Source organism: Bufo bufo, chromosome 11 (genome assembly GCF_905171765.1).
Source record: "Bufo bufo chromosome 11, aBufBuf1.1, whole genome shotgun sequence".
NCBI classification, from domain to species: domain Eukaryota; kingdom Metazoa; phylum Chordata; class Amphibia; order Anura; family Bufonidae; genus Bufo; species Bufo bufo.
Genome location: NC_053399.1, coordinates 91187501 through 91331679, shown reverse-complemented (window position 1 = coordinate 91331679; position 144179 = coordinate 91187501). Strand labels below are relative to the sequence as shown.

General features: G+C 43.5%; 3 protein-coding genes and 1 long non-coding RNA gene across 7 annotated transcripts; 3 read left to right on the top strand and 1 right to left on the bottom strand.

Moving 5' to 3' along the window:
- Positions 1-980: 980 nt before the first annotated feature.
- LOC120982231 (SLAM family member 9-like) lies at positions 981-14631 on the bottom strand. The gene is made up of 5 exons (XM_040412242.1): positions 14544-14631; positions 10982-11299; positions 3039-3356; positions 2607-2702; positions 981-1505 (listed from the first exon to the last, which is right to left on the bottom strand). Exons 1-4 carry the CDS (start codon positions 14602-14604, stop codon positions 2614-2616), a joined length of 786 nt encoding a protein of 261 aa, XP_040268176.1. The 5' UTR covers positions 14605-14631; the 3' UTR covers positions 981-1505; positions 2607-2613.
- A 29418-nt stretch (positions 14632-44049) lies between these two features.
- Positions 44050-44438, top strand: LOC120982232. Its single transcript, XR_005774865.1, has 2 exons — positions 44050-44190; positions 44385-44438. It is a non-coding gene; the product is annotated as an uncharacterized LOC120982232 (long non-coding RNA).
- Positions 44439-46220: 1782 nt separating this feature from the next.
- Positions 46221-106931, top strand: LOC120982225. 2 transcript variants are annotated; one of them, XM_040412234.1, is made up of 14 exons: positions 46221-46348; positions 55963-56106; positions 70940-71242; positions 73692-73967; positions 74968-75102; positions 78683-78778; positions 80525-80629; positions 83939-84034; positions 87788-87946; positions 88498-88578; positions 91899-91970; positions 96607-96702; positions 103978-104066; positions 106878-106931. In XM_040412234.1, the coding sequence occupies exons 2-14, from the start codon at positions 56031-56033 to the stop codon at positions 106887-106889; spliced, it is 1596 nt and encodes a 531-aa protein (XP_040268168.1). In that variant the 5' UTR covers positions 46221-46348; positions 55963-56030; the 3' UTR covers positions 106890-106931. The 2 variants fall into 2 exon arrangements, with proteins under 2 accessions (XP_040268168.1, XP_040268169.1); XM_040412235.1 differs by lacking the exon at positions 55963-56106 and having other exon boundaries at positions 46221-46486.
- Positions 106932-120591: 13660 nt separating this feature from the next.
- LOC120982227 lies at positions 120592-138478 on the top strand. Of its 3 annotated transcripts, none has more exons than XM_040412237.1 (6): positions 120592-121021; positions 132071-132409; positions 133623-133925; positions 136445-136564; positions 137118-137149; positions 138373-138478. In XM_040412237.1, the coding sequence occupies exons 1-6, from the start codon at positions 120988-120990 to the stop codon at positions 138460-138462; spliced, it is 918 nt and encodes a 305-aa protein (XP_040268171.1). In that variant the 5' UTR covers positions 120592-120987; the 3' UTR covers positions 138463-138478. The 3 variants fall into 3 exon arrangements, with proteins under 3 accessions (XP_040268171.1, XP_040268173.1, XP_040268172.1); XM_040412238.1 differs by lacking the exon at positions 120592-121021 and adding an exon at positions 131127-131287; XM_040412239.1 differs by lacking the exon at positions 133623-133925.
- The last annotated feature ends 5701 nt before the right edge of the window (positions 138479-144179 follow it).

Here is a 144179-nt window from a genome sequence, read left to right as displayed (position 1 = left end):
GGTGGAGATGGTTGTGCTTAGAAAAGAAACTGAGGGTATACCTCTGGGGTCATACTATTGCAGTACACCCCCCATATCAACAAAAGTTGACTGTTTCTACTGCGCCAGGACTGTACCTTTGACATGTAATTAAGATCTTCATCATCTGCCTTATTCTTGGCTTTCAAACCTATAAAATTGACCCTAGTGGCAAGTGACTCCATATAGGGTTGTCTTCTGTTGATCCTTTGGGTTGGCTTATTTTAGTTCCCAAACACATGGCGCGATAGAAAATCCTCTAGTACTTTGCTTGGCTAGTCCAATCCAGATAGATCGATGAGATAGATAGCTAGGAGCATTATGCTCAAGGCAATGCTATAAAGTTATATGTGGGGGGCACACCACAGGCACCTAAATGCTGAACTCTTCGCAGACAAGCAAATCTAAAAAATGGCGGCACTCCAGCATGCAAACAAGGTATAACTTTATTCAGCCATACGGACGTGACATTTCAGCGATGCCTTTTTCAAGGGCTCCAGTGATGTCAGCAGTGAGTTCAAATAGAGCACACACTCTACAAGTGACCTCATAAGTAATCAATTAGCATACAATATTGTCATACAAATAGTATACTTAGGGGATACTGTACATGTACCAACCACATGACAAACACATAGAGTGTACAGGGTATTCCAATCTACATGCACCCAGATCCAGCTTAGTGTAATGTACTTCAGAACTGGCACCATCTAACAGAGGTCCATATTATTATGTAATTATTATAAATGACCTCCCACAGCTCTACCAACACTCCCATTTTTTGACCACTGTCCTTGAAGCAAGTCCTCAAAAGGCATATGAAATGGGCAAATCTGCATAATAGGACATTTCCAGGCTGTTTTTTGGGCATTTTATATTTTAGAAGGCGCACCTTCACATAAACTGAAGAAGAGCCATCGTTCTCATTAGACAGCCTAAGATGTAAGTGCTGGTTATTATTGGAACATGCCTGTAGGTCGAGGGCTGGATTCTGATAAGAATTCTCTATTAGAGACTAGCTTTTTCAGAATTTTTCCAAAATTTGAAAATTTTATAGATTCCAAAGTTAGGGGTTCACTTTAATTGGACATATGAACGTCCAAGCCCATTCATTATAATTCTTCTTCCTTTAATTGTCAGTAGTCCTCTTTCCCTACCTGTAGAATCTCTATAAATGTTCAGAAACCCCCAGAAACCTAAGGAAGGAATAGGAGGAGGGAGCTGCAGCTGCAGAATCTCTCCCTCAGTGTATATATGACTGAATGCTGTGAGAGGGGAGGAGGAGCTGCAAGTTCGAGACGTGTCATTGGCTAAGAGCACAGCTTTTCGTCGGCATAGAGAGAAAATTTTCACAGGAATAGGCAGAGAAAGAGAAAGTCCTAACAGCTGTGGTTTACACATCAATTCTGGAGATCGATGGTCCAAGGTTCAGAATTTTCATGGTCAACATATTCTATCTCCATTTTCTGATCATGGAAGTGATGTTTCTGAGGAAGAAGAAAAGAAAAATACTGAGAACATGAATTTGAGCAACATCTAAAAATTGACCTCAATGGGAGAAGTATCTGGTATCATCTCCTACTGAGGGACCTCATTACTGTTATGTCTGACATCCAGGTTTGATTACAAGTTTAGGGTGTATAACACAGGTCCTGGAATGATTGAGCATGGGTGGTGATCTGTGCAGTTTCTTCTATTCACGACTCCTGCATTCTACTGTCACAACCAGACAGCTGAGAAGCTCTGACAGGAGCCGTCCATAACCTCCTCCTTGAGTTTCTTTGTTTTGGTTTCAGTTCCTCATCTCGTTAGTCTATCTCAGCTGTCATGCAGTTGGACTGATTGCTTCCCTTTAAGTTCCTCCCCATAATGCATTAGGTTGCGGCTTATACAACTTCCTGGAGTGTGTGTGCTTGCTGTTCCTAGTTCCCAGTCGTCTGCAAGATAAGTGCTGTTTATGTATTTGTGATTTTCTGTTTGCTGGATCCAGGTGACCCTGACTCCCTCCGTGTCTGTGTAGGGAGCCGGTGGTCGTGTCCCCTCACTATTGTAGGGTCTTCAGGTGTAAGATAGTCGAGGTACGTGGATATGTGCCCATCCACCTTTGGGGTGTTCGCATAGGCTGAGCAGTCAGGGAGAGTGGCAGGTCTCATGCAGGGGTCTCCCTTTTGTTCCTTAGTTGTGGATCCAGTGAGTCATAGATTATATTGTATTGTCTTGTTTCCCTGTACACCATCCGTGACATCTACATTCTAATGTATAAACTAGGGAGTGTAGCCGGATCCGATACAGATGTCTTCTCATAGGTATGGAGATTGGATTACAAGCTTGGATGTCAAGAAAGCCAGTGCCTCTGGTCCCCTTTCCGTAGTGGCTAGCAAAGATTCATCATGACCCAAAAATTCTCTTATTGATTCTGTTGGAATTTTTGGGTCATGCTCCACCCCTGCAGAGCCAGAACTAGGCATAATACAATATATCAGATTGGTCTGGAATGTTCCTGTAATGTTTCCAAGTATTTTTGGATTTATTTTACATAAAATCGGAGAATCATGGTGATAACATTCATTAATAAATAAGGGCATTACCTGCGTATTAGCGATAACAATGGGCTAGGCATATGAAGAACAGGGATACGCTTAGGAAAGCTCCTGTCAGGCTGGACCTCAGAGACATATAACATCCTAGAGACATGTGAGAGATAGAATTATACAATCTGATAAATGGGAGAAAAGACCTAAGAAAACGTTTAGAAGACATGTACTTTCACCTTTATTCAAGAACCAAGGTCATAGAGGTCAATATTTTTTCCATGAACAGCATCACTTCTTGCCTATGGCTGTGTCTGGTACTGCAGCTCAGCTCCATTCACTTAAATGTACTATCAGACACAGCCCATGGACAAGAGTGACCCTGACAGATAGTAAATGGTATTTTAATGGCTGTCATTATGGGGGTGTGGCCTGTATTCATGGACGGATATGCTTTACATATGTATATAGAGAAATATATCATGTTACCTCTCTCATGTGTGCTGTTAGTTCCTGCATTATTAGGTACCGCACAGAACGGTCCTAATTGGACAGAAACATTCTTCTGGTCTGCGTGGTTCTGGACTATACACATGATTTCCATGTCCAGGTGGTTCGGTAGTAGTGATATCTGGATGGTGCTTCCATTATTATCTATACGCTGATACGCAGAGTTCCTCCTACTGTTTTTCCAAGTATAGAAAACATCTGATGTGATCGATGGGACAGAACAATGGAGAGTAAAATTGCATTGCTCTCTGGTGTTTTCATTCAATTTAGACCATATGGTCGGAGACGGGACAGGTTCTGTAATCAGAAAATGGTGCAACCCTGGTTAAGTAAATTTGCGGTAGGAGAATATAATTCTGTTTAATCTCTATGTGCATCCATGGCAAGATTAAAGCTAAAATTTATTTTACACAATAAACCATGAATATAATTTGTCTGCAATACCATGCCTGACCACACGGTGTGCTGTTAGCAGATGGAAGCTATTTTAGGAACATTTAGTAAAATAGCCTAATGCTCCATCTAGTGGTAGAATAAAATAAAGCTTTAATTTATAAAATGATCTACATATTAAGGGTCCCTCTTTTTTTTAGTTCCATGAAACTAGATGGTTTAGCTTACAGATAAGGAAATATTAGAATTAAGTGGTTGTTTATTCACAGTGACCCCTTTTTCAAATGAAGCTAGCCTGACAACTATTTGATCGGCTTGGATGGCTGTGGGCAGCTGCATTCAGTCATACATTTTTCCAGCAGTGGCCACTACTGGTCAAATGTAGTATTACACGGTGCCCATTTCTAGGATTTGCTTACACTATAATCTGTAGACATGCCGGGTCCTCCAGAGAAAATACTCCTCTTTGCTTGCAGCTGTCTGTTCTACTTAACAGAGGGGGGTCCTGAGTCGATGCCCTTCCTCTATGACAACCATAAATTCAAAGAGACAACTCCTTTTTCAACTGAAGCTATTCTGATTCCTGACGATCATTTGATTGGCTTTGATCACCGTGGGAAGCTGCAGCCACACATACATTTTCCCTGCAGTGGCCACTACTGGGGACATGTGGTAGTACATGGTGCCCACTCAAACAAATTGCTTACCTTATAATACCTACTCTAAATATTTTTCATATTAATATTTTACTATAATGTACAATGTGTAGCGGCAAATACCATCTCTAGGACATATGTTTACTTCCAGTCGATGATAATGTGTCCTGCTCATGTGGTGGGCTGTCACGGTTATATTGGTGTTTGACTGTGACGTGGTTGCCATGCAGACTGGTTGCCGGTGGCAACGTGTTGTTGGCAGTTTGCATGTGCACTTCCCCTTTAAGGTTTGCCTCCCTGCTGTTTGGTGAGCAAGGGGTTAATCTTCTTGCTAGTGGGGATTAAGGTGCTTCCTGGGTGTGGCCGTGGGCTTGATATACAGTATACCTGTGGCATGCTGGCTGGGTGCAGTTGTACTACAGCCTTGCTTGGTGTTGGAGCTTTGCTCCTTCCCTGGGTGTTCCAGCCCAGTCCTTGAGGGCCACCTTATGGAACATAAATTGTTCTCTCTTATGTACCCTCCATGTACCTTTACCCTCACTTGTTGTATGTGTGGTGTGGGTTTATGTTCTGGGTGTGCGAAGCGTTTTGTTGGTTGTTACATGTCTGGGCTGTTGTTGGTGTTGGTCCCTGCATGTAAACTATTCGTCAGCCGGTATGTTGATACCTCCGGAAGGGGGCTGGTTTCCCGGAGGGGTGAACCATAAGTCTGGATGCAGTGCTGCCTGGGGCTGCCGTGCACCTTGCTGTATGGTGTCCAGGCAGTATCAGGAGTGCTGGATACCTGTGTGTGTGTGTTGTTTGTACGGTGTCCTATTTGGTGTGTGGGCACCTGTACTTATGCACGAGTTCCAGTCGCGGTGGCAGCGGCAGGTAAGTGTGTTTATGGTGTTCTTACCTGCCGACTCTGTTGCTGTATTCAGTCGTCCACTTTTCCATACAACTAGGCCTGTGGAGACTCTGGTTCATCCGTGTTTTCGATGAACCTGGTTGTCTCTTGTCCCTGTCTCCTAACCTCAGGGATTTCAGGGTTCTGAGGTTTCCAGTGTATGAGCCCTCCAGTGTATGGTTTCCCCCACTCCCCACTGTGACATGGGCAAATGGGTGCTCAGCTCATTCAAGGAACAGCTCTGCTAAGTGGACTGTAGCAGACCTGTGTGTCTAACATATCATCAAGATAAGACATGAGCGAATCGAAGCTGACGAAATAGAATTCGATCCGAATTTCAGGAAAAATTTGATTCACACCGAAGCCGAATTTCATCGCGCTTCTTGGTAATGAATCGCATTTTTTCCTAAAATGGCCGCTGCACGTGTGAAGACATGGAGAAAGGAACTCTGGTAAGGCGGGATCACCCACATTGACATGCATGCATGCAGCCAATCAGCAGCCACCCAGCCCTGTGATGTCATAACCCTATAAATAGCGGCAGCCATCTTAGATTCTGCCATTTACCAGTGTACTGAGTACAGGGAGAGACGTCAGCAGGGGCTAGGGACAGTGTAGGGAAAGATTGTTCAAGCTGTAGGGAAAGGATTGGGAGGAATCATTCCACAGCATTTATGTAGAACAGGGTTCAGTAGGGGAGGTTACAGCCTGGGTAATAGGAACAATCCTATTACACCTTGCTGCACTGACTGGGGATCCAAATTGCCATTATACAGCTCTGTAATTCCAGCAAACCATTCTTGTTAGGATGCAAGTGCTGTGTGATACAGCCATTAACAGGGTTTATTACAAGGAAATATTTCCACGTCTTATTGGCCCTTGTGCGGTGCAGTTATATGTTCTAAAGCATTTTTTGTCTTTTAGTAGTGGAAAGAAAAGGGCTTATTAGTCGTTGTCTGGTGAAGTGCGAATATTACAGCCCTTTTTGTCGTGTATTAGTGGCAAAACCAAAATATATTTGCCGTTTAGCGGTGCAGTTACCGTGTGTTAGCGGAAAAAGAAAATATATATTTTCGGCTCAGTGGTTTAGTTATCTGTGGTAAAGCCTTTTGTGACGTGTATTATCGGAAAAATGAAATATATATAGTATTTGCCAACCAGCGGTTTCCTAATGCTGCTCCCACCTCCAGACTCTGTCATTATGCCACTCTGTGGTCTGCTCATGCTGCTGCCACCTCCACACTCTGTAATTGTGCCACTCTACGGCCTTCTAATGGTTTTATCACCTCCACACTCTGTAATTGTGCCACTATGTGGCCTCCTAATGCTGCCCCCACCTACAGACTTTGTCATTGTGCAACTCTGCGCCTCCTCATGCTGCTGCCACCTCCAGACTCAGTCATTGTGCCACTCTGTGGTCTGCTCATGCTGCTGCCACCTCCACACTCTGTAATTGTGCCACTCTGCGGCCTCCTAATGCTGCTGCGACCTCCAGACTCTGTCATTGTGCCACTCTGCAGCCTACTTATGCTGCAGCCATCTCCAGACTCAGTCATTGTGCCACTCTGTGGTCTGCTCATGTGGAAGCCACCTCCACACTCTGTAATTTGTAATATTTTGCCTTTCGGCCTGGCTGACATCATGGTTTATTTGACCTTTCTTCTGATCTGTCAGAGGGAAGGAAAAATTAGACGTACAATGGATCCTGTCTGTGTAGCAGCTGTAAGGCCTGTATGGTCCCATCAGAATTGGCTTATGAATTGGTAGCCAAAAGCAGGAGTTGGTACAAAACATAGAAGACATGCAAATATTCCATTCACGTGTCATCTCTGTTTTGGATCCACTCCTGTTTTTTTGGGCATTAACAATACTGATCGATTACTGACCAAATGCTGACAGAGTGAAGGCGGATGCTCCACAGACAGGATCAGTTTTTTTGGGGGTTATTGTTCTGACGGATCAGAGGAAGGGCAAATTAATCAGTGACGTCAACACTAACTTAATGCTGACCCCCTCTCCACTCTGTCGGGGGGAAATACTTGTATAAGAGTTTAATAGAACAGGTTCTGTAGACATCTATGTGGAATCAGGAGTGCGCTTCTTCTTGGCGCTAACATCGACCTGTAAGGCTGAGTTCACACTTGAGTTATTTGGTCAGTTTTGGCCCCGTGACTGTCTAGTAACAACAAGGACAGGTGCACTCTGCGATCTTCCTAAGCCCTCAAACTGATGTTAAAATTGAGAGATTAGCAAACATGTCCCATCGGGAGGACATGTCTTAGCCCGAGCACCACGCCAAGGTTTCTCAAGTAGCTCGGGTCCTAACACTCACCTACCTGAGCCGTATGGGCAATACCAGGTGCCAGTGGGCGAATTACAGGAGTGTGAGGACCGACTCACAGCCAACTCACCAGTTAACTTCAGCATCTACCATGCAAGCAATGGGAGGAGGGAGGAGGCTGTGAGTCCCACTCAAGACTGGCTGGTATGGCCCAGGCCTCACAGGTGCACCTAAATGTAGCCTGTGGATGGAAAACAGGCACATTTTAATTGGAGTTTATACACCTCCATATACAAGCAAACTAACTGAAATAGCGTGGTGTTCAACAAGCAGGAAATGCTCAAACCCATATGCAGTTATGCACATATATACAGGGGAGCAAATCCTGCACTTGTGGCCCATTGCTAATGGCGATCCCCAGCAAAAATGCATACAGTGGAGGATGCCCGCAGCGGACCCGAGCTACTTGAGAAACCTTGACGCGGTGCTCGGGCTCAGACATGTCCTCCTGATGGGACATGTTTGCTAATCTCTCAATTTTAACATCAGCTTGAGGGCTTACGAAGATCGCAGAGTGCACCTGTTATATTGGTTCTCACATCCACATAATTGCTACCTTGTGTAGGATGTCTATTGTGGTACTTGTGGTCCGCTGCAGGCATCCTCCACTGTATGCATTTTTGCTGGGGATCGCCATTAGCAACGGGCCACAAGTGCAGGATTTGCTCCTCTTTATATATATATATATATACACTCACCTAAAGAATTATTAGGAACACCTGTTCTATTTCTCATTAATGCAATTATCTAGTCAACCAATCACATGGCAGTTGCTTCAATGCATTTAGGGGGGTGCTCCTGGTCAAGACAATCTCCTGAACTCCAAACTGAATGTCAGAATGGGAAAGAAAGGGGATTTAAAGAGGACCTTTCACCGATTCTTACCCTATGAACTAAGTATACATACATGTGGAGCGGCGCCCGGGGATCTCTCTGCACTTACTATTATCCCCGGGTGCCGCTCCGTTCTCCTGCTATGCCCTCCGGTTTCTCCGTTCCCTAAGTTATGGTAGGCGGAGTCTGCCCTAGCGCTGGCCAATCGCATTGCAGAGCTCACAGCCTGGGAGAAAATAACCTCCCAGGCTGTGAGCTCTGCGCTGCGATTGGCCAGCGCTAGGGCAGACTCCGCCTACCATAACTTAGGGACTGGTATCTCCGCCTACTATAACTTAGTGAGCGGAGATACCGGAGGGCATAGCAGGAGAACGGAGCGGCGCCCGGGGATAATAGTAAGTGCAGTGAGATCCCCGGGCGCCGCTCTACATATCTGTATAGTTAGTTCATAGGGTAAGAATCGGTGAAAGGTCCTCTTTAAGCAATTTTGAGCGTGGCATGGTTGTTAGTGCCAGACGGGCCGGTCTGAGTATTTCACAATCTGCTCAGTTACTGGGATTTTCACGCACAACCATTTCTAGGGTTTACAAAGAATGGTGTGAAAAGGGAAAAACATCCAGTATGCGGCAGTCCTGTGGGCAAAAATGCCTTGTGGATGCTAGAGGTCAGAGGAGAATGGGCCGACTGATTCAAGCTGATAGAAGAGCAACGTTGACTGAAATAACCACTCGTTACAACCGAGGTATGCAGCAAAGCATTTGTGAAGCCACAACACGCACAACCTTGAGGCGGATGGGCTACAACAGCAGAAAACCCCACCGGGTACCACTCATCTCCACTACAAATAAGAAAAAGAGGCTACAATTTGCACGAGCTCACCAAAAATGGACTGTTGAAGACTGGAAAAATGTTGCCTGGTCTGATGAGTCTCGATTTCTGTTGAGACATTCAAATGGTAGAGTCCGAATTTGGCGTAAACAGAATGAGAACATGTATCCATCCTCTGATGGCTACTTCCAGCAGGATAATGCACCATGTCACAAAGCTCGAATCATTTCAAATTGGTTTCTTGAACATGACAATGAGTTCACTGTACTAAAATGGCCCCCACAGCCACCAGATCTCAACCCAATACAGCATCTTTGGGATGTGGTGGCACGGGAGCTTCGTGCCCTGGATGTGCATCCCTCAAATCTCCATCAACTGCAAGATGCTATCCTATCAATATGGGCCAACATTTCTAAAGAATGCTATCAGCACCTTGTTGAAACAATGCCACGTAGAATTAAGGCAGTTCTGAAGGCAAAAGGGGGTCCAACACCGTATTAGTATGGTGTTCCTAATAATTCTTTAGGTGAGTGTATATACAGTACAGACCAAAAGTTTGGACACACCTTCTCATTCAGAGTTTTCTTTATTTTCATGACTATGAAGGCATCAAAACTATGAATTAACACATGTGGAATTATATACATAACAAACAAGTGTGAAACAACTGAAAATATGTCATATTCTAGGTTCTTCAAAGTAGCCACCTTTTGCTTTGATTACTGCTTTGCACACTCTTGGCATTCTCTTGATGAGCTTCAAGAGGTAGTCCCCTGAAATGGTCTTCCAACAGTCTTGAAGGAGTTCCCAGAGATGCTTAGCACTTGTTGGCCCTTTTGCCTTCACTCTGCGGTCCAGCTCACCCCAAACCATCTCGATTGGGTTCAGGTCCGGTGACTGTGGAGGCCAGGTCATCTGGCGCAGCACCCCATCACTCTCCTTCATGGTCAAATAGCCCTTACTTTTACCTTAGTTTTCCCAATTTTTCGGCTGACTGACTGACCTTCATTTCTTAAAGTAATGATGGCCACTCGTTTTTCTTTACTTAGCTGCTTTTTTCTTGCCATAATACAAATTCTAACAGTCTATTCAGTAGGACTATCAGCTGTGTATCCACCTGACTTCTCCTCAACTCAACTGATGGTCCCAAATCCATTTATAAGGCAAGAAATCCCACTTATTAAACCTGACAGGGCACACCTATGAAGTGAAAACCATTTCAGGGGACTACCTCTTGAAGCTCATCAAGAGAAGGCCAAGAGTGTGCAAAGCAGTAATCAAAGCAAAAGGTGGCTACTTTGAAGAACCTAGAATATGACATATTTTCAGTTGTTTCACACTTGTTTGTTGTGTATATAATTCCACATGTGTTAATTCATAGTTTTGATGCCTTCATAGTAATGAAAATAAAGAAAACTCTTTAAATGAGAAGGTGAGTCCAAACTTTTGGTCTGTACTGTATATGCACAACTGCATATGGGTTTGAGCACTTCCTGCCTAACGCCACGCTATTCTTGTTAGTTTGGCCCCGTGACTGCCCAAATAAGTGAAGTGTGCAGTGATTCTAAGAGCTACGTCTGTCCTCTGCATTTCACTACCACAGCAGACTCCCTATGCGTGTTACTGCAAGGCCCAGTGTTCTACACACCTATAAAGGCTCTCTGCAGCCAGGAAATAGCCCTTTTTATAACACGATTTGCCACGAATAAATTCGGGTCGAACCAAATTTTTTTTTTTAAATCCGGCAAATCTAATTTTTGAAAAATTCGCTCATCTCTAATCAAGATAGATTTAAGCCCTGGATGTAAACAAGGAAGTACTTGAATTGAACAAAAAAAACTAAAACGTTTAAGTTCTGAAACTAGACTATCCCTTTAACTCTGATTAGTATTCATGAGGTTTATTTTAAATATTAATGAGTCTGATTCCCATTCTGGTTTCAGACTGTACAGTGACTGCCACAACACCCACATGAACCTACCGTACACCGTGAGGATAAACGCCGTCCTGTGTATCTCTTTGCTGATGAGTATGATCTCGGCGCAGTATTTCCCAGCATCCCTCAGGGTGAGATCTTTGAGGATGATGGTCCTTCCATGACTTAAAGTTGTAAGACGGTTCTTGAATTGGTTACTGTACATCAAAATTGACATATTTCCAACTTCTACCACTTTAACAGTTCTGCTGCCAGTTGTAAATTTCCATACGATTTCTTCCACAGGAAGTGGGAGGTGCAGTTGGATGGACAGTTCTACTGAGCGGTTCACTAGACCGATGACCTGAACTGGCGTCTGATCGGCTACAGGGAAACACATAAAAAGGATGACATTTCAATTAATTTTTTTTCATCTGGGACATCTCTAGCTGGGTATACTGGCTGATAACTATGGTGACCACCAGGGACTACAGAGTATCCATCTTTGTCAGGGTCCTGAATGGCCTGAAATCTGCCTTGTTATTGAGAACTATAGACAGTCGGGGAGTATTATTGTGTAGCTTAGCAGATTTTCTATTTGGGGATCTGAGAAAGCTTGGTGACCACTCATGTGGGAGTTTGAAGGGGTTTTCTTGACCCAGAAGCACCCATCAGTCCTGTCTAAAAAATTCTAACTTGCCTACAGAAGAAAGTTTCCAATATACCTACTGTCTCAAAGCTGCGTGGATCCGCCACTGTGGAGCCAGGTCAAGTGAGGCTCCTCGCTTTCAAAATCTTATGTCCAATGTCATGTCCTGCAGTCTGAACACCAGTCTGGTCTGGTCTATGGACTGGCATGTCACTTCCACAGGCCATGAAGGAGAAGCTTTGATATTTGTCAGATGATTCATAAGTTGTTGCATGCACCAGGGATACAATTAGTTCTAGCCCTGTGCACAGTACCTCCCCCGTCCTGGACTCCAGAAGAAATGTACCTGTCCATAGACCAGGCCGGAAACCTAGTATTCAGACTGAAGGACATAACTTTGGAGAATTTATGATTTCAAAAGGGAGGCCCGGGTTCCAGAGAGACCGATCCAGGTAACTTCAAGACAGGAAGCATTTTGGAAAAGTTCTTCGGCAGGCAAGTTTTGATTAGTTCACGTGGCTTGATGGGTCGTGCTGGGTCCCAGAAAACCCCCTTAACCCTTTGAGGACAGAGCAATTGTCTGTTTTTGCATTTACATTTTTTTACTCTCGGCTCTCCGGGAGCCATAACTTTTTTATTTTTCTGTTCACATAACTGTATGAAGGCTTCCTTTTTGTTGCAGGACAAGTTGTACTTTCTATATGAAATTTTTTTTTTCTTACTTTCCTCCTTCTATCATCAAGTGCAACTCATAAAGCGAAACATACGGTATATAATTTTTTTTTTCTTTTGATGCTGAATACTTTAATATGTTAATACTTTAAAACTTTAAAAATAATTACCGGTAATTTCTTTTTTAGCATCGCCATATCCTGACCAAATAACTTTTTTTTTATAGTTACCTTGCTGTGTGAGGGCTCATTTTTTTGTGGAGTGATCTGTAGTTTTTATTGATATCATTTTAGAGTATGTATGACTTTTTGATGACTTTTTATAAATTTTTTAGGAGGTGAAATGACCAAAAACCAGTGAATTGGCCGTTTTGACTTTTTTTGCATTAAGACGTTCACCGAACAGGATAAATAGTTTTATACTTTAATAGTTTGGGTTTTTTGTGACATGAAAATTTTCATTGTTTATTTTTTTATATGGGGAAAGGGGGAGAATTTGAATTTTTATATTTTTTTAATTATATATTTTTTTACTTATTTTAAGTCCTCCAATGGGACTTGAACCTACATTTGTCTGATCGCTTCTCCCCAGACTATAATGAATTAACATTGCAGTCTATAGGAGATTCAATACGTTTCTATGGAGCCCTCATGGAAATGTATTACTGTGGTAGCCTCAAGTCTTCTTAAGGCTCAAGGCTACCAAAGAGAATGAACAGCTTCCCCGATCATGTGGGGAAGCTGTTTGTAGAATTCCCAGGGAAAGCCACCTCAGATGTCGTAGTCACAACTAACCATGGTATCTAAGAGGTTAAATGTCTGTGATTTGCGTTATTACCGGTCGCAGACATCGCCTCCGGGTGTCTGCTATGTAAAACAGCAGAGACCTGCCAGTCATGGCGCCCACTCTGCTCCGAGTGTAGACATCCGCCATACATGGCAGGGCTAAATCCTATTACTAGTTCACTGCCAATCTGGTCTTGGTCTGAAACGATCAAGGTAATTAATGATTGACTGGTTGCTAAGGACATTATGTCTGACAATCCATATCAAAGCACATGGTTGGGAGGCAGTGTGATCCTAGCAACTGGACAGCTTGGCAACAGTCATCTTAACATGCCTTATTAATCAGATTTTACTCTCAGAATACTAAGGTGGTGGACTTTTTTACACTTGGACGAAATTACCTCAAATTACTTACCAGACAAGCTCTACTACCCAAACTACCCAGAATTTAATGTTACTATCATCCCTTTAAGAATAGTTTTGGGGATCCTGTCTAGCCTAAGAGACGTTATACAGTATACGGAGGTTGCTGACATCCCATAATCCTGCTACACCACCAGTGATTATCTAGGATAAAACACTGGTGGTCTGAAAGGACTTCTGCTCTTGTCTTTACTATATTAACCGAAACAGCGCCACCCTTGCCTATGTGGCTGTGTCTGGTACTGCAGCTCACTAGACTGATATGCAATACCAGATACAGCCATATGGGCACTACTTTAGGGACACTCTAGCACAGTCATGATGCTCTTGTTCTGCTGATTGGTGGGGGCTCCAGGGGTCAGATTAAGAAAGTCTTAAATGTTATATAACATTTTTCAGATTTTGGTTCAAAGGAAATCTTAACGCTACCTGTAAATTCCCCAAAGAGTGACACAAAAAGAAACTGCTGTGGTCCTGTTTCGATGAGAAATGCTGCTAACATCAACATGACTGACCACCCCACATCCTGTTTTTCCTGACCAGATTATAGCAAAATTTTCAAAAGTTTCCTTTTGATCTTCTCAATGCAGAACATGGACTACCTGAAGGTCCATGAAGGACCCAGAAATGAGGCCTCTATGTTTGCTACAGAGATGCAACCCTGGGACAACAGACCTCAAATACATCTACTATGGCACTATGGAGTGACTGTAATGCCCTTTTCAACCAGCAGGAGGCAAGTAAGAGTAATACAGAACAGTTGGGACACTGTCGCTTTAAGAGCTGCAAATCAGTCTACATAGCTCTAGTAGTGATGTAGCAGAGTTGTTCAAGGCCGTCCCTTTTTTGCACGCTTTAATAAGGCGAGGGCTACACGGTGACTTATCAAGATCACAAATGGGAGGTGGATTCAGAGAGGATTCAGCTCTACTACCCCTACCCGAGAGTCATATACCGAGTGTCTGTTTTTTACATTATTTGTGATGCCTACAGATATACAGTAGAAGTGCTGAATTTGTCACTGACCTTTTGTCCCATATACAACTTACTTACAAAACTAGTTCTGCTACTTCAGAAAAGTAATACTAAAGCCACTTACCTGAAGCCAGGAGAAGGACGGCCGCCATCACAGACAGTAGTCTTGGGGCTCTGTGCAGCATCTTCACACTACGATGAGAAGACGTGTAATGCAGGCGTACTTCCCTCCCTGGTCTAAAGAACACAGGACATAACCACCTCTTCTCAGACATGTGGTCTGTGACATCATTTTAACCACATTATGGCTTCACTGACCAACAAATCATAAAAAAGATATTCCGGGGAAAGCCGGGTTCCAACCACTCCTCAACCCTAGAGCCCCCACTGGAATTATCATCCTACTTCCCAAGACTAATAAGAAGCAGATTATGACTTATCCCTTTTTTGAGTAGCTACATAAGGAAGCAGGTTTGCCTTTCTGTGTCTTTAAAGTTGGGTAACCTAAGGGATGAAAATAACTACCACTGTGGTTGTCACAAAGTATATCGAGAATATCATAGTTCCATAGTTAATAAGGTTGAAAAAACACATAAGTCCATCAAGATCAACCAAGGGATAGGTGGGGACGTGAATTTTTAGAAGGAATTCATCTAGACCCTTTTTAAAATTGTCCACTGCTCCTGCTGTGACCACGTCCATAGGTAGTCTATCCCACAAGTGAAGAAGCCTTGAAGCCTCTGCCTTCTCCAGTCGGAGGCAGTGCCCTCTTGTCTTTTGAGGGCATTTTACATGGAACAGCTTTTCGCCATATTTTTTGTATGGCCCATTTATATACTTGTATAGGTTAATCATGTCCCCCCTTAGACGTCTCTTCTCAAGACTAAATAAATTAAATTCTTTTAATTTTTCTTCAGAACTAGGTGGCCCTGATTGGAACACACTCTGTGGCATTCAACTTTGGGACATCTGAGGCTGAGATATTTCATGGTCCACATCTGTGGCTGGCATTTAAAGGGCATGTCTGACAGGCAAGTCTATGGGCATCGGTGGCTACCAGTAATGAGGCATTTGTGGCTTATGGGGGTATCTGAGTTGTGTCAAGCTCTTGTGCCAGGAACTTAAAGAGGATAAGACTTTTCAAAGGCACACACCTATGGCAAGGGTAAGGTCTACAGGAGGAGGCCATGCCCTTCACAATGTATGGCACTGAGTGACAAAACAAAAGGCAACTCTAACCAGAGTGCAGGATGAGAGGCCTTTATTTCTTAAAGAAACTAGTACTAGTACTAGTGGAACACCGCCTCTACCTTAATACATAAGGTATATTAGTGCCTCAAATTCCCTGCATTGACTTTGACTTTCATAGAAGATTTCTGGCTGCAGCCACCATCAGGGGGAGCTCAGGAGCTTACTGTATACAGTGTACTCAATAATAACACAGTATGTAGTAAGCTCCCCCTAGTGATAGATGAAGGTACTTAATAACGGTAAGTCTATGCAGGGGATTTGGAGCTCAGCAACATAAAAACTTACCCTGAGCCCTCTATTACTATAAATATATTATAGGAGAATAATTAGCACATAATATGACGGAGGGGGCTTGGGGCCAGGGTCCAATTTCTTCTCCTCCAGTGGTTATGATTATGTTGTTAATTTTGTACTCATTCACATGGAGGGTTACACCTGTACGATGGTAAACATATTGCTGAGAAGCAGATACTTCCTGTTTGATGTGGGTGTTATTTATAAGAAAAATGTTCCTACTGACCAGGTATTGAGGGGGGCGAAAGCAATAGTGACATACTGTAATTGTGCAGCAGTAAGAACGAGGAGGCTCTAGCTTCCTGTGGTTTTCATGATGTATTAGACCAGCTCACAGCTTCCTGACACTTGGTTTACAGATGACCAAGAAGCAAGAACAAAGGGTAATGTTTCATATGAAGAAGTTACAACCATTAGTGTAGCAATTAGAAAAGTGCTGCTCTCACCTGCTCCTTCTCTGCTGTGACCACCTGGATGCGGATGACTTGAAATCCAAATGAAATGTAAAATCCAGCTCAGTCTCGCAGAGGTAAAAAACGGTACTTTATTGAAACAGTATAGAAATACATCCAGGAAAAACAATCCTAGTCTACGCGTTTCGGGCTACATCGTGTATTAAAAACATAACCTTATTTAGCAATATATCGGAGATGGAAAAGGATTCCCTTTTCGGGAGTTTTCTCCTCTCGTAGGTGCTTTAACCCTCTCAATCCCGATCAACATGCCGGACGTGTCCCCATCATGGAAAACCGCAAAGTGTAAGCTGGCCGCAGACACTCCGCGGCTTCCATGGTGCGGCACGTCCGAGATGTGCTTGCGTATTCTCAACTTAATAGCATTAGTGGTGCAACCTACATACTGTAAGTTGCAAATTCCACATGTAATTAAATATACTGCATACGTGGTATTGCAGTTAAGGTCAAATTTTATTGGAAAGACTTTGCTGTTAGGTCCTGGCTATCATGGTATGGTCGCAGCATGCACATTTATTATGTCCACATTTATAACTGCCCTTTGTTCTTAACCAATTAGGTTGTGATATTTTTCTATCTGCTGCATTCATTTGTATCTTACTATGTCATGAGTAAGGGTGTACATTTTTGGTAGCCCGAAACGCGTAGACTAAGATTGTTTTTCCTGGATGTATTTCTATACCGCTTCAATAAAGTACCGGTTTTTACCTCTGCTAGATTGAGCTGGATTTTGCCTTTCATTTGGATTTCAAACCATTAGTGTAGGTATGAGGGCCACAGCAGTTGCAATTGTGAAGACAAGTTGCTTGAGAAGATTCTATTGTGATTTTGGTCCACAAGCGATCGTGGCCGTCCAGATTGAAGACCATAAAGAAGCAGATTCATTGACAAAGTAATGGCAGCTGCACATATTAGAAAGCAAAACTAAGTGTAGGGGAGCCAAGCCCAGAAATGCAAGATCACCCATAACACCGTGCAGCCAGCCAATCTGCAGATAGATGTCCCCTATAAAACACTCTTCCCGCGCGGTCTCCACCTTTGTCCTGTGAGCTGAGCATAGGGAGAAATGTAGAAAGTGCTTATGTGCTAGGGACAGTGCGGAAAATGATTAATAGAAGAAAATTGGGTAGAGAGAGAGCAGGGAGACTGCAGGGGGAGCTCAGGGAGATTGTAGGGAGAGTGCAGGGAGACTTATCCTGATCAGTTTTATTTATTTATTCATACATTTATTTATTAAGTGCATTAAAGGTGCTGCACGACCATTAACAATGAAGACCAACTATATAGTGCAGCTGCGGGCTAATTGACAGTGTGGTTCTTCACGAGTAATGGACGAACATCGGCCGGGACAATTTGCGAATGCGCATTCGAGATCAAATATTCGCGAATTACGCGATCGCGGCAGGCCCCATTGATTTTTATGGCAGGTGAACCTGAAAAACCTTTAGGTCATATTTGCAGCCACCAAATACTAGAAGTGCACAAATAGCCCCACAACATGGACAGTGACATGCCAGAGGGTGATCATTGGCAAAAATTCCCACAAAAAATATGAATTTTAATCCTGGGCTATTTTTATGCGTCCACCCTCACCCCTATCCCTGCCTACTTGCCTCGCAAGTCCTAGCGACAAGGGACAACTGGTCGAAAAACCCTTAGCTAGGATAGTTAAGGGAAGACAAACAACACATAAACAGAAAGGTCAAACAAACCGCGTCAAAACCAAGAGAGCAGAAAAGGTTCCGGAGGAGCAAGCAGAGAATCATCAGGACAAGCCGAATTCAAACCAGGAAAGCACGCCAAGACTAGAGGATGAGACAGACGGGAAATCGGAAGCCAAGCAGGAACAAACAAACCAAGTGAGTATCATGCAGGAAGGACCTCAATAACAGGCAATCTGTGGCCAGCAGATTGCCTGTTTACATAGAGCGCTGGTGGAGTCATGTGACGTGGCCAGCGTCACATGACTCCTGAGTTCTGATGCAGCCGAGCGCCGAGTGATAAGCTCGGCGCTCAGTCCTATTGCGGTTGTCATGGGAACGTGCGACGCCGGGCACACTGATGACGCGAGCGTGCTCGGCCGCCCCCGCTTCCCAGAACACCGCATCGTGACATAGGCATTCACCTGACAGAAAAGAACAAGTGATTATGTGACTGGAGCTACATTAGGCGGTCACTGGCTAAAATTTTTACCGTCTGCCAGTACATGCCCCAAAAATTAGGCATTCACCTGACAGAAAAGAACTTGTGATTATGTGGCTGGAGGTACATTAGGCGGGCACTGGCTAAAAATTTTACTGTTGGCCAGTACAGGCCCCAAAAATTAGGCATTCACCTGACGGAAAAGGTCTTTTATGCTGCTGTATATACATAAGACAAGGACCATTCTTTGTTCTGGTTGATGGCGGATATGTGTGGGCTGGCATGAGAAAATTTAATTACACGTGGTCGTCATAGGTGTTGAATTCCTCAGAAATCCATGAAATCATTAATTTTTAGAAATGTGAGGTAGTCCACACTGTCGGGAGCTAGGCGAGTGTGCGCTTATAGATCACGATCCCCCCTGCTGCGCTGAACGTCCTTTCGGACAGGACACTGGACGAGAGGCAAGCCAAGAGTTCCATGGCAAATTGTGCCAGCTCTGGTCACAGGTCAAGCCTGCACACCCAGTAGTCCAGGGGTTCCTCGCTTTTCAGAGCGTCCACATCGGCCGTTAGGGACCACTCAAATGAGAGGGACCACGTAAGAGTTAGGGACCACTCAAATGAGACGACCTTGACGCGGTGAGTGGCCTAAATACGCTTTGGCCAAAATGTACACCAATGTCTCATCCAGCATGGAGGGCAGAGTGCTGGATGTAGTGTGCAATCACATTTGCATTTTCCATGGCAAATTGTGCCAGCTCTGGTCACAGGTCAAGCCTGCACACCCAGTAGTCCAGGGGTTCCTCGCTTTTCAAAGCGTCCAGATCGGCCATTAACCCGATGTAGTTGGACACCTGTCGGTCTAGGCGTTCCCTGAGGCAGGATTCGGAGGGCGGCTGTCGATGGGTTGGTTGAAAGAATGATCTCATATCCAAAGTGACCAACACATCTTCAAACCGCCCTTTTCTTGAGGGCGCGGTAGGATTGGTACCCGCACCTGTTTCGCTGTGGGTGGAAATTTCTCTGCCAGCACCCGCAACAGCAGAATGCAGAATCTCTCGCAGCAAGGCCTGGAAATGCTGCATTTTGACAGCCCTTTGTGATGCTGGTAACATGTCCGCCATTTTGTGTTTGCTCCTGAGTAGAGTTGAGCGAACACCTGGATGTTCGGGTTCGAGAAGTTCGGCGGAACTTCCCGGAAATGTTCGGGTTCGGGATCCGAACCTGACCTGAACTTCGTCCCGAACCCGAACCCCATTGAAGTCAATGGTGACCCGAACATTTCGGCACTAAAAAGGCTGTAAAACAGCCCAGGAAAGGGCAGCAAAATGTAGTTAAATCCCATGCAAACAAATGTGGATAGGGAAATGAATAAAAATAAAAATAAAATAAATAAAAATTAACCAATATCAATTGGAGAGAGGTCCCATAGCAGAGAATCAGGTTTCACGTCACCCACCACTGGAACAGGCCACTGTCAGATATTTAGACCCCGGCACCCAGACAGAGGAGAGAGGTCCCATTGCAGAGAATCAGGCTTTATGTCATAACAGAGAATCAGGCTTCACGTCACCCACCACTGGAACAGGCCATTGTCAGATATTTTGGCCCTGGCACCCAGACAGAGGAGAGAGGTCCCATTGCAGAGAATCAGGCTTCACGTCACCCAACACTAGAACAGGCCACTGTCAGATATTTTTAGGCCCCGGCACCCAGACAGAGGAGAGAGGTCCCATAGCAGAGATTCAGGCTTCATGTCATAGCAGAGAATAAGGCTTCATGTCATAGCAGAGAATCAGGCTTCACGTCACCCAAAACTGGAACAGTCCATTGTCAGATATTTAGGCCCCGGCACCCAGACAGAGGAGAGAGGTCCCATGGCAGAGATTCAGGCTTCATGTCAGCAGAGAATCAGGCTTCATGTCATAGCAGAGAATCAGGCTTCACGTCACCCACCACTGGAACAGGCCATTGTCAGATATTTAGGCCCCGGCACCCAGACAGAGGAGAGAGGTCCCATAGCAGAGATTCAGGCTTCATGTCATAGCAGAGAATCAGGCTTCACGTCACCCAAAACTGGAACAGTCCATTGTCAGATATTTAGGCCCTGGCACCCAGAGAGAGGAGAGAGGTCCCATAGCAGAGATTCAGGCTTCATGTCATAGCAGAGAATCAGGCTTCATGTCATAGCAGAGAATCAGGCTTCACGTCACCCACCACTGGAACAGGCCATTGTCAGATATTTATGCCCCGGCACCCAGACAGAGGAGAGAGGTCCCATAGCAGAGATTCAGGCTTCATGTCATAGCAGAGAATCATGCTTCATGTCACCCAACACTGGAATAGGCCACTGTCAGATATTTTTAGGCCCCGGCACCCAGACAGAGGAGAGGGTCATTCAAATTTGGGTTGCCCCGCAATATAATGGAAAAATGAAAATAAAAATAGGATTGAATGAGGAAGTGCCCTGGAGTACAATAATATATGGTTAAGGGGAGGTAGTTATAAATGTCTAATCTGCACAAGGGATGGACAGGTCCTGTGGGATCCATGCCTGGTTCATTTTTATGAACGTCAGCTTGTCCACATTGGCTGTAGACAGGCGGCTGCGTTTGTCTGTAATGACGCCCCCTGCCGTGCTGAATACACGTTCAGACAAAACGCTGGCCGCCGGGCAGGCAAGCACCTCCAAGGCATAAAAGGCTAGCTCTGGCCACGTGGACAATTTGGAGACCCAGAAGTTGAATGGGGCCGAACCATCAGTCAGTACGTGGAGGGGTGTGCACACGTACTGTTCCACCATGTTAGTGAAATGTTGCCTCCTGCTGACACGTTCCATATCAGGTGGTGGTGCAGTTAGCTATGGCGTGTTGACAAAACTTTTCCACATCTCTGCCATGCTAACCCTGCCCTCAGAGGAGCTGGCCATGACACAGCTGCGTTGGCGACCTCTTGCTCCTCCTCTGCCTTCGCCTTGGGCTTCCACTTGTTCCCCTGTGACATTTGGGAATGCTCTCAGTAGCGCGTCTACCAATGTGCGCTTGTACTCGCGCATCTTCCTATCACGCTCCAGTGCAGGAAGTGAGGTGGGCACATTGTCTTTGTACCGGGGATCCAGCAGGGTGGCAACCCAGTAGTCCGCACACGTTAAAATGTGGGCAACTCTGCTGTCGTTGCGCAGGCACTGCAGCATGTAGTCGCTCATGTGTGCCAGGCTGCCCAGAGGTAAGGACAAGCTGTCCTCTGTGTGAGGCGTATCGTCATCGTCCTGCGTTTCCCCCCCAACCACGCACCAGTGATGGGCCCGAGCTGCGTTGGGTGCCACCCCGCTGTGAACATGCTTCATCCTCATCCTCCTCCACCTCCTCCTCATCATCCTCGTCCTCCTCGTCCTCCAGTAGTGGGCCCTGGCTGGCCACATTTGTACCTGGCCTCTGCTGTTGCAAAAAACCTCCCTCTGAGTCACTTCGAAGAGACTGGCCTGAAAGTGCTAAAAATGACCCCTCTTCCTCCTCCTCATCCAGGGCCACCTCCTCTTCCATCATCGCCCTAAGTGTTTTCTCAAGGAGACATAGACGTGGTATTGTAACGCTGATAACGGCGTCATCGCCACTGGCCATGTTGGTGGAGTACTCGAAACAGCGCAACAGGGCACACAGGTCTCGCATGGATGCCCAGTCATTGGTGGTGAAGTGGTGCTGTTCCGCAGTGCGACTGACCCGTGCGTGCTGCAGCTGAAACTCCACTATGGCCTGCTGCTGCTCGCACAGTCTGTCCAGCATGTGCAAGGTGGAGTTCCATCTGGTGGGCAAGTCGCATATGAGGCGGTGAGCGGGAAGGCTGAAGTTACGCTGTAGCGAAGACAGGCGAGCAGCGGCAGGATGTGAACGCCGGAAGCGCGAACAGACGGCCCGCACTTTATGCAGCAGCTCTGACATGTCGGGGTAGTTGTGAATGAACTTCTGCACCACCAAATTCAGCACATGCGCCAGGCAAGGGATGTGCGTCAAACCGGCTAGTCCCAGAGCTGCAACGAGATTTCGCCCATTATCGCACACCACCGGGCCGGGCTTGAGGCTCACCGGCAGCAACCACTCGTCGGTCTGTTGTTCTATACCCCGCCACAACTCCTGTTCGGTGTGGGGCCTGTCCCCCAAACATATGAGTTTCAGAATGGCCTGCTGACGTTTACCCCGGGCTGTGCTGAAGTTGGTGGTGAAGGTGTGTGGCTGACTGGATGAGCAGGTGGAAGAAGAGGAGGAGGAAGCCGAGTAGGAGGAGGAGGCAACAGGAGGCAAAGAATGTTGCCCTGCGATCCTTGGCGGCGGAAGGACGTGCGCCAAACAGCTCTCCGCCTGGGGCCCAGCCGCCACTACATTTACTCAGTGTGCAGTTAGGGAGATATAGCGTCCCTGGCCGTGCTTACTGGTCCACGTATTTGTGGTTAGGTGGACCTTGCCACAGATGGCGTTGCGCAGTGAACACTTGATTTTATCGGATACTTGGTTGTGCAGGGAAGGCACGGCTCTCTTGGAGAAGTAGTGGCGGCTGGGAACAACATACTGTGGGACAGCAAGCGACATGAGCTGTTTGAAGCTGTCTGTGTCCACCAGCCTGAATGACAGCATTTCATAGGCCAGTAGCTTAGAAATGCTGGCATTCAGGGCCAGGGATCGAGGGTGGCTAGGTGGGAATTTACGCTTTCTCTCAAATGTTTGTGAGATGGAGAGCTGAACGCTGCCGTGTGACATGGTTGAGATGCTTGGTGATGGAGGTGGTGGTGTTTGTGGTACATCCCCTGTTTGCTGGGCGGCAGGTGCCAACGTTCCTCCAGAGGCGGAGGAAGAGGCAGAGGCGGCAGCAGCAGAAGAGGCCGAGGCGGCAGCAGCAGAAGAGGTAGCAGGGGGAGCCTGAGTGACTTCCTTGTTTTTAAGGTGTTTACTCCACTGAAGTTCATGCTTTGCATGCAGGTGCCTGGTCATGCAGGTTGTGCTAAGGTTCAGAACGTTAATGCCTCGCTTCAGGCTCTGATGGCACAGCGTGCAAACCACTCGGGTCTTGTCTTCAGCACATTGTTTGAAGAAGTGCCATGCCAGGGAACTCCTTAAAGCTGCCTTTGGGGTGCTCGGTCCCAGATGGCGGCGGTCAGTAGCAGGCGGAGTCTCTTGGCGGCGGGTGTTCTGCTTTTGCCCACTGCTCCCTCTTTTGCTACGCTGTTGGCTCGGTCTCACCACTGCCTCTTCCTCCGAACTCTGAAAGTCAGTGGCACAACCTTCATTCCATGTGGGGTCTAGGACCTCATCGTCCCCTGCATCGTCTTCCACCCAGTCTTGATCCCTGACCTCCTGTTCAGTCTGCACACTGCAGAAAGACGCAGCAGTTGGCATCTGTGTTTCGTCATCATCAGAGACGTGCTGAGGTGGTATTCCCATGTCCTCATCATCAGGAAACATAAGTGTTTGTGCGTCAGTGCATTCTATGTCTTCCACCGCTGGGGAAGGGCTAGGTGGATGCCCTTGGGAAACCCTGCCAGCAGAGTCTTCAAACAGCATAAGAGACTGCTGCATAACTTGAGGCTCAGACACTTTCCCTGATATGCATGGGGGTGATGTGACAGACTGATGGGCTTGGTTTTCAGGCGCCATCTGTGCGCTTTCTGCAGAAGACTGGGTGGGAGATAATGTGAACGTGCTGGATCCACTGTCAGCCACCCAATTGACTAATGCCTGTACCTGCTCAGGCCTTACCATCCTTAGAACGGCATTGGGCCCCACCAAATATCGCTGTGAATTCTGGCGGCTACTGGGACCTGAGGTAGTTGGTTCACTAGGACGTGTGGCTGTGGCAGAACGGCCACGTCCTCTCCCAGCACCAGAGGATCCACTAACACCACCACGACCATGTCCGCGTTCGCGTCCCTTACTAGATGTTTTCCTCATTGTTACCGTTCACCACAATAAGAAAAAAAATATTTGGCCCAATGTATTGAATTCAAATTCAGGCCTTTTATTACAGACACCTAACAGTATCTGGCTATCTATTTAGGTACCGTATTACACTAATACAGGCACAGCAGTAACAACAGATTTAGCTGAATATAAATTGTAGGCCTAGTATTTAGGCCCTGGATGACAGGTATACATTTACGGACAGAATTAGACTTGGAAATGCACGGTAGCGTGTGAAGTTATTGTGGATGACCCTATCAGCACCTTCAATCTAATATACCCTTTTATGGATAGATTTAAAGTTGGCCTGATACAGCAGAAACCACTGATTTAAGGATTTGCTAAGTTGGGAATTGTATTTCAACCCAGAACAAAAACTGTGCTTTGGCAGACACCAAATAACTTGACCAGCCACAGCAGTAACAACAGATTTAGCTGAATATAAATTGTAGGCCTAGTATTTAGGCGCTGGATGACAGGTATACGTTTACGGACAGAATTAGACTTGGAAATGCACGGTAGCGTGTGAAGTTATTGAGGATGACCCTATCCGCACCTTCAATCTAATATACCCTTTTATGTATAGATTTAAAGTTGGCCTGATACAGCAGAAACCACTGATTTAGGGAATTGCTAAGTTGGGAATTGTATTTCAACCCAGAACAAAAATATATCCTTTGCCAGACAGCAGACAGTATTACAATTGGCTAGCCACAGCTGAAACACCAGATTTAGGGTACTGCTATTTTGGCAATTGTATTTCACCCCTCAATAAAATAGCAAGCACAGCCAAGCCCCTGATGTAGGATATAGCAAAAAACAAACAAACACACTATTGATGGTTAAATGGACTTGGTGGCAGCTTGTGCGGGCGCACCACAAGACACAAAATGGCCGCCGATCACCCCAGAAAAAAGTGACTGAAAAACGCTCTGGGCAGCCTTAAAACAGTGAGCAATTGAATAGCAGAAGATGAATGATTCACAGCTGTAGATCGATCACTTCATTAAGTGTTTTTGCTGAGTAAATCCCTGTCTAGTGCCTAATCTCGCCCTAACAGCAGCAGCTGCATCCTCTCCCTACACTGATCAGAGCAGAGTGACGTACGGCGATACGTGACTCCAGCTTAAATAGAGGCTGGGTCACATGCTGCACTGGCCAATCACAGCCATGCCAATAGTAGGCATGGCTGTGATGGCCTCTTGGGGCAAGTAGTATGACGCTTGTTGATTGGCTGCTTTGCAGCCTTTCAAAAAGCGCCAAGAAAGCGCCGAACACCGAACCCCAACCCGGACTTTTACGAAAATGTTCGGGTTCGGGTCCGTGTCACTATACAGTTCGGGTTCGCTCATCCCTTCTCCTGAGGAAGGGGAAACTTTGATCCCCGAAACGCGTTGAGCCACATATTAAATGTGATTTGATGAGAAGCGCTGTTTCCCTGCAGCCATCATTCACTGTGATTCTACAAACGATCCTGGCCGGGGGGTATTCATCACAGGTGTTATGTGCTTATCCTGCTGACGGCCCCCCAGTGAAGTAAGTGCCTTGTTGGATGTTATCTATCCATTTTAATCATTTTAATCTAATGTTGTTGTCGGATGTCATCAATCCACTTTTAATCTACATTGTGGTTAAATATTACCACTCTTAATATTTTAATTGAGTATAGTGGTGAACTAATACCACTTTTTATATATATACATTTTTGACATATGTACCTATTGAGACTTCCCATCACACACTGTGTGGACTTTGGGACTGTGTTGTCATATTGCTGTCATACTCTTCTTTGTGCTGTGTACCACTTCACCACTGGGACAGTAATTTCTCTACCTGCTTTCAGCTTGGATTGGCGCTTTTTACCACTTTTCTCCCCTTCCCCCACCCCTTGGTCAGTTGAACTTCATCAACTCACCTCCTTTTTCCATCTCGCTGATTTTGTGTTTGTACCGGGGGTCAAAGTACGTTGCCACCCAGTACTGGTCCTTGCCCTTTATGCTTTTTATACGGGGGTCCCTCTTCAAACACTGGAGCATGAAAGCCCCCATTTGCACTAAATTGGAAGCGGTGGAGCGCCCTGGCTCCTGCTCATCGCCCAGGAGAATGTCGTCCTCGGTCTCCTCCCCCCAGGCATGGAAAACACCAGGGATGCCCAAAAAGTTTAAAGTCCCTCTCAAAGCCTGCTCTTCTTGCTCCTCCTCCTCCTCTCCCCAGCCACCATCCTCCTCTGACTCCTATTTAGACTCCTGCTGACTTGTCTCAGATGGAGTAGCCCCTCTGAGAATTAATTCAGCATTGCGACTTCCTCATCTCTCAGCTCCTGCTCCTCAACGGCTTGATAAATGACATGACGCAATGCACTCTCCAGAAAGAAGGCGTAAGGTACAATGTCACTGATGGGGCCCTGGCTGCGACTGACCAGTTTGGTGATCTCATCAAATGGCCACAGAAGTCTGCATGCGTCGCGCATGAGCGGCCACTGGTGCGGTGCAAAGAAACTAAGCTCCCCAGAACCTGTCCTGCTGCAGAGTTTGTACAGGTAGTCATTAACGGCACGTTGCTGCTGGAGCAGCCTATCAAGCATATACAAGGTGGAGTTCCAGTGCGTCGGGCAGTCACAAATCAGACGTCTGACGGGCAGGCGGTGTCGCCACTTAACGTCAGCAAGGCAAGCCATAGCCATGTAAGATCTTCTAAAATGGCCAGAGATTTTCCTGGCATGACGCAAGACGTCCTGGACCCCGGGATGTGTGCCATGCATGGCATGTGTGTCATTTTGCCCTGTTTCAGCGCGCTCAGCAGATTGGCACCGTTGTTGCACACCATTTTACTAACTGTCAAATTAAGTGGGGTTTGCCACTGATCGGCCTGTGACCGCAGAGCTAAAAGCAGTGCAGGACCGGTGTGGCTCTTGGCTTCCAGGCACAACAGCCGCAACACAGCATGGCAACGTCTCACCTGGCATGTCAAATAGGTTCTGGGGAGCGGAAGAGGTGGTAGCAGTGGAAAAAGAGGAGTCAGCCGAGGAGGAGATGGAGGATGGAGTAGGAGGAGAAGAAGAGGCAGGCCTGCATGCAATCCGTGGCGGAAACGCCAAATCCACACGGGAGCCACGGGTTGCATGCTTGACAGCCATCAGAAGGTTCACCCAGTGGGCAGTAAAAGTTATGTACCTTCCCTGCCGGTGTTTGCAAGACCACGTGTCTGTGGTCAGATGTATCTTGGCACTGACACTGTGTGCCAGAGATATATTCACTTGCCGCTAAACGTTGCCATATAGCTCTGGGATGCCCTTCTGGGAGAAATATTTCCTTCCAGGACCTTCCATTGCAGTGAGCCAATTGCCACAAATTTTCTAAAGGCCTCCGAGCACCAGTTTATATGGCAGTAGTTAGTGGGCTAGCAGTTCCGACAAGCCAGCAGTCAACTGTTGGGCAAGAGGGTTATCCGGCGTCATCAACTTTTTACGCTCAAACATTTGGGCCAAGGGAGCCTGCCTTCTGCAATATTAACGCGATGATGGCACGGTGGAAGGTGGGGTGGAGGACAAATGGGAGGAGAGAGGAGAAGGAGAAGAGGCAGGACGTGGAGTGCCGGGAGTGTGGCTTTGTGGGTTCTGACGGCGTTGCTCCCACTGGGTTCGGTGATGGGAGGCCAGGTGCCTTCTTAAGGTGGTCGTCCCTAGGTAAGTGTTGGGCTTACCGCAACTTATGCGTTGACAGCACAGGCTGCAGATGGCAACAGTATTATCAGCAGCTGGCACGTTAAAAAAAAGCCCACACTGCGGAGCCATGTGCCGGCGTCCTGGGAGCACCAGATGTGACCGTGCATGGTGGATTGCTCGCTCCAGATACATTTGCAGTCTGCTTTTTGCCTCCTATGCACTGCGAGTTCTGCCTGCTTCTCCTCCCTATCTGCTGCTCCGTCTCTCCCTCTGAACTCCCCTCCTCTTCCTCTCTTGGGGGCACCCACGTGACGTCAAACAACATGTCATCATCGTCACCTTCACCACCACTGACATTAGAGATCTCGGAGTAGGCAGCGACAGCGGGGACCACCCTCCTTGGGCTGATCTGGATACTGTCGTCAGACCGCTGGGTGGCGGCTGTTGCTACCTCCTCTTCCTCATCCGATGCCAAGAATGGCTGCGAATTGTTATGGTCTGGGAATGGATGGGAAAATAATTTCTCTGACTCGAGTGGAGGGGCTGTGGTGGTGTCTTTGGGGGTGCACACAGCAGAGAGTAAAGGAGGGTACAGATACAGAGGATGAGGAGGGTGCAGAAGTGGAAGGCTGAGTGAGCCACTCAACCAACTCTGGTGCGTCCATTGACGTAATCACACGCACCTTCTCCAACGTCCCACTTAGGCTCCAGCCTTGTGAACCTGCCTAACCTCTACCACCCCTGCAAAATGGCCTGCCTCTTCCTCTGCCTGTCATTTTCAAAATGACCCTGTGCCAAAGTCCCTAGAGAAGAGCAGTATTTTTGGAAACATCAACCTTGCATCAAGAAAGAAGCTTTACCCAAAGCTGTTTGAGAGAAAGTGGTTACTGGATTGTGAAAGGAAGCAAAGTTATAACAAAGTATATACCGTATTTTTCACTTTCAAGACGCACCTGATGATAAGACGCACCTAGGTTTTTGAGCAGGAAAATAAGAAAAAAATATTTTGAACCAAAAGGTGTGCTTTTGGTAGGTTTTAAACTAATGGTGGTCTGTGGATGCCGCACTGTTATGAGAGATCTGTGGATGACACTATTATTGGGGATCTGTGGATGACACACTGTTATGGGGGATCTGTGGATGACGCACTGTTATGGGGGGATCTGTGGATGACGCACTGTTATGGGGGATCTGTGGATGACGCACTGTTATGGGGGATCTGTGGATGACGCACTGTTATGGGGGGATCTGTGGATGACGCACTGTTATGGGGGGATCTGTGGATGATGCACTGTTATGGGGTGATCTGTGGATGATGCACTGTTATGGGGTGATCTGTGGATGACACTGATGGGGGATCTGTGGATGACACTGATGGGGGATCTGTGGATGACACTGATGGGGGATCTGTGGATGACACTGATGGGGGATCTGTGGATGACACTGATGGGGGATCTGTGGATGACACTGATGGGGGATCTGTGGATGACACTGATGGGGGATCTGTGGATGACACTGATGGGGGATCTGTGGATGACACTGTTGGGGGATCTGTGGATTACACTGATGGGGGATCTGTGGATTACACTGATGGCGGATCTGTGGATGACACTCATGGGGCTCTGTGGATGACAGTTATATCAGATGCATCAGTGTGGAGGGAGGAGGTCGAGACACTCATGGCGGGGCCCGGTGCAGTGATTCTACTCTATTACACAGCTGTTAAGTACATTCAATCCGATCCATATCTTAATGTATACCGCACTGTTCTGTACTTACTGTAGTACCATATGTATAGCATTAAGACGGCGCAGACCGGCAGCTCCCTTGGTCATGTGCCGCCAGCCCCACCTGCCGCAGCTCCCTCCTCATGCGCCGCCTGCTCGCCTGCCTGCTGATCTCACTTTATGAATGAACAGGCAGGCGGCGCATGAGGAGGGAGCTGCGGCAGGTGGGGCAGGCGGCGCATGACCGAGGGAGCTGCCGGTCTGCGCCGTCTTAATGCTATACATACGGTACGTAATCTGATTACATACAGCCACTGCCTGGCAAGTTCACCAAAGAGGATTTATATGCTAAAAGGAGATGGCGAAGAGTTCAATATCTATCATAACAGTTTTGAAATAGATGGAGAAAAGAGTACGTAGCCAGTCTTATGCTAAGATTTATATGGCAAACACCCAGAAGAAATGTCCAAGTTGGTGACATAGTGTTAGTGAAAGAAGAAGATTTACCTAGAAGTCAAGACTAGATGAAGATAGACTAATAAGAAGAGTGTTGTTACAAATAGGAGACTCAAAACTTGACAAAAAAAGGAAAACATCTCACTACTCCACTCAAGTTGGAATGTCCTATACAGAAGTTACCCTATTTTTCGCCCTATAAGACGCACTTCCCCCCCTCCAAAGTGGGGGAAAAATAGCACTGCGTCTTATGGGGCGAATGCTGCAATTTACACTGATACACCGCCGCCGCGCTGCTGCACAGCGTGGCCGGCGTGTGTATCAGCAGGGAGGGAGGAGGGGCTGGGGGCCGGCATCTTGTTTTGTAATGTGATGTGCAGTCACTGTATTCTAATACACCGGACCCCCTGTAATAATATAGGCAATGTTAAACTGTAGAATTCCTCTCCAATCCAGCTTGTATTATTTACTACAATCTTCCGTAGCAGGCAGGAGGCCGGGTGGGCGGGGGCGGCTGCGTAACTTACTAAGTCACGCGCCTGCTCCTCCCACTTTATGAATGAAGCAGGCGGCGCAGGCGCGTGACGTAGTGAGTTATGCTGCTGCCTGCCCGGCCTCCTGCCTGCTATGGAAGTTAGTAGTAAGTACTACAGCCTGGATTGGAGAGGAATTCTACAGTTTAAGGCCTCATGCGGCTCAGATGTGGACCCATTCACTTCAATGTGCTGTCTGCATCCGTTGCACCGTTCCGTGGCCCCGCAAAAAAAATATAGCATGTCCTATTCCTGTCCGTTTTGCGGTCAAGTATAGGCATGTCTACAATGGGCCGCCCGTTCCGTTCCGCAAATTGCGTTAGGCACACAGGCGGCTTCTGTTTTTTGCGGATCTGCGGTTTGCAGACCGCAAAAAACAGCACAGTCGTGTGCATGTAGCCTAAGGCCTCATGCACACGACCGTATGTGTTTTGCGGTCCGCAAATTGCGGATCCGCAAAAAAAAACGGATGACGTTCCATATGGCATCAGTTTTTTTTGCGGATCCATTGTAATAATGCCTATTCTTGTCCGCAAACTAGAAAAAAATAGGACATGCACTATTTTTTTTGCGGGGCAACGGAACGGACATACTGATGCGGACATACTGGAACGGACATGGAAACAAACAACGTTCGTGTGCATGTAGCCTAACATTGCCTATATGATTACTACAGTAAGCGGGGCCCGGTGTAATAGAATACAGTGACTGCATCGGGCCCCGCTGCCATTACAAAACAAGATGCCGACCCCCACCCCCTGTATTGGGGGTCATTCACTACACAGGGACACTGTTATGGGGGATCTGTTGATGACACATAGCATAAGATGCTATGTGTCATCCACAGATCCCCCCCCATAGCAGTGTCATGCCATCCCCAGATGCCCCCATAACAGTGCCATCCCCAGATGCCCCCATAACAGTGCCATCCCCAGATGCCCCCATAACAGTGCCATCCCCAGATGCTCCCATAACAGTGCCATCCCCAGATGCTCCCATAACAGTGCCATCCCCAGATGCCCCCATAACAGTGCCATCCCCAGATGCCCCCATAACAGTGCCATCCCCAGATGCCCCCATAACAGTGCCATCCCCAGATGCCCCCATAACAGTGCCATCCCCAGATGCCCCCATAACAGTGCCATCCCCAGATGCCCCCATAACAGTGCCATCCCCAGATTCCCCCATAAAAGTGCCATCCCCAGATGCCCCCATAACAGTGCCATCCACAGATCCCCCATAACAGTGTCATCCACAGATCCACCATAACAGTGTCATCCACAGATCCCCCATAACAGTTTCATCCAGAGATCCCCCATAACAGTGTCCTCCACAGATCCTCCATAACAGTGTGTCCTCCACAGATCCCCCATAACAGTGTCATCCACAGATCCCCCATAACAGTGTCATCCACAGATCCCCCATAACAGTGTCATCCACAGATCCCCCATAACAGTGTCATCCACAGATCCCCCATAACAGTGCGTCATCCACAGATCCCTCATAATAGTAAAAAGGAGAAAGCTTGATCCAGCACTTGTGGGATAGTTGCTCCAGCTTTATTGATGACAATTGATCACATACAGTGGACCCCTCTGCACACTGGTAACCCTTTAGTTAACATGTTTCGACCACTTCTTGGTCTTAATCATAACTCTCTGCTTGGTCTGTATCTCCTCCTTAAAATGCACATCTCCCACCTGTATCCACAAGAAGGGGGAGGAGAACAACGCCCGAGGGCAAAACCAAGCAGCTACTGTGACATCATTTACTATTAACCCTCTATACACATTGGTTGCTAGCTAAAAATAAATACAAATGATTCCATGTATACACATATTAAAAGTAATCACATAGTAAACAGACATGAAAGTATATATTAGGGATGTCCCGATACCATTTTTTTAAGACCGAGTACGAGTACCGATACTTTTATTTAAGTACTCACCGATACCAATTACCGATACCAATTATGGTGTGGTAATGTTTTTACAGCAAATTCTAATTTAATTTACAAACCTTGTACAAAGAAACAGCGGCGCAGTTGCTGATAGCAATGAAAAAAATTAAAGCTGGAATTTGGTTGCTATGGACAACTGCTTTACTTTTCCTTTGTACAAGGGTTAATAAATGGGCATATATTTGTTTCCCAACCAATGTGCCTCCAGCTGTTGCAAAACTACAACTCCCAGCCAAAGGCTGTCTGGGCATGCTGGGAGGTGTAGTTTTGTCACTTTTGCAACAGCTGGAGGCACACTGGTTGGGAAACACTGGCATATAAAGGAGGGGAATGGGCACATGAAAGGAGAGAATGGGCCAGTGTTTCCCAACCAGCGTGCCTCCAGCTGTTGCAAAAGTGACAAAACTACAACTCCCAGCATGCCCGGACAGCCTTTGGCTGTGCGGGCATGCTGGGAGTTGTAGTTTTGCAACAGCTGGAGGCACACTGGTTGGGGATCACTTATATGCCCATCCCCCCCCCCCCCCAACCTTATTTTATTATTAATTGTTTGTCTGTTTTAACATGAAATGGAGAAAAATTAACTGAATTTCTCCTCCATTTCATGCACCGTACCCACCTGGCCTGCTGCAATCCTTCCCATGCAGATGCACCTGGGAGGAAGTGGCTTTAACTTCCTCCCAGTGCCAGTGTTCTGGCAAAACGGATCCGGCATTGCGGTCAGACCGCAAAAAATTAGAAAAAAAAATAATGCCAGAGTCGGTTTTCTGGATGACACCGGAAAGGCGGATCGGGCATTTCAATGCATTTGTAAGACTGATCAGGATCCTGATCCGTCTGACAAATGGCATCAGTTGGTATACGTTTTGATGGATCCGGCAGGCAGATCCGACGCTAGCATAATGAAGGCGACTGAGTAGTCACAGACTGTACGAGTGGTCCCAGTCTGGTAGATCCTTGGTGACAACCACAGCAGACAGCATCACAGCAGTCACAGGGGTTGTCAGCCACTTTCCCTGAAGTTCTCATTGCCAGCTCCTCCCACTCCTGCTCTGGATGAGAGGCAGCCATATTGGCCGTCACCCAGCTTTCTCAGACTCAGATGTGGCTGGCAGACATAAGAATGGACTGCAGTACCTGGGCTCCGGCAGCTCCTGCCATCTCTCCACCTCCGGCCCATCTCCTTGCAGTCCCCTGACTCCGTGAGGGTAATATCCAGAACCCCAGCCAGGGGCGGCCTCCTCCTGCCGCTGCCAAGCCAGCACGTCCCCAGGTGGATAATATCCGCTGCCATCCCCAGGTCTGTGCGTAGTCGACATGGGACTTAAAACACCGCCGCAAAGAAGTCCCGCCCACACGCTAATCAGCTAGGAGCAGCGCCACCGCCGCCCGGAAGAAGATGGGACAAGCCGCCACCACCGCTGATCTGGGCCCTTGAGGTATCGGCGACATTTGCACGAGTACAAGTACTCGTGCAAATGTACGGTATCGGCCCCGATACCGATACTGGTATCGGTATCGGGACATCCCTAGTATATATAGATGAAAATGAAAACATCTCATGTAATGTAACTTTCTCTGGTCAAACCTGGCCGAATCGCATAGTGTGAACATGACATACAAAATGAGGTTAAAAACAAATGTCACTGAATATGGGAAAACAATTGTGCAAACACAAATGGGATTGCACTTATATTATGGGTTAATTCTCTTGCAATCCCAATATGTTGGCTCCTGTTTATCCCAAATTTTATATGCCTTATTTTTTATAGATTACGGTATAAGACATCAACATCTGACTAATATACGCACATCATTTCTCTCCTAAGGTTGAGTCCCAGTGGAGATCTCGTTCCTAATTTAAATATCCAGTAAGCTTCACGCACCAATCATTTTGATTTCATATTACCTCTCCTCAAAGGGACTTCTCAGGGAAACTACTCAGGCTGCGGTTGTGACTTGATTTTCCAGATTTGAAATGCCTGTGGCATGTACATTAGTAACATAATTCAGATGTTCCCGCATTCTTGTCTTGAAACTCTTACTGAGGCTCCCCACATACAACAATTTACAAGTTATGCACTTCATAATATTTATGACCCCTGACGTGTTGCAATTTATATGATCTTTTATATAAAACACTTCATTGCCTTGTGCATTATAAAAATTGTTAGTAACCTGCACATATTTGCAGGTTCTACATGGGTGACTACCACACTTAGTAAAACCCAGATGTTTTAGCCTAATGTTCTCATTATTTTTGGTATTCTTATCTGAGCACTTAAAAAATGATGGGGATAGGGAACTCGCCAGAGTAGGTGGTCTTCTAGCTACCACCCTACAACCACCTTTCAATGCCTTGTGCAGCGTATTTGAAATGCGACATACAGGGTGAGCTGGATTTGTTGTTTGCCCTATAATAGTGTCATCCACAGACCACCATTAGTTCAAAACCCTCCAAAAGCACACCTTTTGGTTTAAAATATTTATTTCTTATTTTTCTCCTCAAAAACCTAGGTGCGTCTTATGGGCCGGTGCGTCTTATAGGGCGAAAAATATGGTAGTTGTTCTATTTGAGAGTGATAAAAGACACTTGGAAGTTGAGAACCTGATGGAAAATTCCCTAAATTCATGTTTAAGTCCTACCACTAAGAACATAGAATTATAGATAATTTTGGTGGGAGTGTAGCTGGCCAGCTAAGACCTGTCCTAGGTTGCTAATATAGCTTGTGTGTTTATACAGCTAGACCTGCCAATAACCTTAATACAGTTCCTATGTTTGTGTGTTAAAGACAAAAGCAGAGTTATTTACAGTGACTTCCTGTTTGGATGTCATATAACTGTTATATTTTGTGTTCACAGAAGCAGAAAAGATAGTATGCCTTTAAGATTCATTATATAATGTAAGGTAAGCTCAATGACACAGCAACAACAACAAAAACCATAGAGTTAAACTGTTGTTGCTGGGCAGGAGTCTTGACAAATCACAGCCAGCCTCACACACAGCAGGAGTTTTGACCAATCACAGCCAGCCTCACACACAGCCTGTGTGGGAAATTCCCCTAGCTGGAATCATTAAGCCAGAGAAGAGAAGCTGAACAGACATTCACTCCACTAAGAGCTGTGTTTTATGGAATCAGAGAGGCCAAAATAGGTATTTAAAACAGTTATATAATGTTACTATTGTCAATATAGTGATTAGAACTGTATACTGAACCAGTTATATGTGTGTTTACTTACAGTTCCAACAATTGCATACAAACGAACTACTGAGCCATACAATCTGTGGCAATGTGAATAGTAATGGGTGCAGTAAAGTCCCGGGAAGCATGAAAAAGGGGTGTTGTTTGCACCAGGAGCGTGTCACCAAGGGGCCTGGCCTTGGTGGAGTAAAGGCCCTAAATATAGGTGGCCACTAAGTTAGTTGGTGGACACTAAGATAGTTAGCTTAGCTGGCTCCAGCTAGTCTGGGGCGGACTTTTACTGGGAATAGGGAATGTATTGGGTGGGTGCCTGTTCCCTATGCTCCAGTCTGGGATTTTGGAATATGCCCATGTCCAAGGATGCTATTTAATCCTGTTGCTGGACTTGGGTGTGGCTCCCAGTCTGGGAAAGGAGCAGGCTGTGTCGAGGCCTGTGGGAGCAGGGACCCTCTGACCCTGTGTGTAGGGTAAGCACTGGTGATGTGTTTTGGGGAGCTGGGTGGTAGACCCAGATCCCGATAGAGAGGGAAAGACTGTTTAGTCTGTGGCCAGACGGCTGAGGATTTATGTTTTTGATTTATGTTTTGGTTGCTGTTTTGTGCTGATGTGCTTGAAAATAAAGCATCGTTTGGACTTCAATCTGGTGTCCGTTACGAAGTCTGTGAGAATGACCCCCGGATAGGAGCTAATCCCCTACAAATCATACAATTGCAAATTCAAATTCCATATTGCAATCCAAATTGCATACAACCATACCAAATCATACTCAACCAATCTACAAATAGTTACTGCTAACTGCATACTGCAAATTGCAACCAAATTCAGCAAGTAGAACTATTAGTTAGACCTCAGATATACCTCTCAGAGAGATCATAAAGTGCTTAAATAACTTAAAGTGAGAGTACAGATACTGAAGAGAGAAATATATCCACCATTTTATGTTGAATGACAAGATTAAACAATTGAACCACCATCTTAACCATACCGCCATTTTGTGATATCTTTTCAACACATGTTTTTTACATGGACTATCTGCTGCGGAGGCGGCAGTGTTATATAAGAAGAAAAGTTTAAGTTAATAAAGAAGTTATTTCAAGCATTTGGTGTGCTCTTTAAACCTACTGTTTCCATAGAACAGCGCTAGAGGAATTACAGAGTAATAGACAGTCTGGTTAGACTAAAAGTTAGAGATATCAGAATTCTTCTAATGCCACAGCGCAAAAGGCACTTCATAGTGCTGCGCCTGCCACAGCGCCGGGCTCTTCGCGTTCAAACAGATGAGGTAAGTATGATTTTTTTAAATTTCCACTATTTCAGGGAAAAATCGATTGGTTACCACAAAGCGCGAGGAAATTCGGCTTTGCAGCTAATCAAATTTTTCCTGAAATTTATATTGAATTCCACTTTGTTGGCTTCGCTCAACACCAGTGGAGAGGATGGAGAACAAGCTCTCTGGCCACTTTAGGGGGAGCGGTGGAGACAGTGAGTCGGCATGTGATTATTGTGTGGGGGTGAGATCGAGGTGTGATTGGTGCAGCTCTGATTCTTATTATTGACTAGCTGAAGGACCCGGCTTCGCTCGGATATATTTAATCTATTTAATTTAATGTTTGTGTGTCGTTAAAAGATATCAACACTATCCACTATAACAATGACATCTACAGCACCCCGCCCCCAAAACAGTGACCTCCACAGCCCCCCCTTAACACTGACCCCCCCACAGTGCCCCGTCTCTTAAAACTGGACCTCCAAAGCAGCCCAACACTCAGTCGGCTGAGGAGTGGGAGGGTGTGTGGCCTAACTGGATCGGGGGCGTGTACTTTTGAATTGCTCACTCTAAGACAGCAGCACTGTGCTATCTGAGTATAAGCTGCAGGGAGAAAGTCACCCTCCCTCCCACCCATGCAGCTGACAGAAGTTGATTTTTACCTTCATTTTTTTAATCCCTGTCGGCCCGGGAGGGGGCGTGGCCTAACCAGATCAGGGATGTGGCTTAGCAGGACCTAAGGGCGCGGTTTTAAGTCTTTTGAGGGTGGACACATTGTGGCAGGGGGCTTGTCTGGGCTCCTTCCTGCAAGAGTGACGCCCCTCTGGGCAACCTTACTGGCTCATTTGCATACCAAATAAACTGGATTTTCAGAGGATAAAAACATCTACTGCTGGAACAAAGGCACATCTGGAAATAAGGTACTAAGTGCTATTAGGCCATGGATTTACTTCAATAGCAATTATCCTGGTGACAGATTTCCTTTAAAGCTCTCCTACAGCAGTGAAGATAAATGGCTGGGTTGTTATAGAAACCTGGTGTCAAGCTGTGTATGTGGAGGCTGGAGGACCTGCGAGCTTCTACTGGCTGATAAGGGTCATGTGACCAAGCTTCTATTGGCTAATGCATTTTTTGGGAATCTCAGGAACGGTACATCCTAGAGAGCTGAGACCCGGTCTAAAACCTTCCCGGACACCTGATGTACCTGTGTGCCAAATTTCGTGATTGTAAATGCAACGGTGCGGATTCCTTTAGCACACATACACTCCGCTTTATATATTAGATTGTGACCAGTATATGAGGCACAGGGGCGTAGCTAGAAGTGACGGCCCCATAGCAAATTTTTGGATGCTCCCCACCCTTTGCCCAATTTTCGATATTGAGCTGTTGATATCATCATATTAACAGTGGGACGGCGCTGGGCTTGGCGATTATGGGCGCGGCTGGGCACAAACGGCCGGAGGGATAGCCCCTTGGGCACGTTAGGAAGGTAATTTGCATATAAATAAAAACAATGAAACTTGACTGACACGCTGCCGGGCCCCTTGTCAGCCCGGGCCGCGAAGCAGCCGCTTCCCCGGTAGTTACACCACTGATGAGGCACCAATGTATGTCGGACAGTGGTGTATAGTTGGTCGGGGGGGTCTCCCATATACTGGTCCCCCATCTATCATTTCTATAGTCGGATTCTGAAGAGCAGTGACTAGCTTTTCAGCTTTCTTTTTTACTTTTTGTTGCAGAAGTTCTTCAAGGAGCAGCTGTGGTTTAGAGAAATCATAATTTTAATACCTCCAGCTATCTCCTTAGGGAAGAAGGACAATTAAAGGCGGAGGGCGGAGTGTGCCTAACTGTATATCCTCTTGTGTAAGAAGGAGTCCTTCCTCTCTTGCCCACACACACTCCGTCTGGTATGATGTTACCGCTGCTACTTATGGTGTTTGTATCACTATGTGCTGCAGGTAAGTGACACTTGTGTATTTGTTGTTTGTGTCCTTCCTCATACCAGGTCCTGTATGCTACATATCTATGCATTCCAGCTTATGATTGCTTTTCCTGAACTGCAGGAGTTAATGTCCATTATCTCTCGGGCACATCTTTCTTTTTCTCAGTTGTTATGTTTTAGCTTCTGGATTGTTCTCCGCCTTTTATACTGCACGCCTGATCTTCATGAGCTTTTTTTCTGATTTGGAAATCCCCTACCTCCCTGTTGTAGCTGCACATCCATGGCTTTAGGAGAATCAGGAAGTGAATTTATCTAAAGATCCTCAGGATGGGCCACCAAGATCAGATCTGTCGTTTGAGATGTTTGAAAGGACCTCAAAGTAAGACGACCTCATGTGAAAAATGAGGAGGCCATAGCACTCTCACACTTGGATCCTTCATATAGCTGATGCTGAGAGTTGGGCCCTCACAGATTTGATATAGATGGCTCATCCTCAAGATCCCTAAGGATCTCAGAAAGCCTCAAGTAGTTTAAAGTTCCCTAAAAATAGCTAAAGGCCATATGTATTCAAAGTCCGTATATTAAAGGGTTTGCCCAGGAATTTTACTGTATATTGATGACCTTCACTAGCTGATTGGCTGGGGGTACAAAACCCTGTAATGGCAATGAAAGCACATAGGTCCTTGAACAGGAGCAGCACTATAGTATTGAGCTCCATTCACTACACAGTGGACGAGGCTTCGAAGTCGGAAGTCAATGCCGGAGCTACACCTGAGCAGCAGATTGGCAGGTGCGTTGAGTGTCGGATCCCCTCCAATCAGCTAGTGATGGCCTGACCTGAGGAAAGGCCATTGTTTAGTAAAAGCTGAACGTTTTAAGGAATTAAGAATCTGTAATAAAAATGACCATTTTTCATGTGTTCAGATGAAAGACAAGTGTTTGGGGATTCACATTCCTCCATGAACATGACAATCTCTTATGGAGAACCACGTGTGAAAGACATAACCTGGATACGTGAAGCCGACGGAAACGAAACTCGAGTTGCAAAGACAAGAGATGACAAATTGATTGACATTCTATCCGACAGATATGGGACATCTAATAATGGAAGAGTTCTGATTATCCATAATCTGACTACAAATGATTCTGGACGCTACGTCGCTTATATAACTCTTTTGGATAATACGATTATAAAGGAAGAATTTAACCTCACAGTTCAAGGTACGTATTCATGTTAACTATACAGGTCAAAGGAGACTAAATTTAAAGGAATACTCCCATTATAGACATTTATGGCATTTCCACAGGATGTGTCTGATAGATTTAGTTCCACCTCTGGGAGCCACATCTATGGTATGTGTAGAGGGAAGTGCCAAAGTATGTATATATAAATATAGATATATGTATTTGCCCATCACAGTATCTCCTATATAGACCCCTGTAATGCTGGTGAGGTGGGTTCCTAATACCCCCAGTTACCCTCATAATCTCACTGTGCTCCATCCCATATATATATATATATATATATATATATACCCACAGTAATGTCCCCCAATCACGGGTGCCCCCCCAGCTGCTGAGTATCCTCCTGCAGGCGTATGCCAGCGCGCCTACAGGAGGGCGATCCCGCTCGGATAACTGGACAAATGTGTCCAGTAGCAGGCACATCAAAAGGCATCTCCGGCACTGCATCGGACAGCGCCGGAGATGTACGGCGGATCAAAGAGATCCTCTACTCTTGTGTGCCTGTGGAATGCCGGGCACCTCCGGCGCTGTGATTACATTATCGGTGGTGCACGACCCCTTCAAAAGCAGGAGCATCTAAGTGATCCTCCACCTGGAAGTGCCGGGTGTGTGGGCTGGTACGTTAAGCCCAGCAGCCCCAAGCAAGAATCATACCCAGGAAAACGAGCATTAACCCCTGAACCTCTGGCTGAACATATTGATCCCCCCTAGACCTGTGATGGCTAACCTCCGGTTCTCCAGCTGGGTGTAAAACTACAACTCCCAAGATGCGCACCTGCCTAGCTGTTCTTAGAACTCCACAGAAGTGAATGGGGCATGCTGGGAATCGTAGTTTCACCACAGCTGGAGAGCCGGAGGTTAGCCATCACTGCGTCCTAGACCTACCCCTTCAATTATTATTAACCCTTTCCTTGCCATATCCCCTGCCACCAATGCATTAACCCCCTGCATTCCCATTGCCATACCATTAACCCCTGCTACATCAGTTACCCCTGCATTGCATTCCTCCTGTACCCCTGTATTGTCTGTATTCTCCTTTTCCCTTTCACTCTCCTTGCAATGGCCATAGGTTAAGCCCCCTGTCACCCCACTGGAATTAACCCCATAATACCCTGAAATACGCCTCTGTTAACCCTTTGCAACCCCTCAGGGACAGTTTAGTGTAAGGTGGGGACGGTGCCGCTATTGTGTGTATGTGCGTGTGCTTAGATAGATATTTTGGGTTGAATTTATTACAATAAGGAGTTCAGAGTTTTCAGTCGCCACGCATACACAGGAAGGTAAACAGGAAGTGGACGGAGTCAGCAGTTGCCACCGCCTATTTATTAATACTAATTATTAATATTCAATCCCAATATTAATAATTAATATTTCCTACAACAGTATGTCCACAATGGGCATCATCTGATCACCAACCAGTGGAGAGATGGTCATGTGTGAATGAAAAGGTGACCATAGGCTTTTATGGAAGTAACAGTTGGGTACATTTTCTAGGCTGTTTTGGTAACTTCCATAGAAGTGAATGGAGAAAACAGCAAATGTGGGTGACCACCTCATCATTGATTTCTCTGGCAGATGGGACAAAGGTTGGGGGAACCCCTTATCCAGACATATCCTCTTGATCTCCCATACATATTATGGGAATATCCTAGTCTACAATGAAAATCCTCATTTATCTAAGATATAGTCTAGATGGACAATACTGATGCTACTACAGAACTGCACAGTGCGTCCGATCGATGAAACCTGATGTCCCTGAGTAAACCTTAGAGAAGGTATGCAGTAGACCTCAGATCATCTGCTTTACTGTTAGGTGCAGATAATTTTGCTACTTGTTGGGTCATGTGAACTTTACTGTGGCTGGGCGCTATTATCATCTCAGAACTTCTGGTCTTCTAGTGGTCTTCTGGTTGGACAGTCTGACCCTAGGAGTATAGGGTACATGCATGCGTTAAGAAGAAGCCCAAAACTTCTGGGGACTTAGGAGGAACGCATAATAAATTAATAATAGAATATGCTTCAGTGGTTAAGTATAAAAACTATAGAACCTCTTAACATGAGAAGGCTGAGTGGATATGAGTGATCCGGTGACGGAACTGCCTGCCGGATCACTCTGCCGCAAGTGTGAAAGTACCCTTAGGATAAAAGTGACCTAGGATGGAACTCAATACAGGAAAACTTTGACGCAAGTGTGAAAGTACCCTAAACTATGAATAACACTGTAAACAAATGAAAAGGATTAAAACCAGCAGCAGCGCTTCTAGAATCAAACACAATAGCTAGTACCATAGGAGCTCCAGCGCTGACCATGGCTTCTCACCAAAGTCCCTACTCTATAAACAAAAACCTATAAAATGACTACTTCTACATGAAATAAATGACATATTCAACCTATCTATTCTCTTTTTTTAATTAGCTTTTTTATTTAACTTATTTTAACACCAAGAAACAAACACATACATTCACACCATATAACATTTCCAATCTTATGTCGCTGCTGGGAGGTCTGAAATACCAGGACTTCACTGCCCCCAGCCCAAAATTCTCTACCAGCCACCACCCTCTCACATTCCTTGTAGATTACAAAGCAGCACATACCTCTTCTCCTTTCCGGCACCCTCCGGCCAGCAGAGTCATAGAACGATCCCAGTGTTTTGGATACAGTATCTAACAATGATAGATAGCGATACATCATGCCGTAACATAGTCGGCACTTACACGTTACAGAGCAGAACGGAACAGTTCTCCGGCCAGCACCCTACCGACCCGCATCCTCTTCAACCAGCAGTGTCATAGAGCGATCCCCGTTCTAATAAATAAAGCACTCAGATATAGATAAATATAACAGATCCATTTATCTACTTATTCATTTACCCACTCATTTATTTATTTATCGATGTCAATCTCATAACCCAACACAAGCCAGCGCTATGTAACACCACAAGAGAGAAATGTCAATTAACCCGATTGAAACGCACCCATGGTCCTCCCCTTGGCCAAAAATCTTTGTTTTAAATGTACTGTGAGACTCTTTTATGTACATAGTCCTGACAAAGGGGGCAATTCAGCCCCAGTAACGCGTAGACTATTATCAAATAAAGATCATCCTTTATGGTATACATCAATCCTGAAGCGCGAGTCCAGGCAGCGCCTTCCAAGATCCTGAACTACTTTCTTAAAGTTATCTATGGTTTCCACACAGCCATGGCAAAGGAACATGTTGGGAGGAGTCTGAAACCAATTAGAGGATACCCATGACCTTTTCCGATCATATAGCACTCTTTACAGAAAACCTAAGCAACTTAGTAATCCAACCAGAATCAATGTCCTGGAAGTGGTCATCCTTTTCAGTGAGAAAAGTTGAAAGATCTCTACACATCTCATCTGGATCTTCACTGCAATGCCAGTCCCAAGCTTGTCACATACCTAGGGCCCTGACTGACACGTCTATAAAATTTTCTAATTGCATTGGACTGGGGAGGGATGTGGTCTAAATGATGGGGATACTTCAGTACTTTACAGGATTCTAATTTCTGTTTTTGCTCAGAAAAGAAAAAAAGTTACGATATACTGATAATAGTTGTGGTAGCCCTGGTAGTGCTGGTTGTGCTGCTGGTTTGCACGTGCATATGTTGTAAGAAATCATCAAACACAACTGGACAAGGTACATATGTATATGAGAATTTCACAAATTTATGAACTAGTGTATTTCAGAAGTGGTTACTGATCTGGCCAAAGATTGAAAACTCAACGCAGTAGACGACTCATAGAACACATCATTTTCATGAAAGTGTTGGCTGAAAGTTTTTCTTACATTTTTGACATCAATGGGTTATAGCAATCTTCTCTTATTCACAGGTGACCAGAGCGAAAAAAATCGAACAAACCAAATGAAAATGTGGTTAAGTGAAATGATAAGAAAGTTCACGAGGATGAAGAATATTTGGCAACAAGTTGAACAAGATGAAGGGGTCGTAGGTAACGGGTAAGTTTTGAATGTTATGTGTTATGTATGGCTCCCCACTTTAGGACGGCAGAAGGACTATGGAATATGCAGTTCAGTTCTGGGTGCCAATTCATAGGAAGGATGCCCTGGAGTTAGAAAAAGTTCAAAGAAGGGCAACTAAACTGATAAGGGGCATGGAGTGTATTAGTTATGAGGAAAGCTTAAAAAAACAAATATATTACATTTATTTAGTCTTGAGAAGATGTCTATAAGAGGAGACATGATTAGTCTATATACTGTAAATATATAAATGACCCATACAAAAATACGGTGAAATCTGTTCCATATTAAATCCCTTCAAAAGACAAAGGGACACTGCCTGCATCTGCAGAAGAAAAAGTTCTCTGGTATTTGGCAGCCACCAGCTTACTCTTCCATGGCCTGTCTAACATTCATAGACTGACTGAGCACCTAGCTTGCATATCACTTCTCAGCCATGAGCATCTAATACAAGTTAAAAGACCTGCCAGGGATCAGCCAATCCAGATATAACTTCAGCACAGGGCTTTTGCTAATTACGGTTGATCAGCTGATCAGAAGGTATTGCGCCATCTCATGCATTATCAAACTGAGATAGTACAAATGCTCAATAGATGGCATTTTGATAATTCTTTGATTAATTGATTATCATGGGGTATGGGATCATTCCCATAACTTAAGATGGCTAGAAAGAGGGATGGTTGGGAGAAATTTCTCCTGGATGTTTGGGAGAAATTTCTCCTGGATGGTTGGGAGAATTTGCTCTTGGAGGATTTTTTTTATACCATTCTTGATTCATGGCAGTGTTCTTAGGCAAAACTGTCAGTGAGCACACTTCCTTGGATGAGAAGCAACCCCACACATAACTTTACCCAACTGAGTGCATCTGCAGGCACAGAGTGGTGAAGGCTTTGTGAGGATGACCTGGTGGGCCTTGGACTGCAGAGGACTGGGGTGAAATTATTCTCTCTGATGAGGACCTTGGGACATCTACTATCTATCTATCTATCTATCTATCTATCTAACTTATATATTTGTATCTATCTATCTATCTATCAAATCAAATAAGCTTTATTGGCAATACTAAATACATTTTAGCATTGCCAAAGCAAGTGGGAAATACTTGGGTAGGGTTGGGGGGTGGGAACACGTCCAAGGTGGGGATTAAGGAGTCTATGGTATATCAGGCTCCTCTCAGTCTATGGCAGGCAGTAATATATTGTGCTGCTGTGGCCGCTGTGTTCTCCTCTTCCCCCAGCAGTATGGAGAGTCTCTCTTCCTCCTCCATGGAGATGAAGTCTGGGCAGAGATCAGACAGTCTCCCTCACTGCTGAGTATTTGAGGCACCGCAGCAGGAAATGAGCCTCATCCTCCACGGCCTCCTGGTCGCACTGCTGGCACAGTCTGCTCTCCCTGGGCATGTACCTCTGTCGGTGATGCCCGGATTCAATGAGCAGGCTTTGGGCGCTCAGTCGTTACCGGCTCAGGATCTGTCGGTCTCTTGGATTGAGGAGTATCTATTTATGTCATATCTATCTATTTTTCTTGTACTGGTTATTTTGGTTATGGGAATCCAATTTTGTTTATGACATTTTCCCAATAAAGTTTTCTTTATTCCCCCACAAAATCATACTGTATGGTTTTTGTGACTTAATTTACCTTAATTATAAACTTTTTAATTTGTATTCCTTTTTTTTAACCTACTGTAGGCTAGACATTATCAGAAGACAGCCTTGAAGGCCCATCATCTTTATATCTACATCTCTATCATATAGCCATCCACCTATCACCATTTACAATATCTAAGGTCTGCAAATAACTTTGTAAAAAAAAAAAAGCAGGAAGAGGAGGGACGGCTGTTCCTTGTTGTATTGTCAGACGAGCTCCTGTGCGGAGTACATGACTTTCCCCCTCATGCCTGCACACACCGGGGTGATATTCCCTGTACTCCTGAGCTGCATATCCCTGGCTGTAGGTAAGTGACATGTATGTAGTAGTTTGTCTGCGATGTCGGTGTGTCCCGGGCCCGTGTGAAGCTCTGACACATGCTCCACAGGCTTCATGCTTTACTTCCTGAACTTCTGAATTCTGTACCTCAGGCTACATCTGCACTATTTATTGTGGTTTTGGTGCATTTTTTGTGATTTGTTCATGCTTTTTTGTTGCGGTTGTTGTGGATTTTCGGTGTACTGAGGGGGCAGTGAGGCTAGTCCTGACACGTACCTCCTAACATTTTGGACGATGAAAGAGGGACACTAATGGTTTATTGTTTGAAAGGTCCACTGTTCCTGCATATTTATATACTTCAATATTTTTTGCGCTATTGTGTAAAAAAAAGAAGCTATATGAATATGAAAATATCTAAAATCCAAATTGCATCAAATAAGGAAATAATATGCACGCTGGGCTTTAATATATAGATAGGAACCAGGGGAACACATTCTGGATCAATATTTTAAATGTAATAAATCTGTACCTCACACCAAAAAGAGGGAGATTTATGGAGCAAAGAGGGACAGAGGGACTTGGGTCAAGGTATGTATGCACTAACAGGGGGCACAAGGTGGCTTTCACTATTTGGGGCACAGTGTGGCTGGAAAGAGTAGGGGGCACAGTATGATTGGGCCTAATATGGCTTGCAATAATAGGAGGGTCAGAATAGCTTGCAATAATAGGGGGAATAGAGTGGCTGGCATTAAAAGGGGGCATGTTTTAGCTGGCACTGCATAGTAAGTAATGCCTGTAATGCCTACATAGTAGTACCACACACTACCAAAATAGTACCACAATGATCACAGAGATATCAAATTCAGGTGACTTTCCTACTTTCACCGTTTATTGCTCGGTCATGCAACTTACCACCCAAATGAATTTTACCTCCTTTTCTTCTCACTAATAGAGCTTTCATTTGGTGGTATTTCATTGCTGCTGACATTTTTACTTTTTTTTGTTATTAATCGAAATTAACGATTTTTTTGCAAAAAAATGACATTTTTCACTTTCAGGTGTAAAATTTTGCAAAAAAAACGACATCCATATATAAATTTTTCTCTAAATTTATTGTTCTACATGTCTTTGATAAAAAAAAAATGTTTGGGTAAAAAAAAAAAATGGTTTGGGTAAAAGTTATAGCGTTTACAAACTATGGTACAAAAATGTGAATTTCCGCTTTTTGAAGCAGCTCTGACTTTCTGAGCACCTGTCATGTTTCCTGAGGTTCTACAATGGCCAGACAGTAGAAAACCCCCACAAATGACCCCATTTAGGAAAGTAGACACCCTAAGGTATTCGCTGATGGGCATAGTGAGTTCATAGAACTTTATATTTTTTGTCACAAGCTAGTGGAAAATGATGATTTTTTTTTTTTCTTACAAAGTCTCATATTCCACTAACTTGTGACAAAAAATAAAAACTTCTATGAACTCACTATGCCTCTGGGCTGAAAGAAAAAAATTAACGGCACAGATTTCTTCATTCGCATCGATCAATGTGGATGAAAAAATCTCTGCCAAAAAAAGAAAAAGGAGGGGAAAGGCATCTGCCAGGACATAGGAGCTCCGCCCAACATCCATACCCACTTAGCTCGTATGCCCTGGCAAACCAGATTTCTCCATTCACATCAATCGATGTGGATGAATAAATCATTGTGGGGATTTTTTTTTTTTATATATATACAAAGTGTTTGCCAAAGTATATGAACACCGCCACCTCCTCAGCTCATATGCCTCGGCAAACGTATCTTTTACTGCAGAGGAGAAATCTCGTCTTGCAGCGCCGCATACACCGACTTGCGTGTAATCTGACAGCAGCGCAATGCTTCTGTCAGAATGCACATCAGTGCTGCAGCTGGTCGATCGGTTGGTCCACCTGGAAGGTAAAAAAAACAAAACAAAAAAGAAAAAACCAGGCCGCAACGCAATAAATTTATTAACTTTTGAACAGAACATATAAACTTTTTTTAACTTTTTTAACTGAACGTTAACTTTTTTACTTACCGGTAATTTTTTTTTTGTTTAGTTTTTTTTACCTTTATAGAACAAACCTCTCCTTCCCCATGGGACAATGTGCAAAGCGCAAATCGCCCAAAGATGTGGCGAAGTACGTTATGCACTTTATCCCAGGTGAAAGGAGAGGTTTGCAGCAACTGTGAGTAAAAGGGCCCTAATAGCCCTGTGTGCCTGTCCTGTGAGATGCAATCCCTATGCTAGGTGTACCTGGGTGTGGTACTTCCGGAAACACTCTCCAAAGCATAGGGCAGGGTGGTCAGGACAGTCAGGACAGAAATAGCGGGTGTCACGCCTTATTCCACTCCTGCTACAGACACGACATCTTTTTCGGGGTGACGGTTGGGTTGAGGTACCAGGAACGACACTGGGGAAATGTCGCTCGTGTAGACGGCTAACTACACTGGTGGATGGGGCCACGGAACCTTCTGGATACAGGAGGTTCTCGATGATCTCTTCCTGGAAATTGAGGAAGGATCCTGTTCTCCCAGCCTTACTGTAGAGAACAAAACTATTGTACAGAGCCAATTGAATTAAATATACAGACACCTTCTTATACCAGCGTCTGGTGCGTCGGGAAACTAAATACGGAGACAACATCTGGTCATTGAAGTCCACCCCTCCCATGAGCAAATTATAGTCATAGACTGAGAGGGGCTTTTCAATGACACGGGTTACTCGCTCAATTTGTATTGTCGTGTCTGCGTGAATGGAGGAGAGCATGTAAACGTCGCGCTTGTCTCTCCATTTCACCGCGAGCAGTTCTTGGTTACACAAGGCAGCCCTCTCCCCCCTTGCAAGACGGGTGGTAACGAGCTGTTGGGGGAAGCCCACGCGACTAGTTCGCGCGGTGCCACAGGCGCAAATCCGTTCTAGAAACAAATGCCTAAAGAGGGCCACACTTGTGTAGAAATTGTCCACATAAAGATGGTACCCCTTGCCAAATAAGGGTGACACCAAGTCCCAGACTGTCTTCCCACTGCTCCCCAGGTAGTCAGGGCAACCGACCGGCTCCAGGGTCTGATCTTTTCCCTCATAGATCCGAAATTTGTGGGTATAGCCTGTGGCCCTTTCACAGAGCTTATACAATTTGACCCCATACCGGGCACGCTTGCTTGGGATGTATTGTTTGAAGCCAAGGCGCCCGGTAAAATGTATTAGGGACTCGTCTACGCAGATGTTTTGCTCGGGGGTATACAAATCTGCAAATTTCTGGTTGAAGTGGTCTATGAGGGGCCGAATTTTGTGGAGCCGGTCAAAAGCTGGGTGGCCTCTGGGACGGGAGGTGGTGTTGTCGCTAAAATGCAGGAAACGCAGGATGGCCTCAAATCGTGCCCTGGACATAGCAGCAGAGAAAATGGGCATGTGATGAATCGGGTTCGTGGACCAATATGACCGCAATTCATGCTTTTTAGTTAGACCCATGTTGAGGAGAAGGCCCAGAAAAATTTTAATTTCGGAAACTTGGACTGGTTTCCACCGGAAAGGCTGGGCATAATAGCTTCCCGGGTTGGCGGATATAAATTGTGTGGCATACCGGTTTGTCTCTGCCACGACTAAGTCCAAGAGCTCGGCAGTCAAGAACAGCTCAAAAAATCCCAGGGCCGAACCGATCTGAGCCGTCTCAACCAGGGGCGTAACTAGAGGTGACTGGGCCCCACAGCAAATTTTTGTATAGGCCCCCCCCCCTGTGTAAACCCCGCTCCTTTGGCACGATCTAGACCAGACCAGGCTGCCACGCCATCCTTTTCCTACTATATATATATTATATACATACACACACACCCTTTCTATCATACTGTTGTGGGGGCCGTGTCAAAGTCTTAGGCCCCTTTGACACGGGCGACTTTTCCGCACGGGTGCAATGCGTGATGTGAACGCATTGCACCCGCACTGAATCCGGACACATTCACTTCAATGGGGCTGTGCACATGATCAGTGATTTTCATGCATCAGTTCTGCGTTGCGTAAAAATCGCAGCAAGCTCTATATTCTGCGTTTTTCACGTAGCGCAGGCCCCACAGAAGTGAATGGGGCTGCTTGAAAATCGCATTGCATCCGCAGGCATTGCGGATGCAATGCGATTTTCACGGATGGTTGCTAGGAGGTGATAGGGACCCGAACTTTATTATTTTCCCTTATAACATGGTTATAAGGGAAAATAATAGCATTCTTAATACAGAATGCTAAGTAACATGTGGCTTGAGGGGTTAAAAAATAATAAAATATTTAATTATTCACCTCATCCACTTGATCGCGCAGCCCGGCTCGTCTTCTTTCAGGACCTGGCAGGAAAAGTACCTTTGGTGACGTCACCGCGCTCACAACGTGGTGAGCGTGGTGACGTCGGAGCAGGTCCTGCTGAATAAAGATAGAAATCTTCTATCTTCATTCAGCAGGACCTGCGCCGACGTCACCACGCTCACCACCAGGTTGCTAGGAGATGTTGTTTGTAAACTTTTAGTTTTTTATCACGTGCATGAAAAACGCATCAAAACGCATTGCATCTGCGCAGAAAAAACTGAACGCAATCGTAGACAAAACTGACCGAACTTGCTTGAAAAAAGGTGCGAGTTTCACTGAATGCACCCTGAACGCATCCGGAGCCAACCCGTATCGTTCGTGTGAAAGGGGCCAGCCATTTCCGTATTGCGGACTGCATATGCGGATCAGCAATAAATGGGCACCCTTCCGTGTGCGAAACGGAATCATGGAACGGAACACTACATAAGCACTACGCAGTGCTTCCGTGGGGTTCCATTCCGCACTTCCGTTCCATCAAAAGATAGAACATGTCCTTTTTGCAGAATAGTGCTTTCCTGGGTAATATACCCGGAGAGGGGAAGATGACATCACACTACACTGTATGTACAGCACAGGATGACCCCTGCTGTAGGAGCGGCGCCCATTCTATGTATTGCTGCAGGGCTGACACCGACTGTAGTCTGTCCCCATGGTCTGAGCCCCTGGTAACCAGTGGAGTAGCTAGAAATGACTGGGCCCCACAGCAAGTTTTTAGACGGGCAGGCAGGCGTCATACAGTGGCATTTGATTCTTTAACATACATGTGTTTTTACTGGACTATGACGTACACGATACAAAAATGCAGTACTCCACGTATCCTGCACAATCCAGTAAAAAAAATGGATACTTTTTTTTTTTTGCAATGAAACTCTATGGTGAACGGATGTCACTGTCATGGCATCAGTATGAGGCATCCGGATACATTTTTTTGTATATATTAAACGGATGGGAAAAACGTGATGTGAACCCAGCCTAAGGCTACTTTCACACTAGCGTTCGGGGCTCCGCTTGTGAGCTCCGTTTGAAGGGTCTCACAAGCGGCCCCGAATGGATCCGTCCAGCCCTAATGCATTCTGAGTGGACGCGGATCCGCTCAGAATGCATCAGTCTGGCGGCGTTCAGCCTCCGCTCCGCTCAGTGAGCGGACACCTGAACGCTGCTTGCAGCGTTCGGGTGGCCGCCTGGCCGTGCAGAGGCGAGCGGATCCGTCCAGACTTATAATGGAAGTCAATGGGGACGGATCCGCTTGAAGATGACACCATATGGCTCAATCTTCAAACGGATCCGTCCCCCATTGACTTTCAATGTAAAGTCTGAACGGATCCGCTCAGGCTACTTTCACACTTAGAAATTTTTCTAAGTTATAATGCAGACGGATCCGTTCTGAACGGATGCAAACGTCTGCATTATAGGAGCGGATCTGTCTGAGCAGACATCAGACGGATCCTCTCTGAACGGTAGTGTGAAAGTAGCCTAAAATGTGGGACAAAAATGTGTTGTGAACTAGCGGTGCATTGTACAGTTGTTGAAAAAAACCATACTCGCCTGCTCCCCGCCGCTCCGTGATCTTCCAGTCCCCATTCTGGCCTCATACTGGTGTCCCCAAGCTGCACATGGGCGCCCAGAGGAGTGTGGCATCAGATGGATAGGGGGCCTAGAGGGCAGGGCATCAGATAAGTAGGGGGCCCAGGACTGGGGGGGGGGGGCTTCTGAAAGGACAGCAGATGAATGCAGCTGGGGGGGGGGGCAAAGGACAGCAGATGAATGCAGCTGGGGGGGGGGCAAAGGACAGCAGATGAATGCAGCTGGGGGAAGGGGGGCTACATGAGATACAGGACAGCTAGGGTTGGCAGGGATAAGCCTGGAATGTATGGGCTCCTGATAGTGACAGGCACAGTCTCTTCTTTCTGCAGCACTTCCTGTCTCCCCTCTCCCTCCTGTTACTGCCGACTACAGAGCAGTCTCTGTAGCAGAAGCTGGGCTGTACTAATAGTTAGGAGAGGGAGGGGAGACAGGATCTCCCTGTAGCACACTGTACTGAGCCCTGGCTGCACTATTAAGCAGCCAGGCTCCTCTATTAATGGTCTGTGCTGATGGGCGGGGCTTAGCTCCCTGCTCTGCTCCAAGGACGTTCTAAAGCAGCAGTGAAGTGAGTGCAGAGGGGGGTGTGGCCAGTCTGACTGTTTACTACTGCTCCGGGCCCCTTGTCAGCCCGGGCCCCGAAGCAGCTGCTTCCCCTGCTTCCCTGGTAGTTACGCCACTGGTCTCAACCCGAACTCCAGACTGGGCGGTGAAAGGGGGAACTAATGGTGCGGCTGAAGTTGGTGACTGCCAATCAGGGTTTGCCAGCACCTCAGGGATTCTAGGGGCTCTACGGGCCTGTCTGTGCGGTGGCTGCGACGGGGTAACTAGTGCACGTGCCACCGTACCAGCTTCAACTGCCCTTCTGGTGCTCGCCACGTCACCATGTTGTACGGCAGTGGTGGTACTAGGTCCAGGGAGGGCTGCGCTGCTGGTGTATGCCTCACCGCGTGATCCGGCAGCGACAGCCCCACTCTGCTGCTCTTGAAACAGATCCTGCACAACCTGTGGTCTAGCGACACGGGGCCGGGTACGCCTGGTGCTGCCAGGGACCTCCACCTCCTCGTCCGAACTTTGGGTCAGAGAGCCACTGCTTTCCACAGGTTCATATTCTGACCCGCTAGATTCATCAGATGAGGGTTCCCACTCCTCATCCGACTGGGTCAGAATCCTGTAGGCCTCTTCAGAAGAATACCCCCTGTTTGACATTTTGGACTACTAAATTTAGGGGTATTCCCTGAGACTACCCAAGAAAAAAAGCAAGCCTGTCTTACAAAGGGGAGGCTAGCGAAGTACCGGAGGCCGCTGCGGTTGATAAAAAATATCAAAACGGAGTCTCCCTCACTGCTGAGTATTTGGGGCACCGCAGCAGGAAATGAGCTTAATCCTCCATGGCCTCCTGGTCGCACTGCTGGCACAGTCTGCTCTCCCCGGGCATGTACCTCTGTCGGTGATGCCCGGATTCAATGAGCAGGCTGTGGGCACTCAGTCGTTACCGGCTCAGGATCTGTTGGTCTCTGGGGTTGGGGAGTTTCTATCTATCTATTTATCTCATATCTATCTCATATCTATCTATCTCATATCTATCTATCTATCTATCTATCTATCTATCTATCTATATATCTATCTATCTCATATCTATCTATCTATCTCATATCTATCTATCTCATATCTATCTATCTCATATCTATCTATCTCATATCTATCTATCTATCTATCTATCTATCTATCTATCTCATATCTATCTATCTATCTATCTATCTATCTATCTATCTATCTATCTATCTATCTATCTCATATCTATCTATCTCATATCTATCTATCTATCTATCTATCTCATATCTATCTATCTATCTATCTATCTATCTCATATCTATCTCATATCTATCTATCTCATATCTATCTATCTATTATCTATCTATCTATTATCTATCTATCTATCTCATATCTATCTATCTATCTATCTCATATCTATCTATCTATCTCCTATCTATCTATCTCATATCTATCTATTTATCTATCTATCTATCTATCTATCTCATATCTATCTATCTCATATCTATCTATCTATCTATCTATCTATCTATCTATCTATCTATCTATCTCATATCTATCTATCTCATATCTATCTATCTCATATCTATCTATCTATCTATCTATCTATCTATCTATCTATCTATCTATCTATCTCATATCTATCTATCTATCTATCTATCTCATATCTATCATCTATCTATCTATCTATCTCATATCTATCTATCTATCTCATATCTATCTATCTAAATATCTATCTATCTATCTAAATATCTATCTATCTATCTCATATCTATCTATCTAATATCTATCTATCTATCTATCTCCTATCTATCTATCTATCTCATATCTATCTATCTCATATCTATCTATCTATCTATCTATCTATCTATCTATCTATCTATTATCTATCTATCTCATATCTATCTATCTATCTATCTATCTATCTCATATCTATCTATCTATCTCCTATCTATCTATCTCATATCTATCTATTTATCTATCTATCTATCTATCTCATATCTATCTATCTATCAATCTATTATCTATTTATCTATCTATCTATCTCATATCTATCTATCTCATATCTATCTATCTATCTATCTATCTATCTATCTATCTATCTCATATCTATCTATCTATCTATCTATCTCATATCTATCTATCTCATATCTATCTATCTATCTATCTATCTATCTCATATCTATCTATCTCATATCTATCTATCTCATATCTATCTATCTATCTATCTATCTCATATCTATCTATCTATCTATCTATCTATCTCATATCTATCATCTATCTATCTATCTATCTCATATCTATCTATCTATCTCATATCTATCTATCTAAATATCTATCTATCTATCTAAATATCTATCTCATATCTATCTATCTAAATATCTATCTATCTATCTAAATATCTATCTATCTATCTATCTCATATCTATCTATCTAAATATCTATCTATCTATCTAAATATCTATCTATCTATCTCTCTCTCTCATATCTATCTATCTATGTAATTCATATCTATCTCATATCTATCTATCTATCTCCTATCTATCTCATATCTATCTATCTATCTCTCTCATATCTATCTATCTATCTATCTATCTATCTATCTATCTATCTATCTATTATCTATCTATCTATCTATTATCTATCTATCTCATATCTATCATCTATCTATCTATCTCATATCTATCTATCTATCTATCTACCTCATATCTATCTATCTCATATCTATCTATCTATCTATTATCTATCTCATATCTATCTATCTATCTTGTACTGGTTATTTTGGTTATGGGAATCCAATTTTGTTTATGACATTTTCCTAATAAAGTTCTCTCCCCCCCAAAATCATACTGTATGGTTTTTGTGACTTAATTTACCTTAAATATAAACTTTTTAATTTGTATTCCTTTTTTTTACCTACTGTAGGTTAGACATTATCAGAAGACATCCTTGAAGACCTATCACCTCTTTATATCTACAAGGTCTGCAAATAGCTTTGTAAAAAAAAAAAAAAGCAGGAAGAGGAGGGACGGCTGTTCCTTGTTGTATTGTCAGACGAGCTCCACTGCAGTGTACATGACTTTCCCCCTCATGCCTGCACACACCGGGGTGATATTCCCTGTACTCCTGAGCTGCATATCCCTGGCTGTAGGTAAGTGACATGTACAGACATCCCAATCTGCAAAAACTCATTTCAGGGAGGTTTTCTTTTTTTTTTTTTTCACGAACTTTTTATTACATTTTCCACACATATGCAGTATCTGCACACTTTGCTCTATGGTGTGGAGGACCGGGCTCATTACCCTGCCCCAAATTATCATATTTATATATGATTAAAGCATCCAGGGGGTGTAAATTTAACACTGGGGTAAATAATATAATTAAAATGGAGGGTTAAATGTGTAAATGTATTTTCAAAAAAATGCATCTCTCTCAATAGTTATGTAACGGTCACGTCCACACACACACACAGGGGGGAGGATAGTGACCACTGCGCTCCACCCTCACCCCTGGCCCTGCCTACTTGCCTCACGAGTCCTGATGACAGGGGACAACTGGACGGCAATCCCTAACTTAGGATATGTGCAGAGAAGACAGACAAGACAAAATACGGAACATGACCGGACCGGGTCAGAACCAAGAGAGCTACGCAGTACAACGGATTAAGCAAAGAATTGTCAGGAGAAGCCGGGGTCAAATACCAGGAGAGTAGCGAAGTACAAGAGGAGTCCTAAGAGAGTAGTCAGGTGGGAGCCGAGGTCACAATACCAGGACGGAAGCGCAGTACAGGAGGAGCAGGCAGAGGATGGTCAGGGAACAGGATCAGGTAAGTATTCAGTAGTCCAACAAATAGCCAGGAACCTAGAAATTAACAGGCAACCTGTGGCCAGCAGGCTGCCTGTATTTATAGTGGGGAGTGAGGGTCATGTGACGTGGCCAGCGTCACATGACCGACAGGCCAACCAGTCGAGCACCGAGTGATCAGCTCGGCGCTCAAGGCAGACTAGGAGCAGGAAGCCACCCAGCCAGCAAAGCCGGTCAAGCACAAATCCTCATTCCCAAAGCTAAGCAACAGGTCTGCGGGCAATGGGGGACCGAGTGCACCTTCGGAACCCCGTGACAAGTTATATAGCTACTGAATGAGACAGAAGAAATGCCTTTAACATATAGATCTTGAGAAGCCAATTTGACCCTAAAGGGTTAATTCAACCTGTAATCTAAACTCTGTCCTGTCACTTCTCTTCTCTCTCTGCTCTGCTATCTGACTGAGATAAACCTTTCCGGGATATATTGTCTCACATGCGGGTGTCAGGGAGCCGCTATCTAATAGCGGGAGACTCCCTGAACCTCCGGGAGAGTTGAGATCCCTGCATGTATGTAGCAGTTTGTCTGCTATGTCGGTGTGTCCCGGGCCCGTGTGAAGCTCTGACACATGCTCCACAGGCTTCTGCTTTACTTCCTGAACTTCTGAATTCTGTACCTCAGGCTACATCTGCACTATTTATTGTGGTTTTGGTGCTTTTTTTGTGATTTGTTCATGCTTTTTTGTTGCGGTTGTTGTGGATTGAGGGGGCAGTGAGGCTAGTCCTGACACGTACCTCCTAACTTTTTGAACGGTGATAGAGGGACACTAATGGTTTATTGTTTGAAAGGTCCACTGTTCCTGCATATTTATATACTTCAATATTTTTTGCGCTATTGTGTAAAAAAAAAAGCTATATGAATATGAAAATATCTAAAATCCAAATTGCATCAAATAAGGAAATAATCTGCACGCTGGGCTTTAATATATAGATAGGAACCAGGGGAACACATTCTGGATCAATATTGTAAATGTAATAAATCTGTACCTCACACCAAAAAGAGGGAGATTTATGGAGCACAGAGGGACTTGGGTCAAAAAGAGGGACACTTGGGATGCATGCACTAACAGGGGGCACAAGGTGGCTTTCACTATTTGGGATACAGTGTGGCTGGCACTGATTGGGGCACAGTGTGGCTGGAAAGAGTAGGGGGCACAGTATGATAGGGCCTAATATGGCTTGCAATAATAGTAGGGTCAGTATAGCTTGCAATAATAGGGGGCATGGTGTAGCTGGCACTAAAAGGGCACTGTGGTTGCCACTGTTATGGGGTCACAGTGTGGCTGACACTTTTTTTTTTTTTTAAATAAATATATATATTTATTTTCCAAATCAAAATATTAATACATAAAACAATATCAATCTCAACGGTGTGCCCAGCATGGCAATCATAGACATCCTTACAAGAAAAACTCTACACAGCATCCTAAGGACACCCTCAAGATAATATATAATAATAGCTATATCAACCCCCCCCCCCCCCATTGTCTGCCGTCCACTCCATTCATTATTATATAGAATAGTATCAGTATTAATTATAGCTATACAGCTCTGCGTGCAACGCTCCGTTTCCTTTCAATGTCCTCATATACCCTAATTTTTTGGAGGTATGAACTCCACTCCCTTATTGAGGGCGGGGAGACAGAGCCCCAATACTTTATCAATATAGCCTTAGCAACCATCAATCCCCTCATCCAAATCCGTCTAACCTGGGGCGGGACTTCCACTTCTGACCCATAATCTCCAAAGATCACTATCAAAATTCCCGGGTTGTAGTTCATTGAACTCTCCTTTTGTAGGGTAGTGAAGACCTCATCCCAATAACTTCTTATTTTGCTGCAGCTCCAAAGCACATGGGCATAGTTGGCATTAACATATCCACATTTAGAGCAGCAGCAATCACGATCTTTATTTTGGGGAAATTTTCCCTGGGTTTTCGGCGTATAATACAGTCTATGGAGTATCTTAAATTGAATTAGCCTATGCGCACTGGAAACTGTCGCCTTTCTCACGTTCCTATAAATGGTAGACCACTGTAGTGGGGGGCAATTCAGCTCTTGCTCCCACTTATCTGTACTTTTGAAAGGCGTTACAGTTGCCAGTGCCATTCGGAGTTTCGCATAAAGTCTAGATAACTTCACCTTTTCATACTTCTGGGCATCACAAAAATCTAAAAATATATTCTCTCGTAGAAAAATAAGACCCCTATTCCTAGAGGTTTCAAATATATGTTTCAAACGTGAATACATGAATAAATCTAATGGTGAACTATCAGTAAAACCAAATTCCAAAAGTGATTTAAAGCGACCCATGTAGAAAAGGTCAGACACCCTATTAATACCATTACGTGACCAATAACCAAAATCTGTAATTTTGAAGAACTCCTCCAGCTCCCTGTTCTCCCACAGAGGGGTAAAAACAAACGGTCCGGAAGATTTAAGGATCTTCTTCAGTCTGTTCCAAACCCTCTGCAGTGAGCACGGGACCAACAAGGACCTCCTCATTCCCATAAACCCAGTCTCCAAACATGCAAAAATATTATCAACTGGTTTATCAAAAACTTTTGTCAAATATCGTGAAAGTAAGCTCTCTTTTGAATAACAGCAACGCTGAATCTGTGCACATAAATAATAACCTTGAAAAAAAGGTAATGACAACCCACCATCTGCCTCCGACAACCATAGATACCTCTGCTTTATGCGCACCCTCTTCCTTCCCCAAATTAGATCGTTAATCATAGTCTCCAACCTATGAAAAAAGATATCATCGATCCAGATGGGGGAGGCACACAACGGAAACAAAACTATCGGTAAGATAATCATTTTAATCAAAGCTATTCGGTCCGTTTGTGCCAATATCAATTTCCGCCAAGCGCTGATTTTGTCCCTGACTTTATTCAGAACCGGGGCCAGATTAACCCCTTAGTGACCACCCATACGTGTTTTTACGGCGGTCACTAAGGGGCCTTAGGCTGGGCCGCCGCGTTTTTACGGCGGCCCAGTTTAAGCGCTGCACGGCTCCCCCGTGCAGCGGGGAGCGCGGACCTGGCTCTCACATGAGAGCCGGGTCCCTGCTCTAACAGCCCGGAACGGCAGGAGTGCCGATCCGGGCTGTTTAACCCTTTACATGCCGGGCGCAATGGCGCCCGCCGCATGTAAAGTGGTGACAGAGGGAGCGGACTCCCTCTGTCTCCCATCAGCACCCCGGAAATGCGATCGCGGGGTGCTGATGTACTAGGAAGCTTACCTCACTTCCGATCAGGGCCTCGAGCCTGTCTTCAGTTACTTCCAGCAGGCTGTGCCTCTCTGGCGCAGCCTGCTGGTCAATGTTCGAATAGCATTGCTTTTGAAATGCAATGCATTATAGAGATAATGCATTACATTTTAAAAGCAATCAAAATACTGTATATTATAGTCCCCTTGTGGGACTATTAAGTAGTGAAAAAAATAGAAAAAAAATACACATTTATTAAATAAAAAAAATTCCATAAAATAAAAAAAATAGGCTTTTTTTTTCCATTGAAAATACGCTTTTCAATGAAAAAAATTGCAAAAAGAAAATATCCCCCATATGTTTGGTATTGCCGCGTCCGTAACGACCGGGACTACATAAATATTACATAAATTATCCCCTATGGTGAACGCCGTAAAAAATAAAAAATAAAAAAAGACAGAATTTCGAATTTATTCTTAGTTTCCACCGAAAAAAAACGTAATAACAAGCGATCAAAAAGCGGAATTTACTCCAAAATCATACCAATGAAAAATACAAGTTGTCTTTCAAAAATCAAGCCATCACACAATTCCATATAAAAAACTAAAAAAAAGTTATGGGTCTTGTGAAGTGGCAATGCAAAATAATTTTTTGGGTTAATAAAAGGTGTTTTATTGCAAAAAAAGTAGTAAAACGTAAACAAAATTATAAGTATTTAGTATCACTGTAATCGTACTGACCCAGAGAATAAAGATATTATGTTATTTGTACCGAAAAATGAACGCCAAAAAATGTATAATGTAAAAACGCAGTGGCAGTATTGCTATTTTTCCCCATCTCCCTCCCAGAAAGAGTTAATAAAAGTTAATCAGAAAGTTATGTGTACCCCAAAATGGCGCCATTAAAAACTACAACTTGTCCCGTAAAAAACAAGCCCTCATAAAGCTATATAGATGAAAAAATAAAAAAGTTATAGCTCTTGGAACGAGACCATAAAAAAAGAAAGAAAAACGCTTGGTCATAAAGGCCCAAACAGGCTTGGTCACTAAGGGGTTAAGATCATAAAACCTATTTATAGGGACCCCAATCTTAACCCCCAGATAATCTAAAGTATCATTAGGGGCCAAAACACGAACTCGCCTCCCCTCATCTAAGGCTTTGCGGTTCAGCGGGAGGAGCGATGACTTTGACCAATTAATTCTATAACCTGATAGTTTGCCATATTCTTCTATTACCTCTATGACATGCGAGAGAATTTTCCATCCCTGATCCAGGAACAGAATCACGTCATCGGCATATAAGCTTATTTTATCGCTCACTCCCGCCACCCCAAAACCATCTATACAGTTATCTAAGCGAATCCAATGGTTCAATAAAAAGAGCGAAGAGGAGAGGAGACAGGGGACAGCCCTGTCTCATCCCTCTCCGCATCATGACAGGGGAAGAGCTAATACCATTGACACTAATAGATGCAACTGGCTGTGCATATAACATTTGAGTCATTTCCAGGAACGCATTCCCAAGGCCAAAATGGGACATTGTAGCCCACAAAAAGGACCACTCCATCCTGTCAAACGCTTTTGCGGCGTCTAAAGACAGAATGGAGTGGTCTATACTGCCCCCAACAGACAAATTCAGATAAACCCTATATAGACTCATCTGTATTTGCCGTCCCGGGATAAAGCCCGTCTGATTGGGGTGTACCAAACTCGCTATAACCTTCTTTAGACGATTGGCAAAAATTTTAGCAAAAATCTTGTAGTCCGTATTTAAAAGTGATATGGGTCTATATGACCCCATATCACACGGGTCCTTCTCCTTTTTTAAAACCAAGATAATCACTGCCTCTCTAAATGATGGAGGTAAAGAGTAGCATGCGCGGGACTCATTCAGGACTAAAAGCAGGATCGGCAAAAGTACTTTAGCATGATACCTATATAAATCAAACGGCAATCCATCTGAGCCGGGAGCTGATTCATATTTTAAAGAGGAAAGGGTCGCCTGAAGTTCCTCTAAAAGAATGGGGGAGTCCAAGAGCTCTCTATCTTGAGCACATAACTGGGGGAGCTCTAATCTTTGAAGATATTGATCCATATCGATACGACTAAGCGTAGACTCAGATTTATAAAGAGCAGAGTAATATCTCGCAAACTCCTCCCTTATCTCCACTGCAGAGCTCACCCCAACACCCTGTAAGTTCCTAATTTCTCTTATACTAGTAGACTCTCTCTGGTTGGCCACCAGACGAGCCAAGAACCTGCCCGTTTTACCAGATTTGCAAAAACGATTCTGGCCTTGAAATAGGAGCTTATGTTGTGCTTTTTTATATAGGAGCGTCTTAAGCTGTAAGTTGGCCTCTTTTAACTGATTAATGGATTGCTCCGTATAAGAGTCAATTAATGCGGCGCGTAAACTCCTTATTAAGTCTGTCAATTGTTGTTCCCTGCGCCGTGCTTCCGTTCTAAACCTGTTAATTTTACTAAAGTATAAGCCCCTTATATGGGCTTTCAAAGCATCCCACACATAGTGAATATGTGCCGATCCTACATTAAAGTCCCAAAATTCCTGAATATCCTGCTCTATTCTAGCTTGCTCCCCTATCACATCAAACCAGTGCGGGTTCAGTTTAAAGATTCTACCTGTATTCAGGGCCTCCGCAAATATAACAAGAACTGGGGAGTGATCCGAGATTCCATGAGGTTCATACCTCATTCTCAGGACGCGACCGCACAGATCCCGACTTGCAAATGCCAGATCTATACGGGACATAGACCCGAATGACTGGCTAAAACATGAAAAGATTTTTTTATTGCCATAGAGATGCTGCCAGATATCAACCAGCGCCAGCTCCTGGCATACAGCAGTCAAGGGGGATCCCGCGCGGCCGCGCCCAGAGAACGAGGAGAACCGATCCAGCTCAGGATCCGGTACTGCATTAAAGTCACCTGCCACTAATAGCGCACATTGATTTTTTGTGGATATATATTGGACTAACTGTGAAAACACCGTTGCATTAAATGGTGGGGGAATATAGATACAAGCCAGTATGACCTCCTGCCCTTTCCAATACCCGTGGAGAAATACAAATCTACCTTCTTTATCAATCAGGTTATCTAGCGGCTGATACTCCATCCCATGATGAATATATACGCTAACCCCTCTTGCATAAGACGAGTAGCAAGCGTGGTACTCAAGAGAGGCCCATTTCCTTTTCACCATGTAAATCCTATCTAATGTAGAATGGGTCTCTAATAGTACCACAATCGCTGGCAGATGGCGGACCACGAGATCAAATACCACCGTCCTCTTCACCCTGTCTCCCAGCCCTCTCACATTCCAAAAAAGAATGTTACACGGCATATCCTATGAATAAAAAGAGTTTCTAACCCCCCTTCCTTAACGGAGAGGCACGCATATCTGAACAGCGACCGACGGCAGCCAATCCCTCCCTTAAACCCACCCCCAAAACAAACCCCTGCATGGTTGACAGGGCATTTCACAATACCCATCAACCTCTCTCCTACCACCAAACCTCCCCCCTGCCACCTCCCCTCATTAACCTCCCTCCTCACCCACCTTCCGTACTTTTCATAGGCCCTTTAAATCCAACCATTGCACCACTTCCGACTGTGTGGAGAAAAACCGCACAGAATCATTGTATACCACTCTCAATTTAGCGGGATATAACATTGAATAGGTAATCTTAGCCGCAATCAATCTTTTTTTCACATCAAAAAAAGATCTTCTTTTATTTTGGGTCTCTCGCGAGAAATCGGGAAAAATTTATATCAGATTACCGTTAAATTCTATATTTTCTACTTCTCTTTTGCGTCTAAGGACCCAATCCTGATCCTTTGAGCAAACAAATTTTGCCAGGATTGCCCTGGGAGGGGCCCCTGGAGGAGGTTTTTTAAAGGGGATTCTATGGGCTCTTTCCACACAGAAGGTAGATACATCATAGTCTGGTCCCAGACTTTCTACCAACCACTTCTGAATGAAATTCGACGGGTTATCTTGTTCTGCCCCTTCTGGAAACCCTACTAACCGCAGGTTATATCTACGAGACCTATCCTCCAACTCTACCACTTTTTCCCTTAACCAAGAGCGGTCTTCATCTACCTCTTTTAGTCTGTTCTTTAATAGACCATTCTCTACGGTGACAGAGTTGACTGCGGACTCCAATTCCTTCACCTTTAGTCTCAACTTCGACATTTCGTCTCTTATTATGGTAACATCACCTTGGACTACTGCAAGTGAAGAAGTCAACTCTGCCACCGAAGTGTTAGTAGCGTTTACTACTCCCAGTATATCCTGGAGTTTTTTATTAATGCTATCAAAACCTTCAATATGGGAGGAACTGCCCTTTGGTAAACCCCGTTCTAACTGATCCGTATTCTCTAATCCCGGCTCAATCTGAGAAGCAGATATATGTACACCTCCTCTGGTTTTAGGTGGTGGTGACTTCAGAAATTTATCTAACCGGGCCTGTGGACTCCCCCCTGATCCTCCTTTTGGGGAGGTCACTCCTCCCGATTTGCGAAATTTTGGCGGCATTTTTATCTAAATAAATAATCTGCAGTTATACAGACAGTTCACCGCCCCAACTCTAGACCAAACTCAGCCCCACAAAATGCCGGTTATTGATAGTATCAAATAGTCATAGGCAGGAGAAAGTAAATTACAGGAATATATAGCCCCAAAAAAAAAACGGATACTAGGCAGATACACACCCCTACCCACAAAATAGTTACAGACTAGAAAAATAGTTACATCCCCTAAATATAAAGTTATGAACGGTTACAGGTAATTGTATAACAGTCATCACCTAGGGCAGGAATAAGTACATAGCCACTAACAAACAAGATATAGCTGATAATCATTCTATAGGGATCGTATACATGAAAGTGTAGCAGGACCACTAAATAACTATCACTTTTCAGTCATCCCGCTATAGAGCGCCCAAATAAGTTTCCCCCTGACGACTGCAATTTTCACAGGGGCAATCCATCCAAGACGGACCATCCAAATAAGTAGATAGAGGGAAACCTAACATCTATCCATAAAAAAGGGTCATCCTGGGCCTTGTCGCTTCATCTGTAGAGAAGAGGGGGGGGATACCGTTCCTTAAGTTCCTTAAGTTCTTAAGTCCTCAGGACCCAACTCCAATGACCACAACGAGGCATACAGCTGGTGGGGGTCCAACAGGAATCCAATAAGGGCCACAGAAATTCCGGAAAGTATAGTACCCCCCGACCTCACACCGCCCCCCCGCAAGCAGCACCAAACCACTGCCGTCTCCCAAAGAATGTTAGTGTGTTAATAAATGAGAGGCAACACCGAATTCACCCGCCAGACACCAAACCCAGGGTCTCCACTCCACCCACGGACACCGCAGCTCAGAAACCCAGCGAACTCACCAGCTCCAGCGCCCCCAATACCTCCCAGGCAGCAGACCACATGCAGGCAAAACACAGGGACAGCACCGATCAGAGGCAACGATGAGGCGGGTCACAGCCGGCAACGAACAAGGGACAGAGAAAATACCATAGAGCGGGCCGAGTTGAGATCCCTGCATGTATGTAGCAGTTTGTCTGCTATGTCGGTGTGTCCCGGGCCCGTGTGAAGCTCTGACACATGCTCCACAGGCTTCATGCTTTACTTCCTGAACTTCTGAATTCTGTACCTCAGGCTACATCTGCACTATTTATTGTGGTTTTGGTGCATTTTTTGTGATTTGTTCATGCTTTTTTGTTGCGGTTGTTGTGGATTTTCGGTGTACTGAGGGGGCAGTGAGGCTAGTCCTGACACGTACCTCCTAACATTTTGGACGATGAAAGAGGGACACTAATGGTTTATTGTTTGAAAGGTCCACTGTTCCTGCATATTTATATACTTCAATATTTTTTGCGCTATTGTGTAAAAAAAAGAAGCTATATGAATATGAAAATATCTAAAATCCAAATTGCATCAAATAAGGAAATAATATGCACGCTGGGCTTTAATATATAGATAGGAACCAGGGGAACACATTCTGGATCAATATTTTAAATGTAATAAATCTGTACCTCACACCAAAAAGAGGGAGATTTATGGAGCACAGAGGGACTTGGGTCAAAAAGAGGGACACTTGGGATGCATGCACTAACAGGGGGCACAAGGTGGCTTTCACTATTTGGGATACAGTGTGGCTGGCACTGATTGGGGCACAGTGTGGCTGGAAAGAGTAGGGGGCACAGTATGATAGGGCCTAATATGGCTTGCAATAATAGTAGGGTCAGTATAGCTTGCAATAATAGGGGGTAGACAGTGGCTGGCATTAAAAGGGGGCATGGTGTAGCTGGCACTAAAAGGGCACTGTGGTTGCCACTGTTATGGGGTCACAGTGTGGCTGACACTATTACAGGTACAACGTGGTTGGCATTAATAGGGGCACAATGTGGCTGTCACTAATAATGGGCATAGTGTGTATGGCACTAATAGGGGCACAATGTGGATGGCCCTAATAGGGGCACCTGTGTGCTTAGCATTAATAAGGGGCACAATGTGTCTGGCACTAATAGGGGGCATAGTATGGCTGGCACTAATGGGGGTCATAATGTGTCTGGCACTAACAGGGGGCACAGCGTGACTTGCACTAGTAGGAGGCAAAGTGTGGATGGCACTAATAGGGTCACCTGTGTGCTTCCGTTCCGTTTTTTTTTTTTTGCGGATCGTAAATACAGAAGTTACTCCGTGTGCATTCTGTTTCCGTTTGTCCGCATGGCCGTTCCGCAAAAAAGTAGTGCATGTCCTATTATTGTCTGCAAATCATGGTCTGAGGCCCCATTCAAGTCAATGGGTCCGCAAAAAATACAGAACGCACACGGAATACATCCGTATGTCATCCGTATTTTGAGGATCCATACTGTAGAAATGCTATGCCCAGCCCATATTGCTCATGTGTTTGGTGATTAATAAGTTACTCTTTCTGTATACGATCCACAAAAAACGCATCAAATACAGAAACCATACGGATGTGTTTTGTGCAATAACGGAACAGAAGAGGACTAAAATCAGAGAGGAAAAAAACGTAGATACGGAACAACGGATCAGTGAAAAACGGACCGCAATACAACAACGGTCGTGTGCATGAGCCTTAATACTGTACGGAGCTCCTGCTCCGTACAGTATTCAAACGAAGTATTATGCGAATCGACTTTGGATGTTTCATCCGAAGTCGATTCGCTCATCCCTAAATTCACTACGCTTGTCACTTGACTCAGGATTTCATGTATACATTTAATTAACCCCTTAGTGACCATTAATACGCCTTTTTACTGACTTGAACAAAGGGGGTTTTAGCTAAACAGCTTGCTTAAAATGTACTTAAAATGGTGCATTCAAAACTATAACTTGTCCTGCAAAAAATAAGACCTCATACAAGTACATTGATGAAAAAACAAAAAAGTTATAGCTCTTGGAATGCAATTAAAAAAAAAAAATTTGCGTGGTCACGAGACCAATGCTAGAAGTGATGGATAGGAACCGTGGCAATTATAATGGTAGTTACAGCGGACAGAATCATCTGTGCCAGCTATAACGGACAGCTAGATAAGAACAAGATCTAAATGTATTCTTCACAATGTGTATGATTCTGAGGTACCATCAAGCTTTTAGATGAAGCAAGTATAAGATATAGCGTCGTTGAGCCCTTTTGTATTCACTGTATTCAATTCAAATTTCTATTGTGCCTCTTTGCGCAAAAGGATCAAGTCTACATTCCCCACCCCGTTGGGAGCATTTGACATGTTCAATGCCTTGAAAGCTGATGACCCCCATGTTCCCTCCATGATGATCATTCACATGTCGTGAAATGGGTGTATCTGCAAGTTTTCTCATGCCGGATAAATGTTCGCCCATTCTTTTTCTAAACTCGCGCTTGGTCTTACCAGCGTGTTATTTCCCTCAGAGACGTGTGAGGAGATTGTTTTGCAGTTGATAGATGACACAATAAAGTATGACTTCTTAGTGGCTGTACTCATAAAGTATTGCCCCTTAGAAATATATCTACAGAAAATACATCAGCCACACTTGAAGGTACCTGTAATGGTGCCCTGCAACCATGATTTTTTGGCTGGATCTTCATAAAAGCTGTGCACCAAACAATCACGTATATTACGGTTGTGCCGGTATGTGATCAAGGGCTGATGTGTTACCAAGTCCCCAATATCTGGGTCAGATTGCAGAATGCACCAATTTTCCGCAAGAATCTCCCGTACCATTATCCCACCTTAATAGGCTGTTTGTTGCCGTTTCTTTCCTGTAAATGTTAGTGACAATCTTTCCAGATTGGCCTATAGTAATTGAAAGGTCCAGGAAGGAGATTCGGGCAGCATTTATCTCAGAGGTGAAAAACAGACCGAGGTCATTCTTGTTCAATTCGCCCACAAATTCCTGAAAGAGGGTATCTGCCGCTTTCCAGAGGACGAGCACGTCGTCGCTATATCTAATCCATAATAAAATCGACAACGTGAATTGATCCATTGTCTCTTTGAAGACCACCTCCTTTTCCCACCAGCCGAGATAAAGGTTGGCATACATCTGGGCACACGGACTGCCCATGGCCACACCTCTCAGCTGGTGGAAAATCCAGTGGTCAAACAGAAACACATTATGTGTAAGGATGAATTCCATCAACTCTATCACAAAATGATTATGGCGTTGAAGAAAATCACCCCTCTGCCGCAGGAAGGAAGAGATATTTTTGTAGATTGTTCCATGTACCTAGTGTTTCATTCATGTGGTGTACTTTATCCGTCACTACCGCCACCAAAGTATCAATGGGTATGGTATCATTCATGGGGGGACTTTTTCTAGATAGAGTTCTCAGATTTGTAAATGGACCATCACCAATATTACGTTGTCCTTCAGAAAAGAGATCTGCTAGTATCTGTACCCCTGGAAGATCTTCCTCATCTAGTCCTAATTCCTTTTTTAGACACCACTCCACCAGTCTCAGAATACTTCCTTAGAAACAAGAAATAACCCCCCGCCCCCCTCCCCCGTCCCAGATCAATAAGAGTGATGAACTAGAGGTGGTCAATCTTAGTACTCGGCCACTTAGTACAGCTCAAATGCAGATACTTAAAAAAAGGACTGTCATTCACCCCCCTACAAAAATTCAACTTATTCTCCTGAAAGACCTACATCTATTTGCCCGAAAACTCAAGTGGGGTAAGTTCTTTGTAACACATGATCGCTTCTTCTACCACCCTAGTAGCCATAGCGGCTGCTAAAGGGCCCCAGTGCAGGGGGCTGGGGCTGTAAGTATGTCTGTCATGTCTGTGCTCTCAACCCAGCAGGCACGATGATATCACTGCATCTGGCCTGCTGGGAAAAGCAGGAATGGGGTCAGGTATTGCTGTTTTCTATTTTATTCACACAGAAGGGGCTTCACTAATGTAATGGGGGCAGTAAATAAAGTTTTAGTTTGTGGGGGCACTAAGGGGGAGTATTAATGTGTTGGGGTACTAAGGGGGAGTATTATTGTGTAGGTGCACTAGTGGGGAGCATTGCACTGTAGGGGCACTAAGGGGGAGCAGTACTATGTGGGGGCACTAACTGGGGAGGACTACTGTGTAGGAGTACTAAGGGGGCAAAACTAGTGCCCCCACACTGTAGTTCTGCCCCCTTAGTACTCCTACACAGTAGTCCTCCCCAGTTAGTGCCCCCACACTGTAAAGGGGCATAACTACTGTGAGTAGGCAGTAAAGGCCATAACTACTGAGTGTGTGGGGGATTGTATGGTGAGTGTGGGCAGTAGGTGGGGGGATTATGGGAAATCGCTCTGCTATAATGGTACCCAGAGCCTCCACCCCTTGCTTGATGGACAGCCACTGAGATTTCAGAGCTGGTAGTGATGACATAGAGGAAGCCAGGGGCCATGAATGGAATGGCCCCACCCATGCTGCACTGTAAACCTTATTTGCATAAATATAAAAAAGAAGAACTTCTGTGGATTTTCACAAAGTATGGTTATGTATTTGTGATACCTACCCTGCTTACTTTAAGAGTTTTGGAGGTGGATCCACTTTAGTACCATCAAAATGGTACCAAGAACCATGATGGACACCAAACCTTCAGTAAAATAATACTTTAAAGGCTAGCAGATTAAGACGAGCTGCATCAACAGTAATTTTGTCAAAGTAAAAATGTGGGTCAGTGGACCTGCTGAGCACCCATCCAATGGCTCACCTGCCCTAGATAAACACTGCTTAATTCTAGGCTGGATTATTTTTCGTTTCAAGCTTTTTACCCATGTACTAGTATTAGGGCAGTGTATGGCTGGGCTATTTGAACCTTGGATGGCACTTAGTAGTGGTCGTGATGAATGTAGAGTGGAGAAATGTTCTAATCTGTAATGTGACTAATTCCTCACCTAGCTCTACTTTTCAAGCCAAGTTTTCCCTATTTAGAAATATCAGAAATATCTTAAACACCTTTTGATCTGTCTTCGAACCTAAGAGAGGTCACATGGACAAAGATGAAGCATGGAGCTTGGAAAAGAGCTACATGAGCTAGAGGACGCTATTATCGACATAGGGTAGGATGGACAGTTGCTTTTGCATTGAGGACTACACATGTATTGAGGAGGGGGCTGGTTGAAAATGTTATAAATAAGAATGCTAGGGATTGATAGGGAAGGTGGAACACCGGAAGGTGCTCAGCCAATAGCTATCCAACTTTAGGGATCAAGTGTAGATGGGCACATTCTAAAATCTAGAGCTTCAGCCTTGGACAAGACAGCTTGTCCTATATTTGATTTCTCCATGAGAAGTCGGGCGGTTTAATACAGAAGGTAGGTCCGGCAAATGCATTTTGTACTATATTTTATACACTGAAATAATAATTTCATATTTTCCGGTGTAGGACAAGATTTACGACTTGTGTATGGGATTTCAAATTCATCTATCAACTTGACATCTTCATTTGACCCAAATAATGTGAAAGATCATACTTGGAAACATGATATCAATGGAACAAGATATAAAATTGCAAAGTTTAAAAATGACATCTTGTTTGTAAATGATTTCAAAAGATATAATCTGTTCAACAACGGAACAGTCTTGGGCATCAATACGTTGAATCGCAACGATAGTGGACTCTACATCGTTGATGTCACTTTGAACGATGATGCATCGAATGAAGAATACATTTACATGACCGTGCTTGGTAAGTCATCATATTAATTATGATTGTTGAGTTTCAAGGTCAAATGACAACTAGATTTAAAGAAGAGATGGTGAAGTAAGTATTTTGGTATGATCCATGGGCCTTGGAGAATCATGAGCTAACCGGTTATTGGCAATCTATTTGGATACATGTTGTTTTATTACTTGGAACACAAATTGCTTAAAGAGGTTGTCTCATGAACATTAGGACATTAGGGTATGGTATGCATCTCTATGACCTGGAGGAGAGAGCTACTAGATAAACTGGTCACAGCCTGATCATGTACTGCATGGCCTGGCACTGCAGGAGAAGTGTACAGTGAACGTGGTAATTGGAGACAGTGGTTCATGAGACAACTCACTTTACTGTCAGGTTCAGATGATTTGTCTCCCACTGAACCTCAGGACTTGTTGAAGAAGTCTGTTCTTTTAGTGGTCTTCTGTTGGTCCTGTCTGACCCGGACTTCTCATAGAAACAGAAGTGTGACATTACATAAACATACTAAGGAAACCATTTAAATTCAAGGTTAAAATGCTTGAACGTGATGGTCTTCTAGACCTCAAGTTTGGATGTTGCCTATGGTTAACTAATTGTATATATGACTGTTCCAACCAGAAGAGGGGAAGGTGAGGGAAAAGAGAGTCATGTTTTTGTGCCTTGTGTGATGCGATGTCTATTACAGGTAACACATATTTGCCAAAAGTCATGGTTATACTAGGACAATCCCACGAACTGGGTTGTGAAAGGGCCATGTGGTCATGCAATCCCTGGCTCAAAGTGGGCGCTTTTGGGAATGCCAGTCGTTTGGGGTAATTCTTAGGTGGTCGAAGGAGTGGGGCTTTTGTAAGTTTTGCAAAGTAGCGATTGGCTCCAAATTCACCTTTAAATGAGGTGTCTTCTTTTTGATCTTTAAGGTCTTCTTCTTTGAGGGGCCCATTAGGATTTCACAGCTTGGATCCTGTGGTATTCTGGAGGGTTATTTCTACCATGTTTTTATTCCATGTATTCTAAATACCAGTGATCTGTATGTGTAACGCCCCAGAGGTGCATTACCACCTTTTACACCTCTCCACTATCTTCTATGGTTAATGTCATCAATGCACTAATTTCCTGAACCTGCAAACTGTATATATTTATTTCTATGAAACTGTTATGTTTATGTGTAATGTGCCTGGTTCACCAGCAGATGGCGGCAACAATGGCAAAAGAGCCACAGGGACAGAGGATGGAACCTTCTTTCCATTCTCTTCTCTCCCTCTTGGGAGGAGTTTAGTAAGTGATGGTCCCAGTCTGGCCTACCCCCTCTTCTAGGGAGGTTGTGCTGCAGGGAACTCGTCCCTTCTGGGCGAGAGCACCATCAGCTCTGTTTGACCTGGAGGCCCAGGCTACAAGCCTCGGGAGCCAGGGAGAGAAATCTCCCCTGGATAAAGCAAGACAGAGACAGACCAGAAGACAAAGTTAAGTTACAGCATACAGCAAAGGAAAAGTTCCTATTTAATCCTGACAGCACAGCAATGCTAGAGAGCAACTGATATAGCAGTGCTGAGTGTGTTTGCCTGCCATTATTTATGCCAAAGCTTGCTGGTGACCAATATAAAGTTAGAAGACTGTTGCCTGATGAAAGTTCATTCAAGTAAAGCTGTTATCAAGTTCATCACAAGGTCCGGACTCAATTTATTTCATCACCCCCCCCATTCAACTACCCTTTTTCTGCAGCGGACTGCCACGCTTGGGGTTCCAGTGTATTCAGGTATGAGCACCGTGACACGTGCACTGCCACACTTAAAGGGACATTCTAGGCTACCCTTACACCACTCTGACATTCCTATCCTGGATACTCATCATCAACCACTATCTACTAAAAGGGGGCCCTGTGCCCTCATTGCTGAAATGCAACTGGCGTCACGACAAACACTATTATAACACCTTAAAGTAACCCCTTGCGAACAGCGGTCGCCGCATATGTCTCAACGTTATGTCTAAGTGAGTGCAACCACTGCAATTCATAGTACCTTGATGTCATCGCCCTGGGATGCTTTTGTTCTCCTCTCTGCAATAAAAGATGTGAGGGTGTCCCTTACAGACCTAATTCAGTTGGAGCAAGTGGCAAGTGGTTGGCTCCAAAGTAACCTTCAAATTGGGGCATCTTGTACTACGTTTGAGTTCCTCTTGTTTGACGGGCACACTACCATTGCCAGGACTTGGATCCTCTGGTGGGCTGTTCATACCATGGCATCATTCCAGGTATTCTCAATGCCGATGAAGGACATCTCAATGCTTTATGTCTAAGGGATTGCAACCACTGAAATTCATCATACGCTCTGGGAGCGCCCCTTTCTCTTCTATGTAATAATAACAAATGTGAGGGTTCTCTTATAGACTTCATCCAGTTGGGGGGGATACATAAACCTATATAATGTCAGTTAATAATGTTTCTCTCTCGTTACAGACCCTATCCCTCCTGTACAGATACAAATTAAAGAGCAGAAGAGAATTGGGGATCGATGTAATGTTACTCTTCATTGCTATGTTCTATCAAATACAACAGATGTCTCCTATACCTGGAAATACAAACAAGGGAACTCTGAGTATCAGCAGTATAATAATGGAAGCACCACCCAGATATCTCTATCACTGGACCACCAGGACACAGAATTTATATGTATTGTAGATAACCAAGCAGACCAGAAAAATGCTTCTGTCCATCTTGTAAAACATTGTTTAGGTAAGGATGAAACGTAATTTCTGGAGTTAAATAATGATTGTCTATCCTCAGGATAGGTCATCAGTATCCTATCTAAGGGGGTCTTACTCTCAGCACCCCTGCTGATCAGCTATTTGAATGGGCTGAAGCATCTTCCTCAGCCTGTGACATGAAGGCCATTGGTGAGATGGTCTTTATGTATCAAGTGAATGGCATTGAGGTGCAATACTGTGCTTGGTATACAATGAAGGGACCTCAGTGCTCGTTCGATTACTGAGGTCCCTTCAAACAGCTGATCAGTGGTGTGTTGGGAGTAGGACCTCCAAAGATCTGATATTGATGACCTATCCTGACATTAAGTCATCCATCTTTCGATTAGACTCTGGTCTCAAGTTAGGTAACCTTCCTGATAGTCCATTTCCCCATAAATGTCCACCTCAGATGACAAAGCTTCCTGGAGTTTGCAAAACAGTATAGGATTCTCTGGCTGGCAGTGTTTTGGGGGTTTGTAGCTGGCAGTATACTGAGGGTCAGTAGCTACCAATGTTTTGGGAGCTCTGTGGCTACCACTGTATTTGTGGCTTTGTGGTTCTCAGTGTTTTGGTTTTTTTGTTTGGGAGGTTTTTGAGGGCTCTGTGTTTGAAAAAGTGTTATGGTGACTCTGTGGGTAGGTTTTTCTGGTTGGCAGCATTTTGGGGGGCTCTAAGATTGGCATGATTGTGGGCACTCTGTGATTGGCAGTGTTTTGGGGGCTATGTGGTTGACTTTATTTTGGGCTTGTGTGGCTGGAAGTGTATTAGTACTGTACCACTGTGGTTGGCAGTTTATTGGGTGTTTTATGGTTGGTCATGCTTTGGGCTTATGTCCAATGTTTTGGGCATATGTTCGGGAGCTGTTCATTGGTGAAGTTGTGCCCACTATTATCTGAGATATTACTGCTATCAAACTTTATGTTTTATTATAATGGTGTTGATTCATTATGTGCGGTAATAAGAATTCTGTCTTTTTTTTCTCTTTACAGAAGAGAACACGAGAGATCATGGAATATTGGTGGTATTTTTGATAAGCATGTTCGTAGTGGTTGTGGTGGCTCTGCTTGTGGTGGCGGTGGTATGTTGGAAATTCCGGAAGAGATCACTATTCACAACTGGAAAAGGTAGGTCTATCTCTAGATGAGAGTTAGGGATGAGCGAATTTCATATTTTGAAGTTCCTGTGCGGGTTCCTGTTGTGGTATTTACTGAACTGCGTTATGGATTCCATTACCACGGACCATAGCGCAATTCCATGATGCCTTTAGAGGCATTCCGTTATTCAGTCCGTCATAATAGAAGTCTATGGGCTGCATACCGAATCCGTCCGGTTTACGTTATGCTGGATTCCTCTCCTGCAGGGCCGTGGGAAATGAGCGCTTCCATTATGGAAGTGCTCACCTTTCTACATTCATCTGTTTCCCGTCCTCAGAACAGCGATACAGTTGACGTTGTGGCAGGGCACGGGAGCACTGTCTCCGTTCCCCGTTCCTCTGATAGACTGCAAGCACTATCACAGTGTGGCGCAGGTGGCACAATGGCGTCATCATCATCATCACTTCGCCTAAGCAAGGCAGTGTACAGCGTGGGACACAGGCTGGAAGAGGACTGTATTGAAGCATGGAGGTAAATATTAGTGTTTATTTTTGGGCACAATGCTGTTGGGAGCATTATGGGAGGGGGGAGCACTATGGGGCCATTTTTTACTGGCACATTGTGGGGAGCCCTATGAAGAAGTGAAGGACAAAAGCACTATGGAGGCATCTACTGGGGGCACTAAGAAGGGGTATTTTATTCTGGCACTTTATGGGGGACACTGACTTCATCTACTGGGGGGAACTATATAGGCACATTTTATACAGGCACACATTATGGAGTACATGGGGAAGGGGGGGAAAGGAGCACTATCGGGGCATCTACTGAGTGCATTGTATAGGGGTATTTTATGCTGAAACACATTATGGGGGGCATTTACTGGGGGCACTGTATAGGGGTATTTTATACTGGCAAACATTATAGGGGCACTGTGGGGACATTATCTCAACTGGTGGCACTAAGAGAGGGTATTTTTTTGTACTGGCACACATTAGGAGGCATTTTTCTACTGTCACATTATAAGGAGAATTATTACAAATGGGGGGCATTATGGTGGGTTTTATTACTACTACAGGACTATGGGGAACATGATTTCTAGTATGGGCACTTGGGAGCATTATTGCTTCTGGGGCACAGTGAGTAAATTATTATTATTTTTATTATTAGGGGCACTATTACTACTAAGAGAATTATTACTCTTGGTGGGATTTGGGGGAACACTATTACTGTGGGGGGCACTATGATAGTATCAGCTTATTTTTGGGGGACATTATGTTTACACTGTTAGTGTCAGGGACACTATTTGCTGGGACGCAGTTATTTTTTAGGACACTGTGTGCCAAAAATTATTGAAGGGGGCACTATCTGTGTGGTACAAGCATTTTCAGGGGGACAGTTTCTGCAGGATAGCCTTTGGAAGTACAGCAGGCATAGTATTGTGATTGGCAGGATGGGGTGTTCAGAAGGTAGGAGAATGATGGAAAAGTAGGAAACTAAGATGTCTGTTTGTCAAACTTAAGAGACGAGAGATGGCTGAAAAACCATCATGGTGGTTTCGTCTGAATGGAGAAGATGAGGAAAATGAACATCTACATCAAAGGAGACGTCACTGGATGTAAGAGGTATGGGGCGCTGTATTATCCTGTATGCCTTGTAGTGATGTATGTAATGTTAGGAGGGAAGGAGTTAGGGCTTGTTCACACGACCGTGCCGTTTTTTGCGGTCCGCAAATTGCAGAACGGAACAGGAGGCTCATTATAGAAATGCCTATTCTTGTCCGCAAAACGGACAAGAATAGGACAGGACTCATAATTCTTGCGAGGCCACAGAACAGAGCAACGGATGCGGACAGTGCTGTCCGCATCTTTTGCAGACCCATTGAAATGAATGGTTCCATATACGGACTGCATGCGGAATGCAGAAAACGGCCCGTATAGGGAACGCAAAATACTTTGTGTGAACGAGCCCTTAGCTTGAGAATTTGGCATGGGAATTGGTGGGGGGAGGGGGGCACGGTTCAATTTTAGCCTCAGGCAGCAGAAAGGCTAGGTTCACCGCTGTGCTTTTAACACTGTCAGCGCAGTGTGGCGGGGGGCGGCGACAGGCCTCGCGCAGGATCCAGAGATGGGGCTTCCTGGCTGTCCCCTCTCCGTATGATGTGTAGAGCCAGGCTCCTCACACCCCGACCTACACACCTTCATTATCATGCAGCTCCTCCTCCACCCCTCTTTTGAACTAGGAGATAAGTGGTGAAGGTGCAACAGCTCCTGCCAGAGTCTGCCGCGTGGTGGGCAGTTTGTGAAACAGAACTGGATGGTGATTCCTGTAACGGGGAGGGAAAAAAATAATAGTTTGAGTACAGAAGCTTTATGTTGGGGCCCTGAGTATTAAAGGGGTATTCCCATCTCAAACATTAGGGGCATATCGCTTGGATATGCCCTCACTGTCTGATAGGTGCGGGTCCCAACTCGTAAATACAGTTGAAAACCAATCCGGCAAAGTTGGGCCTGGCAGTGCCGGGTCCGGCCACCACCAACAGTTCCAATTGGCTTGCTGATAATAGCCGAGCAACTAAGCCATGGTGTGCCCTCCTTCACTTTGCTGGCTGCGTTCATGAGATAGGTGCGGGTCCCAGAGGTTGCACCCGCATCTATCAGACAATGGGGGCATATCCTAGAGATGTGCCTCCATTGTCTGAGATGCTAAAACCCCTTTAAATCCAGTGTGCGTGTGCGTATGTAGGATGACGGTGAGACTCTTGCCTTCATCCTCAACAATTTCATTTCAGCTGTAGGGTGTTTGCTGAGAGTGCCCAATTATATGGAAGAGGGGCTCATCATAACAGACGGGGCCTACAATTTTGCGCGGCACACTACTTGGGCTCTCCCTAAGCAAAATTTCTTGGTGCTCCCCAGGTTGGAGGATACATTAGGTGTCCTCCTCCTCAGTCATTGGAAAGGCCTGGATGATTTACTGTAGGAGACCTCTTCCACATCATTCATATATACATGGGATGTCTTAGGGCTAGGTCAGTAGTTCACATACGCCTGGTGCAGACTTGAAGGCTAAGGAGCTTATGGCACAGGATTTTTTTGAACTTCCTTTACTCAGGTATCAAATGCTGCTGAAGACCTCCGCGTAACCATACATTGGTTTAAATTGGTAAAACCAGATGGCTGCTTTCCTTTAAGGGCATCTTAAAGACTTTTCTCAGGCATAAGAACCCTACAGTTTTTCTCTTAATAGATATAAGTAGAACGTTCACTATTATGCTTGGTTAAAAAATGTCATGTCGTCTTGAGTACACAGCTTCTATGCAGGCACATGTTTCCTATGCTTTATTGGGTTATTAAACCAGGGATATGTTAGACGCATTATTTGAGAAGAAGGGCTGTGATTTAGGGGGTCATATGTATTATTTATGATTGAAATTCCACCAGAAGTCTAAGGAGCAGGCTCAGTACCTGAGCCCACTCTACACCTCCCGTGGTATATACATTGAATCGGGAATGGTTTTTTTTTAATTGGAATGTCTGCTCAAGAGTATGTAATTTATTCAACCATTCGAATGGTCTTCTCTGGATTAAAGCAATTAACTTTTTATTCCCAGGCAAAGTGAAAAACTCTGGAATAGACCTGGATAAAAAGGATGAGCTGCAATATCTGAATGAAAATAAACATAATTTCAAAGTTATGCAAAACTCAAGTAAGACCACATTCTAATTAAGATGATGGGGCGGTAGTTACACAGAATCGAGCAAAGATGCACCCAGCAGATAGCATAGATCATGTTTTCCAAAAGCGTTAATGAAATTTTGGCAGCTATGGATTATAACAGTTTGCAAAATGGCTTATATTTATCGGGGCACCAAAACTACTAGTGCAGGCATCCATTTACTATAGATGCACTTAAGGGTTAATCTCACTCCAGGGAGGAGGGGCCTGGCCCTTTATGTTTTGGTTATAGTGACTGTGGTAGGTGGGGTGGACTAAGGTAATATAAGTCATGTCTTACTCCTCCTAATCCACCCAATATTTTGTTTAGCTGAGAAACCTCCCAACCACCCTTCTATATTAAATGTTTAATGCTTATGTAAGGAACCTCTTTCAACAGGGTCAACCCTATGAAGCCAGATATACTGCCTGATTGGGTTGATCCTGCTAATTAAAACGGTTCTTCATCCAAGCGATGTCTTCACTGCACTGAGGGGCATGGCCGGCACTGGAAAGCTGAGGAGCTGAGGTGCACCAAAGCTTTTTCGTATGATTGCCGTAATAGATTTTCACAAGACAGGTATCATTTTAACCTTTTCCTAACCAGCGCCGTAATAGTACAGCGCTGGTCGGGTCTTTAAAGATAGCGCACGCTCCTGAGCACTGTGGGTGCCAAAGACGCGGCTGGCACCGGTTTCTTATAGAAGACACCCGTGGCTAATGTCCACGGACATTTAACTACTCAGATGACGTGTTCAATCCTGACCACAGGATCTGAGAGCGCTGAAAACCGAAAGCGTTCGCTTCCGGTGGTGCTCCGTCTCCCCCGTGCAGCGATCGGAGGAGCCGGAGCGTGCGTGCAGCAGCCCCTGTCTTTGTGCATGACCGGAGGCTGCTGCATAGTATTTCCCATGGAGCACTTGCCTGTAATAGGGCTCCATAGGAAACTAGCAATTTTCTCATAGACTCCAATGCTACTGCTTTGGCGTCTATGAGAACAGCAATCTAATGAGTGTAAAAAAGTGTAAAAAAAAAAAAAGTTTTTAAAAATAAAAAACAACATAAAAATTTAAATCATCCCCCTTTTCCCAAAATAAAAATAAAAGAACTAAAGAAAATAATAATAAATACACATCATGGGTGTCGCGATGTGCGAAAACGCCCATAGTATAAAAATATATTCCCCATACAGCAAACAGCAAAACGGAAACAAGCATTCAAATGGTTGGTTCGCAGTTTTGGTCGCTTCATTTTCTACAAAAAATTTAATAAAAAGTGATCAAAAAGTCATACACACCCCAGAATGATATCAATAAAAAGTTCAGAACGCCCCGCAAAAAATGAGCCCCCATACAGCTCCGTACACATAATTACATAAATGTTTTAGGGGTCAAAATATGGCGACAAAAAAATAAAACTGATTTTTTTCCCATTCGTAATCAAAACGCAAGAAAAACTATACATATAAGGTATCGCCAGATTCATACTGGACTGTAGTATAAAAGTAACCGGTCAGTTTTATCGTACATCAAACGTCGTAAATAAAAAGCGCAAAACGAAAACGCAAAAAAAAAAAACAACTCCCGGGGGTGAAAGGGTTAATGTTGCAGTAAACTACAAGTACCAACCATAGTCTACAATATAGTCTAATATAGTCTAATGTGCAGCTGGAATTTTTCCTAAAAATTGTCAAAATTTTTGGGAATTTTGAATTATCAAAATCTGCTGCTATTTACAGACATTACCTATGACCAAGATCAACAGATGCTAATAGAAATGGAGGAACATAACAATGATGAAGACGAGAATGAGGAACTTTTCGTAACTCCTCCCGCGGACACAAGTAAGACAAAATTTTTGCAAGATGATCAGAGGTGGACTGGGAATTTTAAAGTAGTCCTGGAAAAAAGAAAAATAAAAGTGGCCCAAATTTGTAGTTGGGTCCAAATTGACAGAAGACTTCCCACACAAATTGGTGGAGCCAGTGCCAGCTGCCATGTTCTGTCCTTCTACTTCAGTTGCCTCAGGATGGCAACACAGTTGGATTCAGGAAAGGAGTGTTAAATCATTACTTACCTGGCAGGCTGCTGTGAGGAAGGCTTAGGCCGCCCCCTAAGCATCAGTCCACCAGGAAGTTTTCCTTTAGGGTCTATGGCCAGTGTACCCCTGAAGATGAGGTAGGATTAGCATCTAGCAGGTAGAATAGAGGTTAGTCTTATAGCAAGATCTTGAATGCCCCACCTAGGCAGTAATACACCTCTGCCCATATTATGGTCGTCACATAAAGTACATGGATGACTTATCACTCCAGACATGGCATTCTTGAGGATATGATAATCCACTGACGTTCTCACTGAGATAGGAGCGCTCTGGCCAATAGCCGAAACAGTGCACATGTGCAAATGGACCTAGCTGCGCTCTGTGGTGTTTACGTGAGCTAGTTTGATATTGACACTGCTGGTTGCACATTAAATTAATGATCCAAATTGTCGATGAATAGAATATTAGAAATCATGTAGAAATTGTGTAGCAATATGTTAGATGCAGAAGGTAATCTAATGTATTGCTCTTTTTACAGCTACAATACATGACAAAAAAGGGCATTTAAAAAATACAAATCTGAGGGGTCAGATGTAGCCTTTGAAGTTTACAAAGGGCTTAATAAAATCTATAAAAAGGAGATAAAATTTGCAAAAATACAAAACGAACAGCAGGGGGCAAAAGAGAGCAAAAGAAATCCCCAAAAATTCTTTAAATATATAAATGCTAAAAACCCAAGGTCTGAGTAGGTAGGTCCCCTAAATAATGGTAAAAGATGGGGGGGGGGGTAGTCACTGAAGATAAGGAAAAGGCAGAGTTACTACATGTTTTTTTATCTCTGTATATGCAAAAGAAGCGAAGCAGCTGATATTTGTGGCGCCGGGGTTGTTAGTACATCCAGTAATATACTGAATTGGCTTACTGTAGATATGGTCCAAGAGAAGCTAAATAGGGTAAATGTGAACAAGGCTCTGAGTCCAAATCAATTATATCCAAGAGTGCTTAAAGAGCTCTGTTCAGTCATTGCTGTGCCCCTGTTTATAATTTTTAAAGATTCTCTAGGTACTGGCACTGCTCCCAGTACACCATAAACAAATTTGCGAAATTTGGCGTGAATTTCGCGCCCATGGCCGAACCGGTAATTTGGAGATAAAAACATTCCCCATACCAGAAATAATTGTCCCTGCAAACTTCAATACATGGGCAGAACACTCAGAAAAGTGAAAGTGAGAGTAGGGGAACACATAAGGAATATTAAAAAAGGTTTGGTACGAATTTTGCGCCCATCGCCGTACTGGTAATTTGAAGATAAAAACATTCCCCATACCCGAAATAATTGTGGCTTAAACAATAAACCCTCTCCATGCGCAGGGTGCTGGCGGTGCTGCGAATGAATCACGCGTCACCGGCCCCTCATTACAGAATGATTTTATTTACGGGCCTGCTCTATGTTGATTTCCTTTAAAGGAACATACGCTAACATTTGCTGCCGGCTGATTTATATACTGGGGAGGAATGATTAATATGCTCGTTGCTGGTCGGTTCAGAGTCTGAGGAGTTGAAGAAAGAAGATCAAGTGGAACATCCACCTGAAAAAATCAGTAGTTTTTGTGCAAGCTTCTATCAAAGTTTTTTTTCAGCACGGACCAAAATATATATATATATATATATATATATACTATTGGCAACTATAGACTACAGAAATTTATGGTTATTCACAGGTGACCTGGATGGTGAGATACGAGTACACATAGTGGAAGTACATGAGAATGAAGGACATGAGGATGAAAGAAATGACCGTGAAGAACATGAAACTGAAGAACATGAGATTGGAGGCCATGAGAATGAAGAATATTTGCCAATTTTGGTTGAAGAATCACGTAAGACAACAAATATCATGAGGCAGTTAATAAAAGAAGCCATGTATAGGTCAAACTACTACTGTAGTTTTATAGAATACATTTTTCTAAACATTTCCAATATATGTAGGCATGGTCTTCCTCATGAGGGTTGTCCATTGTAGATTTTTCACTGTATTTTATAGGGGGATGTAAGATGTAATTGGAATGTGAATGACAGGAGGCTGCTGCATAGTATTTCCTATGGAGCCGTTGCCTGTAATAGGGCTCCATAGGAAGCTAGCAATTTTTTTCATAGACTCCAATAATAGTGCATTGGAGTCTATGAGAATAGCAATATAAATATTGCATGTTATAGTGCCCTAAGGAAACTATAAAAAAGTGTCAAAATAAAAAGTTTTTAAAAATAAAAAAAATAAAAAATAACATAAAAATTCAAATCATCCACCTTTTCCCAAAATAAAAGAACTATAAAAAATAAAATAAATACACATCATGGGCGTCGCGATGTGCGAAAACGCCCATAGTATAAAAATATATTCCACATACAGCAAACAGCAAAATGGAAAAAAGCATCCAAATGGTTGGTTCGCAGTTTTTGGTCGCTTCATTTTCTTCAAAAAATTAAATAAAAAGTGATCAAAAAGTCATACACACCCCAGAATGGTATCAATGAAAAGTTCAGATTGCCCCACAAAAAATGAGCCCCCACACAGCTCCGTACACATAATTACAAAAAACGTTTTAGGGGTCAAAATATGGCGACAAAAAAAAAAAACTGATTTTTCCCCCACTTTTTTCCCCCATTCTTAATCAAAACGCAAGATAAACTATACATATAAGGTATCGTCAGATTCATACTGGACTGTAGAATAAAAGTAACCGGTCAGTTTTATCGTACATCAAACATCGTAAATTAAAAACCCGTAAAACTGTGGTGGAATTGCTTTTTCTTTTTTGCAATTTCATGGTGGCGTTGGAAAGTACAACTTGTCCTGCAGAAATCAAGCCCTCATGTGGCTATGTGAACAGATACATAAAGGTTGTGGCTCTGGGAAGGCAGGGAGCGCAAAACGAAAACGCAAATAAAAATAACAACTCCAGGGGGTGAAAGGGTTAATGTTGCAGTAAACTACAAGTACCAACCATAGTCTACAATATAGTCTAATATAGTCTAATGTGCAGCTGGAATTTTTCCTAAAAATTGACCGTTATGAATGATCTAAATCTGCTGCTATTTACAGACGTTACAGACGACCAAGATCAACAGATGCTAATAGAAATGGAGGAACATAAAACTGATGAAGACGAGAATGAGGAACTTTTCATAACACCTCCCATGGACACAAGTAAGACTAAATTTTAGCAAGATAATCAGAGGTGGACTGGGGATTTAAAATAGCCCTGGAGAAAAATATATAAAAGTGGCCCAATTTTGTAGTTGGGTCCAAATTGACAGAAGACTTCCCACACAAATTGGAGGAACCAGTGCCAGCTGCCATGTTCTGTCCTTCTACTTCAGTTGCCTCAGGATGGCAACACAGTTGGATTCAGGAAAGGAGTGTTAAATCATTACTTACCTGGCAGGCTGCTGTGAGGAAGGCTTAGGACTCCTAAGTTAGGAGTCCACCAGGAAGTTTTTCCTTTATGGCCAGTCTACCCCTGAAGTTGAGGTAGGATTAGCATTGGTATCCTTCATGAGCACTTCAAAACAAATCATCCATGCCAGTGGCAACAAATAGAGGACCATATTATGGTCATCACATAAAATACATGGACGACTTATCACTCCAGACATGGCATTCTTGAGGATATGATACTCCACTGACGTTCTCACTGAGATAGGAGCGCTCTGGCCAATAGCTGAAACAGTGCACATGTGCAACTGGACCTAGCTGCGCTCTGTGGTGTCTACGTGAGCTAGTTTGTTATTGACACTGCTGGTTGCCCACTAAATTAATGATCCAAATTGTTGATGAATAGAATATTAGAAATCATGTAGAAATTGTGTAGCAATATGGTAGATGCAGAAGGTAATCTAATTTATTGCCCTTTTTAAAGCTATTGTATAAAGGGCAATACACTAAGAAAAAATCTAGATTCGCCAGAATATGGCAGAAATGGTTAAAATAGTTGTTGCTCTTAGAGACGTTGGTCATTAAGAATAGTGGCCTGGAGGCCTGGGGAGGGGGGAGGGAGTAGAGAGGAAGGAGAGAGAGGAGAAAGGGTACTCCTTTCGCTTTTTTTCCTCTTCCGGGGGGGAGCAGACAGTGGGTAAAGGGTGGGACGGAAGGGAAATGCAAATGGTATGTATACTGTTTACAATGTAAATCATAATCGAATGACTGTAAAGATTTTGTAAGAATTTTTTGTTAAAAAAAAAAGAAAAAAGAAAGATAAAAAAAGGGCAATACGTGGCAAAAGAGAGCAAAACAAATCCCAAAAAATTATTTCAATATATAAATGATAAAAAACCAAGGTCTGAGTAGGTAGGTCCCCTAAATAAGGGTAAAGGGGGGGGGGGGGTAGTCACTGAAGATAAGTAAAAGGCTGAGTTACTATATGTTTTTATATGCAAAGGAAGAGAAAGGAGCTGATATCTGTGGCGCTGAGGCTGTTAGTACATCCAGTGATATACTCAATTGGCTAACTGTAGATATGGTCCAAGATAAGTTAAATAGGGTAAATGTTATCAAGGCTCCGGGTCCAGATGGATTACACCCAAGAGTGCTTAAAGAGCTCTGTTCAGTCATTGCTGTGCCCCTGTTTATAATTTTTAAAGATTTGCTAGGTACTGGTACAGTGCCAAGTGATTGGCGCAAGGCAAATGTGGTGCCCGTATTCAAAAAATGATCTAGGTCCTCTACTGGACCAGTTATGGGAAAAATGTTTGAAGGACTCTTAAGGGACTATATACAGGAGTATGTGACTGTAAATATTATTATAAGTGATAACTAACATGGGTTTGCCAAGGACAGAAGTTGTCAGCCTAACCTGATTTGTTTTTATGAGGAGGTGCGTAGAAGCCTGGACAGAGGGGCGGCTGTGGATGTAGTGAGGTGAGTAGTAGCCTGGACAGAGGGGCGGCTGTGGATGTAGTGAGGTGAGTAGTAGCCTGGACACAGGGGCGGCTGTGGATGTAGTGTTTCTGGATTTTGCAAAGGCTTTTGATACTGTCCCTCATAGACGCTTAATAAGTAAAGTAAGGTATAGGCTTGTAAAGTATAGTTTGTAATTGGATTGAACACTGGCTGAAGGACCGTGTCCAGAGAGTTATGGTCAATAAATTCCTATTCAGAATGGTCCAAGGTTATAAGTGGTGACCCCAAGGTTCAGCAGCGCTGGGCCCTTTTATTATTTAATTTATTTATTAATGATATCGAGGACGGGATTAATAGCACAATTTCTATTTTTGTAGATGACACTAAGCTGTGTAGTACTGTGCAGTCTATGGATGATGTCCATAAACTACAGGCTGACTGGGACACTCTGAGTGATTGGGCATCAACTTGGCAAATGAGGTTCAATGTGAACAAATGTAAAGTTCTGCATCTTGGTAGTAATAATCTCTGTGCTTCCTATGTCCTAGGTGATTTAACACTGGGAGAGTCACTAGAGAAGGATTTGGGTGTCCTTGTAGATCATATATTTAATTGCAGCATACAATGTCAGTCAGCTGCTTCTAAGGCCACCAGGATATTGTCCTGCATTAAACCAGGCATGGACTGGCGGGGCAGGGATGTAATATTACCACTTTACAAAGCGTTGGTGCGGCCTCATCTGGAATATGCAGTTCAGTTCTGGGCACCAGTACATAGAAAGGATGCCCTGGAGCTGGAAAAAGTACAGAGGAGAGCGACTAAACTGATAAGGGTCTTAGTTATGAAGAAATATTGAGAGAAATAAAGAGTTAAATACTTTGAAAAGGGCACTTTGGTATTTGGCTTTGCTGAGGTGGTATTTTTTTTCTGCACTATAGTATTGCTGGCCATGCCTACTTCTGTTGTCCCTGCCTACTTGTGTTTTACCAGCTTCTGTCAATTTGGATCCGGCAACAACATGGGGGCCACTTTTTGATTTTTTTTCAGTGCCACTTTAAGTTCCCAGTCTGCCCCTGATTTACTCAAAAAATAAAAATTATGCAGAAATATTGGCAACTATACTTTAAAACAAAGAGAATGGTGTTATTCACTTGTGCTAGATCTTTAGCTGCAGTCCCAAAAAAGGAAGATAGGTCCTGACTTCCTATAAAACACGTAAAAAGTTTATATACAGTTGCAAGAACAAGTATGTGAGCCCTTTGGAATGATATGGATTTCTGCACAAATTAGTCATAAGATGTGATCTGATCTTCATCTAAGTCACAACAATAGACAATCACAGTCTGCTTAAACTAATAACACACAAAGAGTTAAATGTTACCATGTTTTTATTGAACACACCATGTAAACATTCGCAGTGCAGGCGGAAAAAGTATGTGAACCCTTGGATTTAATAACTGGTTGAACCTCCTTTGGCAGCAATAACTTCAACCAAACGTTTCCTGTAGTTGCAGATCAGACGCGCACAACGGTCAGGAGTAATTCTTGACCATTCCTCTTTACAGAACTGTTTCAGTTCAGCAATATTCTTGGGATGTCTGGTGTGAATCGCTTTCTTGAGGTCATGCCACAGCATCTCAATCGGGTTGAGGTCAGGACTCTGACTGGGCCACTCCAGAAGGCGTATTTTCTTCTGTTTAAGCCATTCTGTTGTTGATTTACTTCTATGCTTTGGGTCGTTGTCCTGTTGCAACACCCATCTTCTGTTGAGCTTCAGCTGGTGGACAGATGGCCTTAAGTTCTCCTGCAAAATGTCTTGATAAGCTTGGGAATTAATTTTTCCTTCGATGATTGCAATCCGCCCTGACGCAGCAAAGGAGCCGCAAACCATGATGCCCCCACCACCATACTTCACCGTTGGGATGAGGTTTTGATGTTGGTGTGCTGTTCCTCTTTTTCTCCACACATAGTGTTGTGTGTTTCTTCCAAACAACTCAACTTTGGTTTCATCTGTCCACAGAATATTTTGCCAGTACTGCAGAAATTTATGGTTATTCACAGGTGACCTGGATGGTGAGATACGAGTTCACATAGTGGAAGTACATGAGAATGAAGGACATGAGGATGAAAGAAATGACCATGAAGGACATGAAACTGAAGAACATGAGAATGGAGGCCATGAGAATGAAGAACATTTGACAATTTTGGTTGAAGAATCACGTAAGACAACAAATATGATGAGGCAGTTAATAAAAGAAGCCATGTAAAGATCAAACTACTAGATTTCTAGAATACATTTTTCTAAACATTTCCAATATATGTAGGCATGGTCTTCCCAATGAGGGTTGTCCGTTTTAGATTGTTCACTGTATTTTATAGGGGGATGTAAGCTGTAATTGGATACTGGTCATTGCCAAGTAACCTTGTTGTATTCTGTCCAGGAGGAGGGGGCTTGAACATATTTTTTTGTTTGCTGCCTGTAATTAGAGTCTAATGTGCCCGAGAGTAAACATTTGACAACGCCCCCTCTGAATAATTCCTTAGACAATCCATACCTCAGCAGCCAGTGATACCTTTTTATTTTTGTATTATGTATTTTACATATTGTACCCGAGGGCAGTCATCACCCAGTCATCACTTCCAGTCCCAGCACATCTTATACTAATACTAATCTTTATTAGCTAGTTGCCACAAAACAGTAACTAGTGAACCCCCACATTTCCCAGAAATATTGGAGACCATGGATTCTTGCAATTTACTGTTATTCATAGGTGATCAGACTGAGGTGGAGGAACATGAGAACAATGAACCTGAAAATGAAGAACACTTGACAATTCCTGTTGAAGAATCAGGTAAAACAGCAGTACGAGTAAGATGATAGGGCAGTAGTTACAGGAAGCCATATAAAGGTCAAACTAGAATATGGTATAAAATATTCTCTTGTAAAAATGTCCAATATGAATATTTCTGAAAGGGCTCAAAGATATGGCCTGTTTAAAAAATGTTTTATTTTTAAAGGCCTACTAGAGTATCTAGAGAATTCTGGGTAATAGTGAGAGGATTTCCCCTTGATGTCCCACACATAGAGTAGAGAGTAGCTCCAAAAAGTGTCTCTTACTTAAGATGACTTTACACATTAATGAATTATGAAATCAATAGGCTGTTTGTGAATCGTACCGTGTAATACTTAATTAGTCCTGTGGTGGCACTGTAGGAGAACTGAACGCTTGCTGACAGATGATCCCACATGCTAAAGATGACTGCAACGGTCTCAGCACTGGCCAGTTTACCATCAGGGCATCCTTCTAAGAAAAGTGGAGTGTACGCAAGATTCCACAGTATTAGTTTTGGTTTTGGATGTTTCTGGAGGACCATGAGGTCCTTCGGTGACAATATAGAAATAAAACATTACACATGAAGGGAAATGCCAACCACCACTGATAAGATCAGTACTTTCTGTATGGGGGTCATTATATTTATGATGTTAGTGATGATTTATTTTTGGGAACTCAAAGTCATTATAGTTTGATCTTATATTTATAACGCAGTAGTGTTTTTTTGAGTATAGCTTTAGATGTCTTTACTATACTATACTATAGGCTTTGTGGTTAAAAGAGGACAATTAAAATATCGCTGCAGTAAACTACAAATTTAAACCATCACCTCATTGAGAAAATTGGACAAAATATTTTTGGAATTGTGGAAACTAGAGGTGGGACGAATCCAATTTTTTTCGAATCCGAATCCGAAAAGGTTCTCGAATCTTTCGAATCTCGAATCCTACGAATCCTGTACATAATTGTGTGAACGCACGGTGTAAGAAACAAAGTCAGACCGCGTCAGTTTGTCTGAACCTCCACCTCCCAGTCACGGTCGCACCCTATATGACCGCGATGACCCCTGCTCCTATCACTACAGAACATACAGGGTAATACAGCCACATACCTCTTACATCCAGTGACGTCTCTTGTAGATGTTCTCTTTCCTCATCTTCTCCTTTCAGACCTTCAGACCAGACACCATTTTTCAGCCATTTTTCGTCTCTGCAGTTTGACAAAAAAAAATCTTAGTTTACTACTTTTCCATCATCCTCCCATCTTCTGGACAAATCATCCTAACACCCCCAATACTGTTCCGCTGTGCTCCCCAATACTATACTGCAGAAACAGATAATACCCCTGATAATACTAGTACCACACAGAGCCCCCATATAAAATACCCCTTCTTTGTGGCCTCAGTAGATGCCCCCATAGTGCCCCCAATAATGTGCCAATAAGAAGTGGCCCCACAGTGCCACCCAATAATGTGCCAGTAAGTGTCCCCATAGATGCCCCCCTAATCATGTGCCAGTATCAAGTGCGGAGTGCCTCTCCCCCCCCCCCCATGTGCCGGTATCATAGTGCCATCTCCCCCCCAATGTGCCCGTATCATAGTGCCACCTCCCCCCATAATGTGCCTGTATCATAGTGCAATCTCCCCCCCAATGTGCCCGTATCATAGTGCCATCTCCCCCATAATGTGCCCGTATCATAGTGCCACCTCCCCCCCATAATGTGCCCGTATCATAGGGCCATCTCCCCCCATAATGTGCCCGTATCATAGTGCCATCTCCCCCCATAATGTGCCCGTATCATAGTGCCTCCCCCCAATGTGCCAGTAGTATCATAGTGCCTCTCACCTCTCCCCCTGGCATTCACAGATCCCCCCACCCCATAACAGTTCCATCCACAGACCCCCCCACCCCATAACAGTGCCATCCACAGACCCCCCCACCCCATAACAGTGCCATCCACAGACCCCCCACCCCATAACAGTGCCATCCACAGACCCCCCCACCCCATAACAGTGCCATCCACAGACCCCCCCACCCCATAACAGTGCCATCCACAGACCCCCCCCATCCTATAACAGTGCCATCCACAGACCCCCCCCCCCACCCTATAACAGTGCCATCCACAGACCCCCCCACCCTATAACAGTGCCATCCACAGACCCCCCACCCTATAACAGTGCCATCCACAGACCCCCCCCCCACCCTATAACAGTGCCATCCACAGACCCCCCCCACCCTATAACAGTGCCATCCACAGACCCCCCCCACCCTATAACAGTGCCATCCACAGACCCCCCCACCCTATAACAGTGCCATCCACAGACCCCCCCACTCTATAACAGTGCCATCCACAGACCCCCCCACCCCATAACAGTGCCATCCACAGACCCACCCCCCCACCCTATAACAGTGCCATCCACAGACCCCCCCACCCTATAACAGTGCCATCCACAGACCCCCCCACCATATAACAGTGCCATCCACAGACCCCCCCACCCTATAACAGTGCCATCCACAGACCCCCCACCCTATAACAGTGCCATCCACAGACCCCCCCCACCCTATAACAGTGCCATCCACAGACCCCCCCCCACCCTATAACAGTGCCATCCACAGACCCCCCCACTCTATAACAGTGCCATCCACAGACCCCCCCCACCCCATAACAGTGCCATCCACAGACCCACCCCCCCACCCTATAACAGTGCCATCCACAGACCCACCCCCCACCCCTTAACAGTGTCATCCACAGACCCCCCCCCCCCTTTGCCGCTCCAGTAGTTATAAAATGTGTAATTGTGATTAATAATCATGCTGCCCCCTCTGTCTGTAGTATTACATGATTCAATAAATCTTACTTACAGGGCTACTGCTATCGTAACAGTCCGGCCGGGCAGACGAGAGGCAGCGTCACTGACTGACGTCACCTGCCTGAGCCGCCTGCTTCATTCATAAAAAAGCAGACGGCTCAGGCAGGTGACGTCAGTCAGTGACGCTGCCTCTCGTCTGCCCGGCCGGCCTGTTACGATAGCAGTAGCCCTGTAAGTAAGATTTATTGAATCATGTAATACTACAGACAGAGGGGGCAGCATAATTATTAATCACAATTACACATTTTATAACTACTGGAGCGGAGGGGCCGGAGCACAGTGAACGCACCGGCCCCCAGCTCCGCCTCCCAGTCTCTCCCACCGGATTCGTTTCAGGCAAATGACGTCGGGATTAGAGTCCACGAATCCCACGAATCCAGCAAGATTCGAGGGATTCGTGGATTCGACGAATCCCCCGTCCCATCTCTAGTGGAAACTATGGATTTTTGAATTTTACTGTTATTCACAGGTGAGCAGGATGGAAATAATGTGAACGAAACGGAGCATGAAGAAAATTTGACCGTTCCTGTTCAGGAAACAGGTAAGATGAAATGCCGATGCAGGATGATGGGGCAGTAGTTGGAAGCCATGTAAAAATCATTGATAGGATAGAATATATTCTCCTCAAAACAACCAATATATAAATTTTTCTAAAGTAGCTTAAGGTCTCTCGGTCATGATACATGATACATCGGAACACCAGTGAATGCTCAATAAGCAGAACTTTGGAATCTCTTTTGTTGTCTTAGTGATTAAAGGGGTTCTCTTGTTTGAAAAACCCGTTTTCATGTATCCAGAATTCTTGACAGAAGAGGTCTTCTGTTCAGGAACCTATTCTCTTGACCAGAGTGCAGAATGGTTACAATGAGTGCCTCTTGCTCTGGAGGACCTGCCCTGTCCTGTATTACACTGACAACCCATTGAGGAAGAGATGAGAACACAGGAGGTGGAAGAACATTGAGACTGATGACTGTGAGGATGACTAATATTCAACAGTTCCCATCCAAGAGGCGTGTAAAACAATATTATGAGCAAGATAATGGTGCAGTAATGACGAGAAGCCATGTACAGAGCAAACCAGTAGATAGTGTAGAATATATTCTTCTACAAATCTCCAAATATATGAATATTTTTGGAAAAACTTAAAGGAATTGTCTGGTTCAAAAAACAAAAACATTTGCAATGATTTACCCTTTTATGACTCTCATGTCTTCGTTACCATGGAGAGTCCCTACCTATAGTGCCTCTAACTCTGAAAGACTCACTAAAAAAAAATCTCACTATTTTTAATGATAACTAGTGATGGACGAACATCTGCCAGGACGGTTCGCGAACGCGATCAAATGTTTGCGAACCGCAAGTTCCCGGCGGGTCCCATTAATTTTAATGGCAGGCGAACCTGAAAAACCTTCAGCTCATATTTGCAGTCAAGAAATAATTACTAGAAGTGCACAAATGGTCCCACAACATGGACAGTGAGATACCAGATATATTATTCGAATTTGCGATCTCCATTTCTTATTTTTTTAAATGCAAAATATCGGCAATATAATTTTCGCATACGCGCAAATGCACTATACAGTACCCAAATGCACTATAAAGAAAGTATATTGGTATATAACACCCTGCTTCAATCAGTTTTTTTGGGGGGCGACTGGTATATGACACCAGTATAAATGATTTGTTCCAATAACGCTTGTCCCTCTATATACCTGCAGTATCGCAGCAGAACCGCACACAACTGCCGCACAATACAAATGCACTATAATATACTGTCTAACATAGAAAGTATATTATAACATTGTACAAGGAAGGCAATCCACTAGAATATACATAAAGATAAAACGTAACCATTAATAATGTTACTATAAGGGTCCATTCACACGTCCGTAAGTGTTTTGAGGATCCGCAAAACACGGACACCGGCAATGTGCATTCCGCAATTTGGGGACCGCACATCGCCGGCACTAGAATAGAAAATGCCTAATCTTGTCTGCAATTGTGGACAAGAAAAGGACATGTTCTATTTTTTGGTGGAAACCGAAGCACAGATGCGGAAGTGTGGATCCGCAAGTGCAGATGTGGATCCGCAAATGCACATTCCGGACCCAATGAAAATGAATGCGGAACGGATGCGGACCCATTTTGCGAACGTGTGAATGGAAAAGATATCCCTCAAAATTAAAATAAATTAAATTATTAAAGTTAAGCAAAAAGCATAGATGTGGTCAGCAATAACAAGTGCTCGGCGGCACCGAATCAGAAACCATATGTCCTACCACAATCCGGGGGGTTCCAGTGCACATCGATGAATCCCAGAGGGAAAGCAAAAACCATCTATCCCTGGGCTAGATGATGATGTGGTATTGAAGGACAGGGTGGGCAAAGAACTGTCCCTGATATTGCCCTACAGAGGGGTGCTATTCTGGTCCTGATAGCCTAACCACAGACCATCCACCCTGATAAGAACGACCCCGTCCGGAACCTCACCCTATATAAAAATGGCCCTAGTAAGCCCCTAGCCCCTAACTCCCTGACTTCCAGGTGATCACTATATAGATCTATGTGTTTTGGACTCATTATAAAAGTATATTATAAGTATATCGCACCCCTCTGTGTATCACACCTATCGATAGCACACCTATACCAGTCCTTAAAAGGACTTTTGTGGCCCTATTAGCTAGCGTTTGGTGTCCCTAACAGCCTGTCCCTGCTCCACAAAGCAACCTCTCCCTACACTGGCAAAACACTGAATGTAAAATGGCTGCCAGATCAGGTTTATTTATAAGGTATGGGGTGTGTCCATGTGCTGAAATGTCTCAATTGGCTGTCCTGTACCACCTGATGGATGTGTCATGGGTCAAAGTTCTTCACAATGTAAAAAAATATGGCGGGGGATCAATGACAAAAATTCCCACAAAAAATATATATCTTAATCAGGGACCATTTTTATGCATCTTAAAAGGAAATTCTCAGAAATGTGCCCTGCTGGAGCCTAGAAATTTTTTATTTTAGGCCACGGGAGTACGGGCCTTAAAAATTAGGCATTCACCTGACAAAAGAAATTCTGATTATGTGGCTGGAGGTTTATTATGCGGTCAATGGATACAAATTTTACTGCAGGCCACTGGAGTACAGGCCCCAAACATTAGGCATTCACCGGACAGAAAAGAGCAAGTGATTATGTAGCTGGAGGTATATTAGACGGTCATTGGATATCAATTTTACTGCAGGCCAGTGGACTACAGGCCCCAAACATTAGGCATTCACCGTACATAAATGATCAAGTAATTATGTGGCTGGAGGTACGGATGTAGCAGGGTTAACACACATGCTTTATGAGACATGTTATCTAAACTAAATGCAACTAAATGCGTTAAGCAATTGCTTTTCAATGGCTTTTGTTTCAAGATAACGCGATGAGCTAAGAAATTGGAGTTAGGAGTGTGTGTGTTATCCCTGCTACATCTGTATATTAGACGATCAATGGATATAAATTTTACTGCAGGCCAGTGGACTACAGGCCCCAAAAATTATTCATTCACCGTACAGAAAAGAACAATTGATAATGTGGCAGGAGGTATATTAGGCGGTCACCGGATAAAAATTTTACTGTTGGCCAGTTAGATTACAGGCCCCAAAAATTATGCATTCACCGAACAGAAAAGATCAAGTAATTATGTGGCTGGAGGTATATTAGACGGTCAATGGATATCAATTTTACTGCAGGCCAGTGAACTACAGGCCCCAAACATTAGGCATTCACCGGACAGAAAAGATCAAGTGATTATGTAGCTGGAGGTAGATTAGACGGTCATTGGATATCAGTATATCACACCAGTTGCAATTAGTTGTTCCAATCGCATTTGTCCCTCTATATAACTGCGGTATCGCAGCAGAACCGCACACAACTGCTGCACAATACAAATGCACTATACAGAAAGTATATTATAGGTATATCTCACCCCTGCCTCAATCAGTTTTTTGGGGGGGCAACTGGTATATCACACAAGTTGCAATTACTTATTCCAATAGCATTTGTCCTTCTGTATAGCTGCGGTATCGCAGCAGAATCGCACACAACTGCTGCACAATACCAAATGCACTATATAGAAAGTATATTATAGGTATATCACACCCCTGCCTCAATCATTTTTTTTGGGGGGGCAACTGGTATATCACACCCATTAAAATGATTTGTTCCAATAGCGTTTGTCCCTCTGTATAGCTGCGGTATCTCAGCAGAACCGCACACAAATGCTGCACAATACAATTGCACTATTATATACTTTCTATGTTAGAAAGTATATTATAAGTATATCACACCCCTCAATATGTCACACCTATCGATAGCACACCTATAATAGTCCTTAAAAGGACTTTTGTGGCCCTATTAGCTAGCGTTTGGTGTCCCTAACAGCCTGTCCCTGCTCCACACAGCAACCTCTCCCTACACTGGCAAAAGACTGAATGTAAAATGGTGGCCAGATCAGGTTTATTTAAAGGGTAGGGGGTGTTTCCATGTGCTGAAACGTCTCTATTGGCTGTCCTGTCCCACCTGATGGATGTGTCATGGGTCAAAGTTCGGCGCTATGCAAAAAAATATGGCTCGTGCAAATATCGCCATATGTTCGCATGTTTGGAGAATCGCGAATGAGCAAAGTTCGCCGCGAAACGACCACCGGGCGTACCGCAAGGCCATCTCTACCTATAAAACCCAAACCTACTACCTTGTAAGAATGATCCTGCTGAACGATACCTTTCTTGTGAGAATCGGTTAAGGTTTCCCTGAGAAAAATTATTTTATTCTTTATGGAAATGAGGGCTACAGTGTACCGAGGAGGTGTATCCATCACTGGAAAGCTGAGGCACACCAATGGCTTAGACCCTGCCCCTAAGTGCACTCATGTCCTCAATTTTTTAAAGAAAAAAAGGCTATTTTCTGGGAAATGCTACAGCCAATTTTCATGCCAGGTATCATTTTAAGCAGCAGGATCAATCCTACTAGACTTCATGCCTGGTGAAGTCTGATCTCTCAATTTACAAATTAAACACATTATCATGACATGATAGAAAAGTCCTTGACAGGCTGTAGCTCCCATCATGACCACTGGGTGTCCACATATAGACATATTGTTGACCATAGATTATAGCACATTTCTGTTCACTATTCACAGATGATTTTAAGATGTTGCAAGAATCTCATGAAAATATGGAGAAGATTGAACATCTGCATGAAGATGAAAACACAGGAGGTCTATTGCAAGACACAAGTAAGACAACCTTATGTGTAAAATGATGGGGCAGTAGTGATAGGAATTCAGGCAAAGATACTTTTTTTTTAGTATCTCTTCTGTAAGTGGTTGAGTTACCAGGACCATTGCTGTAAACCATTGTTGTATTTCAAACAATACTGTATATTTAAATGGAGTCTGTAAGCAGTTTCTACCATGCTAAGCTGCTGACAGCACTAGGTCGGGGCTGGGGAGAACAGGGCACACATACCTTCTTTGGGAGGTTTTATTTTCAGGAGTAGTGTGAATGTGAAATTTAATCCTGCCAAATTCTGATCCTGCATGTGCCTACGGTGGGGCTTCACTGTGAAGTGCTCTCTGCATTGAGGTTCTTCACAGCCCTTTCTCTCTGCCTTGAGTGACGGCTGTAGCATCCAAGCAGGAGACCACTACAGGTGACACAGAGTAGAGGAGAGAAACTCTCAATTCACAGAGCAGTGGGCACTTGTAAGAGAACCCAGCAGAATAAAACTTCTTATATACACTACTCCTGATGAGAAAGCTCCATAGGAGGGTCAAAACTTCTGAAGACACCTTTTAAGGGGTCTGACATTGGTATGGACTTGGAGTCTGCTACAGGGTTGAGGTCTGATTTTAATATAAGAAAGCTGAATATTTTTAGGAGGTTAAAAATTTATTTAAAATAGGATGTTGTTACAGTGGCTCACCTTCCTAGACTTTTGGATTAAGGTGCACTGTCCTTGGCGCACCCAAAGCCAAATTTATATAAAAAAATATACAGTAACTAGTCGTTTGGATGGCAGGCACTCTATCATCTGGTATGGCATGAGAAATAGTCTGTATTCTAGTCGTTGTACATTATAACATTTTAATATTCTGTGCACAATACAAAATAAGTATAAAAAAATACAAATACAATGAGATAAAACCAAAATAAAATAATGTAAAAATCCACTCGTTCTCCTATTCATCTAACCTGATCCGTATATTAATCATGATGTTTGTTATATGACTCCATTGTTCAACCATAAACGAATACATGGAAAGTTCAAGAAAGTCAAGAATTACGGTAAATTACCGAAAAATTTCATGAAAAAATAATAAATGAATGAGTCCTCCTTTGAAATTGATTTCTTTTAAGAATCACTGTATATAATCCATAATGTTAAATTAAAAACGTAAAATATGAAAATGAATAAAAATTATCCTAAATTGATATCTTCTTGTTCACACTTTGTATATTTTTTTTTATATTTTTATGTTTATATTTTATATTTTGGTTTCTTCAATAGTTGACCGATAGTTCATATATTCTTATTTAAGCTGTGTATATCCGTCTCTTTAATGATAATAATTCACATGTAGATCACGTGACTCCAATTAATAGTGATTCATATATAAATCATGTGACTTTGATTAGCAGGATACTTTATAGTAGTTATTATAGTATAGTAATACTTCATATATAGATCATGTGACTCTGATTAATAGGATACTTTATAGTAGTTGTTACATTGAAGGTCCAAACTGTGTTTGTCTCAGTCTGCTCTTCCTCCTGCGTTTGCCTCGTTGTTTGCCTCGCCTGGCCCTGTTCAAGCTCTTTCAGCGTCCCACGTGGTCTTTAGCTTTCCGCTTAGGCTACTTTCACACTTGCGGCAGTGTGATCCGGCGGAACTGCCCGCCGGATCCGCCGATCTGCCGCTGACTGAAAGCATTTGTTAGACGGATCCGGGTGCGGATCCGTCTCACAAATGCATTTCAAGGACGGATCCGTCTCTCCGCTTGTCATGCGGACCGACGGATCCGTCTTGTACATTTTTCACATTTTTACCGATCTGCGCATGCCGGAACGACGGATCCGCATTCCGGTATTCTGAATGCCGGATCCGGCGCTAATTCATTCCTATGGGAAAAAATTCAGCATTCAGGCAAGTTCGGCATTCGGCATTCAGGCAAGTCTTCAGTTTTTTTCGCCGGAGAGAAAACCGTAGCATGCTACGGTTTTCTCTTTTGCCTGATCAGTCAAAACGACTGAACTGAAGACATCCTGATGCAAACTGAACGGATTACTCTCCATTCAGAATGCATGGGGACATACCTGATCAGTTCTTTTCCAGTATAGAGCCCCTAGGACGGAACTCTATGCCGGAAAAGAATAACGCAAGTGTGAAAGTACCCTTACCCGCCTGGACTTTGTGTTCAATACGCGGTCTATTGCGCTTTCTGATGTAAATTTGAGGCTTGAGTATATCTTTCCAGCGGAGATGATAATCACTGAGGTTGTTTACATGTATCCTTTCAAATTAGTAACACCAAACGCGTTTCGGAGCTAACATGCTCCTTCTTCAGTGGTTTTGAATCAAAGAAACCTGAGTTTTCACAATTAAGGCCTCATGCATACAAACGTGTACGCCCCGTGGCCGTGATGGGGCCCACAAACTGCGGACCGCAATGCACGAACATCGACTGTGGGGCAGCCGCAGTGGATCTATATGTTAGAATGTCCATGCCAAAGACAATATATAGGGAGAAGAAAACAACCTTTAAAAAAAAAAGGATAGCAGAGCATGTCGCGAACATTAAAAATGGATTTGAACAACACTCAATTTCGAAAGACTTTAAATAGCATCATAACAGGGACCCAACAAAACTTACTTTTGTGGACTTTGAGAAGGTCAAAAACAGTGGCGAGGGGGTAATCATGTAGCTTGTATGTCACGAGTAGAGTCAAAAAGGATTTTTGAATTTAACACTCTGTTACCGGGAGGTCTAAACGCAGAAATGGAGCTATTTGGATTCCTGTAGACACGGGATGGGTGCCCTTAAGAGACAGGACATTGAGGTCAGGCTGTGTTACCAGCATCTCGATCTCTTCTCCTTGTGAGGCCCTCACCCCTTTTCTCTTCTTGACGTCCTCATCTGAAATAACAAAAAAGAGAGAGGAAAAAACTGAAAAAGAAACAAGGAAATAGAAAGAATAAGAATAAAACCAAAATGGAAATAGGAAACACAAATTTTCTATATACAAATTTTCTTTTGGTAATTTAATTCAATTTAGGGTCTAAAAGATTGTAAAATAGACAATAAAAAGGTTTTTTTCTTAAAACGCATAGAAAACGCATATGCGTTTTTTTGTAAACTATGTGATTTTGTTTTATAGCTAGCGACCAAAATGCTATATGCATGTAACGAAGGAACAGTATTAGTGTATATGAATTAAAGGACACAGACTATACCACAGCAAAGATTGTTTTTATATGCTTATATTTTATTCTTTATTTATCTGTATTAATTGTGGATATAAGGATATTGTGCCAGTCCAGGTATTTGCAACAACAGTATACCAAAGGAAATCCGCCCCCATAATTAAGGAGAATATATAAAGAATTAGAGGGAGAGGATTGTATCCAAAACTACTGAAGGAGCATGTTAGCCTGAAACGCGTTTGAGGTTACTAATTTGAAAGGATACATATACAATTAGGTCCATAAATATTGGGACATCAACACAATTCTAACATTTGTGGCTCTATACACCACCACAATGGATTTGAAATGAAACAGACAAGATGTGCTTTACCTGCAGACTGTCAGCTTTAATTTGAGGGTATTTACATCCAAATCAGGTCAACGGTGCAGGAATTACAACAGTTTGCATATGTGCCTCCCACTTGTTGAGGGACCAAAGGTAATGGGACAATTGGCTTCTCAGCTGGCCCATGGCCAGATGTGTGTTATTCCCTCATTATTCCAATTACAATGAGCAGATAAAAGGTCCAGAGTTCATTTCCAGTCTGCTATTTGCATTTGGAATCTGTTGCTGTCAACTCTCAAGATGAGATCCAAAGAGCTGTCACTATCAGTGAAGCAAGCCATCATTAGGCGAAAAAAAACACAACAAACCCATCAGAGAGATAGCAAAAACATTAGGCGTGGCCAAAACAACTGTTTGGAACATTCTTAAAAAGAAGGAACGCACCGGTGAGCTCAGCAACACCAAAAGACCCGGAAGACCACTGAAAACAACTGTGGTAGATGACCGAAGAATTCTTTCCCTGGTGAAGAAAACACCCTTCACAACAGTTGGCCAGATCAAGAACACTCTCTAGGAGGTAGGTGTATGTGTGTCAAAGTCAACAATCAAGAGAAGACTTCACTAGAGTGAATACAGAGGGTTCACCACAAGATGTAAACCATTGGTGAGCCTCAAAAACAGGAAGGCTAGATTAGAGTTTGCCAAACGACATCTAAAAAAGCCTTCACAGTTCTGGAACAACATCCTATGGACAGATGAGACCAAGATCAACTTGTACCAGAGTGATGGGAAGAGAAGAGTATGGAGAAGGAAAGGAACTGCTCATGATCCTAAGCATTCCACCTCATTAGTAAAGCAATGTGGTGGTAGTGTCATGGCGTGGGCATGTATGGCTGCCAATGGAACTGGTTCACTTGTATTTATTGATGATGTGACTGCTGACAAAAGCAGCAGGATGAATTCTGAAGTGTTTCGGGCAATATTATCTACTCATATTCAGCCAAATGCTTCAGAACTCATTGGACGACGCTTCACAGTGCAGATGGACAATGACCCAAAGCATACTGCAAAAGCAACCTAACAGTTTTTTAAAGGGAAAGAAGTGGAATTTTATTCGATGGCCAAGTCAATCACCGGACCTGAATCCGATTGAGCATGCATTTCACTTGCTGAAGACAAAACTGAAGGGAAAATGGCCCAAGGACAAGCAGGAACTGAAGACAGTTGCAGTAGAGGACTGGCAAAGCATCACCAGGGATGAAACCCAGCGTCTGGTGATGTCTATGCGTTCCAGACTTCAGGCTGTAATTGACTGCAAAGGATTTGGAACCAAGTATTAAAAAGTGAAAGTTTGATTTATGATTATTATTCTGTCCCATTACTTTTGGTCCCTTAACAAGTAGGAGGCACAGATGCAAACTGTTGTAATTCCTGCACCGTTCACCTGATTTGGATGTAAATACCCTCAAATTAAAGCTGACAGTCTGCAGGTAAAGCACATCTTGTTAGTTACATTTCAAATCCATTGTGGTGGTGTATAGAGCCAAAAATGTTAGAATTGTGTTGATGTCCCAATATTTATGGACCTGACTGTAAATAACCCCAGTGATTATTATCTCTGCTGAAAAGATATACTAAAGTCTCCAATTTACATCAGAAAGCGCAATAGACCGCGTATTGAATACAAAGTCTAGGTGGGTAAGCGGAAAGCTAAAGACCACGTGGGACGCCGAAAGAGCTTGAACAGGGCCAGACGAGAAGCTTGTGCCTCGACTAACAACGAGGCAAACGCAGGAGGAAGAGCAGACAGAGACAAACACAGTTTGGACCTTCAACAATAGATTGTCCATGGGGCGGTAATGTAACAACTACTATAAAGTATCCTATTAATCAGAGTCACATGATCTATATATGAAGTATTACTATTGATTGAAGAGACTACTATAATAACTACTATAAAGTATCCTGCTAATCAAAGTCACATGATTTATATATGAATCGCTATTAATTGGAGTCACATGATCTACATATGAATTATTATCATTAAAGAGACGGATATATACAGCTTAAATAAGAATATATGAACTATCGGTCAACTATTGAAGAAACCAAAATATAAAATATAAACATAAAAATATAAAAACATATACAAAGTGTTCACAAGAAGATATCAATTTAGGATAATTTTTTATTCATTTTCATATTTTTACATTTTGAATTGAACATTATGGATTATATACAGTGATTCTTAAAGGGCTTCTGTCACCCCACTAAAGTCTTTTTTTTTTTTTTGGGGTAGTTAAATTACTTATCCTGCGATATATGAAAATATAATGGTGTTACTTACTTTGATCCAGCAGTTTCTTCTAAAAACGAACTTTTATAATATGTAAATTCGGTCTCTACCAGCAAGTAGGGCGGCTACTTGCTGGTAGCAGCTGCAGAAAACCGCCCCCTCGTCGTGTTGATTGACAGGGCCAGCCGTGATCTCCTCCTCCGGCCGGCCCTGTCGGCATTTCAAAAATCGCGCGCCTGTGTTCATTCTGCGTGTGCCGATGACGTCTTCTATTTCGGTAAAATGACTTTAGTGGGGTGACAGAAGCCCTTTAAAAGAAATCAATTTCAAAGGAGGACTAATTCATTTATTATTTTTTCATGAATTTTTTGGGTAATTTACCGTAATTCTTGACTTTCTTGAATTCTTGAACTTTCTATGTATTCATCTATTGTCACATGGTTTATGGTTGAACAATGGAGTGATATAACAAACATCATGATTAATATACGGATCAGTTTAGATGAATAGGAGAACGAGTGGATTTTTACATTATTTTATTTTGGTTTTATCTCCTTGTATTAGTATTTTTTATACTGATTTAATATTGTGCACAGAATATTGAAATGTTATAATGTACAACGACTAGAATACAGACTATTGCTGAAGCCATACCAGATGATAGAATGCCTGCCATCAAACTGACTAATTATATATTTTTTATATTATTTTGGCTTTGGGTGCGCCAAGGACACTGCACCTTAATCCAAAAGTCTAGGAAGGTGAGCCACTGTAAGAATATCCTATTTTAAATTAATTTTTAACCTCCTAAAAATATTCCGATTTCTTATATTAAAATCAGACCTCAACCCTGTAGCAGGCTCCAAGTCCTTATCAATATCATTTTGGGATCTAGTCTAGTTTTAGGTGTAGATGAAAGTGGTGCAGAGAAGTCGCACTGTGCCCCAGTGCATGAGGCCCTCAACAGTCCCTCTGCCCCAGAGACACCAGTATTATAATTAGTTGATGCTCCTATTTTTGCATTGATGCCCAGTGGGGAGTATTTATTTGTTGAGCAGTCTGGTATAGCGGTGCTATTTATGTGCACATTACAGCATAATATATAATGTATATGCATGTATAAAAGTTAAAGTCCTGAGGGACCTGGTGAAGAGTTACAGAACTTTTGTAAAGTCATAGTTGTAGAATCTTTTGGTTGCTGAAAGTCATGTGGTTCTTCAAAAGAATCTGGTGCTGCAGAATAGTAGCCCAACACTAGATCTTAAATTATATGTTGTGGCTGAAACTCGATGGCTCTTTGACTTAACAGAAAGATGTGTCCTTCTTTATTCAGGCATGATATTTAATTTGTAGTATATGAACAAAGTGAAGGTTTAGAGTCCAAGTAATACACATAAGTGCCCCAAGAATTTTCTGTAAAATATGGGCAACCATAGATTTTAGCAACACACTCTTATTTGCAGGTGACCTGGATGAACAAGACAAGGTGGAGGAACATAAGAAGAATGATGACTATGAGAATGAAGATGATTTAACTCTTGTTAAGAAACAGGTATGACAACATTATGAGAAAAACGATGGGACAATAGCATCATGGACCCATGTAAAGATCAAACCAGTAGTTGGCATAGAATATATTTGAAACATATTTCTGAAGTAGTTGAAGGTCCATGGACAATAAATAAGACATGTAATGTTATACATAAGGAAGAACGTCAGCCAATTTGGAAGCTAAAACAAAACTTTCCAAAATTTTTCTGGCCATCATGGTTGTAATAAATTTTAAACCAATTCATAATGGGTTTGTCGTCCAGAAGCAAACCATTTTCTAAAGACATGTCCCATCAGTTACCCCAGTGGTGTGAGACCTGGACCACTGCTTCTATAATAATTATAGCTATTTTCCCTTAAAGGGCTGGGTTTTCAACAACCTTGTGATTCTTTAAAGGGAACCTGTCAGGAGATTCATACTGCCCAAGCCACAGGCAGCATGAAATATTGACAGGCTCCCTGGTTACAAACAGCTGTGCATACCTTAGTTGTGAGGGAAAGATCTTCAAAATGATGGACATGATAAAAACAGAAGAAATCTCTTGGAGAGTCATACTTCCCAAACTACAGGTATCATGACATGTCAACAGACTCCCTGGTTACAAATAGCTGTGCATACCATCTTTGAGAGGAACAGGTTTTCAAAATGGTGGACATGATAAAAACATAAGAAATTCATACTTATTGAACCACAGGTAGAACGAAATATCAACATGTTATCTGGTTACAAATGCAACCCCCCCCCCCCCCCAGGCCGATCTTGTCACAGGTTTTAGGAATGCTTAGTGGTGATGCGGCCTTATTAGTTATGTGTGTGTCACAGTGGCCCCTTCCTGGATAGTGTCGCTCCCCAGAGTTAGGCTCCAAAGCAATAAAAGGGAAGTTATAGTTGGTGGAGTAAGAGTCCAGACTTGGTGAAAGTTCAACAGCTTTACTTAAATAAACTTGCATCCAGACAGTATTTGGTCTTTCTCTTGGTTCCAGCAGGTTGTAGGGTAAATTGGCAGGCAGGCAAACTTGGATACCTTGCTTTCTCTTTCTCTGCTGTGCTAGACTTTGGCTTCGGTCTGGTAGCTGGACTTTCTGACAGTTCTGGTACCTTTGAGTGGGTTGCCTTTGGCGTTTGACCCCCTGGTGATACTCTGTCTGTAAACTGTAAGCAGTCAGTGTGCTCTATGAGCTGCTTCCCCTGGGGACATTCCTGATGCAGGAGCGGGGGCCATTCCCCTCACTGTGCCATCTCTTGTGTCTTTCCAGCTTCACTATGGAATCTAAACTGACTATAGCTTCCTGCAACCCTCCCTTGGTAGGAAGCAGGACTAGCACACTTCTGCCCAAAAGGGGAAGAATGGAATAGTACGTTCCATTCTATCTAAAGATTTGTCTCTCTCTCTATACCAGATACACTGCCACCTGCTGGTGAACCAGGCACTTTACTTAACAGTTTCATAGTAATACTATTAATGCACTGGACCTTAAGGACCTGGAATAAATACACAGATTTCATTGTTAGACCTTAGAGACAGTAGCAGGGTGTAGTAATGGTAGTGCCCGCTATGGGGTACTACATAAACAGCTGTGGAGATGATAAAAACATAGAAAATCTTCAGGAGATTCATACTGCCCGAACCATAGGCAGCATGAAATATCAACAGGCTCCCTGGTTACAAACAGCTGTGCACGCCTTCCTTGTGAGGAATGGTTTTTAAAAAATGGTGGACATTATAAAAACATAGGAAATGTCTTGGAGATTCATACTTCTCGAAACAGGGAGCAAAAAATCTTGACAGGCCCCTTTGCTACAATCTTGTGTTTTACTCTGAAATGCTGCAGTGAAAACATTGTTTAGAAATGAGCTGGAAACTGGGAGAAGGGTCATCTGGGTGTCTCCCCCAATGGCCTCTCCTGGGCTGGCTAAGCTTGATTGACAAGGCTTTCTGTGTGCAAATAGGAGGTGCAGGGGCGTAGCTAACGGCTCATGGGCCCTGGTGCAGGAGTTCAGCTTCGGCCCCCCTTCTCTCAGTGCGTTGTGTGTCTTCTTATGTGGCACAATGGTCTTTGGGCCCCCTCAGGCTCCTGGGCCCGGTAGCGACTGCTACCTCTGCACACCCTATAGCTACGCCCATGAGGAGAACTGTCAAATCAAGCTTCTCTTCTCTCCATTCCCAGCTCATTTCTAGCTATGTTTTTTTCTGGAAGTGCACTGCTTTTTAGGGTTGCAAATAGCTATTTGTAACCAGGTAGCTGGAGGAACATGAGAAGAATGATGAAAATGACTTAACTCTTGTTCAAGAAACAGGTAAGACAACATTAGGGGAAAGACAATGGGGTAGTAGTTACACGGAACCTTATAAATGTCAAACCAATAGATGGTACCGAAATAGCTACTTGTAACCAGGGAGTCTGTTAGGATTTCATAGATTTTCTATCTCTTGACAGGTTCTCTTTAAATATATCAGCTACAGTATATGGTAGACCTACATTACACTCCATGTAGCACAGTAAAGTTGCCCACTGTGGCACAATCATTAGGACTCTGTATGACAGGTATGAGTATGATGTGGCAGTATTATTATAGTTGTGTGGCTCTATTTGGGCAATGTATAACTTTATATTTGCAAACTCAAGGACATACAGTTTTTTCCCCACATCCTATAATATTTATAATCTTCATAACAAGTTAGCCATGTGTCCTTTAATCTCATATAACATACCTAAAGTGAACAAAAGCAAATTACTTGATGGTACATATCAATTACACTAAAGGTGTTCCAGAAATTTTGGCATTATTGCAATTTACTGTTATTCACAGGTGACCAAATAAGCGGAACTATGAAATGACCAGAAGAACTGGGGTGAAGGAACATCTGGAACATCTGAAGGAAAAGAACGGACTGTTAATAAATCTTCATACTTTCACATGAAAAGCATTGCAAAAATTAAAAGCCTTACTCCAACAGAGGATCTCTCCACAGTGGGACACGTCTGTCACTCCTGTGACAGGTCTTAGAAGGTCTGAAAGATTATCTGCACATTAGACAAATGTTCTGGTGTTGGAGTTGCTTTGCTCGTTCGTGACTTCGCTGTATCCTGGATAGCCCACCCCAGTACACGGCTTATATCTTCATAAACTTTATAGCTCGACTAACGTAGCCCTCCAAGACAAAGGCAATGTGCCACCTTCAGTTAGTCCAAAATGTGGCAGCTATGTTAATAACCAAACAACCTCGATGTGTTCCCACAACACTAGTGCTTTGCTCATGGCTGCCCATAAAATGAAGAATAACTTTAAGGAGGTTGTCCAGGATTTTAGGCCATCACCATTTGATCGGTAGAGGTCCAAACTCTGCACTCCCACCTATCAGATGCTTTAGAGTAGCTCCGGCATCGAAAGTCAACACCAAGAATACACAGATCGGTCAATACTCTAGTGGAGAGAACTGGTTACCATTCACTTCAGAGGTAGCAGAACTGCAGTACTCAACTCTGTCCACTACATAATGGGCAGAGCTGTGAAGTTCTGACGCCTGAGCTACTAAAGAATGGCTGATTGGCTTGGGTGTGGGCTGTTGGACCCCTGCCAATCAAACAATTACAGTTGCAAGAAAAAGTATGTGAACCCTTTGGAATGATATGGATTTCTGCACAAATTGAAAAGTGTGGATGAAATCCCCCCAAACCCAGTACATACAGTACATGTCACGAGGGTATCGAGAACCACGCCTGACTCCGTTATACCCGGGGTCAGGAAGTCACAGCGGTTGGCTGCACGCTCTATTTAAGATAGGGCTGTTTTCCTTATGGTAGCTTTCTGGGTTTGCTTTGCAAACCCTTTTGGCTCACTCAGGGATCCGTAGCTCCTTCTCCTCAGCTGTTCCTTGTCCAGCACTCCCAGACCTCCTTATATTCCGCTCTCACACTTCTCTGGTTGCCAGAGATAGAGCTTCCTGCCTGGACATCTATTCTGACCTTCTGGAGCTGTGTTGCTGCGTTCTCTGGTAGTTGGTCCAGAACGCTACCCTCCGGATCCCTGTTGGACCTTTGTGGTCTATTGTGGTCGCCCACCTGGGTGTCTGTGTTTGTCTGTTTTGTCTGCCCTCTCCCTGGTGTTTCCCTCTTAGTGATAGTGGTGCGGACTAGCGATCCCACCGGCCCGTTCACTATCCAGGGCTCATATTAGGGAAAGCCGGGGTTTAGGCACGTGATCGCCGCACGGGTGAGGAACCCGTCTAGGGACGTCAGGGCAGTCAGGTGCCAGCCGCAAGGTGAGTTAGGGGTCACCACCTTTCCCTCTCCCTTGGGCAGGGCTTTCCCTGTTTTCCTCCCTGTGCGTGACGTCAGTCATTACATTATCTCTGGCCCTTATTTTGTGTAGGTAAAAAAAAAAAAAAATTTTTACCTACTTAGAATCCAGTATGGATCAGATTGCTGCTCTGTCCAAAAATTTCATGGCCTGTCTTTGGAGGTGGTAGGATTGAAGGCGTCGGTCCTCCAGCAACAGCAGCGATTGCAACTGACCGCAAGCCCAGCGGTTGCTACTGGTAACCAGGTTGTTGCGGAACCCAAGGTCCCTCTCCCTGACAGATTTTCTGGGGGAAGGGACAAGTTTTTGACATTCCGTGAGGCCTGTAAGTTATATTTTAAACTGCGCCCTTACTCCTCTGGTAATGAAGATCAGCGGGTGGGGGTTGTTATTTCCCTGCTGCAGGGGGACCCGCAGTCCTGGGCGTTCTCTTTACCTACTGATTCCCAGGCTCTTCGGTCAGTGAATGAGTTTTTCGGGGCCTTGGGTCTCATATATGACGACCCTGACCGAGTCGCACTGGCTGAATCAAGATTACGGACACTCCTTCAAGGAGAGCGGCCGGTAGAGGAGTATTGCTCTGAATTCCGTAGGTGGGCTACGGATACCCAATGGAACGACCCGGCTCTCAGGAGTCAGTTCTGCTCTGGGTTATCCGAAAGGGTTAAGGATGCGCTTGCATTATATGAGACCCCCTTTTCCCTTGATGCGGTTATGTCCCTTTCTATCCGTATAGAGAGACGCCTTAGGGACAGGTTGAAAAAACCGGACTTAGACGAGCCTATGCAGCTAGGAGGAACTACTCGTCAGGTCCGTCCTCCTGAGGCTCGCCGTAGGCGTGGGGTTTGTTTTTTTTGTGGGGAGAGGGGTCATTTCATTAATGTCTGTCCTTCTTTCCTCAGAAACAAAAGACTGTCGGAAAAACTACTAACCCCAGGCTGTGTGGAGGATGTCAGCCAGGGGATATACGTTTCCTCCATACGTACATCGCAATTTGTGTTACCAGCGGTTATTATTTTTGGTGATAAGACGGAGACTATTTCTTTTTTTCTAGACAGTGGAGCAGGGGTAAATTTGATAGATGCCCATTTTGCCCGCACTTTGGGTTTGTCTCTCTGTACTTTACAGAGACCCATTCCCATATTCACTATTGATTCTGCTCCCCTGTCTCAGAGAAACCTCTCCCACATTGTTCATAATTTACACCTTCGGGTAGGGGACCACCATAACGAGATGCTTTCAGGTTATGTTCTGGAGGGACTTCCCACTCCGGTAGTGCTGGGTCTTCCCTGGTTGGTAGCGCACAATCCAGTAGTGGATTGGCAGGCCAGGGAGATATTGGAGTGGAGTGAGCAGTGCAGAGAAAATTGCTTAAATAGCAATTGCTTAGTCGCCTCCATAACTACCCTACCTACATTTATTTCGGACTTTGAGGATGTTTTTTCTGAAAAGGGTTGTCAGAAGTTACCACCTCATCGTCCTTATGATTGCCCGGTTAACCTTATTCCCGGCGCAAAATTACCCAAGACCAGGTTATATAATCTTTCGGGTCCAGAGAGACAAGCCATGAAAGATTATATCTCCGAGAGCTTGGCTAAGGGACACATCAGACCCTCTTCTTCACCCGTGGCTGCAGGATTTTTCTTCGTTAAAAAGAAAGATGGGGGCCTGCGTCCTTGCTTAGATTTTTGCGAATTAAATCGGATAACCATCCGAGACCCATACCCTCTTCCTCTCATTCCTGACCTGTTTAATCAGATTGCGGGTGCTAGGTGGTTCTCCAAACTTGATCTTAGGGGGGCCTACAATCTGATTCATATTAAGGAGGGGGATGAGTGGAAGACAGCGTTTAACACCCCCGAGGGGCATTATGAAAATCTAGTTATGCCTTTCGGTCTGACCAATGCTCCTGCCGTCTTTCAACATTTCGTTAATGACATTTTTAGTCATCTAATGGGCAGGTTTGTAGTCATATACCTAGATGATATCTTAATTTATTCGTCTGATCTGAAAACACATGAGGGGCATGTCAGACAAGTACTGCAGGTCCTACGGACGAATGAATTATATGCTAAAATTGAAAAATTTGTCTTCGCCGTTCAGGAGATACAATTCCTGGGTTATTTTTTATCTGCTTCAGGTTTCCGTATGGATCCTAGGAAGGTCCAGGCAATTTTAGATTGGGATCTTCCTGAGAACCTCAAAGCACTACAACGGTTCTTGGGCTTCGCGAATTTCTATAGGAAATTCATTAAAAATTATTCACTTATTGTAAAACCGCTTACTGACATGACTAGGGAGGGGACTGATTTTTCTAAATGGTCTGACGCCGCTAAAGTTGCTTTTTCCTCTCTGAAAGAGAGGTTTACCTCAGCACCTGTACTAGTCCAACCTGATGTCTCTCAGCCTTTTATTGTTGAAGTCGATGCGTCAGAGGTGGGAGTGGGGGCTGTGCTGTCTCAGGGTCCGTCTCCTGGCAAATGGCGTCCTTGTGCTTTCTTTTCTAAAAAACTATCTGCAGCAGAAAAGAACTACGATATTGGCAATAGGGAACTATTAGCTATTAAACTTGCGTTTGAGGAGTGGCGTCACTTCTTAGAGGGTGCAGTCCACCCCGTCACTGTGATTACGGACCACAAAAATCTTCTGTACCTCGAATCAGCTAAGCGTCTCACCCCTAGACAGGCTAGGTGGTCGCTATTTTTTTACCAGGTTTAACTTTGTGATTACTTATCGTCCTGGGGCAAAGAACACCAAGGCTGATGCACTATCTCGATGTTTTCCTGGAGGGGGTAATGTGAGTGATCCGGTGCCCATTCTTCAAAGAGGAGTGGTTGTTTCTGCGGTACACTCTGTTCTGGAGGGGAAGGTGTTAGAGGCCCAGGGGGACGCCCCGGTCTCTTGCCCCTCAGAGAAATTGTTTGTACCGTTGAACTTACGTTTCGAATTATTAAAGGAACATCATAATTCGGCACTTGCTGGGCACCCGGGTAGTAAAGCAACCTTGGAGCTATTGTCTCGTCATTTTTGGTGGCCAAGGTTGCGTCAGGATGTGTTGGATTTTGTGTCTTCCTGTTCTACCTGTGCGCGCGCAAAAGTTTCACATACACGTCCTGCAGGGTCTCTATTACCACTCGTCATTCCCAATAGACCGTGGACACATCTGTCAATGGATTTTATCACTGACTTACCTTTGTCTGCGGGTAAAACAGTTATTCTGGTAGTAGTGGACAGGTTTAGCAAAATGGTACACTTTATTGCGTTACCCGCACTACCTAATGCTAAGACTCTTGCTCAGGTATTCGTCAGTGAAATCGTGAAGCTTCACGGGGTCCCCTCCGATGTTGTTTCGGATCGGGGTACCCAGTTTATTTCTAAATTTTGGAAAGCTCTTTGTTCCCGTTTGAGGGTACACTTGTCCTTTTTCCTCAGCTTTCCATCCTCAGTCGAATGGATAGACTGAGCGTACCAACCAAAACCTTGAGACATATCTAAGATGTTTTGTGTCTGAAAACCAAGAGTTGTGGTCATCATATTTACCGTTAGCTGAGTTTGCCATAAATAATCGTCGTCAGGAATCCACTGGCAAGTCACCATTTCTTGGTGCATATGGTTTTCATCCCCAATTCTGTACTTTCAAAGAGGGGGGGTCTTCTGGGGTTCCCGAAGAGGAACGGTTTTCGTCATCTCTTTCATCGGTATGGCAGAAGGTGCAAGCTAACTTGAAAAATATGGGAGGTAAATACAAATGCATGGCTGATAAGAGACGGTCGCCAGGTCCGGACCTAGGAGTGAATGACTGTGTGGTTGTCTACTAGGAATATTAAATTGAAGGTTCCCTCTTGGAAACTGGGTCCTAGGTTTATTGGCCCTTACAAAATTGTAGCCATCATCAACCCCGTGGATTTTCGCCTGGAGTTACCTCAGACTTTTAAAATTCATAATGTTTTTCATAAGTCGTTACTCAAAAAATATGTTCCACCTCTAGAACCATCACCGCTGCCACCCCCTCCTGTTGTCGTGGATGGTAATCTAGAATTTCAGATATCCAAAATTGTTAATTCTCGTCGGGTCCGCCGCTCTCTTCAATATCTGGTGCATTGGAGAGGTTACGGTCCCAAGGAAAGAATGTGGGTTCCTGCGTCTGAGGTAAACGCCGACAGGTTAGTTCGGGTTTTCCATGCCTCTCATCCTTAGAGACCTGGTCCTGAGTGTCCGGAGGCCCCTCGTAGAGAGGGGGGTACTGTCACGAGGGTATCAAGAACCACGCCTGACTCCGTTATACCCGGGGTCAGGAAGTCGCAGCGGTTGGCTGCACGCTCTATTTAAGATAGGGCTGTTTTCCTTATGGTAGCTTTCTGGGTTTGATTTGCAAACCCTTTTGGCTCACTCAGGGATCCGTAGCTCCTTCTCCTCAGCTGTTCCTTGTCCAGCACTCCCAGACCTCCTTATATTCCTCTCTCACACTTCTCTGGTTGCCAGAGATAGAGCTTCCTGCCTGGACATCTATTCTGACCTTCTGGAGCTGTGTTGCTGCGTTCTCTGGTAGTTGGTCCAGAACACTACCCTCCGGATCCCTGTTGGACCTTTGTGGTCTATTGTGGTCGCCCACCTGGGTGTCTGTGTTTGTCTGTTTTGTCTGTCCTCTCCCTGGTGTTTTCCTCTTAGTGATAGTGGTGCGGACTAGCGATCCCACCGGCCCGTTCACTATCCAGGGCTCATATTAGGGAAAGCCAGGGTTTAGGCACGTGATCGCCGCATGGGTGAGGAACCCGTCTAGGGACGTCAGGGCAGTCAGGTGCCAGCCGCAAGGTGAGTTAGGGGTCACCACCTTTCCCTCTCCCTTGGGCAGGGCTTTCCTTGTTTTCCTCCCTGTGCGTGACGTCGGTCATTACAGTACAGACACACCTTCTCATTCAAAGAGTTTTCTTTATTTTCATGACTATGAAAATTGTAGATTCACACTGAAGGCATTAAAACTATGAATTAACACATGTGGAATTATATACATAACAAACAAGTGTGAAACAACTGAAAAAATGTCATATTCTAGGTTCTTCAAAGTAGCCACCTTTTGCTTTGATTACTGCTTTGCACACTCTTGGCATTCTCTTGATGAGCTTCAAGAGGTAGTCCCCTGAAATGGTTTTCACTTCACAGGTGTGCCCTGTCAGGTTTAATAAGTGGGATTTCTTGCCTTATAAATGGGGTTGGGACATCAGTTGCGTTGAGGAGAAGTCAGGTGGATACACAGCTGATAGTCCTACTGAATAGACTGTTAGCTGCTTTTTTCTTGCCATAATACAAATTCTAAGTAAAGAAAAACGAGTGCCCATCATTGCTTTAAGAAATGAAGGTCAGTCAGTCAGCCGAAAAATTGGGAAAACTTTGAATGTAAGGGCTATTTGCCCATGAAGGAGAGTGATGGGGTGCTGCGCCAGATGACCTGGCCTCCACAGTCACCGGACCTGCACCCAATCGAGATGGTTTGGGGTGAACTGGACCGCAGAGTGAAGGCAAAAGGGCCAACAAGTGCTAAGCATCTCTGGGAACTCCTTCAAGACTGTTGGAAGACCATTTCAGGGGACTACCTCTTGAAGCTCATCAAGAGAATGCCAAGAGTGCAAAGCAGTAATCAAAGCAAAAGGTGGCTACTTTGAAGAACCTAGAATATGACATATTTTCAGTTGTTTCACACTTGTTTGTTATGTATATAATTCCACATGTGTTAATTCATAGTTTTGATGCCTTCATAGTCATGAAAATAAAGAAAACTCTTTGAATGAGAAGGTGTGTCCAAACATTTGGTCTGTCTATCAATGTATCATACTTGTATCAAGTTGCCACTGCCAATATAGTGTACCGGATACTGTATAAGACATAATGATCAATGTGCTCAAACACCGGTCATCACGATGAGTACAAAACCTCACCACAAGCTGCTGCAGCCGGACCTGGGTGAGACGACTGATGAGCATACCACTATTCACAGAACAGCATGCACCTGGTATCACCAAGAGGCAGCATAATCAGCATGTACAGTACATAACAAATGCAACAATACTGAACCTGGCAGGGGGGCGGCCCCCTGCCAGGTTCAGTATTGTTGCATCCACCCAGGTCCGGCTGCAGCAGCTTGTGGTGAGGTTTTGTACTCATCGTGATGACCGGTGTTTGAGCACATTGATCATTATGTCTTATACAGTATCCGGTACACTATATTGGCAGTGGCAACTTGATACAAGTATGAAACATTGATATATGTACTGGGTTTGGGGGGATTTCATCCACACTTTTCTGTATTTCCCTACTGGGTTTAATCATGTATTATTAATTTATGTTGTTCGTATGCATATATGTTCAATAAAGATTTTGTATTAACATTACCGCTGGTGTGTTGTGCAATTATAGGAGTTTAATATGATCATAGATGTACACTTTATCGCAGGCCTTGTACCGTACCTTATATATGAATTGAAGTGTTCTGTGCCTTTAAGGCGATAACACCATGTAGTGGTGGGCACACAGGTTGACTAAGGTCCGGGGTGAAATATGCCATCACTTTTTTAGCAGTGAAATGGATCCATAGTTGAATTTGGGCCTTCCCAGAGGAGTAGTGATCCCAAGATCCAACATAATGGTTATTGACACTGTCTATTCCATTGTCATGCTCTGGACTGATATCGCTGATTGGTGGGAGCTCAGTGTGGGAGTACAGACCAACTGGTATATGGCAATTAAGTAGACCCCAGCTAGATACTGGTGACTAGGGACTGTGCAACTGTCTACAGTTAGTGTACTGAGGACTGTGTATGGTGGCCCTCCTAATGTGTACTGTGAGCTGCACTGTGGCCTGCATCAAGAAAATGTCCTACAGCCAAGGTCGCCTTCTACACCTGCTGTGAGTACAATCTTTCTGTCATAGACTGTCTTGTTACTGTTGGCAATGGCCTGTATAGTTACCTTGCAAACTCTGTACCATAGTAACCATCAAGTTTGTGTCCTCTTTGAGAGACTGTAACTGTACGCTGCCTCAATCTGAGTAAAACACTTCTGTAGTAAAACCTTGTTGGGGCTGTGTAAATCATTGTGCTGTCCTCGAGTGAGGTGCCATGCAAAGCTAGAAATGAACAATTTTATAAAAATTCGGGTCTGAATCAGACTTCCTATTCAACTTCTTAAAAAAATTAGGGTTATGTGAATTTCTATGTTTCTAGAATTGATCTGCTCATCTCTAGCCACAGCCATTCTTTTCTGACTCTATCATCATGGAACTTGAGGTAACTAAGTTGTATTAGAGAAACCGCTGTCCTACCTTCTCCCATCTACTGCAGGAGTACAGAGAAGGACCTTCAATCGCGGAAAACCCTTGGTAACGATTGACAGCTGCTTGTGCTTACTACTACTTCCACTCTGAAGGTCGATTGATCTATGATGAGACACCCCATTGTGTTCTAAATGTCATTATTCACCACTTTCTTAGGATGACTTATACCTAGTCAACTCCTTCTAGAAGTATCATGACCAGAGGCTTCACCATATTGGTGGGAACTAGTAGGATCTACATCACGCATATCATGCTTGTCTAGCTACAGTAGGTTTCCACCCTTAGAACATCATGTTGTGTATTTCGCTAAATCTCAAATCAAAATCTCAATCAAAATTTCAATTCTTTGACATGTATATATGGATATTTTAATACTAGATTTTTTGGAATGTTTTTTTTTTAGCTTTTTTCAAAGCCATAGAGGACTCAAAAACATATTTGGGTAGGTACAAGATAATCCACCCAAGTTTGTGTTATTCTTTCCAAAATATATAAACATTTTCAGGGTTAAACCAAACTCATCTTACTGTGGTCTATTCCATGGGTGAACACCTTTTATGTGAACTTTACAACCAGGAAGGGCCACATTAAAATGTAAAGATTGTATCTTCTGAGACATATTGACAGTATATGCCTTTATCTGTCTGACGGTAGGGGTTCTACTTCTGGTACTTTCACTTATTTGAAGAAAGCTTGCCTTCCTTGCCACTTTTTGACACTCAAGGTGGACATGCCTATATGTAGCTATCTAAACTGGTGTTTATTGGGAGTTAAGGAAGCGGTGAGTGTTTCACAATTCCAATAAACTACAAAGGGGAGACCCACAGTTGTGTAGTCACCTCATCGCCTCATCTTTTTTGCTGAAGTTTGCTGAACAGAGTGGAATCTTCAAATATGAGGGTGCCCTAAATAGTTGCATAGATCATTGCAGGCCACATGTAACCTCCAGGCCACAGGTTGTGCACCACTCTTCTTTTCTTTGGTGAAGGTCTCAATGATTATATTGATAATGACCAGAGATGAGTAAATTTCTTAATGGGTCTCTGAGTTTTGGTAAAATTTTAATTATGCCATATTAGGGACATATCAAAAGTTTTGACTGGCAGAGGTCTGAGCTCTGCGACCCCCCCTCATTGCTGGAATAAGGAGAGAGGGGCTCAATAGATGTGCAGGGGCCCATCTTGAGTCCTTCCTCTGCTATGTGCATGCTTCTTTCTCCTCATTCTAGAGATCAATGGAGAGCTCAGTTGTCTGACCGCCACCAATCAAAACTTATCATATGTCTCTATGATATATATCACTTTTTGATGCTAATAAATCTTCACCTTATTGCCATACAGGCAGATGTGATGCGTTTCGACTAAACAGCCTTTTCCAAACAAGAATGTCACATGCTTGTTTGAAAAAGGCTGTTGTTTACCCGAAACGCGTCACATCTGCCTGTATTCTGCTTATGGCAATAAAGTGAAGATTTATTAGAATCCGAAAGTGAGTGCTGATCCACTTATTCTACTTGGATGTATGGGCCTGCAACCCAGGATACGAGCACCACCCTCTTCCAGAGTGCCGACTGATTATTTCTATGACATATCAAGAGTAAATTTTACCAAAATTCAGTGACCCTTTAAAATTCAGTTCTGCTTTGATTCAGCTGAATTCGCTGACTGATTTGATTCAGGTCTGGAAAAACTCTACCCAACTTGAAGTGCCCCAATTGCTAGGGAAATTCGCTCTTTTTGAAAAATTTAAGTCAAATTTCTGAATTTTAAAATTGGTTGAGTGTTCTCTAATAAAAACCTCATCCACTTAACATATCTCAAAGCTCCAGTCCAGCTTCTGATACATCGGACTTCCCACGGTATTTATGGACCCCCAACAAGACAACCCTTTCTGTAGTCAGGGATGTCCCAGGAATTTATCATGTGGGAAGGTGCAATCATAGAGGGAGAAGTCTATATATACAACATGCCACCGATCATCTTTCATTATCTTGCCCAGCACCTTCTCTTAAAGGGACCAGGTGGCTGTATCATTGTCTTCTTGAGCAGAAGGTTCACACATTATTGAATACAATTGTATTGTATACTGCATCTTTTTATATTTTGCAGAAAGTGGGCGACATTTTCTTTGCCACCTGCAAACTTTGTAAACCCCACCCATGCTGAGTTGTGCTTCTGAAATTTGTTTTAAAAGTTATAATTAAAAAAAGGACTAGGTTGGTGTAAATTTAATCCAGGCACATAATAAAACAGATTTAAAGCGCTCAAAAATAATTTTGCTTAGTAAATCACCCCCCCCCCCCCCCCACTGACTTCTCAGAAAACTAAGCATGGATGGGTCCAAGTGAAAGGGCCCCTGTAATTCCCTTCCAATTGGGCATTTCAATTCAAATATCACACATTTACTTTATAAACTTTACCTCTTTAGTGTTCTATGACATATATATCCATCATGGGTGGGTGGAGCATGTATAAAGTAGGCTCACAAGGTGACCCTGCTCCTATAATACATCTGGCCACAATGATCGAGATCAGAGATAACTCCTACTCTGGTCACTTAACCTCTCAGATGCTATGGTAAATAGCTATCTCTGTCTTCTGATCTCAGCCACCAGGGCAAAATTGTGGGCCTCTGATTGGTTTATATGACAGTCTGGGTCATCGAAAGCTGTCTGAAAAGCTCTGCCTGAGGTACTGCCTGACAGACAGCCAGTAAAAATCCTGAAGACTGCAATAGCTATAATTCTATTGTAATCTATGGTACGAGTGATCAGAAGTTTGCATGTTCAGGTCCCTAAAATGGGCTAAAATTGCAGTAAAAAAAAAAAGAAAAAATGTTTTTTTTTAAATCATTCTCTTTTCCAATTTTACATATAAAAATAAACAATGAAATAAATAGATATAATAAGAATTATTAATTTCGTAATGGAAAAATTTGGGGTCACCTTGGAGTAAAAAGTAATTAGAAATTCATATGTACCCCAACATGGTACCAATAAAAACACAAGTAGATAAAAAGCTAAAAAAAGAAAGTTATGGCTGTCAGAATCTAGCCATGCACAAAAAAATAATTCCAAGGTTTTTGTTTTTTTACAGTATTTAGACAGTATAAAAAAGCATAATAAAAACGGAATATGTGAGTTAAATTTTAAAAAGTTGCAGCTCTTGGAATGTAGGAAGGAAAAAAATTGGCTTGATCATTAGGGGTTAAGATAGAAAAAAATGTTTTAAGTCCAGTCTGTAAGTTTCATACATTTCTACCTTCCTGTGGATGGAACTATGGAAACAATGGACGATAGCACAACATCCTGTCTGTGATGTATATAAGGGTCTGATGAAGGTGTTAACCTCAGAACAGTAAGCAGGAAAACTCTAATTCCTTACACCAGTGTTCAGATAGTCTATCAAAAATATCAAACTTAGATCATCATATATGCCTACGGAACTGACCTTGCCAGTATTGGTCTTTTGTCAAAGTTAAAGACAGGTTGAGGCCATGTAAGCCCTCCGTTTTTCAAGAGGTCATTCAGGTGACATTCCTATCATAGGCATTCCCTGTATATTGAAAGGATATGTCATTAATGTCTAATCATAAATGTCTAGTGATGAGCGACATAGGTAATATTAGTTTTCGCGATATTTTGTGAATTTTTCACACAATTTCCATGGCTATGACCACCCTGCAATCCATCGGTGGTGGTTGTGCTTGCACACTGTAGGAAAAAGCACCAGCCTATTTGGTGGCCGGGACCTGGGGAACGCACATAGGCTGGTGCTTTTTCCTATAGTGGGCAAGCATGGCCACCACTGCTGGAATGCAGGGTGGTCATAGCCATGGAAACGAGCAGCGTACAATGTGATCGAAAAATAAATCCAGACAGAAAAGGAAGTGATATGGACATGCACAATACAATAGTAACTTCCTCGACATAATGAATGCCATTTACTGAATTGAGACAACCCCTTTAAATCACTATAGAACTCTACTGAACTGAGCTTAGATCACATTAGAACACTACTGAGGAAAACTTAGTTCACTATAGATGCCAACAGAACTAAACTTAGATGCTACTGAACCAAATTAAGATCACCCTAGAACCTTACTTGGCCAAAGTTAGATGACTATAGAACCCCACTGAGTTAGCTCACCATAGAACCCTGAAGAATCAAACTTAGATCATCATAGACGCCTATGGAACTGATCTTGTCGGAAAAAGCTATAAAAATCTACTGAGCTGAACTTAGGTTGCTTTAGAACCATGCTGAACTGAACTTAACTCACCATAGAAACCTACAAAAGTTACCTGAATTCTGAGTTCTATATAGATTTAAGTTAGGTACACCAAGTAACATACCGAGGACTGACAGATGCAGGCAGAAGATGGGAGAATAATGTAGGAGAGGGCAGATAATTATTTTTGCATAGTTGTATGCAGACTAATTTCTAAATGGCTGATTAAGGAAGCAACTTCCTGTTCAAAATAACAGTATGATGATTAGCCACAAGAAGTTACATGCACAAGACTGGCCATGGACAGACGATGGGATTTTTGGATTGTTGTATGCACGTTGGTGAGTGGATGACCATGACTAAGATCCATAATTTCAAAATGGCTGACTATGGATACGACTTCCTGTTCACAGTTACAGTACAATGATAAGGTGCAAGAAGTTAATGCAATAGACTGACAGACATGAACAGAAAGTGGGGCATGAGAGGAGAAGGATGAAAATTATTTTTGCATTGTATAATTGTGGGTGACTGGATGACCAAGACTAAGCCGCATAGCTCAAAAATGGCTGACTAAGGTTGCAACTGTATAATATGACTTGAGATGAAGGAATCTTCTGCTGTGACATTATGACCTATCATGTGATACCACTGATGGGAATTTGTGAACTGGGACCCCCACTGGTGGCAGAAACCACGGAGCGTAGTGTTTGATGATGCACTGAAGCCATACAGATGTTCAACAGAGATCTTGCTAACTCAACACAACCCAAGAGATCTCACTAGCACTAAACTGTACGTGCACAATTAACCTTTATTCATTTTCAGGGGCAGAGAAATGTTTGTCTATTTCATGTATAGAATGTGCTTCAGACAATATCGTGTTTGGTGGTGCCTTTCCTGATGAGGTGAGAAGTACGTATTTGGCAGTCTCCTTCATGAGAAGGTGGGAGGAGCCAGAGCTCTGTACATTTCTATATATGGTCACATATGGGGAGTATATACCAGTATAATGTACAGTAATATCCAGTATGTACCGGACCCCTGTGCTGAGCAGCAGATATGGGGGTTGTCTATATACTTCTCCTTATACAAGGTAAGAAATGGGACTTTATCATTTTATATCATAGTTATTATGTCCAGTTATTATGCTGATTTTACTAATGTAATTTCAATTTTATTTACATAGGATTATGGTGTATTTTTTGTAAAACATTACAATATAACAGTGTAATAAAGTAGTAAACCTCATTATAGGGCCATAAACTAATAATGCTAGCTTATACATATATATATATATAGATAGATAATTACATACTGTAGATTTCAGATTTAAAGGAGATACGAGATGGAAGATTGGATGGATAGATATGAGATACAGTGGCGTAGCGTGGGTTACCAGCCCCCGGGCAAGCAAAGTCTTGCGCCCCCCTTATCTGTGGACACGACCTTTTTTATAGAACTACACCCAAAATTATACAAAGATCAATATTACAAATAACTACACTGCTCAAAAAAATAAAGGGAACACTTAAACAACACAATGTAACTCCAAGTCAATCACACTTCTGTGAAATCAAACTGTCCACTTAGGAAGCAACACTGAGTGACAATCAATTTCACATGCTGTTGTGCAAATGGTATAGACAACAGGTGGAAATTATAGGCAATTAGCAAGACACCCCCAATAAAGGAGTGGTTCTGCAGGTGGTGACCACAGACCACTTCTCAGTTCCTATGCTTCCTGGCTGATGTTTTGGTCACTTTTGAATGCTGCCGGTGCTTTCACTCTAGTGGTAGCATGAGACAGAGTCTACAACCCACACAAGTGGCTCAGGTAGTGCAGCTTATCCAGGATGGCACATCAATGTGAGCTGTGGCAAGAAGGTTTGCTGTGTCTGTCAGCGTAGTGTCCAGAGCATGGAGGCGCTACCAGGAGACAGGCCAGTACATCAGGAGACGTGGAGGAGGCCGTAGGAGGGCAACAACCCAGCAGCAGGACCGCTACCTCCGCCTTTGTGCAAGGAGGAACAGGAGGAGAACTGCCAGAGCCCTGCAAAATGACCTCCAGCAGGCCACAAATGTGCATGTGTCTGCTCAAACGGTCAGAAACAGACTCCATGAGGGTGATATGAGGGCCCGACGTCCACAGGTGGGGGTTGTGCTTACAGCCCAACACCGTGCAGGACGTTTGGCATTTGCCAGAGAACACCAAGATTTGCAAATTCGCCACTGGCGCCCTGTGCTCTTCACAGATGAAAGCAGGTTCACACTGAGCACATGTGACAGACGTGACAGAGTCTGGAGACGCCGTGGAGAACGTTCTGCTGCCTGCAACATCCTCCAGCATGACCGGTTTGGCATTGGGTCATTAATGGTGTGGGGTGGCATTTCTTTGGAGGGCCGCACAGCCTTCCATGTGCTCGCCAGAGGTAGCCTGACTGCCATTAGGTACCGAGATGAGATCCTCAGACCCCTTGTGAGACCATATGCTGGTGCGGTTGGCCCTGGGTTCCTCCTAATGCAAGACAATGCTAGACCTCATGTGGCTGGAGTGTGTCAGCAGTTCCTGCAAGACGAGGGCATTGATGCTATGGACTGGCCCGCCCATTCCCCAGACCTGAATCCAATTGAGCACATCTGGGACATGTCTCGCTCTATCCACCAACGTCACGTTGCACCACAGACTGTCCAGGAGTTGGCAGATGCTTTAGTCCAGGTCTGGGAGGAGATCCCTCAGGAGACCGTCCACCACCTCATCAGGAGCATGCACAGGCGTTGTAGGGAGGTCATACAGGCACGTGGAGACCACACACACTACTGAGCCTCATTTTGACTTGTTTTAAGGACATTACATCAAAGTTGGATCAGCCTGTAGTGTGTTTTTCCACTTTAATTTTGAGTGTGACTCCAAATCCAGACCTCCATGGGTTGAAAAATTTGATTTCCATTTTTTAATTTTTGTGTGATTTTGTTGTCAGCACATTCAACTATGTAAAGAACAAAGTATTTCAGAAGAATATTTAATTCACTCAGATCTAGGATGTGTTATTTTTGTGTTCCCTTTATTTTTTTGAGCAGTGTATATAAAGTCCAAATAATAGTAATACTGACTAATAATACAACACTATACCAAAACCAGCATTACCAACACAAAACATTATAGGATTACCGCTTGTTTTTTGTGCACATTACTTGTGTTTTTTGTTTCAGATTTCATGCTTATTTTAACAGATCTCACCCTTCTATTGAAAAGGGTGAAATTCACATAAAAAAAATTGCAAATACAATTAACATGCTGCAGATTTCAAAATCTGCAAAGTGTGCATGAGATTTGTCTAATCCCATACACTTTGCCGGTACTGTACTACATGGCAGTTTTCCACTGAGAGGAAAAAACGCACGTAATTGACAACATAAAAATGCAGCCTAATATACAAATAATACTGCTAAAACCATGAACACTTATTACCACCTCATAGTGACTGAATACTGCACCGGACTGTAAAAGTTATGTTTTAATACAACCAACAAATCACTATTTTTGGAGTTATTGAGTTCCTTTCCCCCAATCTGATGAAGTGGCCGCTCCATTTATTCTCTATGGGACTGCCGGAGATAGCCCAGTGCAGCGCTCGGCCATTTCTGGCAGTCCCATAGAGAATGACTGGAGTGGCAGAGGGCATGGCTGACCTGTCATTCCATCAGATTGAGGGAACAGGATTCTGGTTTTTGGGATCAGTGGGGTCCCTGTAGTCAGACCCCCACTAACCAGTTAGTTATCCCCTATCCTATGAATAGGAGATAACTTCCAAAATTGGCACAACCACTTGAATTCATTCTCAACCCCAATATATATATATATACATTTGTGTGTGACAGATAATAGAAAATAACTTATACAAGCAGCAACTTACATGCTGGATAACACTGTGGCCAGGATGGAGGGGGTTAACCTGCAGTCTTGAAGAAGCTGATGGCAGGGGAAGTAGGAGAAGATCTTCTGGGCTTCAGCGGCTGCCTGCTTTGTCAGAAGGTCAGATGGGCACAGTGAGGTCATTAAGAAGGAACAGAAACTTTGGTGTTGAAAAGTGTAAAACTTGTGTGCCCTAGCTGCCTGCCTCCACCCCTAAGAACCGCAGAGCTAGAAGGTGCTGTGTGACTGTGCAGCCTAACAGGGACTGAGTCGGGAACAACATCCAGTCAGCAGAGCACTGGAACTGCGTGTGTCTGCCTCAGAGGATCTGCAGCCACCACTTCCAGATCCTGGATACAGGGAGAGGAGCGGGCCAGGCATCAGAAGCCACCGCAGCTAGGAAACAGCAAATACCTTCTTGGAGCGAGGAGGAGGAGGCTGTCAGGAGACCCAATCTCTCTCCTTAGCTCCCAGATTGTAGGGCAAACTACTAGTGCTGCGTCACGCCGTAGCGCAGCTGTTGGAGGTGGTGGGCGCAGTGACTGCCCAAAACATTCACTGATATAGGCAATGAGCTGTATATTGTCTGTGCTGCTGGGCACCCCCGGGGCAAGGCCCCCCTGGCCCTCCCCACACTTTTCCACTGATGAGATAGATATATAGATAGATAGATATGTGATAGATAGTGTAACGGATCTCCTAGCACCCCGACCGGGTACCTCCGTTGATAGTGCTCCTAGTGCTTCCCGAGGTCTCCAAGCACTACACTCGACAACGTAAGCACTGCAGACCCCACGACCCGCCGAAGCTTGGTTGAGGTCTCACAGTCTCCTACCGACCCTGGACCTATGACAAGGCTCCAGGCTCCAGTGGGTGAACCTCTCTTATATCCCGAGGACAGGAACAGCTCTTACAAGAGCTAGTAGTTATGCCAGAGGAGTATAGCAAATCTTCAGCGTATAGCAATCCCCAGTGTCGATCAGTTACCCAAACACCAGCCTCAACATGATGAAGGGTAAAACAGGAACTCTTTATTGAACACACAAGCATTGACTTATACACATTTTCCAACAAGGTTACCACCCACAGGGTTTTGTAAAAACAATAAACACGTACAATACAGTAAAACACTCCCACACAAAATCCTCCCCTCTGCCTGTGATACAATTGCCTTACACAATGGGTTAATGTAATCATCACAGGCAGGAGAATACACAAAGGTAAAAACAGGGACTCTTGATTTGAACACACAAGCATTGATTTATACATATTTTCCAACAAGGTTACCACCCACAGGGTTTTGTAAAAACAGCCAATAACCACATACAATACACTCAGACACTCCCACACAAAATCCTCCCCTCTGCCTGACATAATTACCTCACACTGGGTTGATGTAATCATCTCAGGCAGGAGAATACACAATATCTTCCGTCCTGGAGACAACCGAGAAGTAATTAAATTATCTCTCAGGACAAAGGACATCGCCAATACACACAGAGAGACAATAGAACAGACCTCACTACTCAACGTATACAATGTCTCACCCTTTTCAATACACATATACATTTAAAATCCCAAAATGGCACGAATTAGACCAGGGGTTCATGTTAGTACAAGTCCTTTGTGAACAAAGGAAGCCTGGCTGATGAGAGGGCCCATAATCCTGAGCAAGAGGTTGGTAGCCAGGCCCCTCCAAAACCCAGTGGCGAGGTTGGTTTCGCCACAGATAGATAGATAGATGTGAGATAGATAGATATGAGATTATTTTCTGTTATTTTTCTTTTATAAAGGTAGCCATGTACATCCGCATATTCATTTATTACATTGTGCAGGATGTTTTGTATCTTTTTCTGTGATTTTTGTTTAGACTGTTGTATCTCTCACGAGATATGGCCTTGTTACTTTCCTTGTCTTAAGTGGTGGCTATATAATTTACCTTGTCTTAAAATGATGTCCATGCCATTTACTTGGTTTTGCTTGGTGGCCTTGTCCTTTATCTTGTCTTGAGTGATGGACTTGCCATTTACCTTTTCTTGAGTGGTGGCCTTGTCATTTACCTTGTCTTCAGCAGTAATGTTGCCATTTGCCTTGTTTTGAGAGGTGGCCTTGTCATTTACCTTGTCTTGAGTGGTGGACTTGTCATTTATATTGTTATGAGTGTTGGCCTTGTCATTTACCTTGTCTTGAGTGGCGATCTTGTCATTTACCTTGTTTTGAATAGTGGCCATGTCATTTACCTTACCTTCCCATGGAGGGAACTCAATCCCATTTTATTTTTGTACAGTTGAACCACAAGAGCCTGCCACTATTACAAAGGGGAGAGCCCAAGAAAATTCACATCACAACTGGGTATAGATAGAAATAACCAGACTTACCAGACTTACCCCCTGCATGTACACTGGATGTCCCGTTCCTCATTTTGGAGATTGTATAACCAGAAATTGAATTCAAGTTTTTCTTGAACATCAGTGGAGATCCTGTTCCATGTAAAGAAAATATCATAGGCAGAGCCTTAATTTGAATAAAGGGTGGCATGCTTATCACTAGAACACAATAAAGGCTTGTTAATGTGTTTTGGGGATATTTAAGTTGATTTCCCTTCAGAGGTCTATAGCCTGAGCTCCTCTTTAATCAATTCCAAACTAATTGGATTTGACGCAAATTTTGTAAAAATTTGAGTTTGAGCATCCAAATCAGAATTTTTGTTGAATTGAATAGCTTGAATTTTGGAAAGGGAGAGAGAGGCAGGGAAAAAGTGAATAGCTCTCACATGAATGGAAATCTTTTCGTTCATGTTTTCAGGAAGTAATACGGTAAAAGACAACAGAAAAATATAACGGTCTCTGAGGTTTGTCAAAAAGTGGCAAGTAGATAGTAGAACCATGATACCATGGTAGTCATCAATGAAACTATCAAAGTAGAGGATGTGGAGCTGTGATGGAAGAACTGAAGAAGAACTGTGGAGAAGGCGTCTTATGGATCTGTTAGTCAGTGGAATAAGGGACAGTACAGCAGTAGAACTGTGCCCTTATGGGGGGCATGGATGCTATATTTTATGACAGTACTGGAGAGTATTACTAGCAGCGCCACCAGCATTCAGTTGTCATGACAACTAGGCTGGGCTTCCTAGTTCAGGTACCACTAGCCAATCAGAGGTGCGCGGATGACATGTGATGCTGGACAGGTCACATGATCAGAAAGTGCTGGCCACAGGTTGCCTGTGATTGGTTTCATGCCTTGGATTGCCACATTAGCGTTTGTGCCAGTGAAGTTGCTATTGGGTTCCTGACCCTGGCTTGTACCCTGACTCTGACTTGTGTGTGACCCCTTGGATTCGAAGTGATCTCCTGGTTTTTACCTCTGGCTATCTCTGGTTTGTGTTATCGGTTCTGATTTGAATTGGACTTTCCTGGTATTGAACTCAGCTTGGTAGGTTTTCTGGTTCAGTCTTCATCCGCTGTGCCATTCTGCCACTAGTCATCTGTTATTTTGTTCCTCTGTGTTCCCCTCCCTGATTTGGGCCAAGCACATACGGTATAAAGGAAGGGACTGCCGTCCAGTTGAAGGCTGCCGGTTGGGGTACATAGTGCAAGTAGGCAGAAGCACAGGGCTCACTGTTCCCTACTGTGAGATAGCCTGTGAGCTTCTCATCTTCCAGCTAGATACGTTATTGAAAGCTACATTGCTTTTACTTTTTTTCTTTTCTTTTTTAAAAATAATTCCAAGAAGTCAAGAAGAAATTACAATATCCCAAAAATTATTTAGTGTACCTTGCTATGTTTATGGTAAGCAGTGACACAGGTATGTGGCCGGGATACAGAGCAGGTTTAATGTTGAGATGTTCAGCCAATGTACATTTCTTTTTTCCACTGTAAAACTTTTTGTAAACTTAGGTTTAACCACAGAGAGTGGACCCTACACAACATCCTGCTTACGGTTAGATGAGAAGCAAAGTTGGCAATGTTGCTAAACAGAAAAAAATAAGTCAGCTCTTAAAATAGAAACACCAACTTTTCCATTTGACCTTCATCTTTTCACTTCTTGATTAAATTTCAGGTGTACTTTTTGCTTTCTTGAGTAATGGTAAATTTAGTTTCAGGGTTCATTTATATTATTTGATTAAAGGGAGTGTCTCACCTCCAAATTTAATTTCAAAGTAAGCACACCATGTAGGGTAGGTGCCCTGAAACATGACCACACCTTTCTTGAGAATAGCCTGGTGGTCCTCTAATTATGAGAAATGCTTCCTTTAATTGTAAATATGGATTTTGGTGCACTGTGGATGGGGGCTTCTCCATTTGATGCACTTGTCATTGCGGCAGCTCTGAGATCTCATGAACTGTTAAAGGGGTTATCCAAGACCTATAATGCCCCTCCAAATGCCCGGGCCCCTCACAGATTGTATTTACCTCGCTCCCTGGCACGGCCTCCGCTGCATCTTCCCGTCGAGCGGATGAAAACATCCTGCATTGGGGCGGGGGGGGGGGGGGGGGCAGCCAATAGTAGGCCACGATGGGAATAAGCTTCCCTAGTGTCACTCACGATGCTAGGGAGGCTTGTCTCCGTAGGGGCCTACTATTGGCTGCTCCCCCTGTCTCCAGATGTTTTGATCCGCACACTCGGGAGATGCAGCAGCCATGCCGGCATCAGAAACGATGCCGGGAAGTGAGGTAAGATATAACCCCTTTGATCTTACAAGAGGGGGCGGTGTTGGGCAGTGTTACTAGAGAAGTGATGGTGTAGCATCTAGTGAAAATCTTATACATTGAAAATCTTATACACTGATGCAGACAATCCAGTTGTGATTTATGCTTAATTTTATAGATTTTTCTGCTCTTAGACATTTAAAAAAAAATCAGACCCTTTAAGACACCTTTAATTAAAATGAATACTACACTGTATTATACCATGTATGTACACACTTAATAATCTAATAAACGGGAAGGATTTTAAAACTATATTTAACTAAATTTCTCAAGAAATTTGTAATTTTTAAGAAAAATCCTGTACTCCTTTGTCACTCAGTGCCATACATTTATGGAGCTTTAACCATGCAGGCAAAACTGAAATTACCATGATTATGGTCTTAGGAGGCAGCCCTGAGGGTAAAGCAGTCCATACATTTTGTCTCATACACATGCATTCTTAGCTCAGCCAACCATACATGTGTTCTTCATAGGTAGAGGGGAGTAAGCTTCTGCCAGAATCCTCTGGTGGTGACTTATCTCCATAGAACAAAGGAATCAGGCATGTTGAAATCCAATATACCTGACCCTCTGAAATCTGACATCTCTGGAGAAACAATAGGTCCTAATACACATTAGATGGTCTCCTGATTGTGTTAAAATTAACAAGTCTGGCTAACATAACTCTAAGGCCCCTTTCACACGAGCGAGTTTTCCGCGCGGGTACAATGCGTGACGTGAACGCATAGCACCTGCACTGAATCCTGACCAATTCATTTCAAAGGGTCTGTGTACATGAGCTTTGTTTTTCACGCATCAGTTCTGCGTTGCGTGAAAATCGCAGCATGTTCTATATTCTGCGTTTTTCACGCAGCCCTGGCTCCATAGAAGTGAATGGGGTTGCGTGAAAAACGCATTGCATCCGCAAGCAAGTGCGGGTGCGATGCGTTTTTCACTGATGGTTGCTAAGAGATGTTGTTTGTAAACCTTCAGTTTTTTATCACGCGCGTGAAAAACGCATCAAAACGCATTGCACCCGCGCAGAAAAAACTGAACAACTGAACGCAATCGCAGACAAAACTGACTGAACTTGCTTGAAAAATGGTGCGAGTTTCACTGAACGCACCCTGAACGCATCCGGAGCCTATCCATCACGCTCGTGTGAAAGAGGCCTAAGGATGCAAAGGAGGAGGAGGTTGGCTGCATACCTGAGACAAACAATGGCCACATTGGTGGACATATATAAAAAAATCAAGACCTCACAAAGCAAAGTCTTCATGAAACAATGAAAATGAATTGGTCCTTCTGGAATGAATGGCAATACATGTGGTCAGAGAGCTCATTTGAATTTCATTAATACAGTACTTAGACATGTCCTTTTAGTGAGGGGAGCATGAAGGCAACAAAAGATGGTCTTGGACTGAATGTTAGGAGGACAGGAAAAATAGTCAAGTAATTCTCTGAGACGTCCAGTCTGTGGTCTAGGTAGGATGGTATTGTTATAGATGAAGATATCAGGTTTAGGTGAAGAAAATGAAACAGAGTAAGGAATTTAGTTTATTTCTGTATCTAAGAACCTGCTGATAGTTTGTCCAAATAGAAAAGGGGCCCAGGAATGAGAACTGGGGAAACCTGAAATCAAGAGTGGAACAAGCAAGAGACAAACAAAAACTGTGGAGGAAAAGAACAGTGTCAGGATAGAACTGGGTTATTCAAGCCCAAAGAAGAGCGATAATAACAAAGCGTTGGGTAATGGTGTAAAAATGCATCAGATGGATCTAGAAGGATTAAGAACAGAGATTATGATGGAGTATTTGGTGATCTGCTGAATCAAACACAGCAGATAGATCTAGAAAGATTGCTAGCATGGACCCCTGAATTTGCCCAACATGAGATTGTTTAATATGCTGGGTAATGCAGTTTCACAAATTGTAAAACATGGAAGCCAGATCATAAAGGGTGCTTTCAAGATTAATTGGAGAGGCAGTTGACCAGATACGTGAACACCAGATGTTTCAGTAGCTTGGAAGTAAAGAGAAAGTTAGAAACGGAGGAATAGTTGACATGGTGAGGAGAGATGGAGAGTGGGTGCCTTCAGTAGTCGATTGACCAGAAAGTGTTCCAAACTGAGAATATTATGAGATGACTAGATTTTAGGGAACATGATCAAGATGCCAGATACAAGGCAAACAGAGACAGAGACTTCATCCTCTGCTACAGGGACAAAGATGGAGAAAGTGTAAGATGGAAGATGAAGGGATATGAATTATGGACAACTTTACAAATCTGTATTTACCTTACCTGAATGGATGGAGAACCTGGAGGAGACGGCCTAAAATAACGTGCGACTCTGATGTTCATCTCTCTGCTCCGTCTTCTCTTTCTGGTCTTGTAAAACGTCAGATCATCTGCTGAACTGAATCAGAAATTCTTGATAAAACCTCAAGTCAAAGGAATTTCGCTTGATGATTAAATATGAATTAACCTTAGTTGTTATTAGAAAAATATTCTTATATTGGTGTCAGGATGGTTTCCTTATTACTGATCAGATTTCTATCTGTGCCTGAGATGAGCTGTGTAGGTGTTTTGTAGTGTTTTTCATGATCAGGTGGGAGGAGCCAGAGCTCTGTACATTTCTATATATGGTCACATATGGGGAGTATATACCAGTATAATGTACAGTAATATCCAGTATGTACCGGACCCCTGTGCTGAGCAGCAGATATGGCAGTTGTCTATATACTTCTCCTTATACAAGGTAAGAAATGAGACTTTATCATTTTATATCATAGTTATTATGTCCAGTTATTATGCTGATTTTACTAATATAATTTCAATTTCATTTACATAGGATTATGGTGTATTTTTTTATTTGTTAATAATATCAGTATTGTATCCTAATATAAGCCTTAGATATAATATAGATAATGGTAGATAGATAGATAGGTAGATAGATAGATTTTCAACATATTCTCTGTGGGTCTCTGTTTCCATAACTAAAATGTCCTAAATTAATTTGGGACCCTTTCTGAACTTTCTCCAGATCTCCTACATATAAATACGACTCCATACCCAAAACGGGACTGGATAGTTTGCATATTCATTGTCAGTACTTTAGAAATGGCAATAGAATTACTGTACAGTCTTCTCTAGAAGCAATGCACTCTCCTAATATAGGACAATACATTTTAAAGCAGCAGACTGGCATTGAGTGATCTTCGATCTATCATCCACAATCTCACCAAATAGTGGTTTCTTCAGGGTCTACTGTATATTGTACACATAGTTGTCCTCTAATCTGTGATCTGACCATTGTATAGACACTTAGAACGTCTGCCTTGTAATTTATTGATCCTGATGGACTTTAAAGAGAAGATATTACATCCGTTAGATGTTCTTCCCCCTTGATTGGTGCTCTCCAAGTCCAAATGAAATATGAAACTTTGCTCTTTTTTACATTTAGATAAATTACATTCTACTTTGTATATTCTCCAACTTTTTCTGATGCTTCTTATTACATATCTGATGTCTTCTCTCTCAGGGATCACTGTGGAAATTGTTTTGTATCAGCCCCAGAACATTGTATCTGTGGAGGTTAATAGGACGGCAGTCATCACTTGTGTGTCCAGTGAAGTCTTAGATGCCGGATTAAAAATTTCCTGGTATCATAGAAAATGGAGAAGCAGTGAAGCCCCGATACTGGTAAAGTCCTGCTCCAGTGATGACGATCCACAAAAATATGTCTGTAAGAATGAGAAGTACAAGGCCTGGCTGGAGATACATAATGTACAGATCACTGACTCTGGAGTTTATTACTGTATGCATAAGCACATTCCATATTTTCCACAATTTGGCAATGAAACAAAGCTGAATGTTAGAGGTAAGAAAACAGCTTACTACCCCAAAATATGACATCTGATGACACGTATAGTCCCTGTGCAGTCTTGTCCTGCCATTTTAAACAAATAATTTTAACTTTTGTTAATCCCGAGGGTGGAGGCACTAGCTGAAGAGACCAGATCACTGGGAAAGCAACGAATAGAGAAAAAGAAAATATATCAGTGCCGATCTCGTATAAGTCTGACTTCTAGGCTCCATTAATGTTCTTCTTATCTTTTACCCATGGTGGGAACTGACTTGGTGGGATCTTCTGTTTAGGGCCAACAATAGATCCCTATAGGAATATCACCATCCATGGGAGAGATCACTACCATTATTTTTTATAATTTTTCTTTGTGGTCTAAAGACTTTTTTTTAGCTTTTTTTTTATTAATAAATATTAGGAGTTCATATTATTCTAGATCTTTTTATCGAGGCAGTAGCAAATGAGCCCTATTGATTTCAGAAGGTAGGGAGAGGACAACTGTACTTGGGCCTCTAGTCTGGCCAAGTTTTAAGACCAGATGAAATTATTTCCATCCTCAATTCCAGTAAAGTAAGTAATAGATGTTTTGTGGAAAATTCTAATATTCTTAAAGATGCTATCTTGATAGTAATTGTTTTAACGGGTGATAATGGAGTAGAATTATAATCACCTTACTGATGCTCTGTTGCTCCTGTTCGGACACTTCTTGGGTCTCTGCTTCTTGGACCCTTTCAACCCAGGTATTGTGACCACTCAGCCAAACCTTGGTTGAATGGGTCCTAGGAAGCATCAGAACTGTAGTAGTGGGAGATCGATGAGGTGAGTTTGACTTCTAAAGCCATGCTGACCCTTTTTAACCCGTTGTAGACAGACCATTCCCCCTTCTTCATCAACAGAACATTTTCATTTTTTTTGTATGTTCAATCAATGCCCATGGCCATCTTCTATAAGATCTACTTATTGAAGGTTCTTCTTCTATGATTTTTTTTTTCTTATCTTCCTACTTCTTATTTTTTGATCTTATTTTAACTTTTTCTGTTCTTTCTGCTTCTTCTTTTCCATCTTTTTGTACCTTTTTTCTTGTTAATATATCAACATTTCAAAGTATCATTCAGACATGTTGACAACTTAGTGACTGTGTCTATAAGAAATAGCTCATTATTATAGATGTATAAATCACGTAACACTATATACTTTATTCAGTGCTGCTTACATTCTATATTTGCAGACAAATCCACCTCCAGAAGCTCTATTCATATTCTTGGTCATCTTCAGCCTCAGCATTATAACAGTTCTTTGCTGCTGGCTTGTGTAGTTTTAGTGGCTCAGAATACAGTCCATCTACACTGGAACATCTCAGGAACATATTACAAGGGCCAGATCATCTCGAGAGAAAAATCAAATGGGACATGGACTGTGATTAACTTCATCTCACTTCCCAAGGACAACTGGGATCATGGGGACAGGGTTACTTGTGAAGCTTGGATAACATCTTCTCCTACCAGTGTCCACTGGGAAATACCAGGACAAGGTAAAAATGATCTATCATTAGATGTCCATCATTACATTAATTATAACATGAAGATCAAACAGTAAGTAATAATCGCAGAATTATGCTGTGATCTTAAGGTCTTCAAGTCTGATGTATTTTTTATAATGCTATGACTGGTGACTTATTCCTCTCCTTGATCCTTTCCTTGATCCTTTCCTATTCTTTAACAAAGAGTCATTATGTAATGAATAGACAAGGAAACATTGGAGGACAATGTCCTAGAGATCATGACTTTAGCCAGAAAGTTGGCATTCTCTTAAGTATTGGCAGGACAGATTATATATATCCTTCAATAATTATGTTTCAGGTTTTAATCCACTTTGTCTTTATGATAAGTTGTTGAAATGACCTCTGTTGAGCTCCAGAGAACATGGCTGAAGTCAGGACTAGTAATGGACAAACATCTGCTGGGACGGTTCGCGAACGTGCTCAAATGTTCGCAAACCGAAAGTTTGCGGCAGGCTCCATTCACTTTAATGGCAGGCGAACCTGAAAAACCTTCAGCTCATATTTGCAGCCACCAAATACTTAGTAGAAGTGCACAATAGTCCCACAACATGGACAGTGACATACCAGAGGGGGATCAATGGCAAAAATTCCAACAAAAAATATGTGTCTTAATCAGGGGACATTTTTATGCGTCTTAAATGTGCCCTGTTGTGCTACCTAAATGCACTATATAGAAAGTATATTATTGGTATATACCACCCCTGCTTCAATCACTTTTTTGGGGGGCGACTGGTATATGACACCAGTAGAAATTATTTGTTCCAATAACGCTTGTCCCTCTATATACCTGCAGTATCGCAGCAGAACCGCACACAACTGCCGCACAATACAAATGCACTATAATATACTGTCTAACATAGAAAGTATATTATAACATTGTACAAGGAAGGCAATCCACTAGAATATACATAAAGATAAAACGTAACCTTTAATAATGTTACTATTAAGGGCTCATTCAGACGGCCGTATGCTATCCGCAAAAATGCGGATCCGTTTTTTTGCGGATTAGATGCTGACTCATTCACTTCTATGGGGCCCTTTTCTATTCCACGGTTCCGCAAAACAAATAAAACATGTCCTATACTTGTTCGTGAAAATAAGGACATGGCCCCATTGAGGTCTATGGATCAGCAAAAATACTGAATACTGAAAAAATGGATCCGCATTTTTGCGGACAGCATACAGCCGTCTGAATGAGGCCTAAGGGTCCATTTACACATCCGTAAATGTTCTGCGGATCCGCAAAACACGGACACTGGCGATGTGCATTCCGCAATTTGTGGACCGCACATCGCCGGCACTATAATAGAAAATGCCTAATCTTGTCCGAAATTGCGGACAAGAATAGGACATGTTCTATTTTTTTGCGGGAACGGAAGCACGGATGCAGAAGTGCAGATCCGCAAATGCGGATGCGGATAGAACATTCCGGGCCCCATTGAAAATTAATAGGTCTGCACCCGTTCCGCAAAATTGCGGAACGGATGCGGACCCATTTTGCGGACGTGTGAATGGACCCTAAAAGATATCCCTCAAAATGAAAATAAATTAAATTATTAACGTTAAGCAAAAAGCATAGATGTGGTCGGCAATAACAAGTGCTCGGCGGCACCAAATCAGAAACCATATGTCCTACCACAGTCCGGGGGGTTCTAGTGCACATCCATGAATCCCGGAGGGAAAGCAAAAACCATCTATCCCTGGGCTAGATGATGATGTGGTATTGAAGGACAGGGTGGGCAAAGAACTGTCCCTGATGTAGCCCTACAGGGGGTGCTATTCTGGTCCTGATAGCCTAACCACAGACCACCCGCCCTGATAAGAGCGACCCCGTCCGGAACCTCACCCTATATAAAAATGGCCCTAGTAATCCCCTAGCCCCTAGCCCCCTGACTTCCAGGTGATCACTATATAGATCTATCTATGTGTTTTTGACTCATTATAAAAGTATATTATAAGTATATCGCAACCCTCTGTGTATCACACCTATCGATAGCACACCTATACTAGTCCTTAAAAGGACTTTTGTGGCCCTATTAGCTAGCGTTTGGTGTCCCTAACAGTCTGTCCCTGCTCCACACAGCAACCTCTATCTACACTGGCAAAAGACTGGATGTAAAATGGCGGCCAGATCAGGTTTATTCATAAGGTAGGGGGTATGTCCATGTGCTGAAACGTCTCAATTGGCTGTCCTGTACCACCTGATGGATGTGTCATGGGTCAAAGTTCTTCACAATGTAAAATAATATGGCGGGCGCGAATATCGCCATATGTTCGCATGTTCGGCGAATCGTGAACACGCAAAGTTCGCCGCGAAACGACCACCGGGCGAACCGCAAGGCCATCTCTAGTCAGGACCATATCTTACACCGAGACACATAGGCTCAAACTTTAGTTTATATGGGACACAGGTTTTAAGCTGACAAAGAACATATAAATCATCTGTTAAGAGTTTCATCATCCAATCCTATGTTGTAACCATTTTACAGATGAGTCCAATGGATATGTTGCCTCTAAATGTCAAGACTTTATGATACCGGTGGTGACTGCTGGGACTTTACTGGTGTTGACTTTGTTGATTCACCTAAGCAGGACTATCAAGCTTTCAGGTAAAATATACCCAATTGAGACATGTTAAAGCTACTCTTCTACAACAGTTGCCCACTACTGCCCAATGGTTATGCCAAGTTTTTCCAAAATGTTACATCCCTCAACATTCTATAAATACTATATCTTACACAGCCTAAAACTCAGCTTTTTAGAGCTTTATTACGCCTGTTAATGATGTTCTGCCTGTGTAAAAGTTCCACCTGTTACGCGATGAACGGATCATCGGGCAATTGCAATTTTTAAGCAGAAAAAATCATGCAAATAATGATTCTGTATGGGGACAAGTGATGGCATTAGCCTTCGCTCCTCCCCATACTCTCGAGAAGATTGCTGAATGTAATAGCAACTGTCTCTTTCACTGACAAGCAGGCGATTTTCGGGAAGGAGCACTTCCTTCCCGACAATCATCAGCCTCATTTGCTGGTCTAATACAGACCTTAGAGTGTGCGTACGTTGCCAAAATGTAGGCTAATAGACCTGCTAAAATATATTTCACAAGTAGACTCATCCCAGTCTATGAGTTGTCTTTATTGGTTATTTTTTATATTTCAGATAAAACAGCTCACAAGGATCCTGTTATGGAGGTAAATATTATAAATATAGTAGAATGGAAGAGTAGACCTAAAACTGTTTCCTTTATTTCGTCTTTGGAACGTTTTTGATCCTTGCTGACCACATATGATTAGGCTGATTTTGTATGAGTTTTACAGCACTGACCAGATATAAAACTTTAAAAAAATGCATTTAGAAGCTGAACCAAGAACAAAAAGGTATATTTTGGGTTCTTCTGCTTGGGTTGAAACACTCAGTATAAAGGCTAGCAATCAACACTTGAAAATACTGTTTGTTCCTTAGGCTACATTCACATTTGCGCCATAAACTCTGATACTCTTCCAGCATAGGAACTGGATAAGGTGAACTCCAGTAGCCTGTTCTTCTACTGGAACAGAGTACAGGAGTTTATTCCACATACTGTATGTGAACATTAAATTTGATATTAAAAATCTATTCTTTATTATGGGAATGGTTCCTGCAAGCACCAGAGACCAAAATCTCTTCACTGTTTGGTCATCACCATGGAATTACTTGGCTCAGTAACTGTGTAGGCTGCTATAAAAAATGTAGTTCATTTTTCCTAGCAGCACTCTGGTTGGATGTCATAGCCTATGGATACTCTTCTCAATCTTCTCTTCATTGAGTTGTTTTTTTTAACATTTTTATTACTTAAATTTTCCTTTAAGTGATGTACTCACATGATGGAGATTTTTCATTCGGGGCATGTTTGATAAATTTGGTGCATTTAGTTTTTGTTTATACAAATGGGTTGGGTCAGATGATGTGAAGAACAGAAGCATTGGGATGAGGCCAAAACTAGATGTTGTTTTGAGGAATTAAAAGGGTTTTCCAGGATTTTGTTTACTGATGACCTATCTCCTGTGAGCACCGCTGCCTTCTCGCAGCTTACCAAGCATAGCGCCGTACATTGTATAGCGGCTGTGCTTGGTATCGTGCTCAACCCTATTCACATGAATGTGTTGTCACTTGGCCTACAAAAAGTAGAAACAATGCCTTCTCAAACAGCTGATCAGCAGGGTTCCCAAGTGTCGAGCCTCATCCGATCAGATACTGATGACCTATTCTGAGAATAGGTCATCAGTAAGAAAATCTTGGAAAATGCCTTTAATATCTAGGAGTAGTATCTGCACATAATAGAAAGTACATGTACATAGACCTAGAGTCACTTTGGTTCTCTCAAGCCAAGGAAATATTGTATTAAAATGTTGATTAAAATGTTTTTGTTTTCTAGGATCAAATTGCATATGCCGAGTTGAATATAAACCGTCTTACCAGACTCAAAAAAACAACCCAAACTATGAACTCTAAGAATATTATATAAATTATGGGAAAATGCATGATCAGGATCTCAATTTACATTGTTATTACTCCTTATAAAAACTATTAATAATAAGAATTTCTTTTAAAATCAATCTTTAAAAAAAAAAAAAATCTATACAATAGACAGGTTCTTCATTTGGGTTGTAAATAGATATGAATCGATTCAAATCAAAACGAATGAATTTTTCAAAAATTAAACCTTTCCCGACCAGCGCTGTACTAGTACGGCTCTGGCCGGGTCTTTAAAGATGACACCCGCTAATGCATTGGGGTCTATGAGAATAGCAATCTAGTTATTGATTGTTATAGTTCCCTATGGGGACTATAAAAAAGTATAAAAAAATTTAATAAAAAAAATATAAAAAATTATAAACAAAAATTCTAATCACCCCCCTTTCCCCAAAATAAAAATAAAAGAACTAAAAAATAAAATAAAAAAATACACATAATGGGTATCGCTAAGTGTAAAAATGCCCATAGTATAAAAATATCTTCCCCATACGGCAAACAGCGAAACGGAAAAAACGTCAAAATGGTCGCTTCATTTTCTACAATTTTTTTAATAAAAAGTAATCAAAAGATCATACACACCCCAGAATGGTATCAATGAAAATTTCAGATCGCCCCGCAGAAATGAGCTCCCATACAGTTCCGTACACATAAATACCAAAAAGTTATAGGGGTCAAAATATGGCGCCGAAAAAATAAAACAGATTTTTTCCAACTTTTAAATTATTTTATCACTATCAAAACGCAAGTAAAACTATTGATATAAGATATCGCCGGATTCTTACTGACCTGTAGAATGAAAGTAACTGGTCAGTTTAATCGCACATCAAACGTCATAAATAAAAAACCCTTAAAACTGTGGCGGAATTGCTTTTTTTTGCAATTTCACCCCATTTTTTCCCCGCTTTCCACTACATCATATGCAATATTATGGTGGCGTTGGAAAGTACAACTTGTCCAAAAAAACAAGCCCTCATACAGCTATGTGAACAACAAAATAAAAAGCTATGGCTCTGGGAAGGCAGGAAGCGCAAAACGAAAACGCAAGAGCAAAAAAACCTCGAAGGCTGAAAGGCTTAAGGTCAAATTAAATTTTTGGGCGATTCTATTCTGGCGAACTACTCAGAATGGCGGCAACCATTTTTCAGAAGACATGAAAGATGAAGAAGGAGGATCACATGACCCCCGGCAGTGTCTATGTGTAGCATACCCACCAGCAGGCATTTGCTTTTAAAAAGCAAAAAATTTTCAAGAACATTTGAAAAATGTAGTTTAGTGATATATGTCGCTGTCAATTTAAGGTTACTAAGGATGTCCTGATTTTAAAGAGCTTGAAAGTAGTTGCATACAGTCTTAGGCCTCTTGCACATGACCATATGCCCTCCGAGACATACGGTCTGTGAGAGGGCCATATGTCCCGGAGCAGCATTGATGGTGCGCACGGGAGTATACAGCATCATAGATTACTGTTATACTGTGCGCATCGGGCCGCCCGCGGGACTATTGTCCTGCACTCATATGATCTTATGAGTGCGGGACAATAGCCCCGCAGGCAGCCCGCCGTCCACAGCATCATTGTAATCTATGATGCTGTGTACTCCCGTGCACACGATCAATGCCGCTCCGGGACATATGGCCCACTCACGGACTGCATGTCTCGGAGGGCATACAGTCGTGTGCCAGAGGCCTTAGGAGACCCTAGAGTTTCATATATAACTTATCAGGGCTATTGGAGCACTTTCAGTTACGGTCAAATGTATTTAGATCCAAATCAAATTCGTCCAAATTAAATCTGATTCGACTTTCAAGAAATTTGTTCATACCTAGTTGTAACCCAAAAGAGGACCAGGTTTTTGATACAATGAATTGGTTCTAAAGATTGTCTTTTCTTGAGGTTTAGTTCTTCTATCCCTAGTTACTTCTGATCACCAATACACTCCCCTTTCTTCCTATTCCATGTGTCAAGTCAAGCTTTGCCATGTGGTGGGCGAGAGTTGCAACACAGCAGTTGCTAAAGTACATCAAGCAGCTGTCTCCCCTCCAAGTCCAACTGAGCAAGGTCATCAACGGCAATGGACGAAACCTAGTGGCCACACTGAACCTGGGGGAAATAATGCTTTCTTCTTGCATGGCACACATAATCAACCTAGTAAAATATTTTTTTTTTAAAGTACACTGGCTTGGCAAGGTGCTGGCAAAGTCCAGGAGACTGTTCCTTTTTCAGCCATTCTCACGTGGTGAGGAACACTCTCCTGGTTTTGCAACAACACAATGGTCTGCCGCTACACCACAATCAGTGAAGTTCCAACTTGCCGGAATTCAACATCTGTACAAGCAGCGGAAAACTTTGAAGGCGTGAACATATATGTCATGCAACATACCACCTCAGCAGGGAGCATATTTTGTTTCCAGGTTGAGCAGTGGTAGCTCATGCTGTTCGTGCTGCAGTTGTTACTCATCCCCCTCATTTGTATCTTAAAACAGACACTGATGCTCATGCAGCAGGAAGCGATGGATGAAGAACATCTAATGCATTTTGCTGTTGGTGATTCACAATAAGAAACTCCCATGGAGGAGTAGGAGGAGGTGCTGCCACTGGAGGAGGAGAAGGAGGAGGAGTAGGAGGATGATGACAGTGACACCTGTTATGACACCCAATCATGTCAGTGGGGGGCGGAGTTGGAATAAACTAGCACCTCGGGCATGATAGCAAGGATGTTGAGCTGTATAGTGGCTTGCATGCTACCATGACAGACATATCATTGACATCAAGCAGTCTGATGATTACTAGCTAGACATGCTTTTAGACACTTGCTATGAATGCAAAATGGGGGAGGCCAAATTAAGGTACATTTTAACCAGGAAACACTATACGCAGCCTGCCACAGCTTTTGGCGAGCAGATGCCTGCCACCATCGTGTCTGAAGGGGAGGTCCCTCTTCACTCTTTGCAAACTCACCCCTCACCAATCACTACAACAACCAGCAGAAGTCATATCAGCAGTTGCATCAGCAGCCAGTTCAGTCTCCTCAACATGATGGAGCAGTTTTTCCATGTGCCGCATCAGGCTGAGGCCAGTCAGCAAGCCGAGACCTCCTGTCTCAACGCCCAGATACAGGCCTACCTACACACTCTCTCTGGCGCATACCCTGTTCCTTGAACCCATGGATTTGTGGACAGGCAAACTGGAACCGTGGCCCAAAATGTCACAGCACGCTTTCTTTCTTACCCTGCCTCCAGAGTCACCTCAGAGAGGGTTTTTGGCACCACAGGTGGAGTTGTGATGCCCAAACCTCTGCCAGTGTCCAAAACATCGCTTTTGTAAAAATGTATGAAGCCTGGATTTGGGATAATTTTTACACTCCTCCAGCTGAGCCCAATGAATAGGTCTGGCCTTGCCACTGTTGCTGTCTGCCTGCCTGCCATCCTGCTCCCATCATGCTGCTGCCACCATCATGTTGCTGCTGCAGCCTGCCTACCATCATGTTCTGTACGGATGATGCTGCCTCCATCATGCCTCTGCTTCCATCATTCCACTGCTGCTGCCTGCTTACCATCCTCTTCTGTAAGGCTGCTGCTACCTCCATCATGCCACTGCTGCTTCCTGCTTACCATCCTCTTATCTTAGGCTGCTGCTACCTCCATCATGCTGCTGTCTGCCTGCCTACATGTACCGTACTATATGTCAGCTGCTGTTGCTCCTCGCTGCTAATTTCTTACTGCCACCACTATTAACCCTATGCATCTTCCACTACTACCAATACTACCACTACTACTACCACTACTATTACTAGTACTACCTATAGACAGCTGACCTACTACCTTGTATGTTCTATGGTGCTACTGCTGACACTAATATTGCTGCATGCCACTATATCCTTACTGTATCCTTTCCACATCCACACTGCACTGCTCCCAATGTTCAGCTGAAAATTAACATTTATGTGTGTCACAGGCATTCTGACCTTGTCAAGGCATAATTTTTGGACGCTTGGTCCTCAATAGTGTTGATCAAGCAACTAAGTTCTCAGGTGCTCGAGTAGAACACCTTAGGATGCTTGGGTGCTCTACTGAGCACCCGAGCACAATGGAATTCAATGGGAAAACCCGAGCAATAAACCAGGCACCCCCTGCTCTGAAGAGTGGAGGGTGTCTGGTTCACATGAAAAGGTCAGAAATTGATGGAAACACCACTGAAATAGTTCGGGAACAGCATGGGGAGGATGTCTGGATGCATCTTGACAAAAGAGTTGAACGGCACTCCTCTTTGGAGATAGATGGTGCTCAGTGGTAGAGGGTATTTCACAATAATGATAGAGACCATGGCACTCACAAGAAACTTATGTAGTAATTTATTTTTTATTCTTATTTCATTTCGTTTTTATTATCCGCGGATGGATTTAAATAATGAAATAATAATAATAACGAAATGAAATAAGAATAAAAAAGAAATTGCTACATAAGTTTCTTGTGGATGCATCTTGGACTCCCAGGTCGCTGCTGGGAACCATGTTGTCCGAGTAGTACGCCACTTTTACAGACTGACAATAATACGCACTAAACCGAAGATAAAATCAATTTTAGAGGACAAATTGTTAGGAAACATTCTTTCCTGTATATTTACTTGTATATAAAGTGCAAGCGCTGCCAAAAATACAAGGAAGAGGCACTCCGATACAACCTGTATATCACATAAAGGAGGCCTCATTCACATTGTGGTACAATAGTTCAGGTAGTGGGACTCCTACACTCATAAAGCCTATGCACTAAGGGAAAGGGCTGCCAAAAATTACAAGGAACCGGCACTCCAATACACCCTTTATTACACTTAAAGGAGGGCATCATACACACCCTTGAAAAATTATGATTGATGGCCTGCTGGTGGTGACCCTCAAAAACATTAGGTGCGAGGGGCCTGCTGATCTGACCCTCTAAAACATTAGAGGTGAGGGTCTGCTGCTGAACTGACCATCTAAAAAATTAGGGGTGAGGGTCTGCTTCTGATCTGACCTTCTAAAACATTAGGGTTGAGGGTCTGCTGCTGAGCTGACTCTCTAAAACATTAGGGGCGAGTGCTTGCTGCTGAGCTGACCATGGAAATAATTATGGTTGAGGGCCTGCTGCTTAGCTGACCATCGAAAAAATTAGGGGTGAAAGTCTGCTGCTGATCTGACCTTATAAAACATTAGGAGTGAGGGTCTGCTGCTGATCTGACCATCTAAAACATTAGGTTTGAGGGTATGCTGCTGATCTGACCTTCTAAAACATTAGGGGTGAGAGTCTGCTGCTGATATGACCATGGAAAAAATTATGGGCGAGGGCCTGCTGCTGAGCTGACCATCTAAAACATTAGGGGTGAGGGTCTGCTGCCGAGCTGACTCTCTAAAACATTAGGGGCAAGTGCCTGCTGCTGATCTGACCATGGAAAAAATTATGGTTGAGGGCCTGCTGCTGAGCTGACCCTCTAAAATATTAGGACTGTGGGCAGCCTAATAAGCATGTTGATATGATGGAGGAGTGGGAGGAGGACGAGAAAAGGAAGATTGAACCATATACCCTTTTTTGTGGTGGAAGGGGTGCATAGTCATACAGTGTATTCAATACACCATAAAAGCCACATTCAAAGTGCCTTTATGTTCAGCCGCTTTCCTCTGGTGGAGTAGAGAAGTCAGTTGCAATCCAGGCCTTGTTCATTTTTAGAAGAGTCAA

Coding starts and splice junctions, on each gene's coding strand:
- LOC120982231 (XM_040412242.1), bottom strand. CDS start 14,604: ATGCTGCACAGAGCCCCAAGACTACTGTCTGTGATGGCGGCCGTCCTT. Junction 11,300..14,543: donor CGTCCTTCTCCTGGCTTCAG/GTAAGTGGCTTT, acceptor GTTTCCCTGTAG/CCGATCAGACGCCAGTTCAG. Junction 3,357..10,981: donor GTTTATCCTCACGGTGTACG/GTAGGTTCATGT, acceptor TTCTGATTACAG/AACCTGTCCCGTCTCCGACC.
- LOC120982225 (XM_040412234.1), top strand. CDS start 56,031: ATGACTTTCCCCCTCATGCCTGCACACACCGGGGTGATATTCCCTGTA. Junction 71,243..73,691: donor CATTTACATGACCGTGCTTG/GTAAGTCATCAT, acceptor CTCTCGTTACAG/ACCCTATCCCTCCTGTACAG. Junction 87,947..88,497: donor AATTTTGGTTGAAGAATCAC/GTAAGACAACAA, acceptor TGTTATTCATAG/GTGATCAGACTGAGGTGGAG.
- LOC120982227 (XM_040412237.1), top strand. CDS start 120,988: ATGGGGGTTGTCTATATACTTCTCCTTATACAAG. Junction 133,926..136,444: donor CTGGGAAATACCAGGACAAG/GTAAAAATGATC, acceptor ACCATTTTACAG/ATGAGTCCAATGGATATGTT. Junction 136,565..137,117: donor CAGGACTATCAAGCTTTCAG/GTAAAATATACC, acceptor TTTATATTTCAG/ATAAAACAGCTCACAAGGAT.